This window comes from Primulina tabacum, chromosome 18, assembly GCF_025594145.1.
Source record: "Primulina tabacum isolate GXHZ01 chromosome 18, ASM2559414v2, whole genome shotgun sequence".
Taxonomy (NCBI): domain Eukaryota; kingdom Viridiplantae; phylum Streptophyta; class Magnoliopsida; order Lamiales; family Gesneriaceae; genus Primulina; species Primulina tabacum.
This window is the reverse complement of record NC_134567.1, coordinates 29,023,568-29,132,593: the sequence shown is the minus strand read 5'-3', so window position 1 is coordinate 29,132,593 and position 109,026 is coordinate 29,023,568. Positions and strand designations below refer to the sequence as shown.

General features: G+C 36.4%; 15 protein-coding genes and 2 pseudogenes across 37 annotated transcripts; 10 read left to right on the top strand and 7 right to left on the bottom strand.

Moving 5' to 3' along the window:
- Nucleotides 1-788: 788 nt before the first annotated feature.
- Nucleotides 789-3,773, top strand: LOC142532916 (NAC domain-containing protein 62-like). The gene is made up of 6 exons (XM_075639464.1): nt 789-1,159; nt 1,311-1,591; nt 1,780-2,103; nt 2,200-2,556; nt 2,821-3,150; nt 3,239-3,773. Exons 1-6 carry the CDS (start codon nt 994-996, stop codon nt 3,500-3,502), a joined length of 1,722 nt encoding a protein of 573 aa, XP_075495579.1. The 5' UTR covers nt 789-993; the 3' UTR covers nt 3,503-3,773.
- Nucleotides 3,774-4,925: 1,152 nt separating this feature from the next.
- On the top strand, nt 4,926-6,447 carry LOC142533696 (peroxidase 5-like). Its single transcript, XM_075640552.1, has 4 exons — nt 4,926-5,148; nt 5,237-5,428; nt 5,585-5,747; nt 5,940-6,447. The coding sequence occupies exons 1-4, from the start codon at nt 4,948-4,950 to the stop codon at nt 6,356-6,358; spliced, it is 975 nt and encodes a 324-aa protein (XP_075496667.1). The 5' UTR covers nt 4,926-4,947; the 3' UTR covers nt 6,359-6,447.
- Nucleotides 6,448-13,934: 7,487 nt separating this feature from the next.
- LOC142533018 (caffeic acid 3-O-methyltransferase 2-like) lies at nt 13,935-17,819 on the top strand. The gene is made up of 4 exons (XM_075639603.1): nt 13,935-14,492; nt 16,233-16,543; nt 16,821-16,885; nt 17,297-17,819. The coding sequence occupies exons 1-4, from the start codon at nt 14,104-14,106 to the stop codon at nt 17,591-17,593; spliced, it is 1,062 nt and encodes a 353-aa protein (XP_075495718.1). The 5' UTR covers nt 13,935-14,103; the 3' UTR covers nt 17,594-17,819.
- Nucleotides 17,820-26,993: 9,174 nt separating this feature from the next.
- On the top strand, nt 26,994-31,428 carry LOC142533056 (uncharacterized). Of its 4 annotated transcripts, none has more exons than XM_075639653.1 (8): nt 26,994-27,200; nt 27,716-28,786; nt 28,870-28,960; nt 29,058-29,215; nt 29,415-29,466; nt 29,594-29,673; nt 29,762-29,855; nt 29,929-31,428. In XM_075639653.1, exons 1-8 carry the CDS (start codon nt 27,195-27,197, stop codon nt 30,465-30,467), a joined length of 2,091 nt encoding a protein of 696 aa, XP_075495768.1. In that variant the 5' UTR covers nt 26,994-27,194; the 3' UTR covers nt 30,468-31,428. The 4 variants fall into 4 exon arrangements, with proteins under 4 accessions (XP_075495768.1, XP_075495771.1, XP_075495769.1 ...); XM_075639656.1 differs by having other exon boundaries at nt 26,995-27,200; nt 27,644-28,786; XM_075639654.1 differs by having other exon boundaries at nt 26,995-27,284.
- Nucleotides 31,429-34,003: 2,575 nt separating this feature from the next.
- On the top strand, nt 34,004-36,386 carry LOC142532918 (growth-regulating factor 7-like). 3 transcript variants are annotated; one of them, XM_075639465.1, is made up of 5 exons: nt 34,004-34,149; nt 34,606-34,821; nt 34,985-35,155; nt 35,248-35,560; nt 35,633-36,386. In XM_075639465.1, the coding sequence occupies exons 1-5, from the start codon at nt 34,095-34,097 to the stop codon at nt 36,291-36,293; spliced, it is 1,416 nt and encodes a 471-aa protein (XP_075495580.1). In that variant the 5' UTR covers nt 34,004-34,094; the 3' UTR covers nt 36,294-36,386. The 3 variants fall into 3 exon arrangements, with proteins under 3 accessions (XP_075495580.1, XP_075495581.1, XP_075495582.1); XM_075639466.1 differs by lacking the exon at nt 34,004-34,149 and adding an exon at nt 34,159-34,266 and having other exon boundaries at nt 34,604-34,821; XM_075639467.1 differs by lacking the exon at nt 34,004-34,149 and adding an exon at nt 34,309-34,430 and having other exon boundaries at nt 34,604-34,821.
- A 202-nt stretch (nt 36,387-36,588) lies between these two features.
- LOC142533028 (protein IQ-DOMAIN 17-like) lies at nt 36,589-39,456 on the bottom strand. Of its 3 annotated transcripts, none has more exons than XM_075639615.1 (5): nt 39,057-39,456; nt 38,614-38,937; nt 38,050-38,262; nt 37,817-37,903; nt 36,589-37,702 (listed from the first exon to the last, which is right to left on the bottom strand). In XM_075639615.1, exons 1-5 carry the CDS (start codon nt 39,192-39,194, stop codon nt 37,157-37,159), a joined length of 1,308 nt encoding a protein of 435 aa, XP_075495730.1. In that variant the 5' UTR covers nt 39,195-39,456; the 3' UTR covers nt 36,589-37,156. The 3 variants fall into 3 exon arrangements, with proteins under 3 accessions (XP_075495730.1, XP_075495731.1, XP_075495732.1); XM_075639616.1 differs by having other exon boundaries at nt 38,614-38,934; nt 39,057-39,454; XM_075639617.1 differs by having other exon boundaries at nt 39,063-39,454.
- Nucleotides 39,457-40,705: 1,249 nt separating this feature from the next.
- Nucleotides 40,706-45,518, top strand: LOC142532620 (serine/arginine-rich splicing factor SR34A-like). 9 transcript variants are annotated; one of them, XM_075638942.1, is made up of 14 exons: nt 40,748-40,832; nt 41,245-41,372; nt 42,545-42,648; nt 43,429-43,494; nt 43,604-43,678; nt 43,806-43,920; nt 44,024-44,070; nt 44,150-44,207; nt 44,349-44,398; nt 44,471-44,527; nt 44,767-44,846; nt 44,932-44,991; nt 45,096-45,138; nt 45,286-45,518. In XM_075638942.1, exons 3-14 carry the CDS (start codon nt 42,562-42,564, stop codon nt 45,301-45,303), a joined length of 756 nt encoding a protein of 251 aa, XP_075495057.1. In that variant the 5' UTR covers nt 40,748-40,832; nt 41,245-41,372; nt 42,545-42,561; the 3' UTR covers nt 45,304-45,518. The 9 variants fall into 9 exon arrangements, with proteins under 9 accessions (XP_075495056.1, XP_075495055.1, XP_075495060.1 ...); XM_075638939.1 differs by having other exon boundaries at nt 40,749-40,832; nt 42,140-42,648; XM_075638944.1 differs by having other exon boundaries at nt 40,750-40,832; nt 41,245-41,327.
- Nucleotides 45,519-46,507: 989 nt separating this feature from the next.
- On the top strand, nt 46,508-47,538 carry LOC142533846 (uncharacterized). Its single transcript, XM_075640754.1, has 3 exons — nt 46,508-46,729; nt 46,811-47,023; nt 47,325-47,538. Exons 1-3 carry the CDS (start codon nt 46,661-46,663, stop codon nt 47,376-47,378), a joined length of 336 nt encoding a protein of 111 aa, XP_075496869.1. The 5' UTR covers nt 46,508-46,660; the 3' UTR covers nt 47,379-47,538.
- A 2,873-nt stretch (nt 47,539-50,411) lies between these two features.
- On the bottom strand, nt 50,412-54,886 carry LOC142532925 (U-box domain-containing protein 44-like; annotated as a pseudogene).
- A 1,297-nt stretch (nt 54,887-56,183) lies between these two features.
- On the top strand, nt 56,184-59,858 carry LOC142533225 (uncharacterized). 2 transcript variants are annotated; one of them, XM_075639913.1, is made up of 3 exons: nt 56,184-56,489; nt 58,498-59,036; nt 59,112-59,858. In XM_075639913.1, exons 2-3 carry the CDS (start codon nt 58,929-58,931, stop codon nt 59,694-59,696), a joined length of 693 nt encoding a protein of 230 aa, XP_075496028.1. In that variant the 5' UTR covers nt 56,184-56,489; nt 58,498-58,928; the 3' UTR covers nt 59,697-59,858. The 2 variants fall into 2 exon arrangements, with proteins under 2 accessions (XP_075496028.1, XP_075496027.1); XM_075639912.1 differs by lacking the exon at nt 56,184-56,489 and having other exon boundaries at nt 57,356-59,036.
- An 8,571-nt stretch (nt 59,859-68,429) lies between these two features.
- On the bottom strand, nt 68,430-73,003 carry LOC142532927 (uncharacterized). Its single transcript, XM_075639476.1, has 10 exons — nt 72,662-73,003; nt 72,283-72,361; nt 72,097-72,191; nt 71,745-71,849; nt 71,585-71,664; nt 70,246-70,336; nt 69,971-70,078; nt 69,213-69,299; nt 68,980-69,048; nt 68,430-68,806 (listed from the first exon to the last, which is right to left on the bottom strand). The coding sequence occupies exons 1-10, from the start codon at nt 72,863-72,865 to the stop codon at nt 68,648-68,650; spliced, it is 1,077 nt and encodes a 358-aa protein (XP_075495591.1). The 5' UTR covers nt 72,866-73,003; the 3' UTR covers nt 68,430-68,647.
- A 1,235-nt stretch (nt 73,004-74,238) lies between these two features.
- Nucleotides 74,239-78,806, bottom strand: LOC142532462 (aluminum-activated malate transporter 4-like; annotated as a pseudogene).
- Nucleotides 77,771-82,085, bottom strand: LOC142532559 (pentatricopeptide repeat-containing protein At5g16860-like). The gene is made up of 2 exons (XM_075638853.1): nt 78,679-82,085; nt 77,771-77,866 (listed from the first exon to the last, which is right to left on the bottom strand). The coding sequence occupies exon 1, from the start codon at nt 81,982-81,984 to the stop codon at nt 79,420-79,422; it is 2,565 nt and encodes an 854-aa protein (XP_075494968.1). The 5' UTR covers nt 81,985-82,085; the 3' UTR covers nt 77,771-77,866; nt 78,679-79,419.
- Nucleotides 82,086-82,921: 836 nt separating this feature from the next.
- On the bottom strand, nt 82,922-87,864 carry LOC142532619 (uncharacterized). 2 transcript variants are annotated; one of them, XM_075638937.1, is made up of 5 exons: nt 87,034-87,179; nt 86,738-86,842; nt 85,224-85,690; nt 84,678-84,941; nt 82,922-84,394 (listed from the first exon to the last, which is right to left on the bottom strand). In XM_075638937.1, the coding sequence occupies exons 2-5, from the start codon at nt 86,785-86,787 to the stop codon at nt 83,286-83,288; spliced, it is 1,890 nt and encodes a 629-aa protein (XP_075495052.1). In that variant the 5' UTR covers nt 86,788-86,842; nt 87,034-87,179; the 3' UTR covers nt 82,922-83,285. The 2 variants fall into 2 exon arrangements, with proteins under 2 accessions (XP_075495052.1, XP_075495051.1); XM_075638936.1 differs by lacking the exon at nt 86,738-86,842 and having other exon boundaries at nt 87,034-87,864.
- A 3,165-nt stretch (nt 87,865-91,029) lies between these two features.
- On the top strand, nt 91,030-96,526 carry LOC142532549 (pentatricopeptide repeat-containing protein At5g27270). Of its 2 annotated transcripts, none has more exons than XM_075638838.1 (8): nt 91,030-91,697; nt 92,229-93,636; nt 93,749-94,063; nt 94,663-94,767; nt 94,855-94,942; nt 95,046-95,167; nt 95,516-95,580; nt 95,739-96,526. In XM_075638838.1, the coding sequence occupies exons 1-8, from the start codon at nt 91,128-91,130 to the stop codon at nt 96,300-96,302; spliced, it is 3,237 nt and encodes a 1,078-aa protein (XP_075494953.1). In that variant the 5' UTR covers nt 91,030-91,127; the 3' UTR covers nt 96,303-96,526. The 2 variants fall into 2 exon arrangements, with proteins under 2 accessions (XP_075494953.1, XP_075494954.1); XM_075638839.1 differs by having other exon boundaries at nt 91,467-91,697; nt 92,214-93,636.
- Nucleotides 96,527-99,691: 3,165 nt separating this feature from the next.
- LOC142532461 (secreted RxLR effector protein 161-like) lies at nt 99,692-100,327 on the bottom strand. The gene has a single exon (XM_075638756.1). It carries the CDS (start codon nt 100,325-100,327, stop codon nt 99,692-99,694), a length of 636 nt encoding a protein of 211 aa, XP_075494871.1.
- Nucleotides 100,328-103,837: 3,510 nt separating this feature from the next.
- On the top strand, nt 103,838-107,532 carry LOC142533298 (histone acetyltransferase MCC1-like). 5 transcript variants are annotated; one of them, XM_075640023.1, is made up of 7 exons: nt 103,838-104,225; nt 104,992-105,073; nt 105,676-105,886; nt 105,972-106,116; nt 106,523-106,622; nt 106,732-106,960; nt 107,052-107,532. In XM_075640023.1, exons 3-7 carry the CDS (start codon nt 105,780-105,782, stop codon nt 107,248-107,250), a joined length of 780 nt encoding a protein of 259 aa, XP_075496138.1. In that variant the 5' UTR covers nt 103,838-104,225; nt 104,992-105,073; nt 105,676-105,779; the 3' UTR covers nt 107,251-107,532. The 5 variants fall into 5 exon arrangements, with proteins under 5 accessions (XP_075496138.1, XP_075496136.1, XP_075496139.1 ...); XM_075640022.1 differs by lacking the exon at nt 103,838-104,225 and adding an exon at nt 104,250-104,894; XM_075640021.1 differs by lacking the exon at nt 104,992-105,073 and having other exon boundaries at nt 106,523-106,626; nt 106,736-106,960.
- The last annotated feature ends 1,494 nt before the right edge of the window (nt 107,533-109,026 follow it).

Here is a 109,026-nt window from a genome sequence, read left to right as displayed (position 1 = left end):
TTACCAAACTACACACTTTATAATATTTTTCTCTCTACTCAATTGTGATTTTCTTCACAAATGAGAGATCTATTTATAGGAAATCTTTACAAATAATAAAATACATAATTACCTACATCATCACACACTAATTTTCAATATTTACAACTCTTATTTTCAACATTCAAATATTCAACATTCAAATATTCAATACACACATTTTAAATATTATTTTCCAATACTTTTTAATAATATTTTAATTTTATTCCTTTTTTTTCGTTATGTTTTCGTTTTTCTTGATTTGGTTTTAATTATTTAACACAAACAAGTATATATATATATATATCTTACTTAGAACGATAAACTCTTAATATAAATAACAATAAGATAAAGATGTAAAATAATCACACATTTTAATAAAAAGGAAAAAAAAAGGTAAAAAGTAAAGGGAAGTATATGACCAATAGCTAGAGTCGAGCATATCTGCAAACAAACCCGTGTGCTCCACCGGGGAAACCAAAATTAAATATTACAAATTAAAAAATATATATTATTTTATTTTCCAAAAAAACAAAATGAATGTTAAATACAAAAGAATCGCAACAAAAATTTACGTGAGATCTCTTATTTGAGTCATTTATAAAAAATTATTATTTTTATATTATTTTTTATTATGAATATCGATAGAATTGATCTGTCTCATAAATAAATATTCGTGACATCGTCTCACAGATTAACCACAATAATATTTTCTTTTAGGACGAAAAGATGAATTATTAAAAAGGATTACATCTTCCTCATAGTGGCAAAAATAAGACAAAATTCCAAGAAGTTTACAACATACCTTCTCTCAAGCCCCACTTGAATTTCCATGAATCTTCCTTTGTGTAGTTCTTCTATGGGTTTTTCAACACTTTAATACTCCTTTTTTTGCATCATCCGTTAATCTCTGTTTCAGTACTCGTTTTCTTCATTTCATATTATAAAAGGAAAACTATTTGCTTCTTGTTTTTCATGGCTGTGATCCCCATGAACGCGTTACCGGTGGGTTATAGATTTCGCCCCACCGACGAGGAGCTGGTCGATCACTATTTGAGGCTTAAGATCAACAGGAAAGATAAAGCAGTCACTGCCATATGTGAAATTGATGTTTGTAAATGGGAGCCCTGGGATTTGCCTAGTAATTGCTTGTTTTAACTTTATTTGTTTTGGACTGAATCTGATTTTTCCGAACACACACACACACAAACAAATCCATTTTCGGGGAGAGACGTATTGATAGTTAAGGGTGTTGAATGTAGCTTTTTTTTTTTTTTTTTTGTATTTGGCAGATTTTTCAGCGGTAGAATCGACTGACAACGAATGGTTCTTCTTCTGCCCCAAGGATCGGAAGTACCAAAATGGCCAGAGATTGAACCGTGCAACGCAGAAAGGTTACTGGAAAGCTACTGGTAAAGATCGGAATATTACTTCGAGGAAGGGTGTGAGAATTGGGATGAAAAAAACCCTAGTTTTTTACACTGGTCGTGCGCCGGATGGCAAGAAAACTAACTGGGTCATACACGAGTATCGTGCAACTGAAAAATCGCTGGATGGCACTCATCCCGGTCAGGTTGGGAACTCTGTACTTTATGTTCTTCGGTTTTTGTTTTGTTGGATCGTTTGATTTCGTGTTATTTGGAAACCGTTGGACTTGAATTAATAGGGCAAAAGTTACAAATTTTTGAGTTCATTTTGTTGATAATCTTTTGTAACAAACTAACAATGTTGCGATGGTTTTTTTTTTTTTTTTTTTCCCAGAGTGCATTTGTGCTGTCCCGTCTAATCAAAAAGCCTGATTTTAAACAAGATGAAGTCACCGATAGTTCAAATGTTGACGAAGTTGACGGGAATGCATCATCTCCCACCGTAGTTAATCCCCCCTCTGTTGAAGATTACCAATCAGAAACGCTTACTCCAGTGCACCATGGATCTACAAAAATACTACATTTGAGTGTGGAAAGTTTTCCGACTTTGAATTCCTGCAAAGATATGTTGGAAAATTCTGTGCCCAATGATCAGCAAGAAAATAGTTTCATTGCTGACAAAATGGAAGACGCTATTTCAGGAAATGTATCTCTTCTAGTGAGTTAAAAGAATTGAACTCATTGTGGCATTTTGTCGAAATTTTAAATATTTTTTTATTTTTATATTGGTTTTGTTTTTTCTTTTACTTTGCAGCCTAACCCAGAGCTGGAAAAGCTATTGGAAAATTTGTATTCCTCCCCAATGCAAGGGGCACCCGAATGGAAAATCTTCTCTCCGTTGCATTCACAGGTGCAAGCAGAGCTTGGGAATCCATACTTTTATGGCGACATCAACAACCAAAATAACACCCCTTTTCAATATGGAACAAATGCCACCGATGAAATGATGGATGATTTCTTGAATTCGATACTGACTGACCCAATGGAGCAGAACTCGAGTGGTCTCTTTGAAGTATCATCTCTTGAAAGTCCCAAGTACATAAACATGCTGAATTTAGATAAAGATTGTACCTCAAGTGGTGAATCGGAGGCTGAGGTGTCCCTTTGCCAGGTATATGAAATACGCATCACTTTCAGAGACCTGCTTGTCAACTTGGTGTAGAATCAAGTATTTCCCCGTTAAACCAATAGCTATATTTAGTAGTTACTAGACAACTAAAAATCAATCATCAAATACCAAATTTATATCACTCTGTCAATTGGGTAGGCAAACAATACAATATTGCCGCTACCCAACTCTCTGCTCAAGTAACATATTTCTATTCGGCATATATTTACAATTGAACTTGACCCTATCTAATGCATCTTGATCTAGAAATATCCAAGTGTTCCAGAAGGTGAATTCTTGGAGGATAATAACAAACAAGAATCTCCTAATCAGAGTGAAGTTACTTCTAAAGCTGTTGATGCCTCCCATTCGAATGTTAGCTCTGCAGTGGACAATGAAACCACCCTTGGGACAGGAATCAAGATAAGGACTCGTCAACCTTTACATCAACTTAGTACCCAACACTATGAAGCACATGGAACCGCCCCTAGGAGAATTCGTTTGCAAATGAAATATCAAGTTGGATCAGTTCAGTGTAATCTTCCCAAGATTTTAAACGAGGATGACATGCATGAAAGGAGTCCACAATTGCCCAAGGTGAGCTATTTTTGCCTGAAAAATGTTTTGCATAATATAACATAGGAGCCTCCCAAAGATTCTAATTATCTGAAATTTGAACTTCCAGGATGACAAAGCTGCTACCAATGCGCAAACAATAGTTGAGGAGAAGTTAACATGCGACAAATCAAGTAACATGCTATCCCAGCATACTAGTGCCATTGATTTACCTAAAAACATCTTTGAAGACACTGCATCTTCCACTTCTAAATACACGACCACACCTTCAGTTATATCCTCTCTTTACATGCAAAAGGTGCTTGTGGCCTTCAGTCTTATCGCGCTAGTCCTAGGAATATTCTGGTATTTCAAGATATCGGACGGCAACTAAATAGAGACCTTGAGCTACTTTTTTGCCTAGAGGAGTTGGAGCATTGGCTGATGATGATGGCTCTCTGCATAACATTATTGATTATTTTTTCAAGATAATTAATATCTGTGTTTTGTTAGAATTTATCGGCATATCAGGATATTTTTCTTTGTAATTTCTGTAATAGAACATGTGATGTTTTCATGCTTACAGATCAGACTTCTGCGGCTGTTGGTTGTGCATATATATATATTTTTTCGCATGGTTATTATTAGACTGACATTATAGTTTTTCATTTGCTTTGAGGTCATTTATATTTATTTTTTAAAATATATTATTTTTTAGGACCTAGTTCGAACCGGGAATGATATGAGAACGAGAGTGTTAATTTCCATTGAAATATCTATTCCCAAATGGATGGGAATAATCACTCCTTAATCACCGTTTTCAATTAGTTTAGCCATTTTATTCCTTTTACACTCTCTTAATTTTTCTTTTTGACAAAATTATTGTCATCCATGATCATTTGAATTTAAACTTATTTTTTTGGCAATAACGGACGACGATAAGCATAATAATAATAATTGATAGTACCAAAAATAATAAAATATAAAGGAATATAAACTAAATAAATTGAAAGAGCAATAAAAAATTAATAAAAATAATAACTTAAATATATAATAATTTTGATAATAGTTGAAATAAAACAATATCAATCAATAACAAAATAATAATTGAATAATTATAATACAGAGAAAATAATAATCAACAATAACAATAATAATAACAATTATTCCATATATCATAATATAATAATAAAAACTGATATTATCTTAATAATAATAATACACTTTTTTAATAATTATTTTCTTATATAAAAAGGCAAATTGATTTTTCAAAATTATTAAATTTCATCACTAACACTTTATTTTGAATTACCATTCAAAAACTTGAAATCAAGTTGGGATAATTCATTCCATTACTTTCTCATTCTCTATGATACCAGTCATAAAAATGATATATTTATGACATTTCTTTGTAACCCTTATTTCATTCCAAAATGGATACTAATCACTTGGTCGAATAAAATCAAGATTTGGCAAGTTTTGTAGAAACTAGCTGGGATGATCAATAGGCTCGGGCATTGGAGCTTGAAATTTAGGCCAGAAGTTTGAAGATTTTTAAATCACCGCCACTATTCTTTAATATAGTTTAACAAACTTGCTTGAATCAGTTAGGATTTCGTTGAAAAATATGCTATTATTAGAAATACAGATTCCTAGCACAGTATGTTCTGCAAGGTTTTCTGCAGGTCTTAAGGAGAAATCAATTTCCTCAATACTGCAACTTGTGTTGTGCCATAACGTTTAACCTTATAAATAGACACTTTTTAGCGTCCTCGGAATCATGTTTTTCTTACAAGCCCATCCTTTTGGGAGACAAAACCAGAAAAGGAATTATACAGAATGTTACCAAAAGTTTTGATCTTGGCATTATTATGCCTCGGGTGGTCTCAAGTTGAAGCTCAGCTTCGAGTAGATTTCTATAACAATACGTGTCCAAACGCGGAATCAATCATATGGGAGGAAGTTAAAGGAGCATTTTTCAGAGACAAAGGGATTGCTCCTGGTCTAGTTAGAATGCATTTTCATGACTGCTTTGTTAGGGTAATAGTAATACAATACATCAGAGTCTCGAAACTAATTTATTTCTTACTTAGACTATATATTATGATCTATATGATTATATTATCAGGGTTGTGATGGTTCTATCCTTATAAAAACGACACCGGGGAATAAGGCGGAGGAGGATGGCCCTCCAAATGCAGGTACTCTACGAGGTTTTGAGGTGATTGACAGTGCCAAAGCCAGATTAGAACAAGAATGCAGAGGAGTAGTCTCATGCGCTGATATTTTGGCATATGCAGCCAGGGACTCTGTTGTCATTGTTAGTACCTTTAAACTCTAAAACCCGAAAAAAATCTTCACACTTCTCGTTTTCTGTCCATCAAAATTCAACTATTTGCCAGAAGTACATATAGGTATATCGAATGGCATTAGTTAATATTTTTATTTCGTGGCTTCGGCTTGATTTTTACTGCAGACGAAAGGGCTTGGGTGGGACGTCCCAGCAGGGAGAAGAGATGGGCGTATATCAAGAGCTGAAGAGACTCTCGATATACCTGCGCCATTCTTTAACCTTGACCAACTCACTCAGGCTTTTGCCAAGAAACAATTGTCACAGGATGATATGATTGCACTCTCAGGTTGGTAAATAATGACATAATTAAGCCTAAGATAACAAATTCTGCATGATCTTCAACTTAGACTAGAAAATCATTAGAAGATCAGACAAACTCCATTTGGTATCCTCGATCTCCTTTCCCTTCAATTCAAAACTCGTCCATCTTGATGTATAATTGCGTGCTTATATATATGATCAATACACAATAATACAGGAGCACACACCATTGGACGTGCTCACTGCACATCTTTCAGCGACAGATTATACAATTTCAACTCAACCAATCGCCCTGATCCAACATTAAATCCGTTGTATGCTTACATATTGAGGCTGCAGTGTCCTAGGAGTCCTCAGGGAACGGTTGATCCTGACAGGGTCGTTCAAATGAACTTGAGCCCCACAACCTTCGAAAACAGTTATTACGCTAATGTTATACGAAATGGTGGGCTGTTTACCTCGGATCAAGCATTAACTACGAGCCCCGAGTCTCTAGCAGAAGTTCAAGAATACGCGATGAGTAACAAGAAATGGTTACAAGATTTTGCTGACGCCATGATCAAGATGAGCAAGATAGAAGTTCTTACAGGAAGTGCTGGAGAGATTCGGGGGAATTGCAGGGTGATCAACCCATAAATGGTTTGAAATTTCTATAATTATGAATAAAATTCAAATAATTATACATTCTCCTGTACTTACAGGTTTTGTTTTAACCGCTAAAGTATAACAATGGATTAATGGTATGACACTTTTTCCTAGATTCAAATAAACTTCAATGGTCTAGCCCCATTATATAAATATAAATATAAATAATAATGATAAATAAATAAACTTCAAGATTTTATATTCAATCAGCTCATTAATCTTGATTCTTTATCCATATTAAAATAATTTGAATAGAATATATGTTATTATAAGATAAAAAATAATGATTCTGCATCTAACAATATTCAATGTAATTAAATCGAATAGCGAGACAGGGGAAGGCATTGTTCAAAGGTCCGTGAGGGAAAAATAAGAATCTGTGAATTGTAACTTGGGTTAATGAACTACATATCATCTGGTATCCGACCGATACCAGCAGTCAATACTGATGGTTTCAAAATCATCCGACATTTTTTGGTGTTTGGGTCGGGAAGGGACTGAATTTCCTGACCAGAATGGCCACTTCTAGCATATTACCTCGATAACGTCCAAATTCATAGAGCTGGTCTAAAATATGACCTGTAGCATTCCAACATAGCCGTTTTGATAAATAGTCATTTGAATAATTGAGCTATGAGATATGTTTTCAACAAACATCGATGCTGGAAACTAACATGTGCTGAAGTTATATTCCAACAACTTAGCACTTCCAATTTATGATTTACCAACTACACATATGAGTAAATACATAAGAAAGAAAAAAATAATATTGTTATTATCAAAATCAAGATTGTTTGCGTTTTCAGACCCAACATATTTTAATATATGATAAAATATAATAGAATTAATTTTTATTTATTTAAATTATAATACAAGTCGAAAAAACCACGAAACTTATTAAAAATACATAACCCAAACAACACAAATCATTATAATGAATGAGTTTTTCATTTGTCTGAGTCGTGTCGCCGATGACATACATTTATTTTATCTATTATTTTAGAGGTATATATGATTTATTTTATTGCATTATAATTTTATTAATATATAACCATAATATTATAATATTGATAAAGAAAATTACTATTATTATATATGTTTCCATAAATATGTCTAAAATATATTATTAAAATATACCTATTTAGATATAATAATAACAATTGGACTTAAAAAATAATTTAAATTAAAAGTAAAATTAATTTTTAACTGGATCATGTATCAATTGAGTCGTTTATATATTAATTTATCAATTAATCAATAATTGATACACCAAAATAGTTTTTAATCACATTAAAAATTACATATACCAGTATATGATGAACCAAAATAGTTTTTAATCTCACGAAAATTGGTAGGTAAATATCGCATTCTTCTTTTCATGTAGTCCTTCTGGTAGGCTTTGTGTCGCTTTCAATGAGTGAGATGTCAATTGCTCAGTGTCTGTGTTGAATTGGACATTCCTCTAATGGTGCCTAACTATATATATATATATATATATAGTCAACTACCCAAGTGTGAAATATCATATGTATGTTCTTTCCACTTTGGATAACTCAGTCAAAAAAATGACATAATTTTGATGAAGGTTGAGGAGGCTGTTGCAAAACCACGCCAGAAGCTTCGTCCGAGTGCCGATACACAAGAACACGATAACGGGAATTACAGTACAAAGTATAAATCTTTCGCGCGTCGAAAATCGATATCATGAAGAAAATAATTCAGCAGAAATCAAAGATGATGAGATCATGTGTCATTACAACAAGAGAATTAAAAAAGAACACTCAAATAAGTGTTGGTCACACGTGCGGAATTTGAGATAATAAAACCCGAAAAATAAAGAATAAAATGGACACCGAGATTTACGTGGAAAACCCCTAAAAATTATTAGGGTAAAAACCATGGGAAAAATGAAAAGATTACAAAGAGAACACACACTCTCTTATTACAGGAGAACAAAACATCTCACAAATATTATAGAACTAAGAACTCAGATGCTTATAAGATGAGAGAAAACTCGAAGAAGTGATGATTTCAGAATGAAAGGGGAACTCTATTTATAGAGCACCTTGAACGTGATACGCGTTACAAACGTGTGAATACGCGTTAAAAACGCGTATTCATATTCCGTTTCAAATTTGCTTTAAAGAAGCCTGCCCCAGCTGCGTTATTCATATAGGAATAAAATCTCTTGTACCAACACGATACCGCTCCACTTGATTATTGCCATCTCGCTTGATCTTATAGACCCATCTGTTATCGATGGCTTTCCTCCCTCGTGGTAGTGTAACAAGATCCCAAGTTTTATTCATGTCTAATGCCTCTAATTCTTCTTGCATTGCTATCATCCACAAAGATACACTTTGAGTAGCCTCGTGGAAACTCGATGACTCACCATCATCTGATAATAGACAATATGCAATGTTGCTTTCAGTGACAGAATCTGAAAGCCAACCTGGTGGTCTTCTGTCTCGAGTTGACTGCCTCACATTAGAAACCTCAGACTCAACATGTTCTTGTTCTTCGTGCTCTGGTACTGCTTCACAAGAAACTTGACATTCGCCCGTCTTATTTTCCACCTGAAAAATAGTAGTTTTTGAATTCGGTGTGCCTTTGTCTCCCTTTACTTTATCTTCCTCGAAGATAACATCCCTGCTGATGACAAACTTGTGAACAGTAGGATCCCACAAGCAAAACCCCTTTACTCCATCAGCATAACCCAAGAAGATACATTTTCTGGATTTCGAATCCAACTTTGATCTTTCTTGTTCATTGTACAGAACGTACACCGGACTTCCAAATGTATGCAAATGAGAATAATATGTCGGCTTCCTGGTCCACATCTCCATCGGAGTCTTCAGATCAATCGCCACCGAAGGAGAACGATTGATAATATAACAAGCGGTTTTGACTGCTTCTGCCCAAAATAACTTTTCTAGACCTGCAGTCCTCAAAATAGCTCTTGTTCTGTCCAACAAGGTCCTGTTCATCCGCTCCGCCATTCCATTCTGTTGAGGTGTGTAAGCCGCCGTGAACTATCTCTTGATGCCCTCATGTTGACAAAATGCATCAAACTCGTCACTGGTATATTCTCCTTCATTGTCAGTCCTCAGACACTTGATTTTCTTTTCAGAATCAAGTTCAACCAGCGCTTTGAAATCTTTGAAGACTTGGAAAACATCTGATTTCTTCTTGATTGGATACACCCAACATCTCATAGAGAAATCATCAATGAACGAGACAAAATATCTCGTCCTCCTAGGGATACAACCGGTGCTTGCCAAACATCCGAATGAATCAGCTCCAATATGCTTTTGCTCCTGGCAGTAGAAGTGCCAAACTTTAATCTGTGTTGTTTACTGGTAACACAGTGTTCACAAAAGGGTAGTGACACTTTTGTAAGTCCGACAGCAGCTTCCGTTCTGAAAGAATTTTCAACCCTTGTTTTGATATATGCCCGAGCTTTCTATGCCATAACACTGTTAATTCTTCTCCTGAACCAATTGATGCAACAGCTAGTTCTGCCTCTTTGTGTGTTTCTCCCAAAAGTACATACAGATTTACAGCAACCTTTTCCGCCTTCATAACCACAAGCGCGCCCTTCACAATTTTCATGATCCCGTTCTCGATACGAGTTTTGTACCCCATGTCATCCAATTGCCCCAAGGACAAAAGATTTTTCGTCAGTCCTTTCACATGTCGTACCTCCTGTATGGTGCGAATGGTGCCATCAAACATTTTAATTTTGATAGTACCGACCCCAGCGATTTCAAAGGCATGGTCATTTCCCATGAATACAGATCCTCCTGAGACTGGTTCATAATGATCAAACCATTCTCTCCGAGACGTCATGTGCTACGTCGCACCTGAATCCATTATCCATGTGTCACAAAATTTGTGTCTGCCTTCTGCAACTGTTGCCGCTTCGCTGAATAATATTTCACCACTGCCTGAAGTACTTGCCACATTTCCTTGAGAACTTTTATCGATACTCGTACACTCTCTCTTGAAGTGCCATTTACCGCCACATTTAAAGCAGTAAATATTTTTCTTCTTACTTCTCGACTTTGATCTACCTCGCCTTTGGCTCCCACTGGAGTCACGGTCCATAAATCTTCCTCTTATCATCGGCAAAGCCACTGCCTGCTTCGAAGTTACCAACCTGTCTTCCTTATTCTTGCGCCGGCTTTCTTCTCCGAGAACCACAGTCAAGACATCGTCAAATTTTAGAAAACATATAAGAAGTAAAAGCTCCGCACGTTCATTTTCCCCTATTTTATGCCTCATGGAACTGAGTTGGGCAAATAGAGTATTTAGTGTATTGATATGGTCGGTCATCGATGAGGATTCCGCCATCCGAAGAGCATAAAGCATTCTCTTTAGGAAAATCATGTTGTGTAGCGACTTGACCTCGTACATCTTTGTCAGAGTATCCCAGATAACTTTGGCTGTTTTTATCTCAGAGATAATTGACAAAACTTCGTTAGCTATAGCCAAGTGTAAATTGGCAACATCATTATCATTCATCTCATTCCACTTTCCATCATCCGTAATCTCCACCGGTCTATCTCCAATAGCCGCCAAGCAATTCTCCTTTCTTAAAACTGCTTGTATCTTTATTTTCCACAGCATAAAATTGCTTCCGTTGAACTTTGTCATCTCGTACATTCCCGCCATTATGTCTATAACAATTTTAGTAGACCGGACAAAATAATCCCGCCTTAAATAAAAAATCTCAAAAAATCTTTTCTGATGTGGAAGATCAGTCTAAGGCTGCAACCACATAGCATACTCAGAATTTTAAGAAATTTTTAACCAAGGCTCTGATACCACTTGTTGGTCCCACGTGCGGAATTTGAGATAATAAAATCCGAAAAATAAAAAATAAAATGGACACCGAGATTTACGTGAAAAACCCCTAAAAATTATTAGGGTAAAAACCACGGGCAAGATGAAAAGATTTCCACTATAATATTTTGTGGTGTACAACTCAGTCACTGTGTTTCCAAAGAAAACACACACTCTCTTAATACAGGAGAACAAAACACCTCACAAATATTATAGAACTAAACACTCAGATGCTTATAAGATGAGAGAAAACTCGAAGAAGGGATGATTTCAGAATGAAAGGAGGAGCTCTATTTATAGAGCCCGTTGACCGTGTGAATACGCGTTAAAAACGCGTATTCATATTCCGTTTCAAATTTGCTTTAAAGAAGCCTGCCCCAGCTGCATTATTTCTGCCCACTTTTTCTACTCACTTCCTTTGAAAACTCTTGCCTGACAATAAGAACAAATAATACTTTTGTAGTTCATGATTTTTCCAAAAAAATGTTAATAAGGTGAATTAAACTCATTATAAACAGTAAAACGATCAACTATCACACCAACTCGAAAATCTTTTAATTCAAGTGTTCGATGTTTGTATACAAGTGTAATTGACGCGTCGCGTTTCTCTGCAATTTCTTAGAGTAAGTTGCTTTATGTTTAAACAAATTATGGAGATAAATAGGTGACAAGCAGTGCTTTATGCTCCACGATTTTAGAAATTTTCAATACTAAAATATGCATACTGCACAGTTTTGCCATATGTTTATTGTTTAAAATATCTGTTAAGAATTATTCTAGCCAAAAAAAAAAAAAAACTTATAGTTTTATGATAAAACTCAAGGGGCCGGCATTTATGGTAAATTTTATTATCTAAATAATAAAGAAACAACCAATAAGAATTTTAAAAAGTGACACAAAAACGTCAGCCCACCAAGCACTTTTTCCGGTAGCTTTCATAAAAAGAGTAGGTCTTTTGTGAGATGATCTCACGAGTATTTATCAGTGAAACGGGTCAACGCTACCGATATTCACAATAAAAAGTAATACTCTTAGCATAAAAGATAATATTTTTTCATGGATGACCCAAATAAGATATCTGTCTCACAAAATACTATCTGTGTTACCGTCTCACACAAAGTTTGTCCCATAAAAAATGTAGTCCACTCGAGCGCAAATGAAGCCTTGAGTATTGAGTTAAGCTTGAGTGTTATATCGATATATTTTTATACATGATATTCATATGATTATTTGAACTGATTTCACATATTTTATTTTGAATTCTGATCACGATAATTTGAGATTATGTATAAAAATGTATCAGGAATAAGAACTTCGACGGTGTAACAAAGATGAACCTGCCCTGTCACGCCCCAGGACGGGGGTTGGTTGACACCGGCGTTGCTCTCAAATTTACATTCGAAAACAACAAGCCTCAGAAGTACAAAATTCAGAAACCAGTCTTTTATTCATAATACTGAATATTCAATGTCTGATACAACTCAATTAATAATATTTTATAGCGTAATTGTAAAACCAGAATTACAATATCTAAACAGATGCAACGGAATTTAAAATATAAATCAGAACTGAGAACAACAATCTTCATCATCCAGCCCCAAAATTGAATCTGCTCTTCTTTTTCTAACTTTTCTTTCTCGTTCTTATCTGAGATGGTTTGGTGGGTGAGTGATATGATTGTCACTCAGTAAGCAGGGGCGGGGATAACTCTCAGTTTTCGAAATCATTTTCAACAGAAACAGTAATACAATAATATACAGAAACTCATCTTTTCAGAACAGAAACTAGAATTCAGAAATCACAGGTTTCAGAACAGAAATCAGAATTAGTAGCACTGAGCACGTTAGTGAATTTCATGTCTAAACTGATATCAGTTCCCTATATGTTCTCTCCTCTAAGGGATGAGGCCAGAATCAGAATCAGAATTCAGAAATGTTCAGAATATATATTCTACCATTAGTTCACTAGGGAGTTTCAGTGCTTCAAATCATATATCAGAAATCAAACATACAGAAACTGAACTTTAAAACAAAATTATCAAACGGATTTCAAGATATTTATATATAAGCCCGCTTACCGTAATTTGCTAGAGTTTCGGTTGAAGTCTACTGGACTCTGGGTTCTCTTGCTACTGGATTTTTCTGCTCGAACAAAGATGCTCTCTTAACTCGAATTTTCAAGTGATAACTCCAGATTTTGGTAACAACAATTTCAGAACTTAAGGGTGCTATTTATAAGCAACAATTCTGACTGTTAGCCTTCCCAATTAATGGCTATAATATGTCATTAACAGCCTTTATTCCATGTTAAATGCTTCAGTTACAAGTCATATGCTGAACCAGTAACTGTCTGCTGGATTCTAATCTTGTGCTGCTGGATTCTAATCTGCTGTCTGATGCTGGATTCTAATCTGCTGGAAAAGTACCAGCTTCTGAAATATTATCTTCTGCTGGAAATTTTGCATTGCTACTGAAATGCTGGAAATTCAGGTTCTCACACCCCCACCAAATAAAAAAAAATATTGGTGAAGTGAGACTGTCCTTTTACTAGTTGATTATATTTTTATAAAAAAAGTGTGAGTGTAATCTAATATATTTTATTATATGTGACAAAAGGAGCAAAACTTTTTCTTTTTGCATAAATCCTAATTTAAGGATGGAACTTTAAGACGAGAAAAAATAAATATTGAGTTGAATTGTAAAGGAAAAAAGAATGATTTCTTTCAAAGACGGGGGTTGGGGTTGGTAAACCGAAAAGCTTCATTTATACTCCTCTTTCCCTCTCACAAGACACAGCCACTTCTTCTCTTCTTTGAAGCTTTCGAATTCCTATTTCTAGATTCTCAAAACCCATTTTCAAGAAAATCTTGTAAAAATATAGCAACTTCGACAATGGAATTATCAGCTAAGGAAGAAGCGTGCTTGTTCGCCATGCAGCTGGCCAGCGCTTCAGTGCTTCCTATGGTACTCAAATCAGCCATTGATCTAAACCTCTTGGAACTCATCAAGAAAGCAGGGCCTGGTTCATTCGTTTCTCCGGCTCAACTCGCCGCCCAAATCCCCACCACCAACCCGGAGGCACACGTCATGTTGGACAGGATCCTTCGCTTGCTGGCTAGCTACTCCGTCGTGAACTGCCGCCTGAGGACGCGGCCTCACGGCGGGGTCGAGCGATTGTATGGTCTGGCGCCGGTGTGTGAGTTCTTGACGAAGAATGATGATGGGGTTTCTATGGCTCCTTTGGTGCTCATGAATCAAGACAAAGTCCTCATCGAAAGCTGGTCAGTATACTATGCATATTCTTTCATTTCAATTTGAAACTCCGATATTTTTCTTTTCTTTTTTTCACTTTTGGTTTCTAAATTTTTATTACTAAAGTTTTAATTATTTAATTTGGGTATTTTTCAACCTTTTGGGACATTAGAGATGGACTTTTTAAAAAAAAAAAAAGAAAAAAAGAAAAAAAAGACACCGCGATTATTGCAACATTCGTACTTTCTAATAATCCAAGTTTTGTTATTTTATTCACGCATGAATGATTAATGTATTTGTGTAACTTGAATTCAGAATGTGAGGTTGTGACTTGTGAACCTATCGGTTCGATTGACGTAATGGTCCAATTACGGTCCATAATTTGGGAAAAAAAATAAAGATTTCAATCAACATAATTAACTTAGATCACCATTGGCTCCTACTTTCTCACCAATTTCTGTTGATTTTTCTCGTGTATATGGTATATAAAATCTGACAAATCAAAACGGTGCATGTTTTATCACAAGTAAATATTTTAAGTAATTTTGATACCCTCAATCGTGAAGCCACGTGCAGAAGTACTCCTGTATATGGTATTAAAATCTGACAAATAAAAACCGTGAGATGAATCAATCCTACTAATATTCACAATAAAAAATAATACTCTTAACATAAAAAATACTAATTTTCATGGATAACCTAAATAAGAGATTCGTCACATAAAATACGATCTATGATACCGTCTCACACAAGTTTTTTTCAAATAGTTGCACGATGGGCCCTTTCTTACCAACTCCACCCAACTATTTCTTGTTTATGTTTTTTTTGTTGTTGAAAAAGAATCGATCCACCAAATATTCCACCAAAACCATTTACACTATAATTTTCGTGTCAACAATTTCAACCATTTTTTTTTCTTTGAGGGAAAATAACGTATGGTGGGAAGATATGTAAGCATGACATCACTATTATGTCATTGCAAGTGCGCAATATCGAATATCTCAAAGGTGAAAGGTTCACTTTCATATTTTATATATTTTAATGTACAAAAACAGGCATTTTTATCTACAATGTGAGTGTGCACGAGTATTTCCAACTTTTAATTCTATTATAGTGCAAATTTTAATTGAATTTTTGCATCAAATTCGAATATTTTTTTTTATTTTACATATATTAATTGTTATATTTTATATTCAATTATTATATTTTATTTTTACAAATTGTATTATTGCATTAAAATTTTCATTTATATTTTACTATTATATTATTTATAAATAATTAAATCAAACAATTAAATAAATATTTTAAATTAATATAAATAAAATTATTTAAAAATCTATTTATAAATTTATTTGATTAAATATTTAATTTTTATGATTAAATATCTCATTATTAAAATAATAAAATAAATATTATATTATTATTTAAATAATATTTATAATCTTTAATACAAATATTTATAATAAATAAAAACAAAAAAAAAATTAAAAAAAAAATAAATAAATAGGAGATGCACGTCAAATTTGACGAGAGGAAATAGGGCTGAGCTATTTTGCTCCATTGGAAAACGTATCCCTGCACCAAAATGGCATTGCATGCTCTAAAGGTTTTAAAGATCTAACATTTGGTTTCAATTTTCAAGGATGTCACCATAATTTATTTTCCAAAAACTACGCTTAATTCATAAAAACTGCTCAGTACTCCTAAAAAATTTTAAAAAAATTGTGACGAGTAATCTCACGTTTGCGGTTGATTAATTGGAAACATAGGTTCCACCTTAAAGATGCTGTTCTTGATGGAGGGATTCCCTTTAACAAGGCCTATGGAATGACAGCATTTGAATACCATGGAACTGACCCTAGATTTAACAAGGTGTTTAATCAAGGAATGTCTAATCATTCAACCATTATTATGAAGAAAATCCTCGAGGAATATGAAGGATTCCATGGCCTTGAGTCCATTGTGGATGTTGGCGGCGGCACCGGGGCGACTCTCAATATGATCATTTCTAAGTATCCAGCTATCAAGGGTTTCAATTTTGATTTACCCCATGTTGTTGAAGATGCTCCATCTTATCCAGGTTCCTCTTTTTACAATCTTTAACTGCATGCTTGTATGCTGACTGAGTGTGAGGTTTCATCCCAATGAAAATTTCCAACCCTTTTTCCGTAAACATACATTAAGTCTACTGTGACTCACTAAAGCTCTGGATCTCTTGCTATTGATGCTCACTCTGTCGGTGAAAATCTTGTTCGAATATGATTTATGTATAACTAATACGAATCGACCAAACAAGGGTCGAGCTCGAATTGGAGTTTGATTTGAGTACATGACCTTGAAGTTGAGAAAAATTGCAGGTGTAGAGCATGTTGGTGGGGATATGTTTGTGTGTGTGCCAAAAGGAGATGCCATTTTCATGAAAGTGAGTCTTTTTCTCCTTAATACATGCATGCATGCTTTAACCCCTTCCTCCTCGAATATAAAAGTAAAAAAATTTATGCCTAATTTTATTTTAAAAAAAGTACCATATTGAATTAAATTATTCTATGTCGTCTCAAGAAACCAAGTTCCAATGGGGGAGGATATATAGGAACTTGATTTTAAGGGGTGGGACATAAAACTTAAAAGAATTCCATGATAAAAAAGGTGAAATCATTTTCTTACTCTATTTTGTGTAGAAAACACTTACTCGAAATATAGAAAATTTGAAAGAACGAGGCTCCCGCTAACCACAATGGTGGATGCATGAAGGGGCCGGAGTGCTGTAAATTTCTTTTGTGACTTTTGCTTCAACACAAATCAATAACCTTACATGCACCTATGTATCTTGCAGTGGATCTGTCATGATTGGAGCGACGAACACTGCCACAAAATCTTGAAGAAATGCCACGAAGCACTTCCAGAAAACGGAAAAGTGATACTAGCCGAGTGCATTCTGCCAGATGCCCCGGATACAGGGCTGTCCACCAAGAACACGTTCGATGTCGATGTGGTTATGTTGGCCCATAATCCTGGTGGTAAAGAAAGGACTGAGAAGGAATTTGAGGCACTCGCAAAAGGGGCTGGGTTTAAAGGATTTCAGAAAGTTTGCTGTGCTTATAATTCTTGGATCATGGAACTTCATAAATGAAGGCGTTGACTATATCTCTTCCTTCTCGCACAAGTGTTGTGATTGAATTTGTGTATGTGCATGTATACTTTCTGCTTAATAAAGTTGTTTGAATGGAGTTTTGAATCGTATAGTAGAATCGATTCACAAGGTGAGGAGAATCTCGATCTATCATGCGATTTGGGCTTTCCGTTTGATCAAGCAGAAAGAAATGCAATTTATGCTATAGATTGGTCTTTTTTGTCTTGCTTTTGGAATCTTTTCCTGCATTTGGTACTACATGCATTGATCAAATATTTGCCATTTGTTCATAAGTGTTGATGATATATGTCAACTCTACGGACCTAACCCATTTTGAGATTTTATTGAATTCATAGATGGACTAAATACCTACTTAATTTACAAATGACCCAACTATGGATAGAACCGGTGACCAAACTATGGGTAGTCCAACAAATAACGGTGGAACCTGAGCTCTGATACTATTAGATTTGTAAGAATTAAAATAGACGGAAGCTCTCTGGTTTTTCTTATAATAGTTTCACACTGTATAAACACAAGTATAAGCCTTAGCAAAAAAGAAGGTCCAAAACTAAATTTGCTTATACGTCAATCTCTAAATTGCATAAATCAATGTGTGTTATGATCCTTGATTTGAGTATATTGATTTTGTTATGCTCTTTTATTAGTGATAATCATTCCTTGATCTTCGTAATTATCTTTAACAGGCATGCGAGATGAAACATTCCTTGTGTAACTTTGATTATTGGATTGCCGCGGAATACATGGGCTCCATGTGATAATATGTGCTTGGATTTTTTGTGTCTTGAACAATACAACGACTGGAAGTATACAGGGTCTTTCATCTATAAAGTTGCATAGCTTTTTCCTGTTTTCATAGTTCATTCTTTGTTTAAGCCAGGAGTGGTGGTACTCTTTATTTCTTAAATGCTTTTATAAGAAGCTATTGAATTTTCCCAGATTTTCTGTGCAAGTTTAGAGAGTGGTTTTGATCTATGTAAAGTTGTTTGAACCGGCTTTTGATCGTTGCTTGATTACATTGATGTAGAATTACGAATACATCTGCATAGTTGTTTGAAATTCTGTGGTATCTCTTGAAAACAATATTGTTTAGATATGAGGGATCCAATCTCATCCGTTTTTTTTTCGAGTGATTGCGAAGCTGTTTGCTATTTCAGACCATAAGGAGATCTGTTTCTTCACGCCCTTAGTGAAATGGAAGTATCAGGAGTTATTTTCTGGCTCTCATAGGATGCATATATTCATAGTATATTCCAGGTTTGTGGGTTGTTGGACAAGAGAGTAAACTGAGTGATGAGTTGAGAAGGATGATATACTGGAGAGGTTGAACTGGTTAATTTCTGCTTCTTTGGGTGAGAATTGTGGGTGTGTACAAAGAAGGATGATTGATAGGACTGTGAGATGGAGACCTTGTTTGTTTGGGAGACTTCACATGGATTCGACACTAGTGTTTGCACGAGTGAGAAAGGATGTGAAGTTTGTAATGAATGTTTAAAATGCTTTCGAGTTATATTAATAATGTATTATGTGATCATCCGCAAATCATTCGCTCGAGTTCAACTTATCTTTATCGGGTTAAGTGTATATCCAACAATCCACATTTATTCTTATGTGTGTTGTCCATAATTTTTTCCGAAACCCAAACGTTCAATGTAAACTTGAGTTAATATTATAACTCTAGCATCTCATTAATAGGATTACTCTCCAAGCGCGTGTTTACTTCTTAGAAGTGAATAATGAAAAGAGAAGATGGAGAGCGAATTTTGTAACAAGACAGAAGAATGGATTTGTCTAATAAATCATGAAAGATGAAATTCATTGTTGAATAGCCAGCCGTATTGGACCTTAGTGAAGCAGGTTACATAGCCGGCAGTTGGGCTCAAGGATCTGTCCAGATCTTTCCCTTTAGAAACTTGTAGACCTCTTGCAGGGGTGAGTAGAAGTCCAATAATGTTTTGGACTTAGCCAATTAGTTTGCATATCAAAGCCCAACCCAAAAACGAAGCGAGTAAAAACGACCTTTTAATTTTTTTAAAAAATAAAATAAAGTGACCTTTGTATATGTTTAATACACCAAAACGCCAAATTTTATTTAATTTGTAAAAATTTCCTTCCACAGCTCATTTTTCATAAATGTTCTCCATGCTTTTATTGTTGATCTTTTTATTCTCTAAAAACGACCATATTCTAGTGTAATGTAAATTTAATAGTTATATACACAACGGATGTATGTATATATAATATATACATGTGTGTGTATTATGTACATACATGATATGTGCATGAGAGACAAAAATGCCATTTCAGTCATGTAAGTTAGTTAATTTTGCGTTTTATTCATATAACTTGTCAAAGTTTGGTTTTCGTCTAATGAATTTGATCTTTTTAATCCTTTTTTCAACGGAAGTCAAATATTGAACCTATCGAATATTAAATATTTGACATCAACACTCTCATACATAACTCATATGACAAAATTAAATCACATGATATACACATTAAAATCCATATGAATAAAAATAAGGATAGACGACATCCGATATTTTAAAACTGGATAAAAATCTCGTCGTTTTCCTAGATTTTGTGCTCAGGTAATTTTTAGTTCGTAGACTTTTATTCTTATCACGTGAGACACGTAAGATATCATAGATATCAAATGATCAATATTTGTTATGTTTAGTCACTTCGGACGAAAAAATGAAATGACACGTATTAGATGTGTTGAAACATATCTAATTTAATACACACATGATATAAGATAGATCCAGTAAAAATTGTTTCGATAAAAAAAATCACAAAATTCTTGAAAAAAATGGTACAAATATGACATGATTTTGATAGCCCTACCTGAAAATTATCTTTCACATACGTACATACGTTTTATAAGGGCAATCATCGATCATGAAGTTTCATTCTGCATCATTTCTTTGATTTAAATATACCATGTTGCTCTTGTTCAAACCAATACATACAATTTTTATTTTGGTACAAGTATACATGAAATTATGATTAAAACTATTTTTCAAACTTATAAATTTCTCTATAAAACGATTGATTTTTACTTTTCATCCATCAACCGTATCATATATATATATACATACCATAACCATCGCATATATCATTACAAAACTCATATATATTCGGCGCAATAAACTTTATTATTTTTTTATATCTATCTTGTAATCCATCTTAGCATGATTGAGACATTGTTATTGTTTTCTTTTAAGTTTCACAAGACAAGTGAATATTTATCGGGAGTAGGTTTCTTGTGAGATTATTTCACAAGTTTTTATTCGTGAGACGTGTCAACCCTATTAATATTTACAATAAAAATTAAAATTTAACATAAAAATAAATTTTTCATGGGTGAGCCAAATAAAATATTTGTCTAATAAATTAATTCATGAGATCGTCTTACAAAAGTTTTTGTGATTTATCATACGAATAATGCCAAATTTAAACTTACTAATGTGTTATTTCAAATTTTTTTTTTTTAAATGATGGTGTTGAGAGAGGTATTTAAAAATATATATATATATATATATAGAGGCCAATTTTACATGTAAGGAATTTAGATATTTTTGTAAACAACATGTAAGAAAGTTCAGTGTAGAGATTGTGATCCGAACTCGAATCCAATGAACTGGTCCCTGTATTTCTATTTTCTGGGCTATGTATTTATTGCCGTTAAATAAACAACATTTATTACATTTGTTTGGTCTCTCTGGGTTTTTTTTTTTCAGTTTGATTGGAGCACATGATTTATTATTGTTACAGAATAATATGTTCCTTATTTCTAATGGAAAATGTGGGTTGCATTCAGTTTAAGCTAAGTTAAAGCTCCTTAAAACTTTGATCTTTTTACAAATGGCTCCGCGTATACATGAGAGAAGCAAAGAGGTCAACCTCTTTCAAATATACAACATGGATTCTGACAGTGCAATGTAGTTGGACTCTCGTGTCGATACGAATGAATCATCCTTTCGGCGTAGGAAAATCTTTTCCTGCTAAGCAAGAGGATAGCAAGTTACAAATTCTGTCTCGGTAAGGACATAGTGTTTTGATCTAAGATTTCAATTCTTCTGTGTTTCAGCAGTAACATATTGTTCCATGGAGCATATTATTTTCCATATTATCAAATTAAATTCTTATCATGTATTTTTCAATTTTTAATACTTTTTTGTATGTGTTAATTTGACATTGTATATGTGAGCATCACATTAACATCATATATGTATAACAAACTAATACTTAAATAGATAAATAATATGACTAACATTGTAATTGTAAATAGCGAAAAACACATATCAAAATTATATTTTCCGTAAAATTTAAAATGAGCTGGAGTTTCAATAGGCTCGACATATTTAAAATTCGATATAATTAAAAATAAACTTATTTCAACAATTATCATTGAGCTGATAATACCAAAAGATGAAATTAAAGACATGTCACATCTTTTTTACACTCTATTTTGTAAAAAGAAAGAAAAACAATATAGTTTCAATTTTGTTAAATATATTCTGTCCTGCCTCCTCTTGAATCATCTTCCACAAAATTTGTGGAAAAACAAAAACATACACACAAATAGAGATTCTTCTTAGTTTATTGATACAAAAAAAAAAAAAAAAAAAAAATTGAAACATCATACGCAAAAATTAAACGAATTTTGGTTCCGACTACGATTTTAATAACGACCAAAACGTTATTCATGAGATTGGATGCTTAATTGAAAACCATTGATCACATGAAGAACCTTAATTCAGAATAATTAAGCCAAAAAATGTAATGATAGTAAAAAAAAATTAATTAAATTTAGCTTATATTTATATTTATATTTATACATACAAAAAGTTTGTTGTCCTTGAAGCCTTGAATAGCAATATACGTACAAAAAGAAAAGCGAAAAATAGAAGAGGTTGAAAAAGGCCAGCCCATTCACACTTAAAAGACGAAGTGGGTACCAATTGTAATTAACCCTCTTTCAAAAGAAATGCAACCATTCAAGGCCCACTTCCACCACTTGGTTGGTAGCTATTGTTTGTACTGTATTTTTTTTCCTTATTCAAAATATACTTCGTTTTCGTTAATCGTGACATAAAATAAATAAATAGATCATATAAATATTTTTTACATGTTTAAAAAATAATTAATTTTTTAAATAAAAATATATTTATCTAATAAATTTCAATAATTTATACTTTTTGAAAATACTTGGTCTCCAACGGTTTGTGTCACTTCAAAAGGTCATTTATACGATTTTTGAAAAAAACAAAAACTTATGTGAGACGGTTTCACGAATCGTATTTTGTGAAACAGATATCTTATTTGAGTCATTCATGAAAAAATATTATTTTTTATTATGAATATCGATAGGGTTGACTCGTCTCACAGATAAAGATTCGTGAAATCATCTCACAATAGACCCGTTTTTTAAAAAAAATTGAGTAAATATGCTGATTTATTTTTGCAATAATATTTAACGAGATTGAAACATATCAGGTGTTCTCGTTGCTTTAAATTAATCACAGCTCCGAAAAAGTCCTTCTGATGCTGACTCGTGTCTAATACAATTACCACGTTCAATCTTCCAAATAATTTTCAGAAAAATAAATTACAAAACCCATTATTATGTTTTTCAAAATAAAATGCTAAAATTAATTTAAAATTTATACCTGAAGCATTTGCATTAATTAATAAACAAACCAAAAATGGTAGGCATATATACAAGTACTTAATCACTAAATTAATTTTTTTAAAAAATTAAATCGTTTAAAAATCAATTTTTTATTGTAATAAAAAATATACATCATTTTACTTCGATTTCAACAAATATATGTAAAATAATTCGAGATATTTAATATGCTATAAACATTATTATATACAAATTAAAATAACATATATAATAATAGATTTTCCAGTGATGGGGTTTTATCTATGAATTTAACAAAGGGTTTTGAGCTTATTAAATCGGATAAATTAGAATTTTGAAACGATTTTTTTTTTCTGGTAAACTCAAAATTTATAAAAAATTCCCGAATATGTCGGTGTTTTTATATGTACCGTAGGTTCATGTATATGCGTAATGCGTTTGTGGGGATCATTGGAAACTTATTTAATAAATGAATATGTGGAAATGAACTAAATTGTGTTAAATAATAAATTATATATACATGTGTGTATATATATATATATATATACGTCATTGAAACTTGAACTCACCAACAATTACATGGGGGATATTAATTGTACGATATTACGTAAGCCGTGTCGTAATAGGATCGGCGATTAAAAAATCAAGTCAAATCCCAATATCAATGAACTCAACCAATTTAAATTAATATATACATATATACATATATATTCTACGTGCGATATTTATTTATTTATTTATACATATGGACAGAATTGAAGCAGCGCCTCAGGTTGAATAAAACAAATGAGTGCTCAATTTGCGAAATCATATAATTAAGTCATCATAAACTCCACGACATTATATTATAAGTATGCGTTCTGTCACAAAATTAATATAGAAAATGAATGAAATTTCAATTTATTTTAGAATACTAGTTTCAGTTGTTTTTGCAGTAGCGTGGAATTTTATTTGGAAAAAATATATCAAAATTTATGAGATTAAATTTAAAGACCCCAGGAAAATTAAATAATCGCACAAACAAACAAAAATCATAACCAAGACAAAGATGTGACAGGAGTTTAATTGATATTGATAGTGCTTTATATGTTATTTTATCGTGCCATTTATTCTTCGTGTTTTTTTTTTCCGGCTTAAGCATGATTGGTTTGGTGGTCATATTTTTTGGAAATGTGTAACTACAATTGATCGTAGTATGTATCATTTTCATCATGAACAGAGTCATCAAAATGAGCTGGATACATCTAACCGGCCCACATTGCCAAATGGTTGGTTTTAGCGGGTTTTTATTTGGAGTACGTCTCTTGTGATACGGTCTCACGAATTTTTATCTGTGAGACAGGTCAACCCTACCGATATTCATAATAAAAAAGTAATATTGTTAGCACAAAAAAGTAATATTTTTTCATGGATGACTCAAATAAGAGATCCGTCTCAAAAAATACGACTCGTGAGACCGTCTCACACAAGTTTTTGCCTTCTGTAATAAGGGAAAATACTCTATTCTATTTTCTTTGGAGCATATCTATTTCAAATTTTGATCATGAAAAGAGTCATTTTAATTTATATTTATAATAAAAATAATATTTTTAGCATGAAAATAAATTTTTTTTCATATGTAAAAGCGCAAAATATTACAAGTAAAATATATATATATTTGAGATTTTGGTAAAACTTTTGATCAAAGAATCCCTCGTGTGAGTTTTATTTACTCCGTGTCCTCTTTTAAAAGTGTAGTTAATTTATGCAGGATGCCAAATAATTTCGAGATAGTTAATATCTGTTAGATCGGATCGACTCAGCTCATGTTTACCATAAATAATAATATTTTGACATATATATTTCATTAGTTGAGTCAGGTATGAGATTCCTCTCACAAATTTTTTTATGTAACTTGAATAAAAAACCAAGTTTCGTTTGGACAAATACTTATAAAATATTTTTATAAAAAAAATTTAAAATTTGTTTTAAAAATAAATATATGTTTGTATAAGTATTATATAAAAATATTTTTATAATTACAAATAATTACGAAATTGTTTGGATAATTATTTTTAAAAATATTAAATTATTATTATTTTTCTAATTTTTTCCTTGTTGGTGATTTATTAACTGTTTGACACGTGCATGTGACCGTGTAAGTTTATGCAAGTGACTAAGAAAGTCGTTGTTTTTGTACGCCACTTTGTTTAAGTATACTTTTATTCACCATCACAATAATAATGACAACAATAATAACACATGATCTGCGTATCTATGTTTGTGAGAAAGTTCGACAAAAATAATAGTTGATATAAAAAATAATATTATTTTTATAAAACAAGTCAAGCTAAAGATCTGTTTCATAAAATTGATTTATAAAATATATAAAATAACAATTACTATTATCATAATCACCATTATCTTCACTTCTCCCTCCAAAATATAAACATTAAAATTCTTTTTTCTTTCATCGCAATTATATAGCAAAATATCTATTTTTAATATAATTTTTAATTATTTTACCGATATATAATTGTTCATTAAATAATTAGCAACTTCCATAATTTTTTATATAGGGAAATGTTATTTAGGTTCCAATTAATCATACACCAACCGACCTTTTCAATTCATAACGAGACCACAATACCTTTTATTACCCTTACTAATTTTCGAAATATATGCACCAAAAAAAAAATTCTAGTAATCCCTCACGTATTTTATTCATATAATATAATTTCATAACATGATTTTTTATATCTCTAATTTACTTTTTACCCGATTTCTATAAACAAAAATATTTTCTAAAACATGCTAATTTTGTGTGTTCATATAATACGTATAATTAGAATATTAAACGAAAATATATTCAATATTATTTTTAATAAAAGCTTTTTTAAAAATAAATGAATTTTATTTATATTTCAATTTATATTTAGATCTTAGATTATTTTTATTAGCTATTGTGCCATAATTTCTCTATTTCTTTAAAAATTAAAATAATAATTTTAAGGGTAGCGTTGCAAGTATGCCTCCGGAACTTGGCCACAGAAACACTTCGTCCCACCATGCCAATACTGAAGAAATGTATTGAGTCGGTCGCTACTGCATCCACAGTGATTTTTAAGGAATCCCGGTGGAGGAGGTTGCCAACTTGTTAGTAATATTAATTACATTGAGAAAAAAAGTATATTTATATTATGGAATTGTAATTGATAAAATGGTAAGTATCAACTAGAGTTTTTTTTTTTTATTGGGTATATTTATGTCAAAAACTAAGAGTGATAAAAGGATATTATGATCAACTCGTGAATTTTAAAAGTATGCTCGAGTGAGATTACCAAAAGTTATAATCGACGGTAATGGTGCAAATCAAATTTTTTAAACCATATAGAAGTCTAGGAAAAAAAACTTGTGTGAGGCGGTCTCACATGTGGTATTTTGTGAAACAGATATCTTATTTGGGTCATCCATGAAAAATTATTACTTTTTATGCCAAGAATCTTACTTTTTATTGTGAATATCGATAGAGTTGACCCGTCTCACAGATAAAGATTCGTGAGACCGAAGTATGCTCAAGTGTATTACCCGATGTGACATTGCTACAAAATCTATTGATGCTGATTATGGTGAAATTATGAGTTTCATATTTTGATACAATATTCATTGAAATATGTCTCCAGATTTCACTACATGTATAATAACTTACGAGTGAAAAACAGAGCATGATATTTTCAACAATATGGCTATATCAGTATCTACTTTCCATTTATGACCATTCCCTTTCTGTTCCAATTTTTCAGTGTCCACTCTTCTCTTAGCTTCTTCTTTATAGAGACCCCCAAGCCAAACCCATCGATCTCTGTGCTATAATGGCACAAAACTGATCACGCCCATGTGAGGAAATCTTACACTCCGATATTTTTTTAATCCTCTTTTTATACGTACATGAAGGTGAATCTGCCTTTTCCTATATGTCAGTTTATTAAAATGTGATCAATTCCGAGTTTGAAAAGCCATGAAAGTTTTGACTTGATGGTAGGTTCTCATTTTTTTTTGTGATTTGTGTGGGTTTTTGCTTGGATTTTTAATGAAGAAAAATGGGTTTTTTTTCTAGGATTAATGTATGTGTAAGGGTAAGAAAAAAAACCAACTTCTTTTTCTTTTCTTTTTTTGATTGTGGGATGGTAACTGGGAACTCATGTGGGAGACCAGGTTCAATGGGTGAGGATTGCGATCCATTTTGGGTCTATTGCTTTTATCAGCAAAATTTGTTTTTACATTCATCCAGGATCGGTATTTTTTTTCCTTAAGCATTGATACTGCTGATAGTTGGCTTTTTTTCCCCCGAACTCGGTTATTTTCTTGGCATTTATTGTGCTTTCTTTGCTATTCAGGGTTTGGTACTGGAAGGGTAGAAGCACGCTGATTCCTACTCCTAAAAGACTGATTCTTTAGTTGGATTTCAGTTGATTCATGGGTTGAACTCAAGGAAACATGGACTAATGATGAGCCGTCGTGCGGAAGAATCTCGATTTTTTGACGCCATGGAGCACGTTTCATTGGCATCTGGTTCTCTTGATGATTGCCGTAGTTTGAAGAATTGGGAATATGATGTGTGGATTAATAGTCCTCAGAGTGTGAAGGAACGTCGTAGGAAATTCATTAGATGGATGGGATTGAGCTCAGATGGATTAGAAGGAGACGATTTCTCTAAAGAAGATATTGGTAGAATCATGGACAATAGTGGAGCAGTCCAGAAAACACCGCTGAAAACAGAAAACCGGTTGTCTTCGGGCCACTCTTCTGCTTCAATTTGGTCTTACAATGATTTGGATTCGTCTATGGAGGTGGATTTAATTGATGTTAGAAGTGATAATTGTAGTGAGAGTGTATGTAATGTAATTGGATTAGTGGAAAATGAGAAAAACAAGTCGGAACCGTCTCCGCCCCTTCAGCAGTTGGTGGAGAAAGAGCTGTTTGTTAATGGCAGTGCACAAAGAACCACGGATAAGTTGAAAGATAGGTTGTTGAATAGATTACGGTCCATTTCTTGTATGACGTGTAGCGCTGTGAATGATGATAATGTGCGATCGATTAATGAAACTAGGATTCAGAGAGTCAAGGTTAGATATTTTCGAAGAAGGATGAAAAAACTCTCAGCCCTTTTCAAAGGACAAGACATACCAGCCCACGAGGGTCCTATATTAGCTATGGAATTTAGTCACAATGGAAAGTACCTGGCCAGTGCAGGAGAAGACAAGTTTGTGCGAGTCTGGCTAGTCGTGGAAGACGATAGATCAGATTTAATTGATATTCCAGATGCAGACCCCTCATGTGTGTACTTATTGGTTGATAATGAATCTGAATTAGGACCTCCGGAAAAAGATAATGTTAATGAATCCAAGTGTTTGAAGAAAACACAGGATTCAGCTTGTATCGTCTTTCCTCCTAAGGTTTTTCGAATTCTTGAGAGGCCCTTGCATTTGTTCCAAGGACACAAAGGGGAGATATTGGATCTTTCTTGGTCAAAGAATGATGTACATATACTTAAATTGTGCAAATTTATTCTGATATATTTGATGCTAGTTGCATTCAATTAACATCTTTTTTTCCCTTGCAGTGCCTCCTCTCTGCATCAATTGACAAAACTGTTCGGTTATGGCGAGTTGGAGTCGATCATTGCCTCAAAGTCTTCTCGCATAACAATTATGGTACGTGCTGCTAAATACTTGGTTTAGGGAATCACAAAAATTTGAATGTGGTTTTGAACTGATATCTTTTGCCAAAAACAAATTGAACACTATGCAGTGACGTGCATTCAGTTTAACCCTTTGAACGATGATTACTTCATCAGTGGTTCAATCGATGGGAAAGTTCGGATTTGGACAATAAATGGCTGTCAAGTTGTTGATTGGACTGAAACTAAGGAGATAATAACTGCCATTTCTTATCGACCCGATGGACAGGTCTGTTCCTTTGCAGAATAGATTGTGCGAATGTTGTTTTCTCTTTTATATAATAATGCGAAAATAAATACATGGAAAATTTTAGGAGGGAGGTAGGCAACTGACCCTGGTTGCCATCCTTCCCTTGGTACATTAGTACTACTTTTCATTTTGTAATTGTAGAGTACATCAACTAAGCATATCTTTGTTTCTTACGCAGGGCGGTGTAATTGGCTCCGTTACTGGAACCTGTCAGTTTTTCATCATATCAGGTGCTCTAAAATGAATTCATGAAATGTTTATCTTTTTGCCGTTCCGGTTTCAATCCTCTCTTTTCTTGTTCTTATTTGTATTGCTATGGGAAGAAGGGTCACAAAATAACCATTTTTTATCTATCAGATAACCGCATGCAGTTTGAAACTCAGACGTGCTTCGCCAGCAAGAAGAAGTCACCCTGCAAAAGGGTAACTGGCTTCCAGGTTATTGTTGATGCATTCAGGATAATATTTAGCCGTTAAGAAATTTGCGACTTACATTTATTCTACTTTTATTGTTCTGTGGATGCAGTTTTTAGCACATGACCAGAGCAAAGTGTTGGTAACTTGTGCAAATTCACAGGTTAGAATCATTGATGGTATGGATGTGATCAGGAAATACAAAGGTACATTTTGATTCCTCTATGGGTTCATCTTCACTCTATATCTCAAAAATAATTTCAGTTTCTTTGTAACTAGGTATTCGAAATTGTGGGAATTATATTTCTGCTTCATTTACTTCAGATGGGAAACACATTGTCTCCGCTTCTGAGGATTCAAATGTTTATATGTGGAACTACAGTGATCCGGTTTCAAATTCTTTGTCACAACCAAAATCCATAAGATCATTTGAGTGTTTCTATTCAGATGTCTCAGTTGTCATACCCTGGCCTGGCTTGAAAATAGGGAACTCGGAAAATGAGTTAAAATCAAGAAAATATGAGAATTCTAAAAACTCATTACCCTTTTCACTATCTGCTTATTTATCTTCTGGCGGCCACGAATTTTTCCTAGATTCCAACCCTAAGGGATCCATGACTTGGCCCGAGGAAAAGCTACCAGTGTCTTATCCCCGAGATAGGATGTCTTCCATGTGTAAATCTCAGTACAAACTTCTCAAGGCTTGTTGCCAAAGTACTTCATCCAGTTCTCATGCATGGGGTCTGGTCCTTGTTACTGCAAGTTGGGATGGAAAAATAAGATCTTTTTATAATTACGGGTTACCAGTTCCCCATTAAACACAAGGTCTCTTATTGATTGAGAACCAATGCTGCTAAATGTACGAAACTAAAGCTTTAGGTGATTGAGAGAACGACACGCACCACACCCCTTCGCCTCCCCGTGTAATGTGATAACAACCTTTTATCATTTTAAGGGGCGGACCTAACCCATTTCTCCACAGCTAATGCATTGCATGCTCAAGGAAGTTGGTCGTTTCATAAGGTGACAATCGGAATCTACAAAAAAAAAAATCGCCACGGATTTTTTGGATTTCGTTTTAACTGAAAGATCTTTTGGGAGAGAATGAATTGCATTGCTGGTCGACCACGATGGCAGCCTCTAACTGTCACATAGAGTTAGTTTTGGCATTGTTGAAGGTATTGAGTAGACACAATCCTATTTATTGCCATACAGTGGGAGTGGGTATCCAAATTCTTCTGCACACGTCAATTGAAGTTTGAATGGGCGACGACAGGTCGGAAGAGTCAAATATGCAAAAAGTAAATCAGAATAGCTGAGGTGATCTTTCATTTGTTTATTGTGATAATTTGCATTTGGTTCTGACCCTGAAAGGATATGTAAATGTGTGGAAATGGTGGTGGGACCTTGGCCATTTATTCAGAATATGAGATGTGGGACTCGGCCGGGGAATGGTGGTGGCGTATATTGGTGTTGAACGAATGAGTGGGGATTGCAATCTTTATGGTTTATTTGATTGGTCTGAGTCATTGAGATATTTGTCTGCAACATTTTTTATATTTTTATCCTGGCCTAAGTTGCTCCCAGATGACCATTCTCCGGTCTGCGTGACTTGTTAATGGATGATCAGTAGCTCCGCCACGAGTTTGCAGTGCCTCCTTTAAGAAACTTGCTAACATGTCGTCGTATCCGTGTTTTTCCCACCTTTGAAGAAGGGGGCAGATTTGATTAGCTAATTCTGTTTACATGGACCATTGGCAATCAAGACATGTTTGGTCATTTGTTGTGACATGTTTATGTTAAGCATGTAACCAGATTTTTCTTTTTTTCTTTTTTTGAGATTATTATTGTGTGAATAATGTCCTATTTTTTTTAAAATAAAAATGACGATATTCCATGCGTGAGAAGATGGTATTATGTGATTTAAATATTATGTTGTTAATTAGTGTTAATCTCGTCAACGTGTCAGGTAAAAGTCTCGTCTCACAAATTGATTAATATGACGATTGACCGATTGTTTCGGTTGGGATTAATTCTAGCAAGCGTACTAGGTCAAGTTATAGTAATTGGACGACAAGTCAAAGTATCGATACTACTATTTAAGTACTAAGATTTAAATTATTTAATTTAATCTAGGCAACGATAATAAGTGATTTGGAGATTATTTAAATTAATTAAATTAAACTAATTTATGCTAAATTAATGATTAAAATCAAAATGGCAGAAAAACTTGGGACTTGGGGATTTTCAAATTTAAATAAAATGACCGGGAACACACGACGGTAACAAACTCTGATTATTATCATTCACTGGAATTATTTAACTACAGATTATTCGAAGTCACGATGCAATCCTCTAATTTAACTATAAACCTATTTCTAGAATTTATAATCCTATTTTCATTTAACAGTCCAATTATTTTTTATTGAATTTAATTAAACAAAAACGCATTTATCAACGATAGAATTACAGCTGTCGTCTAAAATCGCACACTGAAACCGAATACTATTTCTAGTCGATTTAACCGTGTGTTGATTAATGTTTTTGAAGCTAATTTCAATCTATTCCTTTTCGAGTCAAGATCGAACGACAAACATGCAAATAATTGGCCAGATTAAAAGCACGAAGATTACGCAAACATTAATCAATAACATAAAATAATTTTATAAATCAAACAATCCGACGAATAAACAAAATCAATCGTTTGTCCCTATCGTGGTCCCGATCACAAGAAAAACTACTTCATAAACTCGAAACTAAAGTCAAATCTAATATTCGAATTCATGACTGAAAATAAGAAAACGAAAGAGAAGAGAAAATCTCAGTGATGGTGCACGGTTCTTGCGTGAGAAGTGCGCGAATTCTATTCCTTTTCTCCTAAGTCGTCGCCGTCTTCAACGATGCCAAAGTTCTCTCCTTTTCGGCTCCCCGTTCTCGATCTGGAAAAATTCCCCTATTATCTTCTATTTTCTTCTTTTTATTCCTTCAAATCTACATCAAATCTGCGCAAAATTTTGGATCTGATATCACGTACACGGACCCCGTGCATGCATCAGGGAAAGGGTCCGTGTAGACTCTGTCCTACGTTTCTTCCGGAATACTGGACACGGACCCCGTGTAGAGGTCTGTCCCGGGCTCCGTGTACACTCTGGATTTTTCTTCTCTCGAAGATAGCCGACACGGACCCCGGATACCGGTCCGTCAGGGGGTCCGTGTAGACTCTGTAAGTGTCTTCCTTCGGCTTCTGAGGTACGGACCCTTACACGGGGTGCGTGTATGGGTCCGGGTGTCCTCCTTTTGCTATTTTTCCGGGCATATCTGACATGGCATTGCGAAGTTTAACTTTTCTTTCATTTCTTTGGCTTTCATCCTCTTTTGGTCAAACCTGCAAATAGCCATAATGAGACGAAATAAGCGCGAAACTCGGAATAAAAACACCAGATAAGCACGAATACGACAAAATAAAATCCCTAAAATATTATATAATTCGTGCTTATCAACGATCTCATTAGAGTTTTTGTAAATTATTTTTAATATTTTCTTAAAATAAAAATATTTAAAAGATATTGTATGTTTATATAAATATTCTAAAAATCAATTGATGACATATCTTGTATTTTATAGTAAAAAAAGAAATATGAAATGTATTTTATAAAAAGTGAAGTGTAAATAACACTCACATAAATTTTTGCACTGACCATATCAACTCATTTAATTCAAGTCAAAATTTTGAGTTTTGTGTTACTTTTATATATTTATTCATATATACTCTTTAAAATATTAAATACACTATAAATTTTTTTATGTGATATTATATTTTTCAAATTTTTAGTGAATAATTTTATTATGATTTTTTGATATATTGATGATATATACATCGATATTAGTGTTATTTAATTATAACTTAAGTAAAAATATTTTTTAAAATATTCAAAAAATAATTAAGAGTTTTAATCAAAATTTTCATATAATAAATGATTTTTTTTTAAAAAGTTATTTATTATTTAAAATTTTAACATACAATTAATATATGAACATTTAAAATCTTTTTCTATTTCTTTTATTAGCAACAGTTCTATGTATCAAAATATCAAATTTAATGATAAATATTTCAATTCGATAACATGATTGTTATAGTTATTTAAATATACTTTCAAATTATATATAAAAAATAATATAATAATTAAATATAATTATTATATCAATAATTTTAAATAATTATTCTAACACTCGAAATTATCATTTTTAATATTCCATGCACCACTCGGCATGTATAATTAGATATATGTTATGAAAAACAGAAATGTCGCATGCCTTTATCTGGCCATAGAACTATGGATAAGGCAATTACAAGAGAGAGAATGCTTTTATTATAATATAATATTTATTTTATTTTGCATGGCAATGTCGTGTCTTGTCCCCGATGCGGTGCGAATGTTGGAAGCATGGTGGCACACCAGAGGGCGAGAATGGCGGTAAAAGCAATTACTAAGTTTAAAGGTCAAACCCACATATTAAACCCTATTTTTCTACTGCTTTTTCACGCACGCACAATAGATGAGCAACTTTACATTTGCACCTAGAAATCCCAGTGGAGTGTTGAGAACTTTATTTAAGGTGGATTCTTTATTTATTGTTTCTTTCTTTGTGTGTGTATGTGTAATGTGCTGGTTATTTGTCTGAATCGGGTTAGTGAGTGATTCCGTGTATGGATAATCTGTTTTTCCTGCGCTAGTATGTAAAAATCGAAGTCGATATCTTTTCGCTAAGAACTTCAGAAGGTGGGTAAGGCTTATTTGTTGTTCTTTCCTTGTCTGATTAATTTCTTTTATTTTTGTAGTTGATTATATAGAAGAAAATAATGTTCTTTCCTGTTTAGAGAATGTGTTTTTTCGTACAAAACGGACAAGAATCACCACCCAATAGTGATGCTGTTTGTTTGACGGATTTGCAGAGATATTGAAACGTTCCCTTCCAAGATTTGCATGACGGGTCGTCTAAATCTAGAAAATCTGAACCGCCCACTTGGTGGTGGTAATGACGATGACGGTGGTACTCGCTGCGCCGACAGTGGTGTGGGGCATACCCATGACAGCGGCGGAGCGAACGAGGTGTTGAGCAATATATACCGTAACGATGTCTCGACTTCATGTGTTGGTAGCTCTTCAGCAGGTTATAAATTGACTGATTTGCAAACATTTGACATTCTTCGTTCTTTGAATTCCACAACTGCATTCAATTCCTCAGGGAAAATAACATTTTAATTTATCTTATTTTTTCCTGGAAAGAATTATTTTTCATCGAATTTTTTGTAAATTATGAACTGTTGATGCAGGAGTAATGGCTTCGAGTGTGGGACTAGCTTTTACATCTGTTCAATGGAAAGAGCTTGAGAGACAATCTATGATCTTTAAATACTTGACGGCCTCTCTGCCGCCTCCGCATGATCTTCTCTATCCACTTTCACTAAATTCTCCTGCTCCATCTTCAGACCTTACCATTAACTGTAATTTTTTTGGTTTTGTTTTTATCCTTTTTTTTTGTCTGATTTGATTTGGGTTTTCTTCGATTTAAACCATTCCATAATTTTGACGGCAGTGTTGAGTGGTGGAGAACTATGTAATGCTATATGTTTCAAGAATAGAGATCCGCAGCCAGGGAGGTGTAAGCGAACAGATGGCAAGAAATGGAGGTGTTCAAAAGACGTGGCCCCGATGCAGAAATACTGTGAGCGTCACTTGCACAAGGGTCGTTTGCGTTCAAGAAAGCCTGTGGAAGTTCGAAACAGTAGCAAAGTTCGCAAGAAAACACCCCTTGAACAAGGCCCTCTTCCCACACTTGAAGCCGCATCCCACCAGATTTCTACTCAAAATGAACCCCATCTGTTGTTCAATCCTATAGAATCTGACAGGTTTGTTTATCATTTGGCAATTGGTACATGGTTTTTGTCTTTGTATTCATTGATTTACTTGTACGTTTAAAGGAATGCTGGCTTGATGGAATTTGAGTCGCCTGAGAATAAATGGCAACACTTGATGAAGAAAGCGAATCTGGATTTTTTGGCTGATGAGCTTTCCTTCACTCGTAGTTTCAATCCCATTTTTTATCAAGATTGTGTTGAAACTTCAAATCCATTCCCTTGCTCTAATTTCCAGCCACATACTGGAGTAATCAATGCTTGGTCAATGGATAATTACAAAAGCAGTAAAAATGGCAATGCCACATCCTGGCCTTTGTCCCTCCATCAGTGGAATTTGTCCCCTTCACTCAATTTATCCATGGGTGTGGCTTCTGGAAATGTGTTGGATGGAGAAACTAGCAAGTTTGAAATTGAAGACGGTCTTAAAGATTCTGATGATTACGTCACAGACACAACATGGTTGCCATTTTCTCGAGGAGGGCCACTTGGAGAAGCTTTGCAGCCATTAGTGATTGGGGTTGAGGGATCAAATCCATCTTCTATTGGGGTTGAGGGATCAAATCCAGCTTCTCCCTATGATTCTGTCCACACCACAGCTACTACAGTTTCATCCCCGTCAGGGGTTCTTCCTCAGTCATTGTTCTCACACTCGGAGAACAGCGTTTGCAATAGTCCAACTGGTGCTGTGCCTTCCTTGGAATATGCATTTCAATGGTTCAGTTAGTGTCCTGCGAATCAAAGAAAATGCTCTTTTCCTCTCAGTTGAAATTGTTTTCCATATTTTTGGTGGTTCTTTATGATCTTAAAAGCAATTTAGGTTAAGCATAAAATTGACTTTTTAATTTATATCAAAATTTCAATTTATAAATAGTCATATACTAATTAAGCCATTTAAAATAATTCAAGTATCATTTGTTAATTTGTGTATCAAATATACTCGATAAAACAATACTATTTTAGTTTTTTTTTTAAAAAAAAACTTATCTACGAATTCAATATGAAGCTACCCCGCTAAAAACCTCGTGAATGCGCTTCTCAAGTCTGCACCTGTGTCAGATTGCGCTGCTTGGCTCCTTGCGTACGAGTTGGGTAATGTTTATGATCGATTTTCATCCTATCCTGTTGAAATTTTTTCCGTAGCTAAGCCATGTGTACTAACTAGAGCTTATTAGCTCAACCCTGGAACGCTGATTCCCCTCAGCTCAGCAGCACTCATGCGTGAGCTTCTTTTAACCCTTGTACACGAGACTCTTGTGATTTTGAGTTGCTCAACTTGGCCCTTATGCATGAGAGCTCATTAGCTCACCTCATGTAAGCGCATTTCGGCTGATGCTAGCTGCTAAGCAGACCTGATGATATTGAGGTCCTCAACTTATTCGGCTGATACTAAATGATGCAAATCCAACAACCATTTGTGAAAAAATATATTCAAAATTACATAATTTTTTTTTTAAAAGAAAAACTGTGAGATTGAGAATGAATAAGGGATCGGAGGTAGTAATATAAAAGCACCCACAATTTTTCACTTGATTTAACGATAATTTGGTATCAATATTGATGAAACGATATTATCATTGTTAGTGCCGCTCAAGATGACACATTAGATGTCCTCTCGAGGCTAAATTGATTGGAATGAATGCTAGTATACTTGGGGGTATTCGTGTTGCCATCTATGTTGTCTCCTTCCATGAAAGACAGTCGTTTCTTCACCGAAAAAGTTTGCGTTCTATTTGGGCTCAAAGACCTCAGATTTGGCACGCTGTGTGATCTCACTCGAGCCATGGCCGACGCAGTGGCAGCCATAAAGTTTGGTCGAGGAACGAGGCCTGAATTTTCGGTAGCTGGCTTTTCAGAATATCGATAGTAGTTCTCCTCTCTTTGACGACGAGGGCTGGTCAACTGAACTTGTATGAACTTCGACGAGGATGGACTATGAGGTAAGAAATTTTGGTGTTCTCGATGTCGGGGTGGGACGATTTGAGATGGTCTGAGACTTTGTTTGTTATGTTGATGTTGTGAGGAGTTGTACTTGTAAGAAGTGTCAATTTCTACAATATTCTTGGTTGGATATCTTTGATAGGCTGTTTTCTTGCTTGAAGATGCAGATTCTCCTTCGGAATCCAACTTTAATATCTGTGAAGCAGTGCAGATGATGAGATCGAATAGAGCTAACAAAAAAGATGAAGAATATCATTTGGATGCACCGAACCGAAGAAATGCACGAGCAAGCAAAGCAATGTTGTTTACCTGTTTGAGTGAACACTTTTTACCTCGCTGAATCACAGTCTGGATTTCCTCCTGTGTCCATGGATGCTCACGCGAATCATTTGTAGACTACAATATTCGAGATTTCCGGAGGCCAGTTAGAAATATTTTCAATAGGAAAACACGAATATGGGAATTCTTGTATTGTTATCATGTGTAAGTTCGTATCGTATTCAAATAGCTGTAGCTTTTGAGGATACGGGTTGAATACTTACAAATGCACGGAGACTCTGGGCCAGGTAGAACATGGAACCTGGACTTGTTCCTTCAAATGATAACCTCCTCCGTTCTTCGCATACTCGAGCTTGTACTCGGACTAGGGATTCAATACATCGTAGAGTCATCTTTGCTCGTTTCCGGATATTGTGTCCCCTCACCAGAGCTTGCAGCTTCACAATTCCCTTCAATGCAAAGAGGGCTCTCCTTGCCTGATCCGTGCACATACTTTCAACATCAGATTAACTCTTTTTTGAAAAAAAAAAGATTGCATCTGAATCAAACTAATCAAACCGGTGAAATCGAAGTAGCTGAATCGAAATATGCATACAAAATAACGTAGCTTAATCCATTTTCTGGCAAAAAGTAATGGAAATCGAAGCTAACTAACCGATGTTCTTAAATTAATACCAGCATTTGGAGTTACCTAATCAAATCACCAAGAATCCGATTCCATAGTTTAATTCAATTGGGCCTCACCCATATGGGCGATGGATGTTCAAGAACTTGAAGTTAATGGAATTTAATTAAAGGGTGCCTGAATATTTAAACAAATAAATTACCAGATAACCTCTGAAGGCTGTTTGAATCACAAGAGCAGCAGTACTTTGTTCTTTACCATCAACCAAGAGAAAAGTTGGTTTCGTGAGCTTAATAATCTCTACAGCGGCTTGTGCTGTTGCCACTGCAGCCTCAGCAGCAGCTGTAGTCGCCATAGCCACAGCAACTGCACGCCTTTGATCGCGTACGCGCCCCTCAAATGCTCGTTTTCTGGCCAAATTTTCGCCATTTTGAATTGGAGAGCTCGTAAATTCTGAAACTTTATGTTGTATAATAGTTTCTTGACAGATTGGTTTAAAAAATTTCCACCTCCTCTTTCCCCTCTTCTGCAAATCCACAAAGACATAGATGATCATATCAGACTCTTATAAAGTAAATATTTATTACATTTTTTCTGAGGTGGGTTACATGCCAAAGTTGCTGTTATTTTTTGAGTTCGGAAGACATATACCTTATCTTCTTCTTCTTCCACTAACTCATTTTCTTCCCTTCTGCTGCTGCTCCTCTTGCCATTATCTTTCGGAGGAGTTCTGAAAGCCTTTTTCACTGTACTGAACCAAGAATTCCCACCGTTTTTTCCCATTTGAAGAAATGGTTTGAGTTATTTCGCTCAGTACGTATATATGATCTCTCTGAATGGAAATCTTTGCTCTGTTATGATGTTTTAACCCTTTCAGCAGAAGGGGACAGAATAAAACAAAGTTCTGTCAAGTAGTATTCTTTAACTAATGGCATGTTTTTTACTGCTGCTAAATTTGACATGGAGAACAATTGTGTTGGAAGTGTGGGAGAGTTTATGTGCCATTTGGATGGATGAAAGAGCGTGTTATTTTTCTCGATAATGCTGAAAGCTGTGGGAGGTGTGGACTGATCTTTCTTCCTTCGCTTTTTTGGTTCCTCGAACAAGATTAAAGACAACAAAGCTTAGTAAAATCGTGCTCTTGTTAGATTCTACAGATTAGGTTTGCTTTACCTTTGCTCTCATGTTATATGATGACTTCTCTCTGTAGGTCCTGGCCAGCCTCGTTTTGTTTTGTGCGATATATATCATTTTTTCCCCGAGATCCATATAATAAATTAATAAGATAAAATAAATGTTACAGTAATTTATTATTTTCAAATTCTAAAACATTCTCTGGAAGTGAGAAAGACCAAGTTAGTTTGAGTGACTAAACCGGATTGGTTCTCATAATATACCTTACGTTGATAGCGTGAGAGGCAGGGGGTCGACAAACCGGATTTGTTCGGTTCTTATGATAAAAACTCCTACCAACTCAATACCATCAGTTTTGCGAAGTTACAAATCAAACTAAAATACTAAATCATTAAAATAAGTGTATCGTGAGATGATCTCATGAATCTTTATCTGTGAGACGGGTCGATCATACCGATATTTACAATAAAAAGTAATACTCTTAGCATAAAAACTAATACTTTTTCATATATGACTCAAATAAGAGATCCGTTTCATAAAATACGACCCGTGAGATCGTCTCACACAAATTTTTGCTAAATCATTAATAATTACAAACCAACCGAACCAAAAACAGAACCAAAACCGCGACCTAGGTCTCGATTTTGTTCGGATTGACTCTCAGACAAAAAAATACATTTATTCTATTTTTATTTAACTTCAATTTAAATAATCAAAAACCTAAAATTTGTAAATGTTGCATCTGTCATAATATGATATGAACTAAAAACTAAATTATATATGTAAATAAAATTAAAAATATTATATTTTTATAAAATTATTTTTGATTATTTGAATTAAAAATATTGATAACGGCGGTGATATTTATATTGAGACTACTTGTCAGATTATTTGAACAATTTTATTAATGCAAAAACTTCTGTGAGGCGATCTCACGGATCGTATTTTGTGAGACGAGTCTCTTATTTGAGTCATCTACGAAAAAATATTATTTGTTATGCTAAGAGTATTATTTTTTATTGTAAATATAGATAAGATTGACCATCTCACAGATAAAGATTCGTGAGACTGTCTCACAAGAGACATGTTCTTTTATTAATTATTGAATTTAATAAAATTGCAAAACAATTGGGGAGAAACTTGTAATTTGAGAAACCTCACTCCCTTGTGAAAACTGAGATATATGTTAGTTTTGCTCCCCGGACCCCGCCTCCCCCAACTGAGCAAAGCCCTAAACTGGGCCATTGGCACGATATCCGAGGCGAAGGTTCAAAACATAACGGAGAGGTACGAATGAGGCTGAATCTATCTTGAAACTCCTAAAAATTTTCTTTTTCGTGTAATTAATTTGAAAAAAATCCCAGTTGTTTGGCAATTATATGTTTATATTTGCACTTCGAAGGGGATCTATTGTATTCACTGCTTGCAGAAGGTTGAATTTCGAGATAACTTCTCTGTTGATCTAGTTATCTTCTTGGTGTGTCGTTCAGTTGTATTATTTTGCCAGTAAGGGGTTTTAATGAGTGATTCTAGATATGCTTGATTTAATGGAGAGTGGATTAGTACTGGGTAGTGAGGAGTGGCATTTTTTTTTGGTCTTGAATTTGAGATTTTCTCCATTTTCAATGAATCTAGGTTAACACGTCATTTTCGATTCCTAAACTCTGTCTTACGATTTTCTCTATGTTCCAAGGATTAGTCTGAGCGGCATTTGAAGTTGTAAAAAGTACAGTTTTGTGCAAACGACGCCGTTGTTCATCATATACACAGACATTTTGCTCTGTAAGCTTCTCTCTCGAGAGGACTTGGTGAAGTTGAGAAATTTCCGTATGGACTAATACAGAAGATTACAATTATAAGTTTGATATTGTACGCATTGATTCTGATCACACTTGTAACTCAACGTTGGCCATGTGACATAAATTGTGCATGGTTGAATGAAATTTTGGCTTCTTTCTGGGACTATATGTTAATTATTGTTGTCTTGAATAATCTTCTGCAAATTGAGTTTTGTGCCACTGTCTTATGCCATAAAATGAAGAACAGTGATTTGTGCCGTGTGACTGTTCTCCGTATAACATTCCAGGTGCAGTTATCTTGTTGTTTCTTTTTTGGGGGGTACATTGTATGTAAGGATATCTATTGGCTCTTGCGTCGCTGCGAGAGCGGTCTACAAAAGCTGTGGTGGTTTTTAGCATTTTAGCACTTTTTGTTTCTTGTGAGGTCCTTGTGGCCTCGGATGGTTGTATTTTCTTCATGCTATCTTATTGTTTTGTTGCAACTGTTTCCTTGCAAATAATGAGGTGCAAGGAGTTGTGATTCAGTTACTTTAGTTGTCATTCAATTAAGTGATGCGCATTCTGCTCTACGTTTCTCTAGTAGCCTCTACCTTTGATCAAATTGAACTAGCACGCTTAGTTGATTCAAATTTTCAGTGTAATATGTCAATACTGAAAAGGCCATAAACGTTAGGCGTCTTTTTACATGTTTTCCGGAATCATCGTATCCCTCATGGTTAAAAGAAATCTAATTAAGGTCACTGAAGTTTATGGCAACATTACCTCATCTTGTGACAAATGCTTTGTTTATGATAGATATCAAGAGCTTGGACAAATATGAGCTTTGCAATGATACATAGGGATGTAGAATGGGAGTTAGAGAAATCTGGGTGGAGTTTTTGTGATTTATATATATTTGGAAGTTCTTGCTCGCTCTCTGAAGAGCTATTCATCCGCAAAAAATTTAGAGAGGATGGGAATCAATATTTTATTTCAAAAAAATAGTAGCTTGGGAGCATCTTGGAACACATGAGCAATGGAGCTTGTGGAGCACTGCTCACCTCAAGGATTGCTCTCTTGGTTTGCTGCATAAGTATTATTTTGTTTTGAATTCTTCGTCTGATCATCCAACCCGTGTCGCATAGAATTCATTTATCATAAGCTGACATTTTTTATTCTTCGAATTGGTTCCCCATTTCTCTAGTATTTTATCTTTTGCAGCACTTTAGGGTCTGAAAATGAGTGGTCGTTTCTCTCGCTTAGTTTATGTTGGGAATCTTCCGGCTGATATAAGAGAGTCTGAAGTTGAAGACCTGTTTTACAAGGTTTGAGTTGTAAATTTGACATTTCATCTTTCATTTGTTTAATTGGGTGTGGTTAAAATTTTGTCGTGTCCGGCCTAAATAAATACCTTATTGTAAAGCTATTAAATCATCATCAATAATTAAAATCACTTTCTTACATTTTTTTTACCTTTTATGTATTTGTACTCTCCCCTCAGAAAAATCCCGACCTCTAATTTTTTCAAATGAGTCTTGTTGTTGTAAATTTTATTGAGGGTAGTCCATGTGTAGAGGATTGATATATTTTTTTCTCTGTAATCTGTTTGCGATTAATTTGGTGTTTACATTTACATATTCGTTAGGTGTGGCTGATCTGCGATTTTAACTCCAATGTGTTTTTACATTTTCACCATATTTGTTACTCGTTGATTTGTGGGATTTTGTTGTTAAATATTGTTTCACACATGCCTTCACCAAATGTAAATTAAACTAAGAATCTTAGGTTGGCAAAATCTGTGCTCCCCCAATAGCTAAATTGTTGGCTCCTTGTTAAGGATTAGGCAAAGCATTCTATCTTCTGATTACATGCTTGCTAGTGATCATTTAAGAGACGTGTGGTTTGTAGAGTGGGTGTCATTATTTTTTTTGTGAAATTTTTTTGGAGATATCATATCTAAGTCTATTGTGTGAGAAAGCTCTTGCGCGATTTTTCTGAAATTTTCCAATGTATGTAAGTTCTATGCCAGTCATTTAAACAACTCCCTTTGAAATGTTGTTTTTCCAAAAGTTTCTTGCTTAACAAGTAACCTTTTTCTTGTGCAGTATGGTCGCATATTGGATATTGAACTGAAGATTCCTCCACGTCCTCCATGTTATTGCTTTGTGGAGGTTTTTTTCAATTATGTTTGCTTATAGATTCCTCAAGATATTTAAAGAATAATTGTATTCTGTATTTTTTAAGCTAAGAAAATAACCAGTGGTCTGAATCTATATTTAGTTTGAGAATGCCCCGGATGCTGAAGATTCTATTAGGGGTAGAGATGGCTATAACTTTGATGGTTGTCGACTGAGGGTGAGTTTATTAAATTAAAATAAGCTCGAGGTTTGCTTTCTTCTTTGATTTTTTTATTGCCCTCAATTTATTGGTGGCATATCTCCCTTTTCTATTCTTTCTTGACATCTCCTGCTACTCAATTAAGGTTGAGCTTGCACATGGTGGTAGAGGACCCTCATCATCTAATGAGCGACGTACTGGTCATGGCCGGGTTGCGGATGGTGGGCGCCATGGCATTTCTCGCCATTCTGAATATCGTGGTACTTTACAAATTAGCTCGTATCATGTGGCTTTATGACTTTACTCTGTTCAAATTACACGATGTGATTTTTTTTGCATCTGGACGTGTCTGTGGACAAATAGTTGTTGTTCGTGGGCTTCCTTCTTCTGCTTCTTGGCAAGATTTGAAGGTTTGTGGGATATTTTATTTTCAAACAGTACATGCCTTTCCGGCGGCCCCCATATTCATCTTTTCTGGATATGTTTCAGGATCATATGCGGAAAGCTGGGGATGTTTGTTTTGCAGAAGTTTATCGTGACAGTGAAGGCATTACATATATGATTGTTTACTTTTTTTTGTTTCTGGTGTTGGTTTCATGTTTTTACATATTTCTTTATGTACCCACATAAATTTTGAAGTTTTGAAATATTCACTTCTGTTGTTTCTGAAATTTGTGTTCGAATGCAGGAGCCTATGGTCTTGTTGATTATACCAATTATGAGGACATGAAATATGCTGTAAGTTAAGGGATTAATCATGTTTTTATTATTTGATGTAATCCGGTCCTGACACTATTTGTAACAAATCAGATAAGGAAACTTGATGATACGGAGTTCAAAAATCCTTGGACCAGAACTTATATCCGGGTATTTCCACCCATTTCACTTTCAACCAAAATCATATACCTTCAAAAACTCCGATGCAACACATAGTTCTCACTCCTCTTGTTGCGATACTTATTTTGAATAAATTCCACCCTTTATTTGTTGCTATAGTTTCCTATAATTTTTTCGTTTTTTGTTATGGTTTGCAGTAATTTTGATTATAGCAGTCTTTCAGTGTTTTCTTCTTTTATAATGTATGTGTGCTCACACCATTGGGCTAGGTTAAGGAACACAAGGGCAGTCCATTAAGAAGCCGAAGTAGAAGTCGCAGCAGAGGCCGAAGTCCGAGGAGGAAAAGAAGGTAAAGTTATGCACAATATCCTGAATTATTTGTATTTTGATTGAACCAAACAGTAAATCATCAAATGAATCATTTCATTGGGCAGCAAATCGTCGGACCGACCTGCTTCCAGATCACTATCTGCATCTCCTGCTAAACCTTCTAGGTAATGGTTTTCAGTTCTCAGCGTCTAGTCAACATTTTATTACATACATCCACTCGTTTTAAAATCAGCATCTCCGTGTTCTTTGCTTTTTTGTGTGGACTCAGGTCCAGGTCCAGATCAAGGTCAAAGTCTGCTTCCCCAAAACAGGTAAACACAGTATGGTACTCTAAATAATCAAATAAAAATTCCCTTCTACATGCAGTGCGTCCCTGGTTGTAGCTGCTGCTTCGTTTCTTTTTCTTGTCGAATTTTGGTTTAATTCTGACTAGAAGCTCGAACTTCTTGTGGCTTCAGGATGGTATAGATTCCTAGAATATTATCGATCCGCCTGGAAGTACACAACAGATTGAAACATGTCTTTTCTGAACGATTTATGTTGTCGGATGTTTATTTGGAGCTGCGTGGATCTAATTTTAGTGACCTGACTTCTATCCTTTAATTGCTTAAAACTTCTTTGGATATGATATGGTTTTATTATTTACCAAGTATTAGTATTTTGCGAAGGTAAGTGGATTACGAGTTGAATATCAGAGCTTGTTTGGAATATGTTTATAAATCATTTAACACAACTTATAAGATGTTTTACTACTTTGAAAGTGGATGGCACATATTTTCAACAAAGATGAACATTTAATACATTTTTATCACTTAAAATTAAGAACCATGGTGCGAAAGAGCCCAAATATGCAGCAAATAAATTTTCCATTTTAATAGGTTAACATGATTCGATCAATTTGTATATGCGCAGTTTATTATATATCCAATAAAAATGTTGCACGATTAATGCCAGCATATTTTCGAAACTAATGCATGTGTTAAATCGACTCCATTGTCTCGTCCTTTGTCTTTAAAGTGATTTTTCACTTTGCTCTCACAAGTTTGTGAAGAAAAAGTTGATGCCTTTTTTTAAAAAAAATATTTGTAAACGCTCCCTACTCTAAAATTACCTATATTCATGGAAAATAAATAAATTATTTATATTTACTGTATAAAAGGAGATGTATTTTTGTAAATCCATTAAAACGAGCAAGATTAATCCAAGAGGTCTTGAGTTTTTATAACATATGGGTGAAAATGTTATAGATTTTTCCAAAATGAAGGATGTATTAGCTTATTAATATTTCTTAGGTTTTTTTTTTTATTTCTTTTAGACTTTTCCCGAGGATTAATGTAATTAGGCCAATATTTACTGTATAATAATGCAAAAACACCTTAGAACAACCTTGGTAATTTTAATGGATGAACAAAATTACTCATTTTATCCAATAAAATTTATTATAACTACACATTTAAATAAATTCTAAAAATAACTAAATGATTTGTTAATCATCGTCAATAAATTAATTTTTTAAAAAAAAATTAACTAAAAATGTGTGTGCGCGAATTATCGAGTTTTCAATCGTGGATTGCTATTTCTAATTACAGTTGAAATTTGTAAACCTGAATATTGAAAAAAAAAAATTATGAGAGAAAAAAGGTAAAATTACCAAGTTAAAGGAGGCATTTGAGATTTTGTTTTTGATATTCATGGCCTAGTTTGGGCCGCCTCAAACTTATAAAGGGCACCTTCAATATCCAATAAGTAGTTAACTGAAGTTTTTGAACCCTAACGCTAACCCTAATTTCACCCGCGGAAGCCGTCAGTAGATCGAAGATTTGAACGGTAGAAATGTCGGTTGCAGAGCTTGCCTGCTCCTATGCGGCCTTGATCCTTCATGATGATGGAATCGCTGTCACTGTAAGAATGAAACGTATCTGAATACTTGTGTGGTCGGTGTGTGCTTTGACTAAAAGTTCCTTATTTAATTTTGTTTATCAGTCGGAGAAAATTGCGGCTCTGGTGAAGGCGGGTGGTTTGACTGTGGAATCGTATTGGCCGAGTCTATTTGCTAAACTTTGTGAGAAGAGGAACATTGAAGATCTTATAATGAATATAGGCTCCGGAGGTGGCGGTGCTGCCGTTGCAGTTGCAGTTACCGCTCCTGCTGCTGGTTCCGCTGCCGCGGCTGCCCCAGCTGCCGATGAGAAGAAGGTGCTAGTTTTTGTTGTTTGTTTTCTTATTTTCAAATGCAGTATTTTGTTTAGATATGGTATTCTATTGTAGTGATGTCCTGGTAATTCTTGAGATGCGTTTGGATCTTAACAAATTATGAAATCTATTGCAGATTATTGTGGCTCATAATGGATTTAGTTTACTTCTTAGTTCCATTTCTTTGGATTCACTATTTCCTATAATTAGTTCGAACTTGAGTTTAATGGTATCAGTTGCATGATGCTTTTGGGTATCGTTGTTGGGTATCATTTAATTGTGTGTTTGATAATTTGATTTCCAGGAGGAACCAAAGGAGGAGAGTGACGACGACATGGGATTCAGCTTGTTTGACTAGCTGTTATAGCCATATTTTATTTTTTGCAAACAGGGTATCGGCCTAATTTGAGTTATTACTATCTGATTATTGAGATTTTGCTACTACTTTTGGAAGAGTTATTATCGACATTGCTACAATTATCTGGTGTCCATTTTTTTGATAGACCGTAAATTTGATATGTCAGCGTTATTTGAAGCCTTGGTATGATTGTTATTTGAAAATTTGCAATTTGGCCTTAGTTGTAAAATTTCAAGTCCCATGAAATGTTTTGATTTCTGCTGTTAACTGATGCCTTGATGTTCAAAGCTGTCCTCTTTTCTTGTCCATGATCATTATCTCATTATTTGCTCTCTTTCTTTGTTCGATCCGTGAGTCGCCGGCTTCACGGGTGAAGATGTGAATTTGTCTTCTGGTGATGTATTACTCAAACATTATTATTTGAAACTCTCTTCATTGATATTTTACTTTGACTTCCAAGAATTTTTTGGCTTATTTGTGATGTTCGGAATTGTTTGTATAGTGCATATTTTTGAATCCCTGTAGTCCGTTTCATCCCATTCTAGAATGAAATCAATATCGTATAAACTTTAAGCTTTTTTTTTAAACTTTTGTGCATGCATTATTCTTTTGTTCATGTTTTGGTACCACTTTCTTTGTTGGGATTGTCAAGTGAATTTGTTGATCCTTTATCAGGAAATTTGACTTAAATTCCCTAATAAGTTGAATCAAGTCAGGTCTATACCGAGATATAGATATGATATGTCATATTGGTTTAAAATATGACAATTGTCCTTCTAAAAAAAAAAGAAGTATTGACAATTGTTTCTTTACGAAGAAATTAGACAGCGAAGAAAACAGCTATTTTATGTACAAAAAGTTGTACAACTCTTTGAAACGATTATGAAAAAATCACTATGTACTCTTGTTTAGAATTCAGCTTCCAAGACAATCTTATGTATTATTATATACTAAAGTTGGAATGCAACATGAAGTTCGTTCGACTGATCGCAAACATTACAAAGCTCCAAACCATCTATTTCAAATTTCAATAGCGGTAAATTACTTTGCAAAAGAAGATGTTTATTATTATTTATTTTCAAGTTACTTTTGTCAAGATAAAATTACAAAAATAATCTGTGTCATATCTATCATGCTTAAGCGTGAATAGTTGGCCTGACCATATTGAAATCATTTTTTTGTATTATTCATTTAATTTTCTTACAGTTCACGCATATCCACCTCCCCGTTGCTATTGACATGGTATATAATTATTTTTCGACGTATTCATTCTCCCATCACCAATATTTGACTTTTAGAGCATGTTTATGGGTCAACAAGAATAAAAAAACAGGGCACTTAAATTTGAGCGAGGTATGGATATGGATGGGTTTACATCCGTTGTCTGCCATACAAGTGTGTCAAAAAGTACGAATTTTTTTATGTTCCAACCACTAACTCTGAATTTAATATTTCATTGGCAGACTGAGTAGGTCAAACAAGGCAGGCAGCCCACCATACGAGGGATGGTTGACCCTTAGTTGGTCGCATGAATTTTACCTCAATTCTTTAATCCCAAAATTGTAATGAAACCCTAAATATTTTTCCACATGAAACCTACACGTACGTTACTTCCATAAAAAAACAAATATGACCTCAATTATAACGCATGAACAAATTGACCCCTTCTTTCTCAATAGCCATTACACGTGGTGATGTTTTTCTGGTACGAATAATATCCACGTGTCAAGTTAACACAAACGAAAAGTAGACAAGTGAGCGCGTTTCCAGTTACTTCCAACGTTTGAAACGCGTTGAAAGTCTTGGAATAAGTTTCCTATTCCAACACAATTTCACCGTTCTATAAATACCCTCTCCTCCAATTCCTACCTCCATAGATACAGAAGTTCATTCTTTATTGATAATTCAGAGTTCTCATTGCGAAGAATACTCACTCCATTTCGAATTAAGCCATGTTGACATCCGTTTTCAGTTCATTCGATCTGCTCGGTGCTGAGACTTTTGGCCAGAAAGTGAGCGCATACAATAACCAAATCCTACAGAAATCGGCTGCCAAAATCGATGATACCAAGAGTTCTAAAGAGGTGAATCCAACGCCGCAACAGGCGAAGAAGTCGGAATTTTCCCGGAAGCCGAGGTTCGCGCTGGAGTTCGATGGGGTCCACTGCTTTGAGACTATACTCCCTTGTTGATTTCCTTTTTTTCTTCTTTTAATGAGATTTGAATAGAGAAAGAAATCTATACTTTGATTCTTTTTGGATTTTTTTTTTCTTTTTTTGGCACGAGTATAACTTTTTTTTGGTGCTAAATGAATTTTTGTCTTTTATATTTATGATTATGATTTTTATAATATTCTTTTTTTTATATTGAAGTCATATCATGATGTAAAAATTTAATGAAAATAAATATATAGTATATTAGTTTTACGATAGTATAAGTGAACTATAAATTACAAAAATAACATTTTGCGATTTTTTTATTAAAATAAAAATAAAGAATTTTTATATCATAACATCAAAATTAATTAATTAATATAATAACATGATGAACATAAATATAATATATAGAATAGATTTTTTGTGAGATGATCTTACGAATTTTTATCACAGATCAATCTTACCGATATTCATAATAAAAAGTAATATTTTTAGCATGAAAATTAATATTTTTTTATGATGACTCAAATAAGATATCCGTCACATAAAATACAATCAATGAGATCGTCTCACACAAACCAATCAAGTAATTTGTTGGGTAAAAAATGGGCACGACGTTATTTGATATCTTTTTCATTTTTAATAAATAACAAAGTCATCAAAGCTTGACGCACTCAAGCATCTACATACAACATCTTACCCTAAATTTTACATTTTACACAAAAAACTTTCTACCCTATTTAAAATTCCTTAAATTTAGATTTTATGAACAGTAAAACTTTTCTAAATTTCCCAATAAACTCAGTTTTAGAAAGATGTGAAATTATTTCTTGAATGAATTAAACATAGAAACAATTAGAAAAAAATCCAATAATCAGTTAGAAGCAAACAAGCCTGTATGCAATATTCAGACCGGAAGAGTATCCTATGACAAAACTCCCCATTTCATTAAAATCACATTCAATCAAGAATCAAAGTAATTGTAGACGATAAAATCTATGAACCAAGTATAAAGAATTAGAGAAGCACCAAGCACGAGCAGGTATTGAATTCTTTCAGAAAAAAGAAGACTGATCGTGAAGAACGTTCAACCGAGCAAGTATTGTGGCAGCTAAAGATCTCAAATTGCTGTTTCCTCTCTGAGTCAAATCCACCAAATACCTCTGAGTTAGTTGTCCATACTTCTGTTTATATTCCAGAATTCGAAATATCCTATCTAAAGAGCTCAATATCTTCTCCTGTAATCTGGTACATGGGCTTGGATGACTGATTAGTTTAATCATCTCTGCAATTGCATTTGCTTCCTCCAGTACCTTGCAACCATTTTGCAAACGTTCCCCGTCTATCAAAGTTAAAAGAGCGTCTAAAGCTGCCTCGCCGGCTTCCAGATTCGGTTCCCCCCTCAGAACCTGAACAAGAGGCTTTACTGCACCTGCTTCCAATAGGCAAAACGAGGATACAACTGTACAAATACCTCGGTGAACTGGGCAGGATTCGGGTAAAGCCGAAAAGCACCATAAAACTGGACGCCTAGAGATTTGCCGACTCAGCTCAGGGGAACTCAGAGAGAGCTGTGTCAAAGAAATTCCTACGTTCCTTCTTGTTAAACTGCTTCCCGTCTCAAGCAGCGGTAGTAGATTGTATATGATGCCTACTTCCGCTACTTTTTTTTGCAATTCCACGCTTGTCCTAACTGTTAAACGGCATATGGCTCCTACTACGCTCTCTGTGAACTGATTTCTTTCACTTCTAATATTCTCACTGTTGAAAAGAGAAGTAAGACTACTCGTGAGATTGTGGGATTCCGAAAGCCACTTGGATATTTGTGCAGATTCGGGAAGGTTAGCAATTGTACCCAATGTTGAGGAAATTTCTTCTTCGTTTTCGGAATTCCTGATGATCATGAGCAAGGCTTCGACTGAAGATTGTGTTATGTGTTCCAAGATTTTGGCCTCATCATCATCTTCTGTTAAGCAGCATAATAGCTTGACTGCATTTGCACGTAAAGTGGAATCATCAACCTCACACAATCTCAACAACACCGGCATGGCTGAGTACTGTGAAAGGCAACCAACCAAGGCATAAATTTGGAGGCGAATTTTCATTACAAGCATATTTAATAATCATCTAAATAAGATGACTAATCAACTACACAGACAAGATTTTGTTTACCTGTCTCAATTTTGACTTGATAATAACAGCAATGGGTGAAAGGCACATGGCATGAAATATCCGGATAATGTTTTGCTTCACACCAGGTCCTGTAAAATTAATCAGCGAATATAATTCAAGAATATCCTCCTCAGATTCCAACAACGGAAGTGGAACTGCAGCAGAATCTTCAGGTATACTTGATAGAGCGAGATTTACAATAACTGCAGACACAAGCTCGCGCAATCTTTGTGACGATGTTTGGTGATGGAGAATGTCCAACAATGGTCTGACGGCATGCTTCTTTATCACCTCTTGCCCATTCTTTTTTAATGTTACAGATTCAGAAGAGCTCCAACAGCAACTATTTTCATCTCAACATCATCATGGGAGACCAAGACAAGAAGTAAATCCAAGACACCATCTTCTACTAGAGATGATTTGTTATGATTCGTCAACTCCATCTCCCACAAAGTTTTTGCCATTGCCATCTGGACATGATCTGGCCCTGTCAACGAAAATAATCATGGGATGGTTTTGTATCAAGAACTAACACATATATAATAGCAAACATACTGGATAAGTGATAGTTAAAACAAGTTTTCGAGATATGTACCGGCCGAGAGACGTTGCAGAAGATGTTTAAAATAGTTATTATTAGCCATGAGAACGACATTGTCATCCGAGAATGCAAGATTATCCAAAACATTCTTTGCATCTGTGGCGGCTTGATGATCGTCACTGGTTAACATAGTTACAAGAAGAAGTATGCAGCCTTGAACATTACCAATGTAGTCACGCACTGTTTCACATTTTGACAGTTCCAGCAGTAACGCCACGGCCAATTTCCTTTCCCCAATTTGCCTTCCAAGAAACTGAACAATGTATTTTATTGCATTCTCAACTCTAGCAATTATGTCCTGCAAAATATATTTTATCAGGAAAAATTGCACAAAGCAAGATATGCAAAACTTAAATCTCAGAGTATTAGTGAACATAAATCATTTTAGGAGAAAACATAACTGAGAGTCCGAGACTAATTCGTACCTTAGCATCATCGTTATACTTGCCAGCAAACAAAGTATCTGAGGGTCTGGTTCCTGATACTCCGATCTTTAACATGGAGGAGCTCAATAAGAGTAGGTATGTAATCCTCCAATATCAACCATTCTCGGTGTATTTCCCTTTGCTGACACAGATCCAGCAATTGTTTCAGACAAACTAGAACTTCCTCCTGCCCTCCTGATGATAGTCTTGATTTAAGAGAAGCAAGAATAATCATGGTATTTCTCTCCTGCCATTCTTCAATAGATTGCCTCAGGGTTCTGTTTGGCCTAAGCATCGAAGAATCCAATGGAGTCGAGGTCAGAGGACATGTGGGGTTATCTGCTAACCACTTATCTATGGAGCTCCTCTCAAAAGTATATCCCAAAGGAGTTTCCACAGGATCAACCATAGCTTCTTTAGTGATTGGGCAAATGAACGTCGTTAGAGGTTCGAGCGGCTGCATACCTAAAGATTTTCTCTTGATTAAGTGTTTCTTTTCTCTATCTTCGAACGACAAAGCTATATCTGCCCTTTCTAGCAAAGCTATAATTTGATCCATCTGTATAGCTTCGGCCTCATTTTTTCGCAACCTTACATTCTCTATTTCACTCTTGAATTGCTCGAACTCCCTTTTTAATGCCGCACGATCAGTCGAAACTCCAACAGCCTTTGCAATAGAGACCAACAAGTTATTAGCAAAAGTACGATCGACATTCCTTTGGTGTATTCCAAATTCTATTTTTTCTAAAATTTCTTCTCCAGCAATGGCAGCCTTAAATTCGGCATTCTTCATTTTATTAACCAGCTGGTTTATGTCGCCTCTAGTACTCAAGGAAATGTCAAGAGAAGTAAGAGATAAGCAACTCATTGCATGGCTAATCTCTTTAGTAATATCCCCTATACACTTAACAATAGACCTAGAATTTACAAAGAGATAAAACCGGTTTCTGTTGCTACAATCCTGGATCAGTTGCCTTGCCAGCTTCGTTTGATGGTTTAGAATCTCCACAACATTTCTCAAGCTATCAGAATCACACAGATCCTTCCTGTGCAACTCACTCAATAGAGGAACAATCTTATGCAAATACTCTGATAGTTGGGCAAAACTCTTCTTTTCAATGATCACATTTTTAGAGGATATCGCTAACTCAACGATGGCTTCTATTACCTGAGAAAGGACTTCCATTGCAGTACCAATTGGCAAGCCAGTTACCGCATCAATGACCGTTATTCAAGAACTAAAGATTTCACAGGGAGTTTCCGTCTAATCTTGTTTGAGGAAATTCACTCAACATATAACTCATTGTCTCCAGGGAAAAAAATGGGCCCAAATCTCTCTTTGCGTTGCCTCAAATTCCTACATTCAAGAATACCCATAACAATAACTATACATAAACTTGCTTCTTTAATTCGTAAAAGCAGCAACAATAAAGATAGAGTGATCGGAGAAATGAAACAGGCGAACACTAAATTCAAGCACGGTCTAAACTTGTTTCTTATTGAAGGCAACAATTTTGCAGAAACTAAATTCAGAAGAAAATATCTCATGATAAATTTCTCCAAAATGTAAACAATTCAGAAAACCTGAGTCCCATTATGGACTTGACTTCAAAGCTTTCCCAAATTTTCTCCATCTAGCAGATTATTTACCCCATAAAATTAAGAGACTCGACTAATTATCCCACGCAAAAGTGCCAATAATCCAATAATAAACACCAATCACAACAAGAAGACATACTAAACTTTCTTACATCTTTTCTCCACAGCAAATATAGCCATAATAGTCAGCGTCAATTCATTAAATCTCAAGTTTTGTAAACAAGAAAGCTGACCTGACGACATTAATTCTCCCCTGAGAAAGTTATCAATCGAAAATGATCAACAGCAGCAGTAGCAAGAAGACCGGGAACAGGAAGACCATATACAAGAAGTCAAGAAGACCATAAATAATGCATCGACAAGATTTTGCTAAGAACTTTAGATTCATTAAAAAGAAAGAAATCCAGTTGGATCAATTAGCATGCAAAGCAGCCCGTCATAGCAGGGTACAAAAAAAAGTTTGGAAACAAGAAACTGGACTAGGTAGAAGGACTACGCCGGGATTGAATTTTCTTTAATAGTAGGACTTCATTTATTTGTGTGGTACTCGTGAAATTCTTTGCGATGCTGTGTAGTTTCTCGATTTGTATTAAAAGAAAAAATTAATAGTTTTAGTAAATTGATAAAATAAAATATTTCCTTAAAGAACTTGTATATAATTTAGTTCTTCTATTTACATCACAATATTCAAATACTTATATATCACCTTGCCTTCAAATATAAATTTATCACTGTTTTTTCTTTTTCTTGAAATTTAAATTTTCGTAATTAAATATTTTTATAGCATCAACAAGATATGTCGTTGTGTTATTTATATTTTGAGTTTTTCCTCTCAGGTTTTACACAACTACGAAAGCTACATGTGAAATAGTTTTTTTATATTGTCTATTTATCGTGTCCACCAATAAGATGAGTATCAACTATTGGATATATATGTTTCATCAAGTCTGACAAGTGAGTGTCACTTCATTAATAAACATAAAAATTAACACAATTGATGAGTAACGTAACAAAACTAAGATATTCAATATTTTAAAATAATAATAATATTAATAATATTATTATTATTATCCTAAATACATTACATAAATTGATTTGGACTTCTGCTGTTGCAATTCAACTTCCCCCGCTGGGCGGGTCTTCCAAGGAAATGGAATATATTAGCCCCGCCTAATGGCGGGTTGCGGGCTGGCCCGCTCCGTCAGCCCGTTTTGACATGTATACTAACATACACTCAGTATGGCGACTTGTTATATGCTATTTATACGAGTAATGTTATTATCTAAAACATATATGATAAGTGTGTTAAATAATGAATCATAATCACTTATTTATATATCATGGTTGAATGAATGGTCATGATTTATTTGCTCAACATACGTGTCACATTAAATAAAATCACTACTTACATGAATAACATAAACAAAACTAAGCAAGCTTCCTGGAAATATATATATATATATATATATATATATATATATAATTTATTAATGGTAATGCAAGGGGTCGTGATGCTGCACGAAATTCGGGTGACCAAGTTATTATGAGAGAATATCCACTACTTCTGCGTCCACACCAATAAACTTCGGGGTCGTCACCTACGTCACGATTTGAGGATAGATGTGTCGGGAGACACCCGGCGAAAAATCCTCCAACACTCAAGTTAGCAAATGCCTCCAATATGTACTCACAAAAACTAGAGACTTTTGGAACATATAATGAGATAATGTGAATGTCCTTTTAAAATGGAGAGATAGCTCCTATTTATAAACTTCTATGATGGGCCATGGGCTTGAACCTCATGGGATCTCTATTGAGCATATTCTCTTAATCAATGGTCCATACCAATCTTTACAACCTTAATCAAATTTTAATTATACCAAACTAGTATTCATAAAAATAAGAAATTTTCTAGACTAATACCCATCATAAGCCCCCCACTCTCGAACACCTACACTGTAATGAAGGTGATCGAGAGTACTAATTCAACCGAAGAAAAAGCTTTCCCCCACGCTCCCAAATAAAATAAAATATTAATAAATTAACAACAAATTCGTTTTTCTCTTCATTTTAATTCTTTCACTGGGGCAAAACCTACCTCCCTATATAAGGGTCCCACACGCCTCACTATTCTCCAGAGTCCCCGCCGCCATGTCAGGTATCTTCTCTGCTCTGTTTCCTTTCTTTATGTTTTTACTGTTGCTTTTATATTATACGTATGTGTATATATATTCACATGCTCTTCTTTTACTCTTTGGATGATTGCTCCACGAAACCATCGTTTCTCTTCTCCCTTCTACTTGGTTTACTCTTATAAATCTGTGAGGCACCATGGGACTCTCCGACCCCGGCGCCTCGGTCTGATCGTCTTGTGGCCTTTAAACCGCTCAAGTTCTCCAAAAATGGTGGTTTGTTTTGCCTTTGAAACTACATGACAAACTGGACCATTTTTGATAGCTTTGACTATTCGATGCGCATCTCCTCCTCTTCGTCGGGAAAAGTTGCCGTAGACCGCCGTTCTACGCCACCTGCCACTCCTCCACAACCTCATCGACATCCAGCTGTTGCATCCCTGAAGCATCGAACAAGCAGCAATCCGACAACGCCGCCAGCCCCCCACACGGTGGCTTGGTCTTCCGGCGTCCAGTGTCGACGGGAACGTTTCGGAGGGCTCCGCTGGCTGTCCAGTATCTTTGACAGCCCTTACAGAAATGTTTGGGTCGATTAACATTATAGTTGTTGAAGTAACAGAACTTGGTTTCCATGCTTCTTGCATCTTGGGCATGGGATGATCTGGTGCAGTCGCGCGAGGGCGCAAGCTCGTTCGCTCTCATCGCAGCATGTGGGTGCAAGAGTTGCTAACTTGAGCTTGCTGCTATCTCGAAAGTAGTTGGGACCTCGATTGGCTCGAGTCAACAATTGTGCAGCTTGGGTTTGGGATGGGTTGTCTTGCCAAACAGTTGGGTTGGGTAGTTTTGTGCAATGGGTTTGATTTGGGGTGGTTGGGGCTAGAGATTGGGCTGTGATTATTTGTGGAATGGGAATGGATTTGGGTTGGGGTGATTAATAATCTTTGCAAAATAATATGGGCTGTGCGCCTAACGCTACTCTTCTCGGATTAACTGATAAATTTTAAAACTTCTTGCAGGGTGTGCGCCTCGCGGTAAGGAGTACTCCTTACTAATGGCTAGTCGTATGCACAAATCTCCCCTTTCGAGTGATTTTAGTTTGGACGAGGCTTCAGATACTTACTTCTGCCACTCTGACACTCCGTCCCTCTTGAGCGATTTGGGTTCTTTGGGTGATCTGACCCTTCTTGGTGCCTTGGGCTCTCTGGGTGATGATGATTTAATAGAAGAACTTGAGAGTTGTTCTACTCCCATCCCTCCAGTGCCTCTACCTCGCCTTCATGGTTCCTCGTTTGGCGATAATCCGGATCGAGAAGTTATTCCTGGGGACCTAGATCAGAGCCTTCTGACCCCTCGGGATGTGAAGTGCTTGAGTGGTAAACTGGAAATTTCATCTGACTATACGTTTAAGGCTCCTGGAGAGGGGGATTCTTACCACAACCCACCCGCCGGGTATTTTACCGTGACCCTGGCCCATTTTAATAGTGGGTTTTCTATCCCACCTCATTCCTTACTAGTCGAGGTGACTCGTACCTTAGGTGTAAGCTTCAGTCAGTTACCTCAAACTCACTTACTTATTTTCTGGGATTTTGTTATCGAGCAGACGAGTTTCAAATTCAGGCTACTACTTCTTTGTTCCATTCTCTTTTCTCAGTGTGATGCCTTAAGCCTGACTACTCCGTCTATTTTCAACCTCGTGCTGGTTGCAAGTTTATGGTCAGACTACGCTCGACTCGAGGGGATTGGCGGTCCCATTTTCTTTTTGTAAAGGATAGTGGGTGGGGGAGGTACCTTCAACTTGGAGCTCCAGTTGTAGTGTTGTGAAAATGAGAACGATTCATCGACACTTGCAAGCTCAGTGTCAATCCCTGAGGTTTTTTGATGATTTATTCGATCCTAAGAGTTTGTTGGCCCGCGGTATCCCTTTTCTTGCTCTAATTGTCTTTTTGCACATCGTTGATGTTCGTGTTTTTTAGCTGTTACGTTTGATTTATGGACCTTTGATGCTTCATTGCCGCTATTTTTTATTTTTTGTAGGGTTGCGCGTGAACTTGGCCACCCTTCAAACTCGCGAAGACACTATGGGGAGGCCTCTTTCTACCGGAGAGAAGAAAAGAGATGATGACCGTCGCTACCCTCCCGCTCCTCGATCTTCTATTCCCATCTTGGGGTCGCACCCCCAGTCTGGTCGTGGAGGAGGGTTTAGTTCTCACGGTCGCCAGGGGCCTCATCCTATGCCGAATGACAGTCGTGCTCCTGGCGCTGATGTTGATTAAAGAAAGGACCAGTGTACTAGAGGACACGACGATGGCAAGAGGAAGGGTGAAGTGGCCCCTCCGCCAATCTTTAAGAAAGGTCGCGGAGATCCGTTATCGTCTTCTCGAGGCCCTCGGAAGAATTCTCTATTCTTGGAAGGAGTTAATGCTAAAGATAGAGTGGGGTCTTTTTGGGATACAGACGATCCTGATATGGGATGGAGAAAAGGGAGGGAGATGATATGTGACTATAACATGGCCCATCTGGTCCCTCAAACACCCGCTGCTCTATCCCACTCCTTGGCCTTGATAGGTTGCCAGGTGCTTTCCTTGTCTCTCAGTGCTTTGTCTGCAGGGATGTTTATGTGATGTAATCAATTGTTTCTTGTTTCTCAGGCTGTGTCTCTGGCTTGTGCTTACCAGGCTCGAGAGGAGAGAGGTCGAGCTGAGGAAGCTCGATTTCGCCGAGAGCTTTCCCAATTAAAAGAAGAAAATGAACGCCTTCGATCGGAGAACATGAAGTTCCAAAACGAGCTTTCTTGCTTGGCAAAGAAATGTGAAGAAAAGACCAGAGATGACGAGGAATTACGTAAAGAGCTTGGTTCCCTCTATGATAAGCACCATACCGAGGTGAAGACTGGCGGGATGTTCTTGGCTTCTAAGGCGGGGAAGTCTTTTGTGACGGGTATTGAGGAGAAAGCACTAGCAGCCTTTCGAGTTTCTCCGGCCTATGCTGATGAGGTTTACAGTTACGCTTTTGGTCTCCATGACGAGGTGGTGCGAGACTGTCGTCGCCAGCTCCGCTTGACAGGCTTGGTTCCTGAGGAGGTGGTTATGAAGATTTCACCTCATGTGCCAGAGTTGGATGATACCGCTCAGGTTGACCTTCTGCCAGATTTTCCTCCAGCGGGGGACGTTGACTGCGAGGTCATTGGTGCGCTGCACTTGCTCCCTGCTGACGAAGCTATCGAGGATGGATGATTTTTGCCTTTTCGTGAGCTATGATATTTTATTTTGAGTACTACGAGTTGCTATTTTGCCACCAGACTTGGCTGACCTTTATTCTGAGATCGCGTTTCTGCACAACTATTTTATTCAGTCGTGGTTTATTTTGATTACTATGCCACATGGGCATTATTTTATGTTTTCTTATCGGTCGTACTTTATGCTTGTTGCTTAGTTGAATATGAATTTAGGCATAATTAAGCTTTTATGGTCTCGACGGGAAGTCCTCACCCTAGTTACGAGGTGTAGGTATCCCGGGACTCTATTTTGGTGACCTCTTACAGTGTCTGAGCATTTTCCCACTGGGCTGGCCAAGCCTCTTATGCTTGGGTGGCTCTATGTGACATCTTGGGTCTAGTGATGACTTTCGCACGCGCTACACTCTATTTTACTTTATTGGGTACAAGGGTCTTTAATTAAATAAAATGATAAGATGATAAATGCAAGATTTTATTGATAAAGGTGACTGAGAAAACAACATCTTGTCACTGATGGTTCTTTAAGTAAAAACAAATAGAAACACACAGTCTACGCGTAAAATTTCTTTAAGTTAGCAATGTTCCATGTTCTTGGTAAGTTATTCCCGTTTTGTTGCTGAAGACGATATGCTCCTCCTTTGATTATCTCGATCACTTTGTACGGGCCTTCCCATTTCGGATCAAGTTTACCTACCTGCCGCAAGATTTCTGCCCTCCTCAAGACTAAGTCCCCTACTTGAAATGACCTATGCTTAACCTTGTTATTGTACGCTCTGGCCATTTGCGCTCTGCACCTTTCTGCACGCAGTGATGCCTCATCCCTAAGCTCGTCCACGAGATCCAAAGATAACCTCATTGCTTTTTCATTATCCGTTAGAGTATAATTCTGGACTCTCATGGAAGGTTCTCCTATTTCTGCGGGAGCCACTGCTTCTGCCCCATAAACCAAGTTGAAGGGTGATTCTCCGGTAGAGGTGCGTGACGTAGTCCTATAAGCCCAGAGGGCACTCGGCAGTTCATCCACCCATTTGCCTTTGGCTGCGCCTAATCGGGTTTTGAGGTGCTGCAAGATAGTACGATTTGTAACTTCAGTTTGTCCATTTGCTTGGGGTTTTCCTACGGAAGTGAAGAATTGCTTGATGGAAAACCCCTCACACCACCTTCTTAACTTAGAACCTGAGAATTGTGCTCCATTATCCGAGACAAAGGCTTGTGGTATTCCAAATCTACAGATTATATTCTTCCACACAAATTTTATTATGTCTCTTTCAGCTATCTTAGCTAAAGGTTCAGCTTCTACCCATTTCGTGAAGTAATCGACGGCAACGAGAATGAACTTTCTCTGCCCAGAAGCTATTGGAAATGGTCCCACGATATCCATTCCCCATTGCGCGAAAGGCAAGGGGCTCTCCAAGGGTTGTAAAAGCGTAGCTGGCTGATGATTGATATTTGCATGCTCTTGGCATGCATGACAGTGTCTTACCAACTTTTCTGCATCACGCCTCATTGTAGGCCAGAAATATCCTTGTCGCAGAGCTTTTCCGGCTAATGCCCTTCCTCCTAAATGATTCCCACAAACTCCTCCGTGAATCTCTCGAAGTACGTAATTTGCATTACTGGGAGCAAGACACTTCAAGTACGGTAAGGAGTAGCCTCTTTTGTACAACTCATTATCGATTACTGTAAATCGAGCGGCTCTTATCCGAAGCTTTCGGGCTGTAGAGGGATCTTGAGGTAGGCGTCCTTGCATTAGGAAACTGATGATTTCATCTTTCCAGCTTGGTTCACCCTCTCCAGCGCACAGAATGTCAAGAGTTGGTCCCTCCAACTCTTCCTTAGTAATTGCTAGAAAGGTGACTCTTCTACTGTCAATATTCGCCATAGAACTCGCCATCTTGGCTAGCCTATCTGCTACTTCATTCTGTGCCCTGGGTACCTGCTTTACCTCATAGTTCTCTAGATGCGAGAGTAACTCATTAACCCGGAGCACACATTTGGCCATCTTCTCCTCCTTAGCCACATAAGTCCCTTGAAGTTGGTTAACCACAAGCTGGGAGTCACTGTGCGCTATCAACCTTCTTGCTCCTGCGGCTAAAGCTAGCTTTAATCCTATTATAATAGCCTCGTATTCTGCTTCGTTATTTGATGTCGAAAATTGAAGCCTTATGGAATACTGAAACTTGTCTCCCTGAGGATTTTCTAGTAATACCCCAGCTCCACTTCCCGATGCGGAGGAAGATCCATCAACAAAAAGTGTCCAAGCGGGACTGGAACATTCTGCACCCATTATCTCCATTTCTACTATGAAATCCGCCAAAACCTGGGCCTTGACCGCTGGGCGCGGTTGGTACTCCAAGCCGTACTCGCTCAACTCGACCGCCCATTTGACCATCCTACCAAATGCTTCAGGGCTGGAGAGTATCTTCTTCAAGGGATGGTTGGTCAACACCACTACCTGATGCGATTGGAGGTAAGGACGTAGTTTTCTTCCTGCAGTGACTAGCGCCAAGGCTAGTTTTTCGATATTGGTGTACCGAAGTTCTGCCCCCTGCAACGTTTTGCTCACGTAATATACTGGCTTATGCTCGCGCCCTTCCTCTAAGGTTAGCACTGCGCTGACTGCTTCGGCTGAGACTGCTAGATAAAGGAACAACGTATCTCCTTCACACGGTTTTACAAGTAAGGGTGGTGTGGTCAAGTATTTCTTCAAGCTGTTGAAGGCTTGCTGACACTCGTCCGTCCATTTGAATCTATTTCCTTGTCTAAGCACTTTGAAGAATGGCAGGCCTCTATCGGTCGACCGAGAGATGAATCGATTAAGAACGGCGATCCGTCTCGTTAACTCTTGTATTCCTTTCAACGTCTTCGGAGGAGACATGTTCAAAATTGCATTGATCTTCTCGGGATTAGCTTCTATCCCTCTAACTGAGACCATATAACCTAGGAATTTTCCTCCTCCGACCCCGAATGTGCACTTTTCGGGGTTTAACCTCATTTTATACTTTCTCAGAATGCCAAAGCATTCTTTGAGATCTTCGGTGTGGGTTGAAGCCCGTATGCTCTTGACAAGCATGTCGTCTATATACACTTCCATGTTGCGCCCGATTGTTTTTTCAAACATCTTGTTTACCAACCGTTGGTAAGTTGCCCCCGCGTTTTTTAATCCGAATGGCATCACCTCGAAGCAGTAAATCCCTCGATCAGTTACAAAGCTTGTTTTTTCCTGATCTTCGGGTGCTAGCCGAATCTGATTGTAGCCTTGATATGCATCCAAGAAGCTGAGCATGTCGCACCCGGCGGTGGAGTCGACCAATGAATCAATCCTCGGCAATGGGAAAGAATCCTTAGGGCATGCTTTATTCAGATCGGTGAAATCTATGCACAAACGCCACTTGTTTCCCGGCTTCGGAACGAGAACGACATTTGACAACCACTCTGGGTACATGACAGGGCGGATGTACTTAGCTTTTAATAGCTTCTCTACTTCTTCACAGATATGTTTGCTCTTCTCAAGACCGAACATTCTTTTCTTTTGTTTAATTGGTTTTATCTTTGGATCTGCTTTGAGTTTGTGGAGTGCATACTCCTGGGGTATTCCGGGCAATGCTTCATCCTTCCAGGCAAACACATCTGCGTTATTTCTTAGAAAAGCTGTCAGGGCTTCTTCTAAATTAGTTGGCAGACCCGTTCCAACCTTGACCTTGCTCTCGGAATTTCCTGGTATTATTTCTATACTCTTCAGTATTTCTGCGGCTTTAAGTCTCTCGTCTCTTCCTGATTCGCTTTCAACAACATGAACCTCGCTGTTTTTCGGATGATGCTCCAACTTCTGCTTACTTCTGGGTGATGAGTCTTTTGGGGCAGCCTGCCTCTTTCGGTGACTTGTTGTCCCCTGCAAGGTGATGGCATGACATTGTCTCGCCAATCGGCTATCACCAGGTTGCCTCTCCTATTCCTTCGGGTGTGGGGAACTTAAGTTTCATGTGATACGTAGAGCCTATCGCCTGAAACAAATTTAAGCTAGGTCGTCCCAAAATAATGTTGTATGCTGACGGAGACTTCACTACGAGAAACCTCACCATCTTTGTGGTCCTTAATGGGTAAGACCCCAAGGAAAGGGGAAGCGTAACCTCTCCCAATGCCTCAACTACCTCCCCCGCAAATCCGACCAGAGGGGTATTTACCGGGGCTAGTAGGGCATTGTCAATTCCTAGTTTTACAAAAGCGCTATAGAAAATGATGTATGCAGAACTTCCTGAATCCACTAGTATCTTTCTCACCCAGAAATTGGAAATGGTGGCGGAGATGACTAGGGCGTCATTGTGTTCCCCACGAGGGAACTCCATGTCACTGTCACCGAACACCATATCTTCCTTTGACTGGACTATCTCGAGCACGGTGTGTGATTTGGTACTAATCGCAGATGGAAGTTCTTGCAATGCTGCGCGAATCAAGGTTTTTCTCGCCCTGTTTGAATCCCCACATGCCGGGCCTCCAGAAATTACTGCGATGACTCCTCCAGTAGGCAGGTTCTCCTCTATCCTTTCGGGTTGTTTCCCTTGGTCCTTGTTTCCTCTCAGAGGGCTGGGATTGCGCTGGAACTCCGGGCGCTTATTGTCCTGCTGATTTCGTGACTTATCCACGAAACTACCCAAGTATCCTCGCTTGATGAGTTTCTCTATTTCTGCTCGCAGGACAAAACAGTCTTCTGTGGTATGACCTTTGTCCTTGTGAAAACGACAATATTTGTCAGATTGCTGTCTTTTCGAGTTCTCTTTCATAGGGCGAGGGGGCTGCAAAAGACCTTGCTTCTCGGCTACCAATAATATGTCCGTCAAGCGTGAGTTCAGCGGGATGTGCTGGAGATGAGGGCTCTGCGTTACCCGCCTTTCTTCCTTCTTGACTCCAAATTTCTCATCCTCTCTCTTTCTTTTCAAAAGATAACGAGGTTCTACAGCTTCTTCGATGCGAATGTACTTTTCTGCTCTTTCAAGTAATTCTTCTAAAGTACTCGGGGGTTTCCCCGCTATTGACTCTTTGAATCTCCGGTGACGGAGGTTCTGCTGCATGATTCCTGCCAGTAAATCGTGATTGACATACGGGACCTCATGAACGGCTTGAGTGAATCGCTGTACGAACTCTCTCGGGCTCTCTCCCTCTCTTTGTACTATGGTGAACAAATAAGATGCTGTTTTGGGATACTTCCTATTAATGGAGAATTGTTGAAGAAAACGTCTGGTGAGTTCCTCCAGGCTGCCTACTGTCCCCGGGGGTAGCTTGTTGAACCAAGTAAGGGCTTGTCCTGATAGGGTAGTTCGAAAGATTTTACAGTAAGCAGCGTCGCTGATGTCATAAGGGTCTGCCTTTGCATAAAATTTGTCGAGGTGATCTTGTGGATCCCTTTCTCCTCTATACTCAGGTAGGTTTGCTATCTTTAATCCAACCGGCATCATTTCCGCTAGTACGGCTGTGGTGAAAGGGCTACGTCGTGCAAGTGAAATTGCCATTGCAACCTCTTCTCCTCTCTTGGCGTGGAGTTTCTGACAGGAAGGAGGTGCCTGGCTATGAGCCTCGTCATCTTGAAGTGCAGCCCCCTTCTTTAGGTTTGTCGGCGGCACGTTGTTGGTCTCGACTACCTCTCTCTCTGGCAAGATTCTCTCTGAATGATGCGAATGGGCTCCTTCGCCGTGCGCTCCCCTGTTCTCGCGGTCCTGCTGCCGAGTCGCGAGGTATTGCACCATGGCCTCGGCTGCAGCCCGAGATGCTGCTTCCTCCATCAATGCCTTCAGAACCTCGGACGAGATCAGGAACTCCTCCTGCTGCGGGCGAGTTGGAGGAGGGCGCCCATGCTTCTCTTGGGCATCATGAGTCGTACGCGACCGTGTTTGCATTCTCAGTGATCAGGTGGCAGGCTTCCCACAGACGGCGCCAAACTGATGCTGCACGAAATTCGGGTGACCAAGTTATTATGAGAGAATATCCACTACTTCTGCGTCCACATCAGTAAACTTCGGGGTCGCCACCTACGTCACGATTTGAGGATAGATGTGTCGGGAGACACCCGGCGAAAAATCCTCCAACACTCAAGTTAGCAAATGCCTCCAATATGTACTCACAAAAGCTAGAGACTTTTGGAGCATATAATGAGATAATGTGAATGTCCTTTTAAAATGAAGATATAGCTCCTATTTATAGACTTCCATGATGGGCCATGGGCTTGAACCTCATGGGCTATCTATTGAGCCTATTCCCTTAATCAATGGTCCATACCAATCTTTACAACCTTAATCAATTTTTAATTATGTCCAAACTAATATTCATAAAAATAAGAAATTTTCTAGACTAATACCCATCAGGTCGGATCATACAAGTTTTATTTAGATATCTTAATTCAATTTATGCTCTTCGTCTCAAATAATATAGTCTTATTCGCTTTTTCATATATTTATATAAACAAGTTTCATATTTTATCTTTATTTCATGAGTGTTTAATTGAATATAAAAAGTTGTTGGAAGGCGTCAATACATTTAATGCTACGAGTATATTAGTAAAAATATTAAAAAAATGCTCTTTTAAACATAAACATTTGCATGTATATTTGAGGAAAAAATGAAGCAAAAATTTGTGTGAGACGGTCTCATGAGTCGTATTTTGTGAGACAGATTTCTTATTTGAGTCATTCATGAAAAAATATTATTTTTTATATTAAGAATGTTACTTTTTATTGTGAATATCGGTAAAGTTGACCCGTCTCACATATAAAGATTCGTGAGATCATTTGTTAGAACAGCTTCCATTGAGTCTCTGCCTATTCAAAAAGAAAATGTAAAGTATATATATTTTAGACAGTGTAGTATTATATAATAGTTAGAAGGCGATGTTGCTCAGATTTTAATTTATTCATACCTTTTATTTCCTAATAAATAATGTCACTCAAATGAACGTACAAAATGTTTTGAAATATATTATTTGAAAATAACCTCATGAAATCTTGTAAGATTTTTTTAAAGACCAGACAATCTCACGAATTTATATTTGTGAGACAGATCGATGTGATCTATATCATTAGAAAAAAATAAAAGTATTATACTTTCATAAATTTTGTAGGATCGGAGACTCGTAAAATAATTTCATAAGAGTTTTTGTGTTTCGACCCCAAAAAAATTTGTTAAATTCAACTTATATATTTTTAATATATATTCATTGAACTATTCAAAATAATGTCAAGAATTTTTCTCATGTCCGTTTCAATCATTATTCTAAGTACCTAGTCTGAACGATACCGAATCTTCATCCGACCGGATTAATTAAGATAAATAAATATAATTAAATAAATGCTGATTGGAAATATTAAAGGGTTTGGTGTCGCGTAAGAACGAACAGCTGGCTGAACGAGTGCCAAAGACTTTCGACCTTCGATTTCTTTGATTAGGTCCACATAATAGTGATATTGATAATACCAAGCCACAACGGAAAAACATCCTTCTAAAATTTACAGATGACATTTAATGACGACAATCAGTTTGGACAAGTGTGGTAAGAAGTTTTTATAAAATATATTAAAATTTATTTTACTAATAAATATATGTTCGCACAGAGGGATATACATTGTGACTTGGCCCCCAAATTTTTTAAAAAAACTTTAATTACTATATACAAATTTTTTGTCCATTATATGTATATATTAATAAAAAGTTTCTGTTGTGAGATTGTTTCATGGATATATTTTCGTAATACGAGTCCACTAGATATATATTTAAAGTGAAAAATAATATTTTTATATAAAAAGTTATATTTTTCATTAATAAGGTTGGTTTGAAGATTTGTCTCACAAAATCGACCTGTGACTCATGAGAATTTTTATGATCAATAATATACTCAATTCAACTTAGCAATTAGAGATGTATCTTAGATGGTAAGACGTCATCTCTTTAAAGTAGAATTGCTTGTTCGATTCTTTGTCAGCTCTCATTTTTATTTTCAAGTTTGTTTTTAAATTTTTATTTATTTGTCTTTGTTGGGTCAATGATTAATAATTCTTTTGGAAATTAACGCACATATTACGAGTAAGAAGAGCAAAATCGACTAACCCCGCTGAAAATTGGTAGCTCCGACAACGTCCTACACTGCCATAACTTAATATACTACCTCCAAACCCAAATTCTTAGATCTATGTCTCCACGCGTTTGGACAATTATTCTAAAAAAAAAAATTTAGAGTTGAACACATTTTTGAATAATAAAAAATGATTTTATAATTAAAAATGATTAAGAATGTGTTATAATAAATATTCTATAAAAAATATTTTAATTCCTATTTAACTCATTTTTTAATTTTAAAAATATGAAAAAACACATTTCAATTATTATTTAAAAACTATACTAGGATAACATTTTTTAAAAATATTTTTAAAAAACGTTTTACAAAATTTAAACGAAACAAATATTTTAAATTGTTTATAACATAGTTGGCCAAACAGAAAAATCTGTATAAAAATCTATAAGGAAAATTACAAATTTTTTATCTTATATATATATTTATTATTTATTTATAATTTTGGTTATCTATGTTATCAAATTTCAGTTTTAATATCATATTTATTTGAAAATACGTCACCAATGTACATAAACCAAAGTTAAGATCATCACCAACTCAAATCACTCCATACACGAAACAAGTGGAATATTTTATAGACCAAAACAAGTCTCTCGTAATGTAGCAGTATACCAATGGCATGAAAATCAGATCATGATAGATGGAATTTATACCATTTTGGCGGAAGGGTAAGATGTTCGTTACTGTAACTAAAATCACAATATTCATATCAAGAAATCTATCAAAATCCTACTGTAAACGTTAAGTTGTCAGACTGCAAAATTATAACCACTAAATATGTCATCAAACCATCGTCGGACATATCCCACCTTATTAATATGAGAGCAATATACTCAATCGCTAAGCTTGTCATCAAATCCCTGGTTCAAGTCTTGCCTGCTTTTTCCTCTCTTCATTTTCGCCTTCACACGGGATTTTGTTACGAGGGTCTGCACTGTGTTTGCGAAATTCCCAGCAGCCATGATTATGAGAAGAATCCCACTGGTAACTACCTGATATAGACGGACTATTTTAGTACCTTAGTAGGCAGATTTGATCACATACATTTAAGTAACAATAAATCAATAATTCATAATAGTTCTTATTACCCTTTTTTTTAACAACAAAATAAAATGAATAAGCAAACAGCAAATTGCAGGTAAAAAAAATAACCCGGTAACTTTACCTGCCACTCGGAAGTAAAACCACCAAGTGCAGTTTTAAGCAATAAGACCCCCAGATAGGCCTCAAAACCCTGAAAACAGAACATAACGTTATCATTCAGATCAGCTTTTTGGTGGTAGTCACAGCAAAGGATGCTCTCTTCAGAAAAAGCACATTTTCCAAAGGAGGAGTTTATTCAAGAACAATATTCAACATTCAAGCTTTTATGATAAACCGAACTTAAATATGGGATACCTGCAAAGTAAAGAGGACAGGAAATAGCAACAATAATTGACCCTCCACCCCAGCAGTTTCTCCCCAAACAACATCCATTCTTCTGGCCTGCACGGTAAAAATATCCACCGAAAAATGTACGGCGAAAATGAAAGATCACTAAAATTGGTTCAAGGGAGGAGTCCAAGTCAATCAGCCTAATTTTTTCATATGACGAATATGTTGCAATAGCTTTGGCACATATTCAAGTATTAACATTTCTCACGATCAAATTCCTTCCCTGTCAATCCACTGGCAAGTATTTGAAACCCAGCAAACTCGCATAATTATTAGACATTATTATTTAACAAATAACATCATTTAACAAAAATAAGTTCTCAGCTTTGTCTTCTAAAATATAAGTTTTTCAACAAATCAAAGTCTAAATAAAACTTATTTCAAATTTACAAAACCATAGATTTGATTGATAACTTGTCAGTCATTGCGACAAAATTTTGACAATGAACTTGAGTGGAAACTGGTCAGTCATTGCAAGAAAAAGTTGAACTTCGAGTGGAGGAAGACATTTAGTAGCTGTGCATTTCTATAGGTGTGCTTGAGTGTGTCTGCATGCATGTGGGGAATAGCAGGGCTGAAGGTGCCAGTCCATGCTGAAATCCCTATATGGGCACTATAAAGATGTATAAATTTTTTAACTGAAACTCCAAGGGACGGGAAACGAGAGAATTGACTAGTGGAGCACAAAAACTACTTGTCAAGGAAAACATGTATGAATTTACCTTGCCAAGTGCAATACGCGTGTACAGTCTCTGCCTTTGATATCTGTTCTGAAGAATCATGGAGACTCCTTGCATAATTGCCCATTTCAAAAACAGTTGTACACCTCTCTACAATAGGTATTTTCAATTATCTTTTATAGCAGAAAAAGGGGAAAAAGAGAAGAAAACAGCTAATGGCACTAAGCCAGGTACACACGTTAATATTGATTATTGAGTTAGTGGATCAGTGCTTGTATTTTTGTCAGGAAGTGAAATGTTGGCAAATGCATAAATACCTGTTTTTGGGAACAATCAGGTCCTCTCTCTATCTCCCATGTAAGACTTATGAGAGCCATTGCCATAGCATAATAGTGATGTTTAATCCACCTGCATGAGTAAATTCATCACCAATGAAAGTATCTAATACTGTGAATGTCCGAGAATCTCAGCCTTGGAAAATAAAATTAAAAAAGATTCTACATAAAGCTGAGACAGCAAACATCCCAGTTGAAAGTTTATCCCAGAAATTTTGGAGAAAGATCGGCCGGATGACCATAAAGTATCTTGTTCGAGCTTATAGAAGAAGTCAAACAACTCAAATAAGACATACTACTCAAAAAAATTAAAAATGATGTACTTTAATTTTTGTTTTAAATTTGATTATCATCACAATTGTCCAGCAATGGCTCCATGGGAAAGATACATACAAATGGAATTCAAGATAATAAAACTTCGTTACCTGGTCTATTTTATAAAGAGCACAGTTATGGTATAAGGAAGGACTATTCCTACCAATGCTGAATATAATATCCAGCTTTGACCATCAAATGAAACAAAAAAAGAAAATGGTGGCAAATTATCGATCCCCTTTCATTCAGAGTTAAACAAAACAAAATTTCTACAAGAAAGACTAATCCAAACACTTATTCATAAGTCAGACAGATGATTAGTGGTTGGATTTGGGATAAAGCAAATTTTTAAGGAATGCAACCTGATATGTGGTAAGATCTTCAGTTGTCAATGAAGGTCACAGACACAATTTAATAGACGAAAACTGATATCCTCATAACAAAAATTATCCGCATACTAACTGATGGAAAAGTAATAATGGTGCACATTTGCTTTCACCGCTAGCTCAAAGGGTACTCCACCATCCAAAGGTGATTAGATGTAGACTTTTCCTTCATTCAGTTACAATCGGTGTTTCGAACTAATGTGGATAAATTTTATCCATCAGAACTAGAATAATATAATCTCTATACAAAGGAAGAAATGTGGGTGAGCAACAATATTCTTTTTCTTGAAAGTTGTGCTGCTCTTGTAGGAAGCTTAAAATTACATAGATTCGGCTTCCATATTATCATCAAGCTCACTCTTATATCAAAGAATTACATATTTGATTCAACACTGGAACCACATAAACCTTGACATCAAAATCTGCCACGACAATAAACAAAAAACAGAACAATAGAAACAAAGGTTTTATGATTCTAAGGAAAAACTTGAGTTCACAAGTATTAACATAGAAAAAAATAGGTGAAAAAGAAAGCATTACATGTAAAGGGTCCAAGGGCCAAACATGATTTTGGAAACTATATCAATCAAAACTGAAAATGTATGAACCATGTCAATTACCATGGGCGTATGCCGCTTCCATTAACTCTCAAAATATTTTCTCTCAATGCCAAACTTGTGTAGAGATACAGCAACCATGCCTGGATGACAGAAATTGAGTAGGCTACATTTAAGTGAACTTCGCATCAATGATATGTAAAAGAAAACACACATGATATACCTGGTAAAGCTGAACTGGCAGTGCAGGCAAACATCCATCCCAAATCCATGACCTTAACGTCAGCAGCAGTGATGGCAAAAAAAGGAACAAGCACGTTGTTCTATCCTGCCATGAGATACGAGTCATGCTAAAAATAAACCAGATAGGCAAGATTGCTTCTCCATTAAATGGCTAAGAAGATTTACAAAGCTCAAGACAATCAACCACCTCAAGCTATATGAATAATTCCCTTAGTGAAATTAACAGAATTAAAACTAATAAACAAAAAGCATGGCGGATACCAACGAGGGAAATTAGGGAAGCATATGCTCGAACCGTAAGTTGGCTTGAAATATGTTAAGATGAAGCATACTCTGAACTTGTTGTATTCCTCTTTCACTTTCTGTTGCACATCCTTTCTGTTCGCCCGCACATTAACAGGACCAAGAAACATCCTTAAAAAGCTCCCTATATCCACAGAGTGACAAATAAATACCATCACAACAGATTTCATATGTAGAATAAACTCTCTACCAACACAAAATCAATAGAATCCCACCATGAGATTTGGTCGGGATAAATGCAGCTGCGTCTCCTTCGCTCAGGACATATCTCGCTCTAACCAAATCTTCCTCCAGCTTGACAAAAATAATGAAAAAATCAGCGGAAAGCATGCGTATACAAATACGATTCATTTGGTGGGTAAAGGCATCAAAGAATAAACTATATTTCCTCAGGCACGGATAAAGCACCCGTCTTCATAAATTCGTATCGTAATTGAGCACCACGAAAATAGAAAATCAAATGGTTCTCCCCTTTTCAACATCGCTGTGAAATCAAGGTGAAATTTTTTTTCCACTAAAAACATATTAATAACAGTATAACATCAGTATATTGTGCATGCGCAGAGATTGTCAAGTTTTAAGCCGAGCACACACTTTTTCGGCGTGTTTGGAGCTTCGAAGAGAGGAACGCAGGGAACCGATGTGGGAGTCGAGTGACGCAACGCGCTGGCGGAGCGCGTCTTCTTCGCGGGAGGTACGGGATATGAGGGACGCCGCTAAGTCCTGCAACTCCTTGGCTTCTTCTAGCAGCCTGGAAACCTGGTCACCGACATCTCGATCATCCGGCGATTCTCCCATCGGAGTATGACGGTGAATGGGAATTTGGGTATTATGGGGAATCGGGAAAATGGATGGATACAGAAGTCAGAAAAATATTGAATTAAATTAAATTAAATTAAAATCGAGGGGAGGGGATCCACGTACTCAGTCAGAATAATGTATACACACACACACACAATCTTTCAGACACTGTTAATGTAATTTGCTCGAGAAAGTTCTAATCCACAAAGTGAACATATTCTTATTAATAATAAAGTGAATATTTGTTTGGCAGAGGTTGATATTCAAATTGAAACAGAATAAATTGAGTTTATTTTCAAACATTAATTTGAATCAATCTCGAGCTTACCATTTTGAACCAACTCTATGACATTGTTAGCTCAAACTCAAATTTATAAAGATAAATAGTATCTCACTCAACTCAATTCATTTTTAGAACATGTACAATGGTGTTGTAGATATAATTGAAATATTAATTTTTTATTCTATCTAATAACTTTGTATTTTTTTTTAAAAAAAACACATAAATAAGAAAATAAGCATAATAAAAATGATACATGATTAAATAGTTGGTGATTACTGTATGGTCGTTGGTAAATTTTTTTAAAATTTTTTTTTTTGGTAAAAAAAATTAGAATACAAATCAGATTAATTCGATCATTGATCTTCAACTATCACAAATCTTTCTCGCTTCAGCTATGCTCGATAAAAAAATGTGAGACTTGTATGAGGTGAAATTTCTGGAGAATTACTATTATTTCATGAAATTTTTTAAAATAAATTTGCAAATGTATAAGCATATCATGAAATTGAACTACTACGATGTTTTTACTAAAAAATTATGCTAAGAAAATAGTAGTTCATTCATTCAGCACTAAACTGAATTTTCTTTAAATCATCATTATTTTCTATAATCAATTGTCAAATCTTGAAATTAAATATCATCCAAATACCTAATCTGACCCTAAATAACTTCCAAAATGGCCCATTCTAATAAAGTTAGACTAGATTAGTTGGAAAAAGATATATAAAAAATTCAAATTTCACCCACAAATAACCCCTGTTTGCATGAGTAGTCCTGTTGAACGAGCTCGGCCCTCAGGAGTTGCTAGACCGAACCAGAGCAGTTGGTTTCTCCAGTCCAGTCCCTAGTTCCCACTTCCCGTATTTGGTTCACATCGCAGAAAAATTTAGCAACGCGAAAAAAAGAAAAAAAATGTCTCCGAGTGATACTTTGGCAATAAAAGCATGTACCGGGGGGCAGTTAGATTCTCCAAATACCTCTAGATGGTTGGTCTTTTCTTATCATGTGTATACATGTTGCAAGTGTTCTTTGGTGCTTAGATTCAAACTATACATTCGCTATCGCTTCATGTTTCCTGTTCCTCGGACTAATCCACGAGAATAACAGACTGCTTCAACGCATCATCCTGCAGTATATAATATAAATAGAAATCCAGGAGTGAGATTTTAACCGTTGTCAGTGACGTAAACTCGGATGTGTTAATAGTCATTGCAGCACATGCACTTGAGTAACTGACTCCAGAAACCAACATCAGCTTTCAGTTCTGTTGACTATACCGGATCCTTGAATTTCACCTTCTCGCATAGTTCTTCAAATGAATTCACAAGATTCTGAAGCCTGGCAACAAACTCGATCAACAAAGAAGTAAATGTTGCAAGCGACAATGCACTAGCACTAAAGCACGTCCTTATCTCACGCTCATTCAAATGCATATCACCAATGAGGGAGAGCCGAGAAGGCCACATTGTCTGCTGTCTTAGAATATCTTCATCAGAACCCCATTGTGATGCATAGATGTTGAGAGCCACGTTTGGATTCTGCGGATCACAGTTCAGTGAAGGTGGAGGTGCTTTTAGATTGGTCATTGATCCACTAAGCGAATTTATCACAAGTGGTTGCTTGTTTTCATTATCTTTGAGATCTTGTAGTTGTTCAGGATCGGCGAATTTCTTCGGACGCTTCTTGATTTCCCAACTCTCTGCATTAACCAAATGATAAGATTTTTGGTCAATCATCAGCTGCAAATCCTCTGCAGCATCATGAACATCCTGGAGCAGGTCTCCCGGATTTAGTTTTTCCATCTTCTCTACTTTTTCACCGAGCAATCATAACACTTTAGTTCCTTCAGTCCCAACTCTATGAATTCCGTTCTTAAAAACCTGCCTTAATTCAAGTGATGCCTACAAAAGAGAACATATATGTAAAAAGAAATGGACTCCACTCTTTTTGGAGTTTCAAGTTTCATAGATCAGGCAGGTTATGATACATAAATCTTTTTAGTGATGAATCATAAATGACGCCCACTAGCGGATTATATTATAACTTCTGATGGCAACCAAACAAATGCATAAAGCGCATTCTTTGCTACAAACAGGAATATATAGTACTGTTAGGTACCACGGCAACCACTTGGTTAGACATGATATCGAGCAATGAGAATTTCTATTCACAAGCTTCAGGATGTTAAAGTTGTTAACAAATTGGGTTCAAGAGCCTCAAATCATAGTAAGATACATAAATAGAACCAAGACATATTTGGTTAGATGCATGCAATCATCCTTGATATAAATGTGAGAAGAAAAGAGATTCAGTCCACCCATTAACAGAATCAGTTGCATGGTTCTCTCATTCTCTATCAGAGGTATTCTACTATTTACCATACTTAATTTCATTGAGGGATTGGAGTGGAGTTTAGGAATCAATCCAACTCTATTTTATGGCTTTCCGTGTTTATTCAAAATATCTAGTCCATTTAGGGGACACATTAGGAATATAAACAAATCATGCTTCTAAAATTTCACGATTAGGTAGCTGGATTAAAAAACAATCAGGTCCTGCTAAAGCTTCAGCTCATCAATCTCAAAGTAAAGAATTGAAAGCTCAAATACGAGTTGCGAGCTGGCTCACAGATGAGCTTGGGATCAAGTTGAGAACAAGTTCACAAGTTCGTGTTACAAGTTCGACTGGGTGAGTCCTTGACATAATGACTTGTTAATCAATTTTCAATGTAAAATCAACAATTAATTTTTTATAAAATAATATATATGCATATATATAATTTTATTTTGATATTAAAATGTAAAAATATTTGAAACATTATTTTAAGCCCGGAAGTTAGGTACATAGCTTTTGGATAGCTTAAGTTGAGTTCAAGCTTGAACTCACGAGCATCAACTCAAGCTAAACTGAGCTCATGTCGAGTTGGCTTGACAGACTGATGAGCCAGCTCGACATATTTTTTTGTTGAAAATACGAGCCAGCTCAATTCGAAGAATACCCTTGTTGTTATTAAAATGTAAAAATATTTGAAACATTATTTTAAGCCCGGAAGTTAGGTACATAGCTTTTGGATAGCTTAAGTTGAGTTCAAGCTTGAACTCGCGAGCATCAACTCAAGCTAAACTGAGCTCATGTCGAGTTGGCTCGACAGACTGATGAGCCAGCTCGACAGATTTTTTTGTTGAAAATACGAGCCAGCTCAATTCGAAGAATACCCTTGTTGCGCAAACTAGCACAGACAGGTAAACCTGTAATCTTCAGCTGAAGAGGAAAGCACATTCACATGCAAAGGATGCTGCCGGATATTTTATTCTTATTACTTGAAGTTATTTTCACTTTTAGTTTAGTGTAATTTTCCGAGGTCAGGTTAATGACTTGCATCTGCTGAATGTAAGATCCTGTCTTATGTATGCACGGGTAGAGTCTGGGCAAATCCCATGCATATGTATGGCAAATGGATTAAATGCAACATCTATCCTTTTAGCATGCCATGAGTGAGAATGCTAATGTTGCAGCTGCATAGAATGAAACATTTCACAAAAACTTGTATTTCTGAAAGTATGCACCCATGCATTGCCATAACCATGAATGCACAATGCCTTAGAGCACCACTAACTTTAACATATTCATTCCAAGGATAATTGAACATTCTGTAACGACCATGGGGTGGTTCCCATACAGCAAAATCTAGCTGCAGAAAGAAAGTTCTAATGGAACTAAAGTTCTCATTTCTTTGATAGGTATTCTTCGATAAGTGTAAAACATTAGAGAATATTGAATACCAGGGACTCCTCTTGGCTTGTGGACTCAACTGCAGCTCTATATACTTTGTACAGGGGATCGTCAGAAGCCTGGTAGAGAAGAATCTTTGCAGGTATTCTGGTGTATTCAACACACTGCAAGTACATACTGATACATCCTGAACAAGGACTCAAGTTATCGATTTAGAATACATTTTGGCCAACATAATTTAATGTAATATGGGAAAAAATAACCATGAATTTAAAAACAGAAAAGAAAACAGATATTCACCTTCCAAAGAGCTAGTGACCCCCTTGAAATTTTTTCAATTCAAGCAAAACCTCACCAGCCCAAATGGGGTAAATACAAACATTTATGATCAAACAAACACCGGCACCAAGAGCGATAAACAGCAGCCTAGAAACAGCTGTTCAAACAAAATGAGAAGATCCCGATACCAGCACAATGCAAAATGTCAGCAAGAACATCCGGAATCCATATTCACACTGCTTCATGGCAGGGTGCAACTTCAAATAACTAGCAAATGAGCCTAATACTCAGAAAAAAAGCAAAACACCAATCAATTGGGATTCAGACGCTCCAAGAAAATCAAATCATAATATCGAATTGGATCGACAATGTTAAATCCAAGGAGGGAATCTTATACCACCAAAGAAAATGTTGACGACCACCACCACTTCTTGGAATTGTCCGGCCATCTTAGATAATTCTGCAATGCCCAGCGATAGTGCTCCAGCAGAAAAGGTCCCTAATGCGCGGTTGAACCCTTTGTTTAGTGTCGCCCCTTCACATGCGTGATACACTCCATCATCAAGTGGTTATATTTGCTTGCATACCAGATATGAACTCTAAATAAGTTTTTGATCATTTTTTTGGGCTAAATGTCGGCTAAAGAATAAAAACATACAAGGGAGGGGGACTGGGCCAAGATAATTGAGAATTACACGAGCCACCTAAAAAGTACGAAAACTAAGCTAATAAGGTGTTGTCGTATTGAACATCACAAAAACAACTATACAAGATTATGAGAAGTAAGTAAATAAGGTAGCCAATTTTATCCATCTTGCAGAGCTCTCTAACGTGTGTATTAAACTTATATTCAGTCAGAGTTGAACCCATCTGTTCTCAACAACTTCAGTAGCTAAAGGATCGGCAAAGGCATTACCTTCCCCATATTTTATATATATTCAATCACAGATGGCATTCCTTCTTCATAAACCAAACAGTGGTATGTTGTTGGCGTAACATTCATTGGGATCGAACTTTTAAATCCATATGCCTCGAAATTAAGAAAGAAACTCTTCACCATAAACAAAGTTAGACTCATTCCCTTCAATTTTTCTGCTCCCATTTGATATATTTGTTTCCATACACAGCCTAATTTCTGTGCCCTCTGATTGAGAACTCTACCCGCATTCTCCTCTCCCTCTTTATTGCCACAGGTCCCATTGCTACTTGGCCAACACAGGAAAGAGAATGAACATAGAAAATTCAGCACAAAGAGTTTGATCTGATAATTACGGTAAAGTTCTTACATACTAAAACATAATTATTGAATATTTCTTCACGCCCTTCATACAATTTAAGGAAATTTAGAGCTGATAGACGCTAATCTCAGCTCCTATCTTGTATCCACCACAACTTTCACTATCACGTTAATGATGATAATCAGGCAATCAGCAAATAGTGAACGGTTAAATTGTCAAACTACACTCCGGTCAGTGATTCAAAATCATTTAAATTTAATGTACATAAACAAACTTACCAATGCTAAATTCAAACATGACGAAGATGGTGAGGATAGGCCAGATGGAGTATTGGCTGATATAACTTAATGGGTCTTTGAAAAAAAACCGAAATCAGAGACAAAGCAGAGGCCATCTTAGCTGCAAAAAATCATCCCTTCTTCTTTCAATCATAGACAAGAAGCGTCTTGTGTCCATCTAAGCATTATTGCAAATGTTAGACCAGGTGCCTATTTCTAACTTTCCTGAGAACAGCAATCTCAGATTTGAATAAGTCTAAATAGCAAGGTTAGTCAGTCATGCAACTCCACTTTACAAACAGTTCCAAATCTGCCCCATTGAATATAATCTGTTCACTGAAGTTGTTGTCACGTTTCTCAGCAGTTGGCCAGAAATAACCAAGTCACCAGCCTCAACTATTTGAAGACCACATGTCCCGTTACTTCCTTGTTTATGAGTCTCGCTAGACCCACCGTTAATGCTTGAACTGGTAATAGTATCATGACAGCGTCTTCCTACCTTGAGAGGCAAGGATGATAATCATATGTTGGAATGTTTGAGTTTAGTTCAATCAAAATGGAGTTCATAACATTCAGTTCTTCCATGCCCTGTGCATCAAAAGAGAAACAAATATGTGCCACTGTGAAATTGGCGGTACAATATTTACGAAAATGAATTCCAAGATTGTGGTGTTCTGCCTCTCTTGCGACTGAAGCAGTATATCCAATTCTACAAATATTCAGATGGAAACTATTCCCTCCTCACCAATATTCTTTGCAGGAGCAGGATCCATTCTTGAAATGGTGGAAACGGCTTGGGTCCCTCAAAATTATTTCATGTTCAATGATCCTAGAAATGTAACTAAAAGCTTTGTGACAATCACCGCAGACACGCAAGTTCTTGGTAATCCTAATAGGCACGCCGGGACCTGTTGTCAGAATGCCATAAGCAAGGGCCAATTTTTCGCTATGTTCAAGTAAAAGATCTCTTTTCTCCTCGTCATCTACATCATGGAGAGCAAAACTAGTATCGGGAACATAGCCCAAGATTTTGATGCGAAATATCAGATCATCAAGTAGATTATAAATCTCTTTAGTCATTGGATGGGATTTGTCCCCAACAAGAAAGATTGCTGTCCCCTTCTTCCCTTGTACCCAACTGCAGCCAGGTCTCTTCTTGATTCCACCACGTTTCATCAACAATCGGATTCTGGCAACGTCTTTCCACTGCCTAGCACTGGCATATATGTTGGAGAGCAGTGTATACAAGCCATCATTCTCGAAGTTTAACTCTAACAACTTGTTAATTGCATGCTCTGCAAGTTCCACATTCCCATGAACCCTGCAACCACTAAGCAGTGCCACCCAAACTATTGGATTGGGTTCCATTGGCATCTCCTCTATGAGCTTCAAACCTTCATGCAAGCGTCCAGCACGACCCAAAAGATCAACGGCACAAGCATAGTGTTCCACTTCTGGAACCACCTGAAATTCCTCCTCCATCTTATTGAAGTAATTAATTCCCTTCTCCACCATTCCAGAGTGACTACAAGCATATAGCACAACCACGAAAGTGACCCCATCAACAAGTAGACCAGCTTTTCTCATCCCACTGAAAACTTGGAGGGCCTCCTCTCCACGACCATGCATTCCATATCCAGTCATTATAGATGTCCAAGAGACTACATTCTTATCAATAATTCCATCAAAAACAGCTCGAGCGGCATCTACATTTCCAGATTTTGCATACATGTCAATAAGGCAATTTAACACAAATAGCATATCCTCTTTGCAACAATTCCTCAGTACATAAGCATGGATTTCTTGGCCAAATTTAAGGGCACCCAGACGTGCACAAGCCACCAATGCACAGGATATAGTGAATGTGTTTGGTACGATGCCACATTTGTCCTTCAACATTTCAGAAAAAAGTTGCAAGGCGTCATTGGCGTCTCCATGTTGTGCACAACCACCAATCATGACTGTCCAAGTAACCACATTTCTATTTTCACAATCAATCAAACTGAATAGTTTGCGTGCTGCTCTGAAGTTCTTGCACTTCGCATGCAAATCTATGATGCTATTGATCACCATCATGTCCCCATGATTCTGACCTTCATATTTTAAAATGTTTTTGAAAACATAACATTGTATTTCCTTTCCCTGCACCAATGCGCCCACTGTAGCACACCCCGATAATATTGACACCAATGTAACTTCATTTGGTTGCGATCCAGAAAACATCATCTCCCTAAACACATCAAGTGCCTCATAGCCAAGTCCTCTCTGCGCATACCCTGAAATCACAGCACTCCATGTCACCACATTCAACTCAATCTCTTTCACCCTCATTCTCTCAAACAATTCCAAAGCGTGACCAAATCTCCCAATCTGAGAGTATCCTGTAACTAGTGCATTCCAAGACACCACGTCCTTCACCTCCATCCTATCAAATACATTCTTTGCCTGGTCCATTAATCCACACTTTGCATACATATCAACAATTGCGTTCCCCACATACACATCCTCAAACAAACCTCTCCTAATCGAATATCCGTGAATTTCAGTTCCACTCCTCCATGCTTTAACAGAAACGCAGGCTGGGAGCACAGTCACCAAACTAACTGCATCTGCATTAAAATCACCATCCTTAACCATATCTCCCAACATCAGCAAAGCACTTGTACACTCCCCAATCTGAACATAAACACCCATAATCGAATTCCAGGAGATCACATCACACACCCCTCTGTCAAGCATTTCATCAAACAGCAGCTGCGCCTCGTCACTTGCCCCACAACGCCCAAACATAGCTACGGCAGCATTGCTCACAAAGACATTGGAGCAAACATGACCTGTAACAAACGCAAGCGCGTGGACAGCAGACCCAGTAGCCAGCAAAGAAAGTTCCCCACATGCCTTGAGAATGTAAGGAAAAGTGTATCGATCAGGAACCCAATCAAGAACCCGCATTTCACCAAACATGCTGAGGGCATTCCTGTGATCTCCCAAATAAACTTTGCTTTTGATGAGGCTGTTCCAAAAGAAGACTTCGGGACGGGAAGGTGAGATATAGCGTAGGACAGTGAGAACATCTGAGTGGGCATTGTGGGATAGGTAATTGGAGAGTATTCGGAAGGTGACATCCGGATTTGAGCGGAGAGGGAGACCCCGAATCAGGTGCTGCTGGTGAATTAGCTTCGATTCAGTTACAGGATCGCGTAGTTGCTGTGTAGATGAAGAGAATCTGAGGCAGTCAATGAGACAGCGGAGCGCGGCGGCGGAGTAACGTTTGGGCTTCGGCGGGAATGATGAGGAAAATAGCATTTGACAAATTGCCAGAGCTTACTCTGTGGTGGCAGCGCTGCATGGGCTTTTCATACTTGACAAACGCAAGACTTACTGTTGGCTCTGTCAGCTCTGATCTAATTTCTCCGGACGATGAAATATTTTTTTAAAAAATATATTAGGAAATAGAAATATATAATTTAAAAAAAAAATACATTTGTACGTAAAAATTTGCATGGTAATTGTTTTTTTTTTTTTAATATTATAACGAGTTTCCGTTTCATTATTTTATAATAATATAGTAATCTGATATTTTTTAAAAATAGATGAAAATTTAATTAAAGATAATAATTATATTTTTATTATATTGTCCATAATTTGAAAAAAATTTATTAAATAAAAAATTTTCAACCAATGAATATAACCTTAGCTAAAATTATAAATTTCGAAATATTCAAAAAGGTGATTAAAGTGGAAAATTTTAAATTAAACCAAATATAGCTTTTGATACGAAATTTTGCTTGTCTAAGCTTTTTACATAAAAGATTTATTTATAATTTTTTAGATAAAATATTTTCATTTTGTAAAATACATATATATGTGCTTGTGCATGCCTATTTATTTATTGAATAAGTTTTGTGAGATGGTCTTACGGATATTTATTCGTGAGATAAGTTAATATAGTTTATATTTCTGATAAAAAATAATATTTTGATATAAAAAATGATAATTTTTCATAGTTGATTCAAATAAAATATTCATCTGACTCATGAGATAATATTATAAAAAATTTTATGTCATTCTTTTTATCTCAAGAATCAATTTTAATTCATCTATCCGCAAGCATCCTACTTTCTAACCAAAATTTTCCAGATTAAGATATTTTTATAGGAATGAGCAAAATAGATTGTCAGAACATAACCAAGAAACATATTAATGATACTATACTTCGCATGCAGAGGGAAACACCATCTCGTTTTGAAATAACAAAAATAAGATTTCAACTTATAAGGTAATTAACATATTATCGTCACGAGAAAAACTTTACGAGTCAAAATAAAATGTACATTCATTCAACCATATAAATAAATCTACAATATGTATTCCTATCTCCTGCAGGCTGTAGATAGATCCCACCATCCTCTTCTTTTCATGTCCATGTTCTGGCTTCAAATCTTAACACTCCCGCGTGATATTCTGCCCACCTAAGGATTTTTCTTGCCAGAAGTCAACAAGTTCAGGGATTCGGTGAGCTAGGATGTTGGATTTTGTCGTTATTATTGCTATTCTAAAATGTACATGCAGCTAACAATTAACGTGATAGGCCAAAGAAGCTGTTGCTACCGATGGCGCCCGAGTAACTCCTCGTTTAGCCTACTGAATACCAGGCTAACAGGTATACAAGCAACACCTGTGGGTACAGATTCGGTTTTTATCAGCCCATCCACACGGTAGTCACTGCTGCAGCCACTTCGCATATCATTACGATTTTTCGGCTCCGAGGCGATAGAAGACAATGTTCTTATCTTCTGACTAGTAGATGGGCTAATTTTCTTTGGTGAAAATTTGGAGAACATCCTCTCAGTAGAATTGTTGGAAAAGATTGGTATGGACACATTTGCTTTCTGACCTTGACTGGAGCCAAATGGAAGCTTTTTATCTTGAAAGACCGATCGACCTTGATGCTTACAATCATTTTCAATTGATGAGTACAAATGTGGGCGTGGAACACGATAATTTGCTGTCCTGGGACCAGTCCTCCATGCGGGGGGAAGCCTGCTAGGACTCTCCAATAATTCGGGTAAAATATTATCAGATGTAGCAAGAAGGTTTTCTGATGAACCACTCTCTAGCGCTTCAATTTGGATGAGATGACCAATTATAGCATGTCCATTTAGCATACTAAGTATTGAAATCATAGGAACGTCCCGTCGGTAGTTGCTGGCCTGAACTTCTAAATCCACATCTACCAACATGATCCTACCACCAAACTGATGCCTATCAGCAAACACAGTGTCCGTGTACTCACAACTATCCTCCCAGAATCCTCTTTTTGCGGAGTAACGATTCGATGTCAACACGTCTGGATCTATGATATTATGATTAGAACGACTAAGACCTGTTGATCTATATTTTGCCGCATGGGTCCTATAACTTTTCTGGCTTGAATCAGCCTTGGTACCACCATTGGAACTTATTCCATTTGTATATTGTCTGAATACCTCTGAATCAGTTCTGTCAACTGACCGCTTTCCAAGACCACGGTTATTTCTTTTCCTTTTCAACTGCCATTTGGATACACCTGATTTAGTTGGTGCAAATTCATTTGGATTGGACAAGTCATCTGGAAATGTCAATTCATCAGGGTCATCACTGTTTATGCTTTCATGCCCTTCATTGGCTTCAATTCTCGGATATTTAGGTCGCAATTCTATAGAAGCATAACCATCTGTATAACCATGCAAAAAATGAGGCTATGAAACCACACTATTTTTTACCAGTCATAAGAATATGTAAAATCAATCGTCCATGGACGATAGGAACAGCAACCGCCAAGAATCAACTAAGAGATCGGATAGAACAGTAATTCTGAAAACAATGGCCGAGTCAATTATCATCTCGCAAATAAATCATCCTTCTCATGGTGTGCATTTCATTAAAAAAACATGGATAAGTTGTTCCATTAACATGGGAAAATGTGCTAGTTTCATGAAAGGATTCATCATGCTAACCAGAAAGCGCAGTCAAATCATCATCTGAATCTGATTCCATAGAATCTGTCTCAGAGCAATCTGTTTCTGTATCCTCTGTAGATCCAGAAATACGCTCTTCACCCAAATCCAAATAAGGGAAGTTTTTTTCTTCAAGCCTGGAAACTGGCATTTCTGCCAGCGAGGATTGCAATCGGCCGTCATTCAAATAATCTCCCGAAGCATTCGACAGGTAAGCACATCTGCTCCTCTTTGCACGAAATGAAAATCCCGACAGCTTCTCTCCTGACAGAGATAGAAACAGAATCATCTTTAGGGTGAGATTCAAAAAACAGGTGATTTAGCATTACAAGAGAGAGGCTCCTATCATGTCTCTTGGTTAGAAAAATCTCAGTCAACCCCTCAAATGAATTTTCTCCTTTTGTCCTTTAAGCTTTTGGTGCTGGACATAGTTTATCATTCTAAATTAAGATTTAAGGGCATCAAATAAAAAGCCAAAGAATAAGATAAAAAGCAAAACAAGAAGTTGATAAAAAAAAATTAAAGCTGTTGAAGTAGAAAGCTTACTAATTGGTGCAGTGCGGAGACCAAAGTCCTGTAATCCTCGTGTTCGAGGCAGCACACTGGCACTATCATCATCTCCACTCAATTGACCTTCATCTCTAGCAATCACTTCGTACAGACAGACCTCCGCATTCTTCTCAACGGGAGACAAACCAAGTCTATCAGATATTTGACTTGATCTGGATTCATTTTTGTTTCTGCTTTCATTTCCCAGATATTCTGAAGATATTGCAGCATCTGGTGACGATTTGCTCCTATGATTAGAAGAATGTTCCAATTTCCCGTATTTATTCTCCAATAATTGCCTCTCTAGTTCAAGAGCATGTAGTATTGCATCTTCCCGGCGAGCATATTTCTCTCTTTTCTTTGGAGGCATACCCTGAGAGGCTTCAGCCCTTTCTATACAGTCATTAAACTCACCACATCGGAATGCCTTTACGCGTTTTGACTTCTCCAAATTGTACCAGTCCCTGGTGGTACATACAGCGAAAATATTCATAAACAAAGTAAATTGGGAAAAACAACAGAAAAATGACATTCATTTTGAAGTCAAACTGCCCAACTATCTGAAGGACTTGAAAGTTTCAGAGAAAGCATTTACTCTTGTGAACTGTGGTCTATAATAAAATTAAAACAAAGAAATCAAATGCCACATAAACCAATGCATGTGAAACAGCTTGTATTAAGGAGAAACATTTGCTTCCATTATATTGAATAAGCGGCCAAATTACATTCAACAAACAAATTATATATTCAGTTCACCATACAGATTTTATAGAGATACTCCAGGGGAACAGGAACTTCACTGCTGCACTTGAACATTTGGACACATGAAACTGTGGTCCGGTTTAAATCATTTTTAACCCTTTTGAATATCACTTTTGACCCAAATGCTTGTCCATGTGGTTCATGAATGCCGATGACCTTGACAACATGGGTCATAAACTAACCATTTGAACTTTGGAGAGAGTATTTGGATTTCTTTCTATAGAATTGTATAGCATCAATGAGAATTTATAAACTATTTTCAGTTGTATTTAAAGCCTCAACAAACAATGTAGAGACAACATTATAAACCACTTTTAACCATCCACACCCAGATGTGAAACAGTGACTTCACAATCATCACTCAATTAGAACGTGATGTGCTTATAATGGCCTAAGTCTTAACGCATCAAAGCACCAGCACTGGGACTCTAGAATTCAAGAAGAAGCCCCGAAGCTCTCACATATATAGCAATTTGTCCCACAGGCTTTAAATTTCACTTCATGTGTAGCACTTTGTCCTACGTAACACTTACTGCAGGTGCTTAATAAGATTTAAAATATTTCATCAAAGCAAAAATGACAATGTATTCCATTAACATCTACCAATGAGCTAGGACGACCAAAATTTTCATGGTAATGAGTATACAAAATAGATACTGAAGACATATCAGTCAAAGACATTAGCGAAATTAAAGCCATGCTGTAAAGCTAGGTTGCAGCTGAGTAACATCAATGACAAATAATTCTACCTTTGATGAGACTGTGTATTTGAGCTCACTGCAGCAAAAAAGTAAACCATTCACAAAAAATGTTACCCCGTAGGTATCGCGAAAAGTAAAGAGGCAGCAAGCTCACTGCAGCAAAAAAGTAAATCATTCACAAAAAATGTTACCCCATAGGTATCACGAAAAGTAAAGAGGCGGCAATCAACACAAACCATTACCAAACACATCAACTAAAATGACATGCATAGAAGCACACCACCACAAATTTTCACATAAGTCTTCACTGGAATGAAAATTTTAAAGATCATGTGTAAACTCACACGCTAGCATCTTCCCTTCCAAGAAGCTTCACAGGTGTTCCAGATCGCGGAGATGTTATATGAGACAAAGACAGCTCTTCCTGACCAAGTATTTTTCCAGGCCACCAAGACCCATTGCGCCTTCGAACCCACACTATACTCCCCACACAGCCATGAGCCACTTCCCCAGATTCTGAACTACCCATCTCTCTACTTCTCCTCTATATAAAATATTCTATAAGTCTCGAGGTAAAAAAAAGGCACATAAACAAGCCTATAGACCAAAAAAAAGATCTATCCCTCTCACCCTCTACACGCCCGATCGATTTACGCAGTTAACTCTCTCATCTTTCTATTTTACCAACAAAATTAGCACCGACTCCTCGAGACAGATTTATTTCACCTTATTACCACTTCCAACGAAATATTTAAAAGGAATCACGGATAGTACCAAAGAGAAACACGCTTTGCTTTTATGATCGACAGAACAAAAGTACTGTACCGACTCAAATTGGTAAGCCACCCACAATGAACATAGGGAAACAGCAATTTTCATACGTATGAGGAAAAGACAGCGTTTCAACGATCTGAATATTGTAATGAGAAAAAAGGGGTAGGGTTAGGGTTTCCTTCAAAATATTGGGGAACTTCACAATTAGGGCATCCAAATGAAATCACGGAGACTGATTGGCGGTTTGACTCAGGGAAACAGTGGATTTTGATATGTTCGTTATGGGTATATGCGGTGCGGACTTTGGGATTCAAGCCTTGAACGAGGTAGCTGAGTCTGGTGCACCACCTTCGTGGGTGGGTTCGGTTAACAGGGCCGCCAGAAAGCGAATGCAATAGAAACCCATAAAAATGGGTAAATTTATGTTCGGGTCTCTTAGCCGCAATTTCTATTCTATAGAAGGGGGTTATTGATAAAAATGGGTAAATTTATGTTCGGGTCTTATCGCAATTTCTATTCTATAGAAGGGGTTATTGATAAAAATGGGTAAATTTATGTTCGGGTCTTATCGCAATAGAAATTGCGCTAACCCCTTCTATATATGAAATTGCGCTAAGACCCGAACATAAATAAATTTAATTTAACAGCAACCCCTTCTATATCTGAAATTGCGGATGAGACCCGAACATAAATATGTTTTTTTTAAACCTTATATAAATTAGATGAAGCTAAATAAAAACGTTCAACTACGGTTCATTCATAAAATATTTGAATAACTATTACACGTTTACATCTCCCATTATTCGAAAACATTTCTTGATTCCTTCACTTCAACAATTTTTAAAAGAAGAAAAAATAGTGGTTCGTCTAAGTAAAGTGAGTGAGTTTCGACGATCTTCTTTCGACTATGATATCTAAAGCTGCTAGTCCAAAACTTAAGCAACGAGAAAAGCTCTTCCGTGATTATCAACTCTGGACAGATAAATGTTTCATGCACAAGTAAGAGAAGTTAAATACATGGGTCAAAGCTGACAAATCAGTAGCAAGATACCTAAGAATAACAGCAGCAAGTAATTGACATGTTTCCACTCTGAGAACCGGAAGTCCCAATTTAAGTGCACCGTATTATTAGAAAGGAACATCCTCAAGAGAACCCAGATCTTCCCTTTCCTTCGAGAAATTTGTCGAGGCACCTACTTTGGGATCAGTTACACTGCTCCGGGAGGGCAATAAAATCTCAGTCTCCTTATAAATCCAATGTGCAGCAAGACCATGTTCAGCATATTCATGCATCTTCTAAATTAAGAAATCATCATCAGGCATCAACAAATTTGAATAGTTGCCTCTGAGAGTTCTTGTGAAAAATATAAGTAGTCGTATACCTGAGTTCGAATTTGAATTTCCAAAGGAGAGCTGTCTGGACCCTTGTACTGAAGTGTTCAGTGACTAAGAATGGGGAACCGCATTAAGGAGGGGAATCAAAATTACAGCGCAAGATGTATTCTCGCAAAACATCAGCGCAAAGCTAGATGCAAAATCTATAATGGAATTTTGACTTGGTATCCACTTGGTTTTGGGTTGACGACATAATCATCAAATTCACCATCAGTTGGGTTCCAAAACCTGAATGCAGGAACAATATTTTACTTGACAACTCTTTTCACCACGTCCCAACCCAGCATTAGATTTTATAATCAGTATATCAAATATATTACGGACAGTACCTCAAATTATTGCTTACTCGAGACCAAGAAATAAATTCATACCTTACTGTAGATGTTATACAAGTTTGTAAGGCGTCCAGATAAAGTTACTTCCATTCCTGGAACGTATCTGCAAACATTATGTATATAACGAAGTTAACATGTGGGTTACAATCATGCTATTTAAAAAGCAACAATATCACTATGTTTATATAGCATCATGTTTGAATGGTTAGCCTACGATGTCGAGATAAATAATTCCGCTCCAGTGCTTCCTCACAAAGAACCAGAGATGCCAAAGCAGTACCAGCATCCTTCACAACCTTAGGTTTTTTAGGTGTATCCTTGTAGGTTGCTTGAATTTTCAAAAAATGCACACGTTTCTTCCTATCCAGGATGAGATCAAATGGTAGAACATGAGCTTGCAAAAGAACCTGCAGATTAAGAACAAAAAAAGAATAAGAAGATCTATATAGAGCGATTGAAATTATGCACGAGGACAAAAACAAAGACTATCTCAAGCATACAGGGACCAAAATTACGCCAACATCTACACAGAATAATTGGTGGCTGGATACCTTGTAACTAACTATTAGGAAAAAGCCAGAAAGTGCAGTACATATATTCACTGATAATCACATCTAAACACATAGGTAAGATGTCTAACATTCAGATGACTGGATGTTCAACACAAGTATGCATATTCATCAAAAGATAGAAATCAATGCATGCCGCTCTAGGTTCACATCAAGATGCATTCAAGACTGTTACCTTCGTGCTTGTATTTTCCTCTTCCCAGTCTCCAGGTTTTCCACATTCAGGAAATTGTATTACAGTGCGGGAGCTGCACGTTTAGGCAAGTACAAATGGGCGATGTTTGATGTCATGTTTTTCTAATTTTATAAAAAACACATTAAAAAAATAATAATTAGCAATAAACCTGAAGGACAGCGAAGCAAAGGTCTTCGAGTTCAGCTTTTAGAGCCCACAAACCTAATCTGGAAGCAAGTGAGCACCAAATAGCTAGCTAATGTCTCCTGTGCAACAGCTTGAGCTTTGGTTGGAGGAAGAGCATATATGCGAAAAACCATAACCACGCCGAGTGACGAATATCTTATTTCAAGAAAACAGTTGAAAGGCTAATATGAGTCCTTCCGCCGAAACAGAGAACGTGAAACTATAGAGTGAAAAAAGACTGACCAAACGTAAGTAGTAATAACGTATGAATTTGTTATCTACATGCCTACTGATATAATCTGTGACGGATATATAGGAAAAAACAGAAGAAGCATAATATAAGTACATTGTTCTCATGTTATGAAGCCGATCAACGAGCTTTATGAGAACTACTCGTGGATCATTAAACATTCCCAGCAGCATCACTCGTAAATTTGCCTGAAGTACAGATTACTAGGCAATTAGGCATGACTATTCAATTCAACAAAGATACATCACAAACAACAGTTAACACTAATTTCATCAATTTCATAGTATGAGCTTTGATTCCACTAGGTAAGTATGTCAATGTAAGCGAACTACGTGAGCTTTGATTCCTCTGGATAAAAAAAGATACGTAGACAACTTATATAGTTATAAATATATATTTGGAATCATTTTTTTAAAACTATACATTTTTTATTTTATAAATGTCTATTAACAAATAATATTTTTTTATTTTTTTAAAAATACTGATTGACCCGTAATGGAATCGACTGCAGGGCTTACAACCCGGTTAAAGTTAAAGGCCGGAATTTTCCGTCCCGAACCTAACACGACGGGTTCGAACCGAACCTGAATCGGCCGTGACCAGGTCTACCCACATCAAATCCTATATGTCGTCAATTCAATCGTTTACCTTCTACACTTCTGTATTTTTTTTAATTTAATTTAATTTTAAAAACCAGGCGCTGTGCGCCTCCATTAAAATTCTCAACCAGAAGCTCACCATGGTGTGGTGAAAAATGGAAGTCCCAGCTCTAAGGTCTCCTTTCCTTTGTCCATCCCCAAATTTCATATTATATACACATAAAAAACTCCCAAACAAACCCCTCGGCAAATCTGCATCCAAACCCAAATTTCTCTGCTGCCTCAAACCTGACCCATGGACCCTCAGCGATGGCAATCCCTATTCCAATAACCTCAACAAGCCAAAACCCAAGTGGAAAAACCCCAAGAACCCACTTCCCGACGACAATGCACGGCGTATTATCAAGGCCAAGGCGCAATATCTCAGCGTACTGAGGAGGAACCAGGGCTCACGCGTCCAGACACCTAGGTGGATTAAACGCACCCCCGAGCAAATGGTGCAGTATCTGGAGGACGATAGGGATGGACATCTTTACGGCCGCCATGTGGTGGCGGCGATTAAGTGCGTTAGGAGTCTCTCGCAGATGTCTGAAGGGGCGTATGATATGAGGGAGGTGATGGGGTCGTTTGTTGCGAAGCTTAGTTTCAGGGAGATGTGCGTGGTGTTGAAGGAACAGAAGAGCTGGCGCCAAGTCAGAGATTTTTTTGGTTGGATGAAATTGCAGGTTGCTTTCTCTTTGTTTCTTTTCTATATATATTTTTTTGTTTCGAAGCACGGGTAGTGTGTCCGACTGAATCAACACTGCATTAGTAAAATAATTATTCTAATTTGTAGTGTAAGTACATCTGATGCAAAAGTCATTGTATGTTATTGACTGGGAAACAGTGTTTTTATTTCATGCATTGAAGAGCTGGGGAGGAGCAAAGTAGGATGCTATTTATTCCTTGTTGCCCCCTTCTTCATTTATTTTGTTCTCAAGTAAATTTCTGCCTTTATACTTTATATGGACATAAGACTATTGGATTTTGGTAATTTGTAAGGAACAAAAGGACTGCTACATGTCAAACACAGACATTTATGTTCATTTGCTACACTTTTTTTTTTAAGAGACATGTGGCTCCGATGCTGATTTCATGGCAATAGGGCTGCCCTTGTTTCTAGGATTCCTTGCTGGACAGTCTTTTTTACTTAAAAATGATCTTTCTTGAATGATTCTGCTATTAATTTGGTGTAATGTTAGATTATGCCCTGACAGTTGAGCTACCGGCCTAGTGTTATAGTCTACACTCTTGTTCTGCGTGCATATGGACAAGTCGGGAAAATTCAGCTTGCTGAACAGACTTTCTTGGAAATGCTTGAAGCAGGGTGTGAACCTGATGAGGTTGCTTGTGGGACAATGTTGTGTTCATATGCCAGATGGGGTCGCCACAAGACTATGCTCTCTTTTTATTCTGCCGTTCAAGAAAGAGGGATAATGCTTTCAACTGCTGTTTTCAATTTCATGCTATCATCTCTCCAGAAGAAATCACGTCACAGTGATGTATTATTTGTCTGGAGGCAGATGAAGGACAAAAGGGTGCCCCCAAATCAATTTACTTACACAGTGGTCATTAGCTCCCTTGCGAAGCAGAATATATCCAATGAAACTTTTGAGGCTTTTAAAGAGATGAAGAAATTGGGTTTTGTTCCGGAAGAGTCAACCTATAGCCTTTTGATTACTTTGAGTTCCAAATGTGGTGACAAAGATGAAGTATTTCATCTTTATGAAGACATGAGATCCAAAGGAATAATTCCCAGCAATTTCACATGTGCTTCGCTACTGGCAATGTATTACAGATATGGAGATTATAGGAAAGCCTGTTCACTTTTCACTGAAATGGAAAAGTATGGCATTATTGCAGATGAAGTCATATTTGGTTTAATGATTCGTATATATGGTAAATTGGGGCTGTACGAGGAGGCTCAAAAAACTTTTGAAGAAATAGATAGATCTAGCCAGCTTAGTGATGGAAGGACTTTTGCAACAATGGCACAAGTCCATCTCAGGTTTGGAAATTTTGAGAAAGCTATAGATGTAATGGAACAGATGAGAACTAAAAACATCTCATACACAAGATTTTCATATATCGTACTGTTGCAATGCTACATCCTCAAAGGTGATCTTGCATCTGCAGAAGTTGCATATCAGTCTCTATTGAAGACTGGACCCCCTGATGCCACTTCTTGTGACGATATGCTCAATTTTTATATGAGACTTGGATTAGCTGAGAAGGCAAAAGACTTGGTTGCTCAGATAAGGAAAGGGAAAATTCAATTCAATGAGGAGCTTTTCAAGACAGTCATGAAGGTTTACTGCAAGGGGGGCATGCTAAGAGAAGTGGAACAGTTGACAGCAGAGTTGAAACTAACTAAAACACTTGAAGATTCCACTTTTTTCCAGACATTTGTTATGGCAACCAATGAACAACTTAGCAAATTGGAAGAAATTGATCATTTTTTTGAGCCTGCGGATCAATCTGGTGCTATGGCCATCGAGCTACTTGTAATGCTTTGTTTGGAAACTCAAGATCGCACACGAATGAACGAAATTCTCAAATTGTTGCTTAAAACCAAAATTGGGGAGTCGGCTGGCAACCATGTTATTAGCAAATTTTCTAGAGAAGGCAAGGATTTCCTTATATTCTTTGATTTGATAATTTTTCATATTCTGGTCTAACTTTTCGACAATATCTTCATCTTGGATATCATAAGGATTGAGTTGAATATCTATTGCAGGTGACTTGTTGAAGGCCGAATATCTTTATGAGCTAATGACAAAACTTGGTTGCGGATTAGAGGTTACCGCGGTAGGATCTATGATTAGCCTTTATGGAAAGCAAAAAAAGCTTAGAAAAGCTCAGGAAGTCTATTCAGCAGTGTCAGGTTCTGGTACGACTGAAAAGGAAACCATATATAATTCATTGATCAATGCCTATATCACTTGTAATAGAGAGGAGGAAGCATACTTCTTTTACAAAGAACAAACTGAGAAAGGACACAATTTGGACCCAGTTTCAATCAGCATACTCGTGAAAGCGTTGACAAATAACTGTAAGAAATGTTCATTTCAGGTTTAGTCTTGATTTTGGATCATTTAAAATTGAAAAATTTTAGGTTTTACATTATCCTTTTCCACCACCTTTAGCTAATGCAGAAACAATAGCTGAACAAAAGGCCTCGTGCCATGGGGAGGTTTCAGGTTCTTCATTAGGTCGATGATGATGGATCCACCTCGAAAATCTACTCTTTCTAATTTTTGAGTTATGCAAGTTTCTGTATTTATGTTTTTCTATATTGTAACCAATTTTTTTAGCCTTTTACCTACCAGTGATTAGATTCCGACAAATTCACACCAGGGAAGAAATCAAATACTTTATTAATTGAACACCTCACTGAACTCACCCCATTATTATGACGCAAGTCATTTTGCCAACCTCAAAGCCATGATTATTATCTCGTGGTTATTATGAAATTAAGCTTGGATGCCTTATAAGGTGAATTGTAGAAGTTCCTCAAATTTCTCCTACTGTCTAGTATGTCTCATGTTTCTCAGTTAAACATCTATGGCTCAAGTGTTGGATTAAGTGAAAATTGATTTCTGACTATTACATTTGATGTATTACATGAACATTTTTCATGATTATTCACAGGTAAGCATACGCATGCTGAGGACGTCATTCATAATAGCTTTCGTGACCATTTGGAGCTTGACACAGTGGCCTACAACACTTTTATCAAGGCCATGTTAGAAGCAGGTAAAATTGGTTCAGACATTAATCTTATGGCTATAAAATCAGTTGACTTAACATCTAAGGAAACATATTGACATATTAGTGGGGCAGGTAAATTACGTTTTGCTGTCAGCATTTATGAGCGGATGCTTTCCTTGAACATTTCTCCATCAATCCAGACATATAACACAATGATCAGGCAAGAAATTAAACATTGATTCTAGTAGCTCCATCCAAATTTTCTTTCAATTGTGAATAGATTGTATAGTTGTGAATTTTATGAGCGAATTTTGTTGATGCAGTGTGTATGGACGATTCCGAAACCTGGATAAAGTAGTGGAAATGTTTAACATGGCTCAAAACACAGGCATACCGTTGGATGAGAAGACGTATACCAATTTGATTTGTCATTATGGCAAAGCTGGTACAACATTGGCTCTCCAATATTATGCATTTTATTTACCTTGAACTGATGTGCAGATTTTTTGTCTAATGTCAATCTATGGATGATTGGAGTGTGCTTTATAAGGGGTTTCGGATTACAAGGATGAATTTTGGGTTGGGCTTTGATATGCAAACAAATTGGCCAAGTCCAATATATATATATACAATTAATTCTCACCAATCAAATAAGGAGGTAAGCAGAAAAGTGAAATGAGTTAAAGCAACACTCTTTCAAACGAATACCCATTGTTTTTCTAATATGAGCTCTCGGTTATATATATGCTTCATTGTGCATTTATATATTCCAGTTTGAACCGCAATTTTGCAGGCAAAGTTGTGGAAGCGTCGGCTTTATTCAGTAAAATGCTGGAGGAAGGAATAAAACCTGGGCAGGTGGGTACATGGAGACAGCTTGATATATGTTGCTACTGATATTTACAAATTTATACAAATTATGCTATCTGAAAAAGTAGGCATATGTTAAGCGAGTGAGACATTTGTCATGCATGAATGCTGTGCCATAAGCGATGATAATTTATTTGGGCTTCCAGATGTGCTACAACATAATTATCAATGTAAATGCTGCCAAAGGACTCCATCATGAAGCAGAACAGCTTTTCCAAAGCATGAAGACTAATGGCATTTCACCTGATTCACGGACCTACCTTGCTCTTATTCGAGCATACACCGAGGGATTGAAATATTCAGAAGCAGAACAAGTTATTATGTCCATGCAGAATGAAGGAATTTACCCATCTTGTGCTCATTTCAACCTCTTACTCTGGGCTTTCGCTAAATCAGGGTTAATGGGGGAAGCTGAAAGAATATATCAAAATCTTTTTCATGCCGGGTTACATCCCGAACTTGAGTGCAAAAGGATACTGCTTCGAGGTTATGTGGAATTCGGGAATGTGGAAGACGGAATCATCTTCTTTGAAAGAGAGTGCTGTTCTGAGAAACCAGACAGGTTTATTTCAAGTGCCGCCGTGCATCTTTACAAGTTTGCAAACATGGAATCTCGGGCTCAAGAGCTTCTGAATTCTATGAACAGTTTCGGCGTCCCATTCTTGAAAAATCTGAAAGTGGGTTCAAAGGCAAAATCCCCTGTCGTGTAAGCATCAAATTATTATATACTTCAGAGCACTGCAATGGGGCTGCAGCACACACTGCATTTACAGGAGACAAGAATCTGTTCGTTTCCCGATTTATTTTAGAAATATTGGAATACCAATAGGAGTTGATCAATTAGTTCACCATTAATTGTTTATACGAGTAGAAACAATACTATGCCATGTGTTGCATTCAAAAAATTTAATTTGAAAAATAATAATTAAGATAATGTATTCAAAACACAAAGATTTACCAGTACCAATGTGTTTCTTGGGGTGTACTGTTAGCAACTAAAAAAAAAAAATTATTGTCGTGCTGTCGTCGTATTAATTACTAAGATTACCCTTACACTATGTTTTATGGGATATAAAATTTTAGTCGATTTCTAATACTCATATGGAGACTGGAGGAGTTCTTTTGATTATTTTGATTATTCACTAATATAATTATCATGTCTGAAGAAATCGGCATTTTTTTTATTTATCTATGAATGATAATGTTAGTAACAATTGTAAATTTGTTTTTTTTTTTTCTGATCAATATATTTTTACTTTTCATCCATACTTTAATTGGGGTAAACAAAAACAAAAAACATCAACCAATTTAGGATAATAATTTGATTTTTTTGATTTTTACTAAACTTAAAGAATAGGTATCTTGTGAGACGGTCTCACGAATTTTTATCTGTGAGACGGGTCAATCCTACCAATATTCACAATAAAAAGTAATACTCTTAACATAAAAAATAATACTTTTTCATGGATGACCCAAATAAGAGATCCGTCTCACAAAATACGACCCGTGAGACCGTCTCACACAAGTTTTTGACAAACTTAAAATAGTATTAGTGGTTACAATTCTTTAATATTTTTGAGGAATTTTTTGGTTACATATTTATTTTGGCCCGTTAAATCAGTTATTCTAGTTGTTTGAAGTTATTTTTAGCAATAATCTACTTTAAAAAATTGTGCAATTATCGGGTAACTAATGGCTTTGGTCCAACTAATGGGCCTTCATTTGACGAGCCTTAACAGCCCAATCGTTAGGTGTCAACCTCTACTCATCTAACAGGGAGTCCGATCCAGGCGAGGAGGTCCTATGGGTTGGCATATGGAGCTCGAACCTCAATTCATCTAAGACAAGGAGTGGGCACACGAGCCGGTGTAGACCATCCGAATCGGTGATCGCCAATTGGTCGAACAAGTCAGCTATGAGTCGGCCGACCTGTGTAAATGGGACAATGTGACAAATGCTACATGTAGGACGAGCTAGTACATTGATTTCAGGCATGATCCTCCACTTAACCCTCTAGGATGTGAACCTCACATATGCGAATTGATGTTGCTGAAAAGCCGGGATGATAGCTGGGAGGTCGAATATTCGTTTGGAGAGCTCGGATCAGTCCTTTGAAAGGTAGCTGAGAGGTCGGATCTTCACTTGGGGAGCTCGGATCGGACCTTCGAAATCTGGAAGATCAAATAGGAGTGTTAAAAGGGGGCCGGAAGATTGTTCTGGCGTAGCCCCTCCGACGCTCAAGTCAGAGAACAGAAAACTGAGAGAATAATGTGTGTGCTGAGAGAATGTGAATATATGAATCCATAAACAATGAACGAAACCTGGTATTTATAGGATGATGATAGAGTCCTGATTTGGTAGATTTAGATCCTCAGAATCTTGTGCAAGATTTGGTTAGATTTTGTACAAGATTTGGTTTAGATCTTGTTGGGCTTGATTTCTGTGGGCTATCCGTTAATATCTAGGTAAGAGCTCTTAGAGGCATGAGCCCGCGAAGGATCTCATTTTATTGGGAGCTCGACGTGGGAGGTCGGCCAAAGCATTCCCATTCGACGTGAAAGCACCCTCTTGGAGGTCGGCTCGGCTTCGCTCTTGAAGGTCGGCATGGGAGTTCGGCGGTGGATGTCGGCCATCCCACTGATCGACGAGATTGTGAATATGGGAGGTCGGTCTGGATGACCTCTCGGATGACCTTCCACCAGCTTCATGTGAATGAGGTGATCTCCTGATGGCCTCTGTCACGAAGATGACCTTCCGAGGCTTTCCGAATACCTTTATGAGCTCTCTCTTTTTGGGCTACCGAGAGTGGGTCGGACCCATCTCCGGTCCGGGGATATCACGCATAAAGACTCATGGGCTACGGCAGATGATGTATCTTGTCCGCATCTATATGCATAAGATTTGTTGGAGGTAAATGATAGTCAACATATTGCATTCTCTGCGCACATACTTTGCTATATCGCCAATGTCCGATGTATGATTCGAGTGTTGGAGAAGATATTGTTGCACAATATATCAAATGGGACAGTACAGAAAGGTTTTTGTCAATAAAACCAGCGAGCAATATAGTGAAGAAAAAACAGTAGAGAAACGATATAAATGAAGTAAACCAAACCGAGGCATGTACGAAGTACAGTTTCCTTAAAACAGATTTGTCCCCTCCTGTATGTGCTTCGAGGATCGTCTTGGACGTCTGTTTCCCAAGATACAACGGAACAACCAGCAGTGGTTTAGCACGAGACACTACTATAGCGAACTGAAAACGTACCTTTACTTTATCACCGAGATTTAATGGAGACCAAATGAAAAGCTAACAATAAGAAATGCAAGAGAATACTTGAAAGAGAAAAGATTTTCATGTACTTGAAATGAAGAAATGAACCCACTATTTATAAGCCTCAAAATGCACACCAAGAGTCATGGAAGATTAATTAACTCAATTAATCTTCACATTAACTCAAGAATATGAATAGTCAAAACTCTTCAATTAACTCAAATATGTGGAGAGCCAAAAAACACTCCCACATTCATGAGACACAATTTTTTTATTCAACCTTTAAATTTTTATTAAAATTTCCAACAATCCCCCCACATGAATGAAAATTGATACAAATCTTGGTGACAAAGTTCTACAGTTGAATCCTGCATAGGATAGGTATGTGTTACCCTTTGAACCTTCCCTCATGAAATATATTTGCTTTACTAGCTGACTAGTAGACATGAAGCCCTTGAACTGTTCTGCCGTTTATGTAAATTAAGATATACTTCACACAAGACTCTCCCTGGTACTATTCAGTTCTCATGATTGTGTTCGTTTTGGCCATGAACACACGTCTGGTTCTGCAAGAGGGTCTAGAATTGAGCCCTGCAATTCCTTCGAAGCGGCCCCACTTCTCTCTCACATAGGTGATTCTATATTTCTTCTTATCAGAATCATTAAAAGCCGTAAGCTTATCCTCAACATTCAATGTTTTATAATAGGAATGGACTAGGAATAACACCCACAGTGATATACCAAATCAGTGCGATTAGGTTGTCCCATTGAACATAGTTCTTGGGATCTCCAGTCAGCATAGGTTGGGTTTTCCTTCGCACAAATTTATACTATAGGCTTGAGCCTCATTCCTCTTGACGATTTCATAACTAACTCTCTGTTTAACCCCTTGATCAGCGGATCCGCTATATTATCATTTGACTTTACATAGTCAACAGAGATAACTCCAGTTGAGAGTAGTTGTCTAATGGTATTATGTCTACGATGTATATGCCTAGACTTACCATTATACATTTTATTTTGCGCCCTTCCAATCGCAGATTGGCTATCACAATGTATGCATATAGCCGGCACTGGTTTTTCCCATCTTGGAACATCTTCTAAGAAGTGACGCAGCCATTCAGCCTCTTCAGCACACTTGTCAAGAGCTATAAACTCATATTCCATTGTGGATCTGGCTACTACAGTTTGTTTAGAAGATTTCCACGCAATTGCTGCACCTCCTAAAGTGAATACAAATCTACTTGTAGATTTTGAGTCTTTCATATCAGATATCCAATTTGCATCGTTGTATCCCTCAATAACAGCAGGATATCTGCTATAGTGCAGCCTATGATCACGAGTGTACCTTAAGTATCTTAGCAATCTGATAATTGCTTTCCAGTGTTCAACTCCTGGATTACTCGTGAATCTACTCAATTTGATCACTGCATAAGCTATGTCTGGTCTTGTACAACTCATTAAGTACATCAGACTTCCAATGACTCGAGAGTATTCTAATTGAGACATACTTTCACCTCTATTCTTTGATAGGTGTTGACTGGTATCTATCGGGGTTCTAGCCAATGCAGAGTCATCAGTTATTGAATTTCTCAAGTATTTTGTCAACATAATGTGACTGACTTAGGACTAGCTCTTCTGATGTTCTATGGATTTTAATTCCAAGGATTAGATCGGCTAAGCCCAAATCTTTCATGTCAAATCTTGAGTCCAATAATTTCTTGGTGGATTTGATCATCTTATCATTACTACCAATTATAAGTATGTCATCTACATAAAGACATAAAATGACATATCCATTTTCAGTGTTTTTTATGTATACACATTTGTCACAATTACTGAATTTAAATCCACTTTCCAACATGGTCTTATCAAATTTTTCGTGCCATTGTTTTGGTGCTTGTTTTAAGCCATACAGAGACTTCACCAGTTTACAAACCTTATCTTCTTGCCCAGTCGCAGAAAATCCCTCAGGTTGTTCCATGTAAATTTCTGTTCTAAATCTCCATTTAGAAAGGCTGTCTTTACGTCCATTTGGTGTATTTCAAGATTTCGCAAGGCGGCAATCGCAAGTATCACATGAATAGAGGTTATTCTCAATACAGAAGAATATGTGTCAAAATAATCAAGCCCTTCATGTTGATGGTAACCTTTAATTACCAATCTGGCTTTATATTTATCTATGGTTCCATCTGAATTTATTTTCCTTTTGAAAACCCATATACAGCCTAGTGGTTTGCTTCTCAACTATAGCAGCCACTTGGAAAGATTTGCTCAACGTCATCCCCTCAGCGTGAATCTCGTGAAGAATCACTTGGATTTCTTAAACTTAACTGATAACCGGCTTAGAATTCACCATTTTAAAATCCAGAAAGCGGCCTACAAGAAACTTATTGGCCCCGACATCCTCGGTTTTGTACTTTCTGTCAAGGGATTCCCATAGCTCTTTGGCTGTCTTCTTTTCGCAGTACACATTGTACAGCGAGTCTGCCAATCCATTCAGCACATAACTTCGGCATAGGAAATCAGAATGATTCCAAGCCTCCAGTGCACTGACGGATTCAACATCTCCATCACCCTCTTTCAGGTTAGGAGCATCCTCGAATAGGAATCTAGCCAGGTTCAGTGTTGTCAAGTAAAACAACATTTTCTGCTGCCACCTCTTGAAGTCGACACCAGTGAACTTCTCAGGCATTTCACCATGGCTGGCTGGGACAGTAACCGCAGCAGCACGTGGGACAACTTGAGTAGGCACAGTAGGGACAATATGACCATTTTCCCGTTGCACGCTGATTTCAGTAGCCATATCTGAACTTTAATCACGTAATGAGTAAATCTGTTTTAAGTTTGTTGCACAATATATCAAATGGGACAGTACAGAAATATTTTTGTCAATAAAATCAGCGAGCAATATAGTAAGAGAAAACAGTAGATAAACGATATAAATGAAGTAAACCAAACCGAGGCCTGTACGAAGTACAGTGTCCTTAAAACAGATTCGTCCCCTCCTGTATGTGCTTCGAGGATCGTCTTGGACGTCTGTTTCCCAGGATACAACGGAACAACCAGCAGTGACTTAGCACAAGACACTACTATGACGAACTGAAAACGTATCTTTACTTTATCACCGAGATTTAACGGAGGCCAAATGAAAAGCTAACAATATGAAATGCAAGAGAATACTTGAAAGAGAATAGATTTTCATATACTTGAAATGAGGAAATGAACCCACTATTTATAAGTCCCAAAATGCACACCAAAAGTCATGGAATATTAATTAACTCAATTAATCTTCTCATTAACTCAAGAATATGAAGAGTCAAAACTCTTCAATTAACTCAAGAATGTGGAGAGCCAAAAGATACTCTCACATTCATGAGACACGATTTTTTATTCAGCCTTTAAATTTTTATTAAAATTTCCAATAGATATAGGGGTGTTCATTATTCGGATATAACCGAAAAAACCGACCGAATTTTGTAATTCGGTTTTTTTGGATCGGTTTTTCGGTTTTTCGGTTCGGTTTTGGATTTATTTTTTGAAATATTCGGTTTTCCGGTTCGGTTTCGGTTTTTATGTATTGAAAACCGAAATAACCGAACCGGCCGCATTTTATGTTATATTATTATTTAGTCCCTAGTGTTTCCAGCTTTTATAGATTTTAGCCCAAAACTTTTATTATTTATAATATAATTTATTTCCATATCTAACATTTAAAAAACTTAGCCGGCCCTAGCACAAAAGGAGTGCTTTCTCCCTCACAGAAAATCAGCGCTTTCTTCCTCTTCTCTTGAGTCTTGACTGTGTTGTTCGTTGTTCGTTGATTTTCAGTTTTCAGGTACTTTTTACGATTTCTCGAATTTTTATGTTTCTTTTTTTTTGGATGGTGAAGTGGATGATCTTTCTTGTGTGTGTTGGTTGTATGTTCTGGGTTTGAGCCCTCCTGTGTGTATGTCAAGATTTGTAGTTTAGGTGTTTTTTTTCGGTGGGCATGTAGTTTCGAACTTGGGATGAAGTTTCTTAACCCATTTTTATTAATAGCTCAGGAACGAGAGAGTGAGGGCCGATGGGAAAACAAATTCAATTATCAGTTACTATTTTTGTAATTTGTCTATTTACTTAATGGAATTTGAGTTTCAACCGATTTGTACGTGTGGGTGCACAAATTGAAGGATTTAACACCGTTAGTATCTTTTTTCCTTCATATTTTTTTACTTTATTGCTATGATTTGAATTTTGAATATATGTCGGTGTTAGTTCATAACTGAGTTTGTGTATATTTTCCCTTGGTTGTATTGCCATTTTACTTAAACAAACAATGTCTCTGTACTAACCTTTTTTTAATTATGTGTGAATAACAGATTGGGAGTACCGAGAGTTCATCAGGCTATTATTAAGAGAAAAAGGGCAGCTGAAAAGCCTCAAGCTGTATCTGAAGAGGAAGCAGCTGCCATGAAGGCTAGGAAGCTGCAAGGAAGAGAGTCGAAAAGAGAGAAAAACCATTGCTCGGACTTTATTATAAGCATCTAAATTAAATGTTTGAAAAAATTTATGTTTTTTCACTTTATGATATATTATTAATTAAACCGAACCGTATAAATCGGTCCATTATATTACCAAACCGAAACCGAACCGAATTACAATTGATCGGTTTCGGATTACATAATTCAAAAACCGAAAACCGAAAAACATAACCGAAATTAGATAAATTAAAATCGAACCGACCGATGAACACCCCTAAATAGATATGTCTTTTATTCTAACGTTTATGTTGTGATTTCAGATACATGAATAGCAGGATTTTTGAATTTTTAATTTAAATAATTATAACTTTTGATCTAAAAAATATTTATAAAAATAAATTTTAATTTTTATATTATGATATAAATGGTATACCAACATTATTTAATACAATTTTTTTAATATATATTACGTTTGTTTATATAACATAATTAATCTCGAATAAACTCAAGTTATATCTGCAATGGAAAATGGGTGCGTTATTATTTTTCCTCTTCTTTCTTCCTTTTTCCCCTTCTAAATTAGTACCGAAAGTACAGTAGAAGAGAAATAGTCGATCCCAGCCCTCCCAAGTCTTACAGTACGAAGATTCAGAGCCTGAACCAGCTCACCGAGAAGAATCGAATAAAATGGAATTACGAAACAAAAAAGCGACCGATTCCCATCTTACACGTGCACTTTGATCATATATAACGCCAAGTAGTAATCTGTTAATGTTTTATTTTCCACGAAGGAAGGGAAACAATCTTCCTTTTTGGGTCGTCTATCGTTTCTTTAGTGTCAATTACTGGTTGTATGAGGCGAGATATGCGCTTCTATCGACACGATTGAGTTAAAGGTACGGGTTTGATAATTACTGTCTACTTTTTATTATTGTCGTATAGAAATGAAAATCCCATTTGGGTTTCTTCCTTGAATTGCCATTAATTTGGAATGCTTAGTTTCTCAAGATTCTTGTTTTTGTCTGATATTTATGTGGGTGGTTTTGATTTACTTATTTTCTTGTGTAATTGATGACATGAATTAGAAATTATAATGGTTATTGATTTCTCGGTCCTGTAAATTTACGTGAAATTGTATGGATTTTATTGATACCGTTACGAAAGATTGATTTATTTCAACCGTGGTGGACGATTTTATGCCAAAGGATACTTTTTTTAGTAGTTTTTTGCTCGGTCCATCATCTTAAACTGTATGTCTGGTCTAAGGCGATTTGGCTTCCTTTTCAATTAAGTCCTTGTTCAGGAGTCTTGGTATCTGTAAGAAAGGTTGCGTCTATAATGTGATGTAAACATTATCTTATGAAAATCTTGTTTTCAGGAGGAAAAAAATGGAGCTTTTTCAAATGATATGGTTAGGAGTATACTGATCTCGGTTTCACTTTTAGTGACGTTGCTGACTTTAATCAATCCTCGATCAATTTTCTGTTTGGCTCGGTTATTGTTGGTTGTGAAGTAAATTATTTTGGGGCCAAGACTGGATATTTTGATCATTAACTTATTTTTAGGTAACAAGAAAAAAGCCAGTGTACTCGAGTCATGGCATTCAATAGTATGACTATTCTTATTCCTAATACCCAACTTAAATCGTATGAAACTAAATAGGTATCCAAATGTGAGTGCAATGCTAGGTTATCCCTATGCTTATTGACATACACGCCCTTGGAGGACCTTACTACATCAGACTGTAAGCATAAATTTATTCTTTATTAATTTTTTTTTTGGGTGCATGGGGGTGGGGTGGGCGCTGACTACTGCCAATTCTTTGTTCCTCATAGTAATTAGTAAGAATGCTTTTAAGTTTTTTTTTTTTTTGAAAAAGAATGCTTTTTCAACAGAGAAATATACCTTGGAAGTTAAATAAGGGATTCCTAATAGTTGTGAGGATTGAGTTCATTGTTGATCTCAGTTTAGTAGATCTGTAGATCATATCACATCCACAGACTCACAGTCACACAATTGGGTGAAATTGTTCAATCTCAAAGAAGATATTTACAATTCTTTATGTAGGATTAATTTCTTGTTTTCAAATCAATGTATTTAGCATTTACATAGCATGGGTCATATTGTTTATGGTGGTCGCCCATGGCTTCTTTTCAAGCAATAATAACTCCTTGAATGAACCCCTACTTTTTAATGTTGGTCAATGAGTATATGGAAACACTAGGTTATCAAACCATTGTTTGAGTAGCTTTTACTGCTATATCTTCTCTCTCTGTTTTTTTGTTTGTTAAATGTTTTCAATTACTCGAAGTAAAGAATATACAGATGACAATGCATATTTACTAGGCCTTCTGAGGCTGAATGGCTAGCATGGATAATGTTGCATAAAAGGATGAAGTTATTTTTGAAATACGTCAAATATTTACTGGGGATTGATTCAACATTCTTCAATGGTAAATCTCAAAGTGCCCTGCCATCCAAGTATATCTTTTAGGCCGATACAACCACCTGATTTATCAGTTCTGGAAAGAATTCATGGAGATCTGTTTCCAATAAGGTTGGAATGTTCCCCTTACTTTCATGCTCGTAAGTTTCAGATGTAGCTTAAATTTTTGGTTTAAAATTATGCTATGATTCATTAGGTATGAGTCTGAGTTTTTCCACAATGTTGTCAATGGCCGTGATATTGTGTCCTGGGGAGCTGTTGACCAAAGCCAGAACAATCCACAGAACGATGAACTTATTGGATTTGTGACTGCAAGAGTTGTTTTGGCGAAAGAGAGTGAGGTGAGTCTCGACGGACTTAGTAGTCATCTGCTGTTAAATCTGCGACAGAATCAGTTTGGTTGTGTATGTGTGGGTAGGTTGCTTGGGAATTAAAATAAAATAATTTCATGGGAGCAAAATCATATGAATTTGTGAGTATAATAAATACTTAAGATATACAAGTTTGTAGAAAAATTTAGGATAGAGAGCAACTGCACCTACCTGCTCACCTATGGCTTCACCACCGGTTTAAATACAGGTCCTGATTTAGTTGGGTTTTAATCCTGCGAAGGCCTTCTCTTCGCTCGTGAGCATTACTGGCTATTGGTGTGTGTTTCATTCAAGAATTCACTCTCTCTATAATGGAACTCCTAATGTTATTTTGCCTTTTTCTGTTCTCTTATCAATCTGACTTTATACCTGCCAGATAGAGGATTTACTCAGCTTTGACTCGCCAAACTCTGACCAAACACTGGTATACATCCTAACACTAGGAGTCTTAGAGTCCTATAGAAACCTGGGAATAGGCAAGTTTCTTCTTTTCTTTCTTTATGTCCTCTTTTTGGCTATTAACTTCATCCAATGTGTTGAAGAAACAGTTTTTTAACTGAGTATCCTCTGATCCTGGATTTTCAGCCAGTTCACTGATACACGAGGTTGTGAAGTTCGCCTCTAATATTTCAACATGTCGTGCTGTTTATCTTCACGTGATCTCATACAATATTCCAGCCATACATCTGTACAAGAAAATGTCCTTTCAGTGCTTACGGAGATTATACAATTTTTATTATATCAATGGGCAGCATTATGATTCATATTTATTCGTCTACTATGTGAATGGAGGTCGATCCCCTTGCTCACCTCTGTAAGTGAAACCTTTTACATCAGAAGAGCGAATTTGTTATGCGATTGAACTAAATATGTTTTAACTGATGAGTTTGCTTCACTATCCCCAGAGAACTGGTCTCGCTATTTGTTTCTTATATAAAGGGAGGCTTTAAATATATTGCTGCAAAGCTGTGGAAAAATGAAGAGAGGAAGAAATTCAAATGGCCCAAATTAAAAGAGTCTAATTGCCTTCTTCCCATGGTACAAACCAAGAGAATTGTTACGTCCGACGGCGCACGATCCATGCCAGCATGTGTAATCTCTTAATGCTGATTCGCTTGGCTTAGTATATGAAGTCATGGTTCAGACTTCAGAATCTTAGCTAGTATTTGCCTTAAATTCTTGTCTAACCATCAACTTTATGAACAATCTATATGTACTACTACTATTTACTAAAGGTTTGTCAATGCCATATAGTTACTACCAAAACTGGTGTTTACTGCCATTTATGCTTTGTTTCTTGCTGTACGCGTTTGGGTTGCACTTGCTCGTGAAACGGGCTTTATTCAAAGCGGGCCGTACCCGAATACATTATGTTTTTTTGGGTCACCTTAATTATGTAACCTATTCACAGCCTGTAGGTCGACCTGTATTGAAAATGACCTGTGTTTATTTATGTTAGAGTTTGCTTTGGTTTGTGGGGATACGTCATCTGGATTTTGCTGTCCAAGTGATACACCTTCTTTCGGGGGGCATTTACTGCAGTCATCATTCCCCATATTTTAAATTACTCCCTCTTCCGTGTCAATTATACTAACTTTTTTTTTAATTATCTCAAATATATAATTCAATATTTATATTTAGTAGCATTTTTTTAAAACTTATTGTTGGAAAGAATATAATTAACTATTTTTTAATGAATTAAATACAGTAAAAATAGAAAATATTTTCAGTGTAAAAAGAAATCCACTTATAGTTCAAGACAATGTCTTAAGAATGAATCCAATTGCAGCTACATATGATTTTTCATGTGATGCTATATGATAAAGCACGAATTATATAGCGTTTTAGAGACTTTATTTTGTCGTATCCGTGCTTATCTGGCGTTTTTATTCCGAGTTTCACGCTTAATTCGTTTTATTATTGCTATCTGCAGGTTTGACTAAGAGATGATAAAACCAACGAACGGGAAAGAAAGTCAAATTTCGCAATGTCATGTCAAAAACATCCGGAAAAATAGGGAATAGTGAAAGAGTTAATACAGACCCCTACACGGACCCCGTGTAAGGGTCAGTGTCCATCATCCTCCAAAGAAGAAAATTACAGAGCATACACGGACCCCATTGCGGACCAGTACCCGGGGTTCATGTCAATTACCCTCTGAGAATGAGAATTGCAGTGTCTACACGGACCCTTATCCGGACCCATACACGGGGTCCGTGGCCAGTGTTTCCAGGACATAATTTTATAGAGTATACACGGACCCTTACCCTGATGTCTATACGGGGTATGTGCCCTTCATATCAGATTCGGATCTGGCGAAGATTTTTTGGAGATTTTGGGAGGATATTAATTTTGACTCGAAAATAACAAGATTGTGAGGGATTTTTGGGAGAAAAATATAAAAGGAAAAACCTAAGATTTGGAGAGGACTTTTGGACGGTTTTTGAGACTGAGAGAATTGCAGAGAAGACGGCGACGGTTTGGGAGAAAAGAGAGAAAACCGCGCTTCATACGCAAGATTCACGCATCATCGCCGAGATTTTCTCTTCTCTTGTTTTCTTATTTTTATTCATGAATTCGAATATTAGATTTTCTTCTAGTTTTGAATTTATGAAGTAGTTTTTCTTGTGATCGGGACCACGATAGGGATAAACTATTGATTTTGTTCATTCATTGGATGATTTGATTTATGAATTAATTTTATGTTATTGATTAATGTTTGTGTAATTTTCGTGCTTTTAATTTGGCCAATTATTTGCAGTGTTTGTTGTTCGATCTTGACTCGAAAGAGAATAGATTGAATTTAGCTTAAAAAATATTAATCAACATACGGTTAAACCGACTAGAAATAGTATTCGGTTTCAATATGCGATTTTAGGC

What these genes read in the sequence shown, in the direction of transcription:
- LOC142532916 (XM_075639464.1), top strand. Translation starts at nt 994, where the DNA reads ATGGCTGTGATCCCCATGAACGCGTTACCGGTGGGTTATAGATTTCGC. An exon ending in ATGGCACTCATCCCGGTCAG is followed by an intron (nt 1,592 to 1,779) that starts GTTGGGAACTCT and finishes TTTTTTTCCCAG; the next exon opens with AGTGCATTTGTGCTGTCCCG. An exon ending in CAGGAAATGTATCTCTTCTA is followed by an intron (nt 2,104 to 2,199) that starts GTGAGTTAAAAG and finishes TTTACTTTGCAG; the next exon opens with CCTAACCCAGAGCTGGAAAA.
- LOC142533696 (XM_075640552.1), top strand. Translation starts at nt 4,948, where the DNA reads ATGTTACCAAAAGTTTTGATCTTGGCATTATTATGCCTCGGGTGGTCT. An exon ending in CCAGGGACTCTGTTGTCATT is followed by an intron (nt 5,429 to 5,584) that starts GTTAGTACCTTT and finishes TTTTTACTGCAG; the next exon opens with ACGAAAGGGCTTGGGTGGGA. An exon ending in TGATATGATTGCACTCTCAG is followed by an intron (nt 5,748 to 5,939) that starts GTTGGTAAATAA and finishes ACAATAATACAG; the next exon opens with GAGCACACACCATTGGACGT.
- LOC142533018 (XM_075639603.1), top strand. Translation starts at nt 14,104, where the DNA reads ATGGAATTATCAGCTAAGGAAGAAGCGTGCTTGTTCGCCATGCAGCTG. An exon ending in AAAGTCCTCATCGAAAGCTG is followed by an intron (nt 14,493 to 16,232) that starts GTCAGTATACTA and finishes TTGGAAACATAG; the next exon opens with GTTCCACCTTAAAGATGCTG. An exon ending in GAGATGCCATTTTCATGAAA is followed by an intron (nt 16,886 to 17,296) that starts GTGAGTCTTTTT and finishes TGTATCTTGCAG; the next exon opens with TGGATCTGTCATGATTGGAG.
- LOC142533056 (XM_075639653.1), top strand. An exon ending in TTTCTTGGTCAAAGAATGAT is followed by an intron (nt 28,787 to 28,869) that starts GTACATATACTT and finishes TTTCCCTTGCAG; the next exon opens with TGCCTCCTCTCTGCATCAAT. An exon ending in CTTATCGACCCGATGGACAG is followed by an intron (nt 29,216 to 29,414) that starts GTCTGTTCCTTT and finishes TTTCTTACGCAG; the next exon opens with GGCGGTGTAATTGGCTCCGT.
- LOC142532918 (XM_075639465.1), top strand. Translation starts at nt 34,095, where the DNA reads ATGGTGGCACACCAGAGGGCGAGAATGGCGGTAAAAGCAATTACTAAG. An exon ending in AGCAATTACTAAGTTTAAAG is followed by an intron (nt 34,150 to 34,605) that starts GTCAAACCCACA and finishes GGATTTGCAGAG; the next exon opens with ATATTGAAACGTTCCCTTCC. An exon ending in TGTTGGTAGCTCTTCAGCAG is followed by an intron (nt 34,822 to 34,984) that starts GTTATAAATTGA and finishes CTGTTGATGCAG; the next exon opens with GAGTAATGGCTTCGAGTGTG.
- LOC142533028 (XM_075639615.1), bottom strand. Translation starts at nt 39,194, where the DNA reads ATGGGAAAAAACGGTGGGAATTCTTGGTTCAGTACAGTGAAAAAGGCT. An exon ending in CCCAGAGTCTCCGTGCATTT is followed by an intron (nt 37,904 to 38,049) that starts GTAAGTATTCAA and finishes CGAATATTGTAG; the next exon opens with TCTACAAATGATTCGCGTGA. An exon ending in AAAAGTGTTCACTCAAACAG is followed by an intron (nt 37,703 to 37,816) that starts GTAAACAACATT and finishes ACTGCTTCACAG; the next exon opens with ATATTAAAGTTGGATTCCGA.
- LOC142532620 (XM_075638941.1), top strand. Translation starts at nt 42,562, where the DNA reads ATGAGTGGTCGTTTCTCTCGCTTAGTTTATGTTGGGAATCTTCCGGCT. An exon ending in TCGCCATTCTGAATATCGTG is followed by an intron (nt 43,921 to 44,023) that starts GTACTTTACAAA and finishes GTGGACAAATAG; the next exon opens with TTGTTGTTCGTGGGCTTCCT. An exon ending in AGTTTATCGTGACAGTGAAG is followed by an intron (nt 44,208 to 44,348) that starts GCATTACATATA and finishes GTTCGAATGCAG; the next exon opens with GAGCCTATGGTCTTGTTGAT.
- LOC142533846 (XM_075640754.1), top strand. Translation starts at nt 46,661, where the DNA reads ATGTCGGTTGCAGAGCTTGCCTGCTCCTATGCGGCCTTGATCCTTCAT. An exon ending in ATGATGGAATCGCTGTCACT is followed by an intron (nt 46,730 to 46,810) that starts GTAAGAATGAAA and finishes TTTGTTTATCAG; the next exon opens with TCGGAGAAAATTGCGGCTCT. An exon ending in CAGCTGCCGATGAGAAGAAG is followed by an intron (nt 47,024 to 47,324) that starts GTGCTAGTTTTT and finishes TTTGATTTCCAG; the next exon opens with GAGGAACCAAAGGAGGAGAG.
- LOC142533225 (XM_075639913.1), top strand. Translation starts at nt 58,929, where the DNA reads ATGGGATGGAGAAAAGGGAGGGAGATGATATGTGACTATAACATGGCC. An exon ending in TGGCCTTGATAGGTTGCCAG is followed by an intron (nt 59,037 to 59,111) that starts GTGCTTTCCTTG and finishes CTTGTTTCTCAG; the next exon opens with GCTGTGTCTCTGGCTTGTGC.
- LOC142532927 (XM_075639476.1), bottom strand. Translation starts at nt 72,865, where the DNA reads ATGGGAGAATCGCCGGATGATCGAGATGTCGGTGACCAGGTTTCCAGG. An exon ending in CTGTCCTCTTTACTTTGCAG is followed by an intron (nt 69,049 to 69,212) that starts GTATCCCATATT and finishes TTCTGTTTTCAG; the next exon opens with GGTTTTGAGGCCTATCTGGG. An exon ending in GTTTTACTTCCGAGTGGCAG is followed by an intron (nt 68,807 to 68,979) that starts GTAAAGTTACCG and finishes CGTCTATATCAG; the next exon opens with GTAGTTACCAGTGGGATTCT.
- LOC142532559 (XM_075638853.1), bottom strand. Translation starts at nt 81,984, where the DNA reads ATGCTATTTTCCTCATCATTCCCGCCGAAGCCCAAACGTTACTCCGCC.
- LOC142532619 (XM_075638936.1), bottom strand. Translation starts at nt 87,218, where the DNA reads ATGGGTAGTTCAGAATCTGGGGAAGTGGCTCATGGCTGTGTGGGGAGT. An exon ending in GGAAGGGAAGATGCTAGCGT is followed by an intron (nt 85,691 to 87,033) that starts GTGAGTTTACAC and finishes ATGTACCACCAG; the next exon opens with GGACTGGTACAATTTGGAGA. An exon ending in TGATTTGACTGCGCTTTCTG is followed by an intron (nt 84,395 to 84,677) that starts GTTAGCATGATG and finishes ATGGTTATACAG; the next exon opens with ATGGTTATGCTTCTATAGAA.
- LOC142532549 (XM_075638838.1), top strand. Translation starts at nt 91,128, where the DNA reads ATGGAAGTCCCAGCTCTAAGGTCTCCTTTCCTTTGTCCATCCCCAAAT. An exon ending in TTGGTTGGATGAAATTGCAG is followed by an intron (nt 91,698 to 92,228) that starts GTTGCTTTCTCT and finishes ATGCCCTGACAG; the next exon opens with TTGAGCTACCGGCCTAGTGT. An exon ending in AAGGAATAAAACCTGGGCAG is followed by an intron (nt 95,581 to 95,738) that starts GTGGGTACATGG and finishes TTGGGCTTCCAG; the next exon opens with ATGTGCTACAACATAATTAT.
- LOC142532461 (XM_075638756.1), bottom strand. Translation starts at nt 100,327, where the DNA reads ATGAGTTGTACAAGACCAGACATAGCTTATGCAGTGATCAAATTGAGT.
- LOC142533298 (XM_075640021.1), top strand. Translation starts at nt 105,780, where the DNA reads ATGGTAAATCTCAAAGTGCCCTGCCATCCAAGTATATCTTTTAGGCCG. An exon ending in GGAGATCTGTTTCCAATAAG is followed by an intron (nt 105,887 to 105,971) that starts GTTGGAATGTTC and finishes ATGATTCATTAG; the next exon opens with GTATGAGTCTGAGTTTTTCC. An exon ending in TTTTGGCGAAAGAGAGTGAG is followed by an intron (nt 106,117 to 106,522) that starts GTGAGTCTCGAC and finishes TATACCTGCCAG; the next exon opens with ATAGAGGATTTACTCAGCTT.